At 47.6% G+C, this 144,179-nt stretch overlaps 1 protein-coding gene across 1 annotated transcript; it reads right to left on the bottom strand.

The window, feature by feature from the left end:
* Positions 1 to 24,695: 24,695 nt before the first annotated feature.
* Positions 24,696 to 100,650, bottom strand: NHLH1 (nescient helix-loop-helix 1). The gene is made up of 2 exons (XM_069635425.1): positions 100,448 to 100,650; positions 24,696 to 34,854 (listed from the first exon to the last, which is right to left on the bottom strand). Exon 2 carries the CDS (start codon positions 34,590 to 34,592, stop codon positions 34,212 to 34,214), a length of 381 nt encoding a protein of 126 aa, XP_069491526.1. The 5' UTR covers positions 34,593 to 34,854; positions 100,448 to 100,650; the 3' UTR covers positions 24,696 to 34,211.
* Positions 100,651 to 144,179: the final 43,529 nt, after the last annotated feature.

The following is a 144,179-nucleotide window of genomic DNA, read 5'->3' on the forward strand; positions in this document are numbered from 1 at the left end:
TTCCCCACTTAGCAAGCTCCACCCACCTGGTGCCTTCCTGGTTGCTGCTCTTTTTCCCCACATAAGGAGTCCTCCAGCCTCTCTTCCTTGGCAGATGGAGAGCAGGTGCAAGAGGATCTAGGTCACCTGGCCTAAGCCCTGCCCACCTGGTGCCTTCCTGGTTGCCGTTTTTTTTCCCCCTAAGCAAGCCGTGCTCAACTGGTGCCTTCCTGGTTGCCGCTTTTTTTTCCCCCACTTAAGGAGCCCTCCAGCCTCTCTTCCTTTGCAGGTGGGCAGCAGGTGCAAGTGGATCTAGGTCACCTGGCCTAAGCCCCGCCCACCTGGCGCCTTCATGGTTGCTGCTCTTTTTCCCCACTTAGCAAGCCCTGGCCAGCTTGTGCCTTGCTGGTTGCAGCTCTTTTTGCCCACTTAAGGAGCCCTCAAACCTCTATTCCTTGCCGATGGGGAGCTGCTAGTGCAAGTGGATTTAGGTCACCTGGCCTAAGCCCCACCCACCTGGTGCCTTACTGGTTGCCGCTCTTTTTCCCCACTTAAGGAGCTCTCCAGCCTCTCTTCCTTGCAGTTAGGGAGCAGGTGCAAGTGGATCTAGGTCACCTGGCGTAAGCCCCACCCACCTGGTGCCTGTTCTGTTTCCCCACTTAAGGAACCCTCCAGGCTATTTTCCTTGCAGATGGGGAGAAGGTGCAAGTGGATCCAGGTGACCTGGCCTAAGCTCTGCCCACCTAGTGCTTTCCAGGTTGCCGTTCTTTTTCCCCACTTAGCAAGCCCTGCCCATCTGGTGCCTTCCTAGTTGCCACTCTTTTTCCCCACTTAAGGAGCCCTCCAACCTCTCTTCCTTTGCAGATGGGCAGCAGGTGCAAGTGGATCTAGTTTTCCTGGCCTAAGCCCCCCCCCACTTGGTGCCTTCCTGGTTGCTGCTCTTTTTCCCCTCTTAACAAATCCCGCCCACCTTGTGCCTTCCTGGTTGCCTCTCTTTTTCCCACTCAAGGAGCCCTCCAGCCTCTCTTCCTTTGCAGATGGGCAGCAGGTGCAAGTGGATCTAGGTCACCTGGCTTAAGTCCCGCCCACCTGGTGCCTTCCTGGTTGCTGCTCTTTTGCCCCTCGTAGCAAACCCTGCCCACCTGGTGCCTTCATGATTGATGCTCTTTTTTCCCACTTAAGGAGCCCTCCAGCCTCTCTTCCTTGCAGATGGGGAGCAGGTGCAAGTGGATCTAGGTCACCTGGCCTAAGCCCCACCCACCTGGTGCCTTCCTGGTTGCTGCTCTTTTTCCCCACTTAGCAAGCTCCACCCACCTGGTGCCTTCCTGGTTGCTGCTCTTTTTCCCCACTTAAGGAGCCCTCCAGCCTCTCTTTCTTGCAGATGGGGAGCCGGTGCAAGTGGATCTAGGTCACCTGGCCTAAGCCCCGCCCGCCTGGTGCCTTCCAGGTTGCCGCCCTTTGTGCCTACTTAGCAAGCCCGCCCACCTGGTACCTTCCTGGTTGCCTCTCTTTTTCCCCACTTAAGGAGCACTCCAGCCTCGCTTCCTTGCAGTTGGGGATCAGGTGCAAGTGGATCTAGGTCACCTGGCCTAAGCCACGCCCACCTGGTGCCTTCCTGGTTGATGCTCTTTTGCCCCACTTAGCAAGCCCTGCCCACTTGGTTCTTTCCTAGTTGCCGCTCTTTTTCCGCACTTAAGGAGCCCTCCAGCCTCTCTTCCTTTGCAAATGGGCAGCAGGTGCAAGTGGATCTAGGTCACCTGGCTTAAGTCCCGCCCACCTGGTGCCTTCCTGGCTGCCGCTCTTATTTCCCACTTAAGGAGCCCTCCAGCCTCTCTTCCTTGCAGATGGGGGAGCAGGTGCAAGTGGATCTAGGTCACCTGGCCTAAGCCACGCCCAACTGGCACCTTTCTGGTTGCTGCTCTTTTGCCCCTCTTAGCAAGCCCTGCCCACCTGGTGCCTTCATGATTGTTGCTCTTTTTTCCCACTTAAGGAGCCCTCCAGCCCCTCTTCCTTGCAGATGGGGAGCAGGTGCAAGTGGATCTAGGTCACCTGGTCTAAGCCCCACCCACCTGGTGCCTTCCTGGTTGCTGCTCTTTTTCCCCACTTAGCAAGCTCCACCCACCTGGTGCCTTCCTGGTTGCTGCTCTTTTTCCCCACATAAGGAGCCCTCCAGCCTCTCTTCCTTGGCAGATGGAGAGCAGGTGCAAGTGGATCTAGGTCACCTGGCCTAAGCCCTGCCCACTTGGTGCTTTCCTGGTTGCCGTTCTTTTTCCCCACTTAAGGAACCCTCCAAGCTGTTTTTCTTGCAGATAGGGAGCAGGTGCAAGTGGATCTAGGTCACCTGGTCTAAGCCCCACCCACCTGGTGCCTTCCTGGTTGCTGCTCTTTTTTCCCACTTAGCAAGCCCTGCCCACCTGGTGCCTTCCTAGTTGCCACTCTTTTTCCCCACTTAAGGAGCCCTCCAGCCTCTCTTTCTTTGCAGATGGGCAGCAGGTGCAAGTGGATCTAGGTCACCTGGCCTAAGCCCCACCCACCTGGTCCCTTCCTGGTTGCCGGTCTTTTACCCCACTTAGCAAGCCCTGGCCACCTGGTGCCGTCCTGCTTGCCGCTCTTTTTCTGCACTTAAGGAGCCCTCCAGCCTCTCTTCCTTGCAGATGGGGAGCAGGTGCAAGTGGATCTAGGTCACCTGGCCTGAGCCCCGCCCACCTGGAGCCTTCCTGGCTACTGCTCTTTTTCCCCACTTAAGGAGCCCCCTAGCCTCTCTTCCTTGCAGATGGGGAGCAGGTGCAAGTGGATCTAGGTCACCTGGCCTAAGCCCCGCCCACCCGGTGCCTTCATGGTTGCTGCTCTTTTTCCCCACTTAGCAAGCCCTGGCCAGCTGCTGCCTTGCTGGTTGCAGCTCTTTTTGCCCACTTAAGGAGCCCTCAAACCTCTATTCCTTGCCGATGGGGAGCTGCTGGTGCAAGTGGATTTAGGTCACATGGCCTAAGCCCCACCCACCTGGTGCCTTACTGGTTGCCGCTCTTTTTCCCCACTTAAGGAGCTCTCCAGCCTCTCTTCCTTGCAGTTAGGGAGCAGGTGCAAGTGGATCTAGGTCACCTGGCGTAAGCCCCACCCACCTGGTGCCTGTTCTGTTTCCCCACTTAAGGAACCCTCCAGGCTCTTTTCCTTGCAGATGGGGAGAAGGTGCAAGTGGATCTAGGTGACCTGGCCTAAGCCCTGCCCACCTAGTGCCTTCCAGGTTGCCATTCTTTTTCCCCACTTAGCAAGCCCTGCCCATCTGGTGCCTTCCTAGTTGCCGCTCTTTTTCCCCACTTAAGGAGCCCTCCAACCTCTCTTCCCTTGCAGATGGGCAGCAGGTGCAAGTGGATCTAGGTCACCTGGCCTAAGCCCCGCCCACCTGGTGCCTTCATGGTTGCTGCTCTTTTTCCCCACTTAGCAAGCCCTGGCCAGCTGGTGCCTTGCTGGTTGCAGCTCTTTTTGCCCACTTAAGGAGCCCTCAAACCTCTATTCCGTGCCGATGGTGAGCTGCTGGTGCAAGTGGATCCAGGTGACCTGGCCTAAGCTCTGCCCACCTAGTGCTTTCCAGGTTGCCGTTCTTTTTCCCCACTTAGCAAGCCCTGCCCATCTGGTGCCTTCCTAGTTGCCACTCTTTTTCCCCACTTAAGGAGCCCTCCAACCTCTCTTCCTTTGCAGATGGGCAGCAGGTGCAAGTGGATCTAGTTTTCCTGGCCTAAGCCCCCCCCACTTGGTGCCTTCCTGGTTGCCGTTCTTTTTCCCCACTTAGCAAGCCCTGCCCACCTTGTGCCTTCCTGGTTGCCTCTCTTTTTCCCCACTTAAGGAGCCCTCCAGCCTCTCTTCCTTTGCAGATGGGCAGCAGGTGCAAGTGGATCTAGGTCACCTGGCTTAAGTCCCGCCCACCTGGTGCCTTCCTGGTTGCTGCTCTTTTGCCCCTCGTAGCAAACCCCGCCCACCTGGTGCCTTCATGATTGATGCTCTTTTTTCCCACTTAAGGAGCCCTCCAGCCTCTCTTCCTTGCAGATGGGGAGCAGGTGCAAGTGGATCTAGGTCACCTGGTCTAAGCCCCACCCACCTGGTGCCTTCCTGGTTGCTGCTCTTTTTCCCCACTTAGCAAGCTCCACCCACCTGGTGCCTTCCTGGTTGCTGCTCTTTTTCCCCACTTAAGGAGCCCTCCAGCCTCTCTTTCTTGCAGATGGGGAGCCGGTGCAAGTGGATCTAGGTCACCTGGCCTAAGCCCCGCCCGCCTGGTGCCTTCCAGGTTGCCGCCCTTTGTGCCCACTTAGCAAGCCCCGCCCACCTGGTACCTTCCTGGTTGCCTCTCTTTTTCCCCACTTAAGGAGCACTCCAGCCTCGCTTCCTTGCAGTTGGGGATCAGGTGCAAGTGGATCTAGGTCACCTGGCCTAAGCCACGCCCACCTGGTGCCTTCCTGGTTGATGCTCTTTTGCCCCACTTAGCAAGCCCTGCCCACTTGGTTCTTTCCTAGTTGCCGCTCTTTTTCCGCACTTAAGGAGCCCTCCAGCCTCTCTTCCTTTGCAAATGGGCAGCAGGTGCAAGTGGATCTAGGTCACCTGGCTTAAGTCCCGCCCACCTGGTGCCTTCCTGGCTGCCGCTCTTATTTCCCACTTAAGGAGCCCTCCAGCCTCTCTTCCTTGCAGATGGGGGAGCAGGTGCAAGTGGATCTAGGTCACCTGGCCTAAGCCACGCCCAACTGGCACCTTCCTGGTTGCTGCTCTTTTGCCCCTCTTAGCAAGCCCTGCCCACCTGGTGCCTTCATGATTGTTGCTCTTTTTTCCCACTTAAGGAGCCCTCCAGCCCCTCTTCCTTGCAGATGGGGAGCAGGTGCAAGTGGATCTAGGTCACCTGGTCTAAGCCCCACCCACCTGGTGCCTTCCTGGTTGCTGCTCTTTTTCCCCACTTAGCAAGCTCCACCCACCTGGGGCCTTCCTGGTTGCTGCTCTTTTTCCCCACATAAGGAGCCCTCAGCCTCTCTTCCTTGGCAGATGGAGAGCAGGTGCAAGTGGATCTAGGTCACCTGGCCTAAGCCCTGCCCACTTGGTGCTTTCCTGGTTGCCGTTCTTTTTCCACACTTAAGGAACCCTCCAAGCTGTTTTTCTTGCAGATAGGGAGCAGGTGCAAGTGGATCTAGGTCAACTGGCCTAAGCCCCGCCCACCTGGTGCCTTCCTGGTTGCTGCTCTTTTTTCCCACTTAGCAAGCCCTGCCCACCTGGTGCCTTCCTAGTTGCCACTCTTTTTCCCCACTTAAGGAGCCCTCCAGCCTCTCTTTCTTTGCAGATGGGCAGCAGGTGCAAGTGGATCTAGGTCACCTGGCCTAAGCCCCACCCACCTGGTCCCTTCCTGGTTGCCGGTCTTTTACCCCACTTAGCAAGCCATGGCCACCTGGTGCCTTCCTGCTTGCCGCTCTTTTTCCGCACTTAAGGAGCCCTCCAGCCTCTCTTCCTTGCAGATGGGGAGCAGGTGCAAGTGGATCTAGGTCACCTGGCCTGAGCTCCGCCCACCTGGAGCCTTCCTGGCTACTGCTCTTTTTCCCCACTTAAGGAGCCCCCTAGCCTCTCTTCCTTGCAGATGGGGAGCAGGTGCAAGTGGATCTAGGTCACCTGGCCTAAGCCCCGCCCACCCGGTGCCTTCATGGTTGCTGCTCTTTTTCCCCACTTAGCAAGCCCTGGCCAGCTGGTGCCTTGCTGGTTGCAGCTCTTTTTGCCCACTTAAGGAGCCCTCAAACCTCTATTCCTTGCCGATGGGGAGCTGCTGGTGCAAGTGGATTTAGGTCACCTGGCCTAAGCCCCACCCACCTGGTGCCTTACTGGTTGCCGCTCTTTTTCCCCACTTAAGGAGCTCTCCAGCCTCTCTTCCTTGCAGTTAGGGAGTAGGTGCAAGTGGATCTAGGTCACCTGGCGTAAGCCCCACCCACCTGGTGCCTGTTCTGTTTCCCCACTTAAGGAACCCTCCAGGCTCTTTTCCTTGCAGATGGGGAGAAGGTGCAAGTGGATCTAGGTGACCTGGCCTAAGCCCTGCCCACCTAGTGCCTTCCAGGTTGCCGTTCTTTTTCCCCACTTAGCAAGCCCTGCCCATCTGGTGCCTTCCTAGTTGCCGCTCTTTTTCCCCACTTAAGGAGCCCTCCAACCTCTCTTCCCTTGCAGATGGGCAGCAGGTGCAAGTGGATCTAGGTCACCTGGCCTAAGCCCCGCCCACCTGGTGCCTTCATGGTTGCTGCTCTTTTTCCCCACTTAGCAAGCCCTGGCCAGCTGGTGCCTTGCTGGTTGCAGCTCTTTTTGCCCACTTAAGGAGCCCTCAAACCTCTATTCCGTGCCGATGGTGAGCTGCTGGTGCAAGTGGATTTAGGTCACCTGGCCTACGCTCCACCCACCTGGTGCCTTACTGGTTGCCGCTCTTTTTCCCCACTTAACAAGCTCTTCAGCCTCTCTTCCTTGCAGTTAGGGAGCAGGTGCAAGTGGATCTAGGTCACCTGGCGTAAGCCCCACCCACCTGGTGCCTGTTCTGTTTCCCCACTTAAGGAACCCTCCAGGCTCTTTTCCTTGCAGATGGGGAGAAGGTGCAAGTGGATCTAGGTGACCTGGCCTAAGACCTGCCCACCTAGTGCCTTCCAGGTTGCCGTTCTTTTTCCCCACTTAGCAAGCCCTGCCCATCTGGTGCCTTCCTGGTTGCTGCTCTTTTTCCATACTTAAGGGGGCCCTCCGGCCTCTCTTCCTTGCAGATGGGGAGCAGGTGCAAGTGGATCTAGGTCACCTGGCCTGAGCCCCGCCCACCTGGAGCCTTCCTGGCTACTGCTCTTTTTTCCCACTTAAGGAGCCCCCTAGCCTCTCTTCCTTGCAGATGGGGAGCAGGTGCAAGTGGATCTAGGTCACCTGGCCTAAGCCCCGCCCACCTGATGCCTTCATGGTTGCTGCTCTTTTTCCCCACTTCGCAAGCCCCACCCACCTGGTGCCTTGCTGGTTGCAGCTCTTTTTGCCCACTTAAGGAGCCCTCAAACCTCTATTCCTTGCCGATGGGGAGCTGCTGGTGCAAGTGGATTTAGGTCACCTGGCGTAAGCCCCGCCCACCTGGTGCCTTCATGGTTGCTGCTCTTTTTCCCCACTTAGCAAGCCCCACCCACCTAGTGCCTTACTGGTTGGCACTCTTTTTCCCCACTTAAGGAGCTCTCCAGCCTCTCTTCCTTGCAGTTAGGGAGCAGGTGCAAGTGGATCTAGGTCACCTGGCGTAAGCCCCACCCATCTGGTGCCTGTTCTGTTTCCCCACTTAAGGAGCCCTCCAACCTCTCTTCCTTTGCAGATGGGCAGCAGGTGCAAGTGGATCTAGTTCTCCTGGCCTAAGCCCCCCCCCCCACTTGGTGCCTTCCTGGTTGCTGCTCTTTTTCCCCTCTTAACAAATCCCGCCCACCTTGTGCCTTCCTGGTTGCCGCTCTTTTTCCCCACTTAAGGAGCCCTCCAGCCTCTCTTACTTGCAGATGGGGAGCTGGTGCAAGTGGATCTAGGTCACCTGGCCTAAGCCCCGCCCGCCTGGTGCCTTCCAGGTTGCCGCCCTTTGTGCCCACTTAGCAAGCCCTGCCCACCTGGTACCTTCCTGGTTGCCTCTCTTTTTCCACACTTAAGGAGCCCTCCAGCCTCTCTTCCTTGCAGTTGGGGATCAGGTGCAAGTGGATCTAGGTCACCTGGCCTAAGCCAGGCCCACCTGGTGCCTTCCTGGTTGATGCTCTTTTGCCCCACTTAGCAATCCCTGCCCACTTGGTTCTTTCCTAGTTGCCGCTCTTTTTCCGCACTTAAGGAGCCCTCCAGCGCCTCTTCCTTTGCAGATGGGCAGCAGGTGCAAGTGGATCTAGCTCACCTGGCTTAAGTCCCGCCCACCTGGACCTTCCTGGTTGCCGCTCTTATTTCCCGCTTAAGGAGCCCTCCAGCCTCTCTTCCTTGCAGTTGGGGAGCAGGTGCAAGTGGATCTAGGTCACCTGGCCTAAGCCAGGCCCACCTGGTGCCTTCCTGGTTGATGTTCTTTTGCCCCACTTAGCAAGCCCTGCCCACTTTGTTCTTTCCTAGTTGCCGCTCTTTTTCCGCACTTAAGGAGCCCTCCAGCGCCTCTTCCTTTGCAGATGGGCAGCAGGTGCAAGTGGATCTAGCTCACCTGGCTTAAGTCCCGCCCACCTGGTGCCTTCCTGGTTGCCGCTCTTATTTCCCGCTTAAGGAGCCCTCCAGCCTCTCTTCCTTGCAGATGGGGAGCAGCTGCTAGTGGATCTAGGTCACCTGGCCTAAGCCACGCCCAACTGGCACCTTCCTGTTTGCTGCTCTTTTGCTCCTCTTTGCAAGCCCCGCCCACCTGGTGCCTTCATGATTGATGCTCTTTTTCCCCAAAAAAGGAGCCCTCCAGCCTCTCTTCCTTGGCAGATGGAGAGCAGGTGCAAGAGGATCTAGGTTACCTGGCCTAAGCCCTGCCCACCTGGTGCCTTCCTGGTTGCCGTTCTTTTTCCCCACTTAAGGAACCCTCCAAGCTCTTTTTCTTGCAGATGGGGAGAAGGTGCAAGTGGATCTAGGTCAACTGGCCTAAGCCCCGCCCACCTGGTGCCTTCCTGGTTGCTGCTCTTTTTCCCCACTTAGCAAGCCCTGCCCACCTGGTGCCTTCCTAGTTGCCACTCTTTTTCCCCACTTAAGGAGCCCTCCAGCCTCTCTTCCTTTGCAGATGGGCAGCAGGTGCAAGTGGATCTAGGTCACCTGGCCTAAGCCCCACCCACCTGGTCCCTTCCTGGTTGCCGGTCTTTTACCCCACTTAGCAAGCCCTGGCCACCTGGTGCCTTCCTGCTTGCCGCTCTTTTTCCGCACTTAAGGAGCCCTCCAGCCTCTCTTCCTTTGCAGATGGGCAGCAGGTGCAAGTGGGTCTAGGTCACCTGCCCTAAGCTCCACCCAGCTGGTCCCTTCCTGTTTGCCGCTCTTCCCTCCAGCCTCTCTTCCTTTGCAGATGGGGAGCAGGTGCAAGTGGATCTAGGTCACCTGGCCTAAGCCCCGCCCACCTGATGCCTTACTGGTTGCCGCTCTATTTCCCCTCTTAGTAAACACCCGCCAACCTGGTACCTTCCTGGTTGCTACTCTTTTTCTGTACTTAAGAAGAACTGCAGCCTCTATCCCTTGCAGATGGGGAGCAGGTGCGAATGGATTTAGGTAAACTGGCCTAAGCCCCGCCCAACTGGTTTCTTCCTGGTTGCCGCTCTTTTTCCCCCCTTAGCAAGCCCCACCCACCTGGTGCTTTCCTGGTTGACGCTCTTTTTCCCATCTTAAGGAGCTCTCCAGCCTCCCTTCCTTGCAGTTGGGGAGCAGGTGCAAGTGGATCTAGGTCACCTGGTCTAAGCCCCGCCCACCTGGTGCCTTCATGATTGATGCTCTTTTTTCCCACTTAAGGAGCCCTCCAGCCTCTCTTCCTTGCAGATGGGGAGCAGGTGCAAGTGGATCTAGGACACCTGGTCTAAGCCCCACCCACCTGGTGCCTTCCTGGTTGCTGCTCTTTTTCCCCACTTAGCAAGCTCCACCCACCTGGTGCCTTCCTGGTTGCTGCTCTTTTTCCCCACTTAAGGAGCCCTCCAGCCTCTCTTTCTTGCAGATGGGGAGCCGGTGCAAGTGGATCTAGGTCACCTGGCCTAAGCCCCGCCCGCCTGGTGCCTTCCAGGTTGCCGCCCTTTGTGCCCAATTAGCAAGCCCCGCCCACCTGGTAACTTCCTGGTTGCCTCTCTTTTTCCCCACTTAAGGAGCACTCCAGCCTCGCTTCCTTGCAGTTGGGGATCAGGTGCAAGTGGATCTAGGTCACCTGGCCTAAGCCACGCCCACCTGGTGCCTTCCTGGTTGATGCTCTTTTGCCCCACTTAGCAAGCCCTGCCCACTTGGTTCTTTTCTAGTTGCCGCTCTTTTTCCGCACTTAAGGAGCCCTCCAGCCTCTCTTCCTTTGCAGATGGGCAGCAGGTGCAAGTGGATCTAGGTCACCTGGCTTAAGTCCCGCCCATCTGGTGCCTTCCCGGCTGCCGCTCTTATTTCCCACTTAAGGAGCCCTCCAGCCTCTCTTCCTTGCAGATGGGGAGCAGGTGCAAGTGGATCTAGGTCACCTGGCCTAAGCCACGCCCAACTGGCACCTTCCTGGTTGCTGCTCTTTTGCCCCTCTTAGCAAGCCCCGCCCACCTGGTGCCTTCATGATTGATGCTCTTTTTTCCCACTTAAGGAGCCCTCCAGCCCCTCTTCCTTGCAGATGGGGAGCAGGTGCAAGTGGATCTAGGTCACCTGGTCTAAGCCCCACCCACCTGGTGCCTTCCTGGTTGCTGCTCTTTTTCCCCACTTAGCAAGCTCCACCCACCTGGTGCCTTCCTGGTTGCTGCTCTTTTTCCCCACTTAAGGAGCCCTCCAGCCTCTCTTTCTTTGCAGATGGGCAGCAGGTGCAAGTGGATGTAGGTCACCTGGCCTAAGCCCCACCCACCTGGTCCCTTCCTGGTTGCCGGTCTTTTACCCCACTTAGCAAGCCCTGGCCACCTGGTGCCTTCCTGCTTGCCGCTCTTTTTCCGCACTTAAGGAGCCCTCCAGCCTCTCTTCCTTTGCAGATGGGCAGCAGGTGCAAGTGGATCTAGGTCACCTCCCCTAAGCCCCACCCAGCTGGTCCCTTCCTGTTTGCCGCTCTTCCCTCCAGCCTCTCTTCCTTTGCAGATGGGGAGCAGGTGCAAGTGGATCTAGGTCACCTGGCCGAAGCCCCGCCCACCTGATGCCTTCCTGGTTGCCTCTCTTTTTCCCCTCTTAGTAATCCCCGTCCACCTGGTGCCTTCCTGGTTGCAGCTCTTTTTCCATACTTATGAAGAACTCCAGCCTCTCTCCCTTGTAGATGGGGAGCAGGTGCAAATGGATTTAGGTAAACTGGCCTAAGCCCCGCCCAACTGGTGCCTTCCTGGTTGCTGCTGTTTTTCCCCACTAAGCAAGTCCTGCCCACCTGGTGCCTTCCTGGTTGCTGCTCTTTTTCCATACTTAAGGGGGCCCTCCAGCCTCTCTTCCTTGCAGATGGGGAGCAGGTGCAAGTGGATCTAGGTCACCTGGCCTGAGCCCCGCCCACCTGGAGCCTTCCTGGCTACTGCTCTTTTTCCCCACTTAAGGAGCCCCCTAGCCTCTCTTCCTTGCAGATGGGGAGCAGGTGCAAGTGGATCTAGGTCACCTGGCCTAAGCCCCGCCCACCCGGTGCCTTCATGGTTGCTGCTCTTTTTCCCCACTTAGCAAGCCCTGGCCAGCTGCTGCCTTGCTGGTTGCAGCTCTTTTTGCCCACTGAAGGAGCCCTCAAACCTCTATTCCTTGCCGATGGGGAGCTGCTGGTGCAAGTGGATTTAGGTCACCTGGCCTAAGCCCCACCCACCTGGTGCCTTACTGGTTGACGCTCTTTTTCCGCACTTAAGGAGCTCTCCAGCCTCTCTCCCTTGCAGTTAGGCAGCAGGTGCAAGTGGATCTAGGTCACCTGGCGTAAGCCCCACCCACCTGGTGCCTGTTCTGTTTCCCCACTTAAGGAACCCTCCAGGCTCTTTTCCTTGCAGATGGGGAGAAGGTGCAAGTGGATCTAGGTGACCTGGCCTAAGCCCTGCCCACCTAGTGCCTTCCAGGTTGCCGTTCTTTTTCCCCACTTAGCAAGCCCTGCCCATCTGGTGCCTTCCTAGTTGCCGCTCTTTTTCCCCACTTAAGGAGCCCTCCAACCTCTTCCTTTGCAGATGGGCAGCAAGTGCAAGTGGATCTAGGTCACCTGGCCTAAGCCCCGCCCACCTGGTGCCTTCATGGTTGCTGCTCTTTTTCCCCAATTAGTAAGCCCTGGCCAGCTGGTGCCTTGCTGGTTGCAGCTCTTTTTGCCCACTTAAGGAGCCCTCAAACCTCTATTCCGTGCCAATGGTGAGCTGCTGGTGCAAGTGGATTTAGGTCACCTGGCCTACGCTCCACCCACCTGGTGCCTTACTGGTTGCCGCTCTTTTTCCCCACTTAACAAGCTCTTCAGCCTCTCTTCCTTGCAGTTAGGGAGCAGGTGCAAGTGGATCTAGGTCACCTGGCGTAAGCCCCACCCACCTGGTGCCTGTTCTGTTTCCCCATTTAAGGAACCCTCCAGGCTCTTTTCCTTGCAGATGGGGAGAAGGTGCAAGTGGATCCAGGTGACCTGGCCTAAGCCCTGCCCACCTAGTGCCTTCCAGGTTGCCGTTCTTTTTCCCCACTTAGCAAGCTCTGCTCATCTGGTGCCTTCCTGGCTGCTGCTCTTTTTCCATACTTAAGGGGGCCCTCCAGCCTCTCTTCCTTGCAGTTAGGGAGCAGGTGCAAGTGGATCTAGGTCACCTGGCGTAAGCCCCACCCACCTGGTGCCTGTTCTGTTTCCCCACTTAAGGAACCCTCCAGTCTCTTTTCCTTGCAGATGGGGAGAAGGTGCAAGTGGATCTAGGTGACCTGGCCTAAGCCCTGCCCACCTAGTGCCTTCCAGGTTGCCGTTCTTTTTCCCCACTTAGCAAGCCCTGCCCATCTGGTGCCTTCCTGGTTGCTGCTCTTTTTCCATACTTAAGGGGGCCCTCCAGCCTCTCTTCCTTGCAGATGGGGAGCAGGTGCAAGTGGATCTAGGTCACCTGGCCTGAACCCCGCCCACCTGGAGCCTTCCTGGCTACTGCTCTTTTTCCCCACTTAAGGAGCCCCCTAGCCTCTCTCCCTTGCAGATGGGGAGCAGGTGCAAGTGGATCTAGGTCACCTGGCCTAAGCCCCGCCCACCTGATGCCTTCATGGTTGCTGCTCTTTTTCCCCACTTAGCAAGCCCCACCCACCTGGTGCCTTGCTGGTTGCAGCTCTTTTTGCCCACTTAAGGAGCCCCCAAACCTCTATTCCTTGCCGATGGGGAGCTGCTGGTGCAAGTGGATTTAGGTCACCTGGCGTAAGCCCCGCCCACCTGGTGCCTTCATGGTTGCTGCTCTTTTTCCCCACTTAGCAAGCCCCTCCCACCTAGTGCCTTACTGGTTGCCGCTCTTTTTCCCCACTTAAGGAGCTCTCCAGCCTCTCTTCCTTGCAGTTAGGGAGCAGGTGCAAGTGGATCTAGGTCACCTGGCGTAAGCCCCATCCACCTGGTGCCTGTTCTGTTTCCCCACTTAAGGAGCCCTCCAACCTCTCTTCCTTTGCAGATGGGCAGCAGGTGCAAGTGGATCTAGTTCTCCTGGCCTAAGCCCCCCCCCCACTTGGTGCCTTCCTGGTTGCTGCTCTTTTTCCCCTCTTAACAAATCCCGCCCACCTTGTGCCTTCCTGGTTGCCGCTCTTTTTCCCCACTTAAGGAGCCCTCCAGCCTCTCTTTCTTGCAGATGGGGAGCTGGTGCAAGTGGATCTAGGTCACCTGGCCTAAGCCCCGCCCGCCTGGTGCCTTCCAGGTTGCCGCCCTTTGTGCCCACTTAGCAAGCCCTGCCCACCTGGTACCTTCCTGGTTGCCTCTCTTTTTCCCCACTTAAGGAGCACTCCAGCCTCTCTTCCTTGCAGTTGGGGATCAGGTGCAAGTGGATCTAGGTCACCTGGCCTAAGCCACGCCCACCTGGTGCCTTCCTGGTTGATGCTCTTTTGCCCCACTTAGCAAGCCCTGCCCACTTGGTTCTTTCCTAGTTGCCGCTCTTTTTCCGCACTTAAGGAGCCCTCCAGCGCCTCTTCCTTTGCAGATGGGCGGCAGGTGCAAGTGGATCTAGCTCACCTGGCTTAAGTCCCGCCCACCTGGTGCCTTCCTGGTTGCCGCTCTTATTTCCCGCTTAAGGAGCCCTCCAGCCTCTCTTCCTTGCAGATGGGGAGCAGCTGCTAGTGGATCTAGGTCACCTGGCCTAAGCCACGCCCAACTGGCACCTTCCTGGTTGCTGCTCTTTTGCTCCTCTTAGCAAGCCCCGCCCACCTGGTGCCTTCATGATTGATGCTCTTTTTCCCACTTAAGGAGCCCTCCAGCCTGTCTTCCTTACAGATGGGGAGCAGGTGCAAGTGGACCTAGGTCACCTGGTCTAAGCCCCACCCACCTGGTGCCTTGCTGGTTGCTGCTCTTTTTCCCCACTTAGCAGACTCCACCCACCTGGTGCCTTCCTGGTTGCTGCTCGTTTTCCCCAAATAAGGAGCCCTCCAGCCTCTCTTCCTTGGCAGATGGAGAGCAGGTGCAAGAGGATCTAGGTTACCTGGCCTAAGCCCTGCCTACCTGGTGCCTTCCTGGTTGCCGTTCTTTTTCCCCACTTAAGGAACCCTCCAAGCTCTTTTTCTTGCAGATGGGGAGAAGGTGCAAGTGGATCTAGGTCAACTGGCCTAAGCCCCGCCCACCTGGTGCCTTCCTGGTTGCTGCTCTTTTTCCCCACTTAGCAAGCCCTGCCCACCTGGTGCCTTCCTAGTTGCCACTCTTTTTCCCCACTTAAGGAGCCCTCCAGCCTCTCTTCCTTTGCAGATGGGCAGCAGGTGCAAGTGGATCTAGGTCACCTGACCTAAGCCCCACCCACCTGGTCCCTTCCTGGTTGCCGGTCTTTTACCCCACTTAGCAAGCCCTGGCCACCTGGTGCCTTCCTGCTTGCCGCTCTTTTTCCGCACTTAAGGAGCCCTCCAGCCTCTCTTCCTTTGCAGATGGGCAGCAGGTGCAAGTGGGTCTAGGTCACCTGCCCTAAGCTCCACCCAGCTGGTCCCTATCTGTTTGCCGCTCTTCCCTCCAGCCTCTCTTCCTTTGCAGATGGGGAGCAGGTGCAAGTGTATCTAGTTCACCTGGCCTAAGCCCCGCCCACCTGGTGTCTTCCTGTTTGCTGCTCTTTTTCCCCTCTTAGCAAGCCCCACCCACCTGGTGCCTTCATGGTTGCTGCTCTTTTCCATACTTAAGGAACCCTCCAGCATCTCCTCCCTGCAGATGGGGAGCAGGTGCAAGTGGATCTAGGTCACCTGGCCTAAGCCCCGCCCAACTGGTGCCTTCCTGGTTGCTGCTCTTTTTCCCCACTAAGCAAGTCCTGCCCACCTGGTGCCTTCCTGGTTGCTGCTCTTTTTCCATACTTAAGGGGGCCCTCCAGCCTCTCTTCCTTGCAGATGGGGAGCAGGTGCAAGTGGATCTAGGTCACCTGGCCTGAGCCCCGCCCACCTGGAGCCTTCCTGGCTACTGCTCTTTTTCCCCACTTAAGGAGCCCCCTAGCCTCTCTTCCTTGCAGATGGGGAGCAGGTGCAAGTGGATCTAGGTCGCCTGGCCTAAGCCCCACCCACCTGATGCCTTCCTGGTTCATGCTCTTTTTCCCCTCTTAGCAAGCCCCGCCCACCTGGTGCCTTCCTGGTTGCTGTTCTGTTTCCCCTCTTAAGGAACCCTCCAGGCTCTTTTCCTTGCAGATTGGGAGCAGGTGCAAGTGGATCTTGGTCACCTGGCCTAAACCCAACCCACCTGATCCCTTCCTGGTTGCCGGTGTTTTACCCCACTTTGCAAGCCCTGGTCACCTGGTGCCTTCCTGGTTGCTGCTCTTTTTCACCACTTAAGGAGCCCTCTAGCCTCTCTTCCTTTGCAGATGGGCAGCAGGTGCAAGTGGATATAGGTCACCTGCCCTAAACCCCACCCACCTAGTCCCTTCCTGGTTGCCCGTCTCTTACCCCACTTAGCAAGCCCTGGCCACCTGGTGCCTTCCTGGTTGGTGCTCTTTTTCCCCACTTAAGGAGCCCTCCAGCCTCCCTTCCTTGCAGATGGGGAGCAGGTGCAAGTGGATGTAGGTCACCTGGCCTAAGCCCCACCCACCTGGTTTCTTCCTGGTTGCCGCTCTTTTTCCCCCCTTAGCAAGCCCCACCCACCTGGTGCCTTCCTGGTTGACGCTCTTTTTCCCATCTTAAGGAGCTCTCCAGCCTCCCTTCCTTGCAGTTGGGGAGAAGGTGCAAGTGGATCTAGGTCATCTGGTTTAAGCCCCGCCCACCTGCTGCCTTCCTGGCTGCTGCCCTTTTTTCCCTCTTAGCAAGCCCGCCCACCTGGTGCCTTCCTGGTTGCCATTCTGTTTCCCCACTTAAGGAACCCTCCAGGCTCTTTTCCTTGCAGATGGGGAGCAGGTGCAAGTGGATCTAGGTCACCTGGCATAAGCCCTGCCCACCTAGTGCCTTCCTGGTTGCTGCTCTTTTTCCCCCCTAAGCAAGCCGTGCCTACCTGGTGACTTCCTGGTTGCTGCTCTTTTTCCCCGCTTATCAAGCCCCGACCACCTGGCTCCTTCCTGCTTGTTGCTCTGTTTACCCTCTTAACAAAACCAGCCCACCTGGTGCCTTCCTGATTGCTGCTCTTTTTCTCCACTTAAGGACCGCTCCAGCCTCCCTTCCTTGCAGATGGGGAACAGGTGCAAGTGTCTCTAGTTCACCTGGCCTAAGCCCCGCCCACCTGGTGTCTTCCTGTTTGCTGCTCTTTTTCAATACTTAAGGAACCCTCCAGCATCTCCTCCCTGCAGATGGGGAGCAGGTGCAAGTGGATCTAGGTCACCTGGCCTAAGCCCCGCCCACCTGGTTTCTTCCTGGTTGCCGCTCTTTTCCCCACTTAGCAAACCCCACTCACCCTGTGCCTTCCTGATTGCTGCTCTTTTTCCCAACTTAAGGACCCCTCCAGCCTCCCTTCCTTGCAGATGGGAAGCAGGTGCAAGCGGATCTAGGTCACCTGGCCTAAGCCCCGCCCACCTGGTGCCTTCCTGTTTGCTGCTCTTTTTCCCCTCTTAGCAAGCCCCACCCACCTGGTGCCTTCCTGGTTGCTGCTCTTTTTCCATACCTAAGGAGCTCTCCAGCATCTCCTCCTTGCAGATGGGGAGCAGGTGCAAGTGGATCTAGGTCATCTGGCCCAAGCCCCGCCCACCTGATTTCTTCCTGGTTGCAGCTCTTTTTCCCCACTTAGCAAACCCCACCCACCCGGTGCCTTCCTGGTTGCCGCTCTTTTTCCCCAATTAAGGAGCTCTCCTGCCTCTCTTCCTTTGCAGATGGGGAGTAGGTGCAAGTGGATCTAGGTCACCTGGCCTAAGCCCCACCCACCTGGTGCCTTCCTGGTTGCCGCTCTTTTTCCCCCTCTTAGCAAGCCTCACCCACCTGGTACCTTCCTGGTTGCTGCTCTTTTTCCATCCTTAAAGGGACCCTCCAGCCCCTCTTCCTTGCAGATGGGGAGCAGGTGCAAGTGGATCTAGGTGACCTGGCCTAAGCCCGCCCACCTGGTGCCTTCCTGGCTGCTGCTCTTTTTCCTCACTTAAAGATCCCCCCAGCCTCTCTTCCTTTGCGGATGGGGAGCAGGTGCAAGTGGATCTAGGTCACCTGGCCTGAGCCCCACACCCTTAGTGTTTTCCCGGTTGCCGTTCTTTACCCCTCTTACCAAGTCCCACCCACTTGGTGCCTTACTGGTTGCTGCTCTTTTTCCCCACTTAGAAAGCCCTGCCCACCTGGTGCCTTCCTGTTTGCCGCTCTTCCCTCCAGCCTCTCTTCCTTTGCAGATGGGGAGCAGGTGCAAATGGATTTAGGTAAACTGGCCTAAGCCCCGGCCACCTGGTGCCTTGCTGGTTGCCGCTCTTTTTCCCCACTTAGCAAGCCCTGCCCACCCGGTGCCTTCCTGTTTGCCGCTCTTCCCTCCAGCCTCTCTTCCTTTGCAGATGGGGAACAGGTGCACGTGGATCTAGGTCACCTGGCCTAAGCCCCGCCCACCTGATGCCTTCCTGGTTGCCGCTCTTTTTCCCCTCTTAGCAAGCCCCACCCACCTGGTGTCTTCCTGGTTGCAGCTCTTTTTCCATACTTAAGGAGAACTCCAGCCTCTCTTCCTTGCAGATGGGGAGCAGGTGCAAATGGATTTAGGTAAACTGGCCTAAGCCCCGCCCAACTGGTGACTTCCTGGTTGCCACTCTTTTTCCCCACTAAGCAAGCCCTGCCTACCTCGTGCATTAACAAAGAGAATAAGAAAGAAAGAAGAAAAGAGAAATGAAGAAAGATGGATTGAACGAAAAAAGTAAAGAAGGAATGGTGGAATGAATAAAGGAATGACAAAGAAATATGGAATGAAATGCTGAAAAGAAACAAAGAAATGGAATGAAGGAAATAAATGAAGAAATAAGAAAAGATGGAAAAGAGAAAAGACTGAACAAAGGTAATGTGATAAAAAAGAAAGGAAGAGGAAAAAATAGTCAAAACAAGAAAAACATAAGAGCGGGAAAGAGAACATGATGGGGAAAGAGACAGAGGAAGAAAGGATGGAAAAGTAAAGAGGTGGAAAGGAAAGACAGAAAATAAAAATAATAAAGGGAGTATTAAGAAATAGAGATAAAAGATGAAAGAGAAGACAAAGGAAGAAGGATAGAAAGAAAGAAGGCCAGTGGAAAGATGGGAAAACGTATCATTGCAAAATAGTTGTATCCATTTCAGTACTGTACCATTAATTTCAGAGTTAAAAACATTTTCCTATCGCCAAGTTCATTATTGATGTGTTGTAACAGTATCCATTGGCTCTGAGTGCCGTAGACAAACTTTTGCAGTGATCAGTTGAGTCTATTTTTGCTACTTTGTAAAATGGTGCCATGACTGTAGGCAAGAAAGACGCAAAGATGACAGCCCTAAGCAGCTAACTGTAGGACTTGTTTTTGGGACTATTGTTATGTTATGTTAGCTGTATTTATTGAGCGCACGTTCGCTTGAAGGCATCATGGCACTAGAGAGATGAGGAGTATTTCCGAATTACAGTTACTAGAAAAGCAAGGTCTTCAATTTCCGATGAAAGGCAAGATGATCGATAGTCTCCTGCAGGGAAAGGGCAGTTTGTTCCAAGTTTTGGCAGCCGCAACAGAGAAAGCACGTCTTGCTTTATGAGCTAACGTAAAGCGGGCTACTGCCACCCGAAGAGTGGCTTGTGATCGAAGAGAACAGGTGGGCATGTAGCGGAGGAAAATGGTTTGCAGGAATTCTGCTCCTACGCCATAGAAGGCTAGGTGCACTATCCACATAGACTTGAACATAATCCGGTGAGCAAAGGGGAGCCAATGCAGTTGCTTCAGCAAAGAAGTCATATGGGCTCCAAAAGGGGGGCGGATGATAGATCTTGCAGCAGCATTCTGAAGCAACTGCAGGCGTCCGGTCAAATAACCGGTTTGAGCCAAATAGAGTGAATTGCAATAGTCCAATACCAAGGAGGACCAAGGCAGCAACCACCGGACCTCGATTGGTTGTGGGAATGAAAGGAAGGACCTTCCGGAGAACACAAAGTTTAAAGTGACCACTTTTACAGACCGCATTGACCTGTTCATCCATGGTCAGGCTGGCAGAAATCCGCACCCCAAGGTTCCTGACTGACAAAACAGGCGTGGGGAGGGGGCCCAAGCAAGTGGGCCAAATGTCAGCCATCCAAAACAGTTGAGGAGTTGGAGTACTCACAACCAGGACCTCAGTTTTACTACTGTTCAATTTTAACCAATTCAATGTCATCCACTTTCCCAGTTCCTCAAGACATTTTCTTAGCAGGCTAGCTGTTTCAGATTTTATCAGGTCCAAATGGACCAAAATATGGGTATCGTCAGCATAGGAATAAAAACAAAACCCCTGTGACTTAATGAGGAGCAGGAGATACCTTATATAAATGTTGAATAAGATAGGAGACAGTGCTGATCCCTGAGGGACTCCACAGAAAAGGGGGACAGGGACTGAATGAAAAGGGGGGAGAGAAACTGATTGAGAGCTGTCTGCCAGAAAGGCTATGAACCAATCAGGGACTTGGCCAGAAATGCCGGCCTCAGAGAGCCGGGAGATAAGGAGAGAATGGTCGACAGTGTCGAAAGCAGCCGACAGATCCAACATCAGGACTGCTCTGACAACGCCATGGTCCACAAGGCACATCAGGTCGTCCATCAGTGAATTTAAGTCACACCCAGTGCCTCTACCAGGCCGAAACCCAGATTGAAAGGTCGAGAAACTGGGAGGATTCCAGAAACGTAGACAGGAGGGGGGATACCAAAGCTTTCAAGATTTTCATCAAGAATGACAAAAGTGAAATGGGGGGGTAATTTGCCAACACTTCAGGATCCAAGGAAGGCTTCTTAAGTAGGGGAATAACTAGGGCATGCTTGAGTGAACAGTGGATGACTCCCGTAGCGAATGAAGTATTAACTGCTGAGGTAATGTAATTAATGAGGTCAGCAGACACCTCCTCTAAGAGAGCCCAGGGTATGGCATCAGCAGGAGATGCACATTTCAGTTTCTGAATGGCTGACAGAACATCGAAAATTGGAGAAAAGGGGAAATGCGGACCAAGACCCTCTAACTGGAGGGGATTTAACAGGGGCTATGTCAGCAATGGCCGTCCCAGCCTTGATTTTTATATTGTCCTGAATAGTAGCAATGTTTGTCAAAAAGAAAGTAGAAAGGGAGTCACATAGCTCCTGAGACGGAAGGATTGCATCTTGTCCTAACTTTGGCATAGAAATCGATTGAACTAGATCAAATAGGGCTTTAGGTTTATTAACATCCCTTTCCACCGTATGACCAAAATAGACTCTTTTTGATTTCACCACTTCCATGTGATAGGCAGCGAGAGTGCTCCGAAAAAGGGGTTTGAGATTAGAAGAGTAGCAGAGGTGCCACTTTCTTTCTGCCTGCCTGCAGCGAAGTTTGCTTTCCCTAAGTTCACGTGTGAACCATGGTTCGGGAGGGCGACTTCGTTGTTTGCACAACTTGTAAGGGGCCAATGCGTTCACAGTAATTCTAAAGGCGGCTTCCAATGAGGTCAGGGAGCAGCTTGCTACAGTGCTGCAGTGTGTTTGTAAAGAGCTAATCAGCTCATGCTTGGACATACCCATCCAGCTGCGTTTACAAATTGTAGGCTTCGCAACAGCAGGAGAAGGAACTTTAAGAGGAATGGAAAAGGGCACCATAAGGTGATCTGACCATATTATAGGAATAGGGGTGGCAATGTCAACGTAGGAAGGAGGAGTAAAAATAAGATCTAATATGTTACCACATTTATGAGTAGGAGCATTAACCCCATGACTATTGTACTTTATTTCTAAATCTGCTAGTGTTTTCCAATTCCCAACTGGTAATTACTTCAATGTTTTAAGTTAAAAATAAAATCCCCGTTACTAATGTCATTTTCAGGCTGATCAATCTTGAAAAGGTAAGTGGGTTTACTGCCAGCAGATATTCCAAGGAAAGGCAGTGCCGGTTTGCAGGCTTTATGGCTTATCATTGGCAGCTTGTTTCAAGCCGAAGATGCCAATGATTCTCTTTCCGATGACAACAAAAATGATCCTTAAAATACAGACACGTATTGGAAAGATTGTGTGCTGTATTTCCCAGGTACCCAAACTCACTATATTTTAATATCATAACACAGAATCATAGTCAATGGTAATCATTTCAGCAAATTCTAAAGGATATAAAGGACAGTGTGAACAGACATGGATGGCATGCAATTCACTCCACGTGTCTGTTATTGATGTTCGCATTTAGCCATTTCACCTGTACTTGCTATGAACTTTAAGAGGAGCAAAGACTGAGTCGTTCCCACCTAGATTCAAATCGGGCACCTGCACACAAATAATTGAAGCAGGTGCTTTAACCTATTCTGAACTCTTTCTGCAGAGCTTAACGTGTTGACGTGACTGAGGTATCCAAGTCTCGATTCCCTTCCTGGACCCCACTTTTCTCTCCCTTGAGCAAGGCATCTAAGTTATTTCAAAGCACAATTGGGAATTGTTTTGCTACATTAATATGTTCCAGTAGTCCTCTTCTGGTTAATGTTATGCCAGTGCAATGTTCGCGATTGGTGGAAGGCTTGCCTGTGTCCTGCATAAGGTGATGGATATTGGATGAGCGTTCACTGACAGTCATATTGATGAAGCTCATTGGCACAGTATAATGTAACCCTTTTCCTTGATCAGTATATTCTGTATTCTCAATCAAACTTAAAAAAACAGGACAATAAATAATCGATTATCATAGCTCTGGCTGTCCTTTATTTCTACTCAGATACCTTGATTGCCCACCTAAACAACGAACAATGGTGTTTCCAAAATCCCCCATATTTCAGAATAGGCCAAAGCCACATTTGTCTTTGAGAAAACTCACACTCCTCAACAAAGCCAGGATGGTGCCACTGTTGAAGAAATGTCGGTCCCTTTCAAATGAGATGTCTAATTACAGACCCGTATCTATCTTCCCCTCCCCTGCAAACATTTTGGAAACAGTCATAGTTGATCAGTGGAGAACATAGAAAAGCATGATATTTTACAACCTGTACAAAACAACTACAGTGAACGTGTATGAACTGAGTGAGTCTTAACATCTTAACATCCATTGTGCATGCCTTCAGATGGAAGCTTGATGGTGTCAGTGTCAGAGTGCTGGTACTTTAAGATCCGTCTTTAGACTTCGATACCATGAAACTACCACATGGCCCAATACCAAAGTACGGGAGTGCAAGAATTAACCAAGGAGCGCAGTTCCTTCTCCACTTAAGGCATCCATTTTCCCTCATGCTTCTCTTCCATTAGAATGAAATATGTGAACAATAGGGTTTGATCCTTTTGCCCATTATTTTCAGCTTCAAATGATGAAACTAAACCATTGATTCAGTGTCAGAGTCTGCAACCACTCAACCAGTGTATATCTAATATGCAATCTTAATCCGCAAACATCTGTGTCATGACAAAATAGACCCACTGTCGTGCATGAATGGACGGCAGGGTGGCGAGGAGCAAATGCAAAATGAATGCCATTATTGTGATCATGGTGCCTATATGACAAATGTCTGAAGACATCAGGTGCACTAAATGATACCACCACCACAACGGTGCCTATTACCAGAGTGAGCAACAAAGCAGATTTGTATGGATCCCAATCAAAGTATCATAATTAGGGAACAGCTGTTTTTATCATTTAACAATGCTTCACCATATCTTTCCCTTTCTGGCGTATGCTTGTAAATGTAACCATTATCGGCTCTTGTCACATCATGGATGGATCAGCAGTAATAGTGTTGCCGCCGCATTGCTGCTCCACCCATATCCCGAGTTTGGACCGAAAGTTGTAAATGTATCTCCAGCTTTGAGCTGGAGGTAAATCCTGCCACTTTCCACACATTTTTGGTGCAGTTATTCCCCATTGGGACCCAATGGAAATGGGGATTTAACCCCCCAAACTCAGGATCCAGCACAATAGCGCCGGACCAAGCTGTGGTAACACTGTTAGTGTTGAGTGGTATCACAGTTCATTTACTGCTAGGATACCGCCCAATTTATGATGGTATTCTGCAGCTTAAACTCAGAGGTACCCTCTCTTTCCTCACTTTTCCCCAGAACCTCAATGTCCATAGAGCTCTGGTACTCTCTAGGCTGGACTATTGCAACAGTCTCCTCCTTAATCTACCCCCTTCCTCTCTCTGCCATCTCCAGCTCATCCAGAATAGGGCTGCAAGACTTATCATTGGCTTCAAGCCCAGGGACTGTATCAGCATCCATAATGCTGTCTGGGGCCTGGGACCACGCTATCTACAACTTGCTCTCATCAAATACTCTCCCTCCACATCTCTGCGATCCTCCGGCTCCAACTCTCTGTTTGTCAAGCGCTTCTCTAAGCAGCGAGTGAGTGGCTGATCTCTTTCCTTGGTTGGCTCCCTCCTCTGAAACAGCCTGCCCCTTCCTCTCAGTCTTGAGCTGAATCTCCTCAAATTCCGCAAGCTCCTCAAGACTTTCCTCTTCTCATCCTCCTTCGCACTCTCCCTCTCGTGCTAAACCCCACAGTCGCTGAGATTGGTGGCCTGGGAACTTATGTCCTTATGGGTCCTGGCCTTCTGTCCAATCGTCTGCAGCCTCCGCCCTCCCCCTGCACTTGCCTTTGGGCATCCACTTGCCTGTGTTGTCTCACAGGCCTGCACTTATTGTACTTGCATGCTCTCTGCCCCCCCCCCCTCTATGGGACCTCTAGCACTTAGAACCCCCCTCCACTGTCCCTTGTCTCTCTCTGCACTTGCATGTTCCGAATGTTCACAAGGCCTAGTAGGACCGCCTCTTTCTTTGGCTCATCATTGTTATTTGATCCCATTGTCCTGTGTTCCCTTGTACCCTCCTGTTTGCCCAGTGGGTGCTTTGAAACACAATTTCTTGATGTATATGCGCATTATAAATGCACAATAAAATAACAAATAAATGAACAGACCAGATCACAAGCGGAACATTTGGAAGGGCATCTCACCATTCTTGGCATCCCTGCATTAAAATGTGCATGCTGCGAAGTGCCCGTCATAGATTGTCTTCTATTCTGTATTACAAAATCTAGCTGTTCTCCCTACAAAGACCGCCGAGTACCACTACTGCCAAATGGAATGTCACTTTAAAATTCAAGCTTAAACAAATGGAGGTTACAAATTCACGTTTCAAATAATGAAACCTTGAAATAAGCTCCCTGCACATTTGTTGACACCAAAAGATGAGTTATCTTTCAGAAGGAACTTGAAGACGTATCTGTTTGCTCTGTTATGGCACCGAGTGGCCTCCTCGGCAGAGGTGCACATTAGAAATGACAAAGCACCGTCTCCGGGCAAATTAGAGCTGTGCAAAGCAAGTGACGCATGACAACTGCATTTACGATCTTTCAGAGCCCATTGTACTGGTCGTGTCCTTACCGTAGGTTGAGATACTTTTTACTAGGCCAACAAAGAGGAAATCTGTCAGGTATGACACATGTACCTTCACTGCCAATGCGTCAGTACATTTTCTTTATTGGTCCGATATAAGTTATCACAACACGCAACATATGGAATAGTTTTTTGATACATTCAACCTCGTTTGATTTGTTGACACTCATCTCAAGGCCTCCTCTGTTCTTCAATCAATAGATGTTTAGTCCGGGCCTGGGAGTGCATTGATTGTCAGATTCACGCCCAGGTGGCGCCATCAGTTGGTGGGTCTCAGGAGATCTGCCAGAGTTGCCAGTGCTCAAAGTTCCATGCCACTCATCACAGTTTCTTTAGCCCATAGGAAGACGCAATTCTCTGGAATACATGCAGTTTCCAAGGTGACCACCTTAGTACAAACATGACAATACCAATGCTATGAGATCTCATTAGTACCGGTGTGCTAAAGCTGCACCAGCTCCCATGCCACATAGGAGGAACATACACAACTAGCCATGATTCCCGCGCCTGTATAGTGAGCTCGAAACTACAGGCAAGAATGCTTAGAGCTAAACAGTGCAGCAGTTGGTCTTTCACGGAAGCAGGAAAGAGGGTGCAAAAACGGCCCCATTCTCCTAATGGAAGACGCATATTTCCAGTGCATTGAGAAACGGACCACCCTTCTGCATTAATAACCATTTGGGTGGCTCCTGCACTTTGTGTTTCTGTCTTCCGTCATTATTTCCTCGGGCAATGGGGGGGGGGAGGTCCCTTAACAAAGCCTACGGGCAGTATGTGGAGCTATACCAATACCATCTACCATAACTAGACAAAGGCGAAGATCATAGGTAAACCATAGCTCAATGCAACTTAAGCCAGCATCAAGGAGCATTTTGACTTTGTGAACTTTTCCTACACCGAGCGTTGATCCTTATAGTGTTTAAGTAATTGTTGTTAATGCACTTACGCCAGTGGACATCTGGATTTGCCGCTGCCACTTTCCAGTCCTGTACAGCTGTCTCTTCATCAGCTGCAGATATGTACATAAATACCTTTAAACCGTAATATTAACACACGTCCATTTCAAAATGGTTCATTTAAAAGAAAGTCCATGCAAAGGCCCATCTGAAGCAATATTTAATTTTTTTTCTTTATAGTTAATAGTTTTGGGTAGTCCAAACATTAAAATACATGAATACAATATTTACAGTTTGCTAAGTTGCATGGCATGGTTTCAGTAGTTTTACTTCCCGTTTTAAAAAAAAAAACAAAGTGCCAAAGTAAATTATAACATGTATAAATAATAAATACAATAAATAAATATTATTATGACAAATAAAGACTTCAGATCTTGAGAACTGCGAGATATGAGAGGGGCTTGTTCCTTCTCATGCCTCCCCTGATGGCGAAAGCACCCAAGGCAGCAAGGTATGGATCCATCAAAATGTGTTAATATTTTGTTAAATAAATGATGTGATGCAAAACTTTATGGATACAACTTGAAATAATGAGGTGTTGGATGCCTAGGGTCTACAAAGGTTGGACATTCATGAAGTGTGTGTGTGGGGGCGGGGTTGACCAGTGCCTCCACAGGTCTCAGGGTAAATATCAATGCCATGGGTTAGCCTGACTGCCGCCGCTCAATCATAAACATGATACATTAGTGCAACATTATTCATCGCAAAGATAATGGGTTTGGAATACATCTCATTCAAGCAGGATTGAAAAATATAGCTCTGGCCAACGCCTGAGAGGACTCTCCTGCGCAGGGGGGTGTATCTGATGTCATACTATTCGAGATTTGCACTTATGATTGGGAACCTAATTCCAAACATGATGTTGAGATGGGAGCCACTGAGCGCTCAAACCCAGGAGCGTGTGGCTTCTAAGAAGACGCTGGTTGCACGTGTCCACTCGTCCATGCATTCAGATTGGTTCACTGGCATGTGAGAGCCAGTTGTGTTTTCACTTCCCTCACTAGACGCTTTGCGGCTTTTTGACATACATAGGCTTTTCATTACAACACTACATTAGCGGAGTGGAGAACAAGGGCGGTTGAGTGAGTTTGGAAGCTTGTTTCCTCTAGTTACTGATGTCTGGTAGCCATTGTCACCTTTTCAGTAAGTCTGCAGTCTGCAATAACAGAACAGTGGGTCATTCCTATTCCCGAAGGTTAGTGTGGCGAATTTCACCACTCGCCCTCTGTGTACAGCCAAGAGATCACTAAAATACTATGGTGGTCAATTTCAAACCTGCAGTGCGGTAAAATGGATGCATAAATGTATAAAGGATGCATTCATTTTGCCCCTCAGTATTTTGTAAACGACTCGTCCTTCCTGCTCCACTGCAAAGAGCCTCTTTGTTTTACATTTGCATGTGATGTTTATAGAGGCGTAGAGGCGCAGAGGCGCAGCCAAGATTGTCTAACAAGTGGGGCCTGAAGCGAATGTAGTTGGGCCCACTGCAGTGCCATTAACATCTGTAAATGCCCACACAGCACTGCTTAGTTGGCATTTACAGATTTTGGGTGGGCCTTGCCCGCTCAGGCCCTACCCTGTCTCAGCAGACGTAAAACAAATGGATCGATGAAGAGCACCACCAATCGGCAAACTCCCTTCCAGATGGAGCCTCTACATGTCTCTAGGATGTGAGCAGCAGCCCCCGCATGTGTGGGCTTCTATTTTGTGATATGCTGTCCTATACAGTTAGAGGTGTTCAAGTAAAAGCGTCCAGATTTTCTGAAGACAGCTTTCATGGAGCAACCTGAACAATGTGTATGTATCATGTTATTTGTGGACTCAATATCGCAGGTTGCTTAGCCTTCATGGTTTCCCCATCCTTCAGATACATCTTGAACACAATTTGGCTGATAAGACCATTAATAAAAACACTACCTGCCCCTAAGGTTCTTAAGATGTATCAGGTTTTACTGCAAAAACAAAGGGCCTTGCAGAGGCTTCAAGGAAAATATGTTTGATAGTCGGGTACCATTGTATCCAGTCAGGGTGAACCCCTGTGTCCTCGATGAAAACATGCTTATGACTGTTTTGCTAAACTCTGTGCTGCACATGGGGCACCTGTGCACCGTTAATTATAGCAGATTGCAAACGTTGGGTGTCCATGCCCTCATTTAGTTGTTTGTTGACTGACTAGATCAAGTGCAATGCTCACTGTCCTCCATGCGAAGTTTACATCTGCCTCACCTCTTTGATCAAGTGCAATGCTCACTGTCCTCCATGCGAAGTTTACATCTGCCTCACCTCTTTGATCAAGTGCAATGCTCACTGTCCTCCATGCGAAGTTTACATCTGCCTCACCTCTTTGATCAAGTGCAATGCTCACTGTCCTCCATGCGAAGTTTACATCTGCCTCACCTCTTTGATCAAGTACAGTTCTCGCTCTCCTCCATGCAATGTCTGCCTGACCTCTTTGAATTCATGATATGAACATCTGATCTGGATGCTAGTTTAACTTTTTGTCCATTATGTATGTTCCACTGTGTTTAAATGCGTATTAGATGTGTCCTAATTCTTCTTTGAGTCTTTGAGAATGTTATCAAAGTTAATGCCATTGAATTGGACCTTAAGCTCAAGAAAATCAATGTAATGAGTCGGGGTGGCTTGTCAAGGTCTGCCACTGAGTCCCCCTATGTTGCATTTCACATGTGCCTTCGGCTGTGCTTTATAGGGGACGTTGCTCCCAGGTTACCTTATGGTACTGTCACTTTGGGGAATAATAATCACACAAAGGTGGCCCAAAAGGGTTCCCCATAGTATTCGACGAACACCCTGCTGAGTTGAAAACTTGATGAGCCAAAACTAAACTTTTTGTCCAGGAACATCGCAGATTTAAGAGTAAAAGGGAAGATTTGGATTGGCAGCAGTTTTTTGACGATTTGGAAATTATTTGCTTGCAGGAGAGATAGCTTTTATTCCCAGAGGAAATCTATGGATATAGCTCCTATAATATATCTACGAGGGAATCAGTTAGGGGCCGGCCAAGTGGGGGTCTAATTCCAGGTCTCCAATATTTTGGTTCAATCTCATTCCCTTGATTTTTTAACTGTGAAATAAGATATTGATGAACGAACTGTTCTTAGGAATCCACAGATGTCTAATTAGTGCATCAGGAAGAGTTAGAGATGTTAGTGAATTTGCAAACTGTCAAAGACCATCATATTGTTTTATTGGGTGATTTTAATATGCAACTGGAAACAGCCAATAAGTACTACTTTTTTATGTAAAAACTATGATGGGCTATAGAAGGTTCCAGAGTTGCATAGTGTGCTGTGTGCCCCCGCACTGCTTTCTCTGATAAATTAATGCAGGAATTTATGACTAAGGGATACAGGGGTTTCAATGGCAGGTTTTGTTGCAACATTGCCCCGAGAACCGCCTTTAGCTCTGTGAAGTCTAGCTCCTAGATTGATAACATTCTTCTAAAAGTAGATAGCTGGAAACTGATAGCCGTTTTCCAACTTATCCAGCGTACTGAAAGTGACCTTGATCCCTTATGCTTGTCGCTATTGCCCCCACAAGTCCCTAATGGCAGACAGTTATGTTCTTATGATATCTTTGAGGGAAGCCGGGAACGGGTGAGGGTTCCATGGCAAACATTGGTTTATAATAATCAAATTGGTAGATTGTATGAGGCGCTAATACCTCTCCTTGAAGCTTTTGATGGCACGACTCATTTATCATCTAAAGACTTCTGGGAACAGGTTGTAAGTGCGTCAATGTCACTACTGACCAAGGCATGTCTTTATGGTGGGAAGAGTATCCTACAACAAAGTGGGTGGTTTGACCGGGAGTGCCGTACAAAGAAGTCTGAACTCCTGAAATCAAAGGAGCAAAGGGAATTAAGACAATTCAGGTATCAAAATAAAACATCATTAATTTATTAATGCAAAGAAAGCTATGTTAATTATGCCATATGTAACTCTTATATTTTTTGTATATTGATTGTATGTGGTTTTGTAATGTACATGTTGGCTTTTATGGTAAATTCTTTTTACCGAAATAAAGTGAAGGATGATCATGATGATGATGAAAATGTTAAGGTTTTGTGGAAGCTAGTTTCCTCCCAAACTGAATTGCCGTCTTTACCCGTTGCCCCGATGATTTCAGAGGAAACTTGGAATACCTATTTCAGTACAATTTATCAAGGTCGGGGAATAGAACCATTGAATGTTGAGAGCCAAGTAGGGGAGTGTCTGTTGTCAGAGTATTCACTGGATATATCTTTGAAGGAGGCAATAATTTCTCAAAAAAGGGGCAAAGCCCCGGGATTGGATGCAATACTGGCAAAGCTCTTTTGTACGGAAGTGGGAGTATGGGCGCTGTTCTCGGGCGAGTATTTATGAATGTTAAGAACTCCCAGATGGTGCCAAGGACATGGCGAGGAGCCATAATAGTCCCAATTTTTCCAAAAGGGTACAAGGGCGACCATCAAAATTACAGGCCCATATCCTTAACTGATGCAGTTTCAAAGATATTTGGAAAAATACTATTAAGGAAATTGGAGGAGTGCATGTCTCGAAACAAAGTGCTCTCCGATTTGCAGGCAGGCTTTAGAGCAGGCATTGGCACATTGGATCAGGACTTTAGGCAAACCCTGCTCTGTGATAACTTAGAAATCAAAAGCTATATTTAGTGTTTATTGATCTGCCCACAGCTTTTGACTCAATACCTAGAGAGCAGTTACCTGCTTAACTGGGGGTCCCACTAAATCTCTTAGCTGCAATTTGCAGCTTCTGTGCCGGCATCGATGCCCAGGTGTGTTTGGCAAAGGGTGGAGGCTTGACAAGGCCCTTTATGGTTGAAAGGGACATAAGGCAGGGCTGTGTCATAGCACCTACCCAGTTTAACCTTTATATTAACAGAATTGCGGTAGAACTGATTGGGTGCTATATGGTTGCCCCCTTTTTGGGAGGTTAAAAAATGTGACTCTTTCTATATGCCGATGACAAAGTATTAATTAGCAAAACAAGGATGGGCATTCAAAAGGTACTGAACCTGTTTGAAACCCTATCATTGAGGATAGGACTTGAAATGAACTAAGTTTTTGGTATGGTCAAAATGCTCTTGAACATTAACCTCTCAAATCCGTTTGGGAAGTAAGAAGGTTGAGAGGGGGTGGGCTTTTATTACCTGGGAGTTCACCTGGATGATTAAAGAGGCCGATGGGATAAGCACATTGAAAGTCCTTACTCAATTTTACAAGACAAGGGGTAGCTGTGCAGTGCCTTTTGAAACACTGTGGCAGACAGACAGCTCTCACAAGTGTGGAGCTATTGTGGACCTGTGCTAATACGTGTGCTATGTATGGAGAGAAGATCTGGGGATACTCAGATCTTTGGAAGTTCGAGCAAAAGGAAAGGGTCATTGTGAAGAAGATGTTTTTCCCTTTAAAGGGCCACACCCTTGATCTCCTTGAAACTTGAGTTAGGGGTTGATGGTGGCGTTTGCGATGCTAAATTGAAACCCCCTACTGTATTTATACAAGATAATGAATACAGATTCCCTTAGCAACTATAAATTAGTACTTTTGGATGTCCTAACGTACAATGGTACAAGAATGGTTCCATGGGTCAGGTATGTAATTGCTCTGAATACAATATTGGGACTAGCTTCGATTTCCACTCTTGTACATCGAGAAACCCCCACTTTGAAAGAGCATATTAAAAAGGAATATAAGAACTGGTACTATAAATGAAAGTTCTTAGAGATAGGCTCCACCGGTTTAGAGAGAATTGAGCTTTAGGATGGCCATTTAATGTTTGACTTATGTATTGGTTCATGTTTAATGTCTATTCACATTGTATGTCCTAATTTGTGATTATATTATGAATTTTTGTTTATACCTTATTAATATAAAAGTAGTTATTATAGATATTTGTTAGAACCAAGTATGAATGATGGTCTAATAATAATATTTAAGTACTCTGAGAACTTATTTGAACTTATTTGATACAATAGTTTGATATTAAGGTGACCGAAGCAGCACTTGTTCTTGATAGAATGGGCCAGATAACTAAGTCATCAGAAATAGGATGTTCCAGTACTGGTTGATCTGTGAACTGGGAAAGGCAGTGTTGAAGAAAACAGATGAACTTCATGGGGTTACACACATTAAGGATGGTCGTTATGTCTTGTAATAACTTGAGCGAAAGGTTGGAAGTCCATCACCAACACTGTGATACCCAACCTTAAATGCGGCTGTGGGAACATATAGGGCCTCATTACTAGTCCGGTGGTAACCTGCCGGTTTTTCCGGCTCAGTTACCGCCAGACTCGTTTTACCATTCCGCCTCCGTGATTCCCAGAATTACCGGGGCATTACGACCCCGGTGTCCCGGGAATTCCGGAGGCAGAATTCGGTAAATCTCCATTCCCATTGAGTCCCATAGCACTCAATGGGAATGGGGAAGTGGAAACACCGGCACCATCTCGTGATGGTGCTGGTGTTTCCACGTCCGCCTGCAGGAGGGCGGTGTTAAACCTGCCAGGTCAGACCTGGCGGGAACGCCACGTCCCGCCTGCAGGACTCGAGATCGGGCGGTCCGTAATTAACAGTGGCGGCGGGGTTACCGCCACTGTTATTTCCGGACCGCCCGACCAGTAATGAGGCCCTTAGTCGTTCTTACGTGCATAACATAAACTCCCAAAAATATCCCGATCACTCTGCAATTTCCTGATGTGGAGGTAAACCAGGTCATAGGTAAATCAAGAGATTTGAAATTAATTAATGAATCTTTTATGACGCGTTTATAAAACATTTTGGGATCTTTATAAGTCCTGTAATTTTGGTAGAGAAGTCTGTGGCCTATTACAGATGTTGCTAGATTAGAGAGACTCCTGCAAAAAAGGCAGTGCTGGGGAAGAACAATCATGCATGACTGATATGGGGTTGTATGTACAACAGCTCTACTGGCCTTTGAAAGACACCTGAGCAATCTGTAAATGTTTCCTGATTTACCGGTGGGAGAGACTATTCCTGTCGAAGACACTAACTACATTATCCACAATGCCATACAAAGAAAACAAACAATGTGTTAAATCCACGTCAAGACATTCCACTTCAAAATGCTTTTCCTCTTATCACAGTGTCACAAACAAATTGATTTTTTGCATGTTTACATTTTGCACTTGTATTTACTGTACATGAATCGTGGCTGAATGAGGCTTCCGAAATGAAAGTCAAGATGTTATTTATTTTGGAGTGGGTTTAAGGAGATCTTCTACCTTTACATTCCCATCGGACGCGGTGTTGGAATCAGGTTGTCAGGTTAATTTCCCCTTTTTTTGGCAAGGTCAATTTACTAAAGCACTTTATATTTGTCTTGGGCTGAGGGAGATTATCAGTTGGCTCCAGTATTCTCTTTGTATTGTTAACCACAGACAATTTGTACATCTCTTTTGAAATCATATTAATGGGATATAATATTGTATGACTGAAATGCATAATTGTACTACGTGACTTTTGCATTTTTTCCTAGTTATATTTTTTTTTAAAAAAAGAAAACATATTCTATGTTCCTTTTTTGAAATATTAAATCTTTACTTAAATAGTTAACTTTGTTTGGAAGAGTTTTTTACTCCACGTAGAGTGCGGGGAGTTCAGCCTCCATTTTGTGGAGTGTTGTCTCTTTTTATGTAGATTCTCAGTATTCTACAGCCCTATGGTGCAATACATAATTGATTTTGTAGGGCTTATGAAGCCCACACTTACATGAAACATCTTCAAATGTCAATTTAGGCATTGACTTTAGAAACACTGCTTTTCCATAATATACCTCTGGCCTACATGTTTTGGCCATTGTGGGGACGTTTTTTTGACCATGGACTTAAATATCAACAGAATGGCAGGTTAGGACAATTAACATTTTGAGGGGGCCTGGTACTTTTACAAGATTGGTGCGCTCACAAAGAACATTGATCACACTTTGTCAAATGATCACACTTGTGCAAATTAGTTTCACTTTTGTCTTGTGGGTTTCTTCTAATCTATTCATTGTCACGTGAAATTAAGATTTTAGGAACACATTTCTAGATGCTCACAATGACATTGAGAATTTTACCAAACACACGCTCCTGATGACTTTTTTGCAACCTGTTGATTTCACATCAAGAGATAAAAGAATAAGGCTGCACAGGAAGCAAGTCCTTTGTTTAACACATTGACAATTCTTTGGCAGTTGGTCCCAGTGCATTATTTAGTCTTGGTGCTTGTCTCACAGTGCGTGTTCCTCCCGTCACCTTTGTGCTTCATTTTCCACAATGGCATGGTGCCAAATTTGATATGGTGTCGATATTTTAAATAGCTAACAAAGCTTAAGTTAACAATGAACAGTTCAATAGAGGCCTTTATGGAGGACAACAAGTGCAACTCCAAACTAAGATGGATCAGTTCCGTTGCTGGCCGAACTTTGAAAAGAAAGAAGAGTACATAAGTCATTAAAAATGTTGGGAGGAATGCAAGGGGAAAGTGGGTCTTAGTTTCACCCACGTTCGGGTGTGACTAAAGTATCGGGTAAGAGTCAGTCAATGTCTTGATGTTGCAGGCATTGAGTTCCCTTTCAGTCCTGCCTGTTTTTTTGAGTTCATACATCAAGAACGTGATTCAGGTAAGAGATGTAGCAGATGGCCAGCCGCAGAATCTCAATCTTGGATAACTTCTTGTCAGGAGGAAGGGTGGGTAGGAGCTTGCGCAGCTCAGCAAATGCCATGTTAAAGGCCTCTACACGAATCCTCTCCCGTGTGGCGTGGGCTGTCCTATACTTGGCCGTGGCACGCCTGCGCCGCCGCCTCTCCTCTCGAGTTAGGTGCTGCAGCTCCCGCTTCACCAAGTCACCAGAATCACAAAGCCGGGAGTCTCCACACATACTGATGCCACCTACACCACCACAGTCACTAAAGACTGACTCCGTCTCTGAATGTGTAGGTGGAAGATCAATCTCAGTGTGCTCTGAATTTAACATCATTTTCTTTTATTTATGTTCTTATGAAATGATAATACTTAACCTACGAGCTGTTTAAGAAAGTACACGTTTAAAAGACTCCATATAAGAAAACACTTGGTTTGATAGAAAAACGAATCCTCACAATAAAATTCTGAATATGAAAGATTCAAAATAATAAAATAAATAAATATGTTTAAGAATTCTTTTTTTCACAGTGCTTCGTTTATGTAAACATATGTTTTTTTTCAAGTCTGTATTGCGTCTGTCTCAGTGGATTCTTTTTCTGAAAAGCAAGAATAGAAAACACAATTATTACAGTCCTGTTCCAATGAATGAGAACAAATGATTGCACGAAATGGGAAACAACAAGAGCAAAACAGGTATAGCTAAAAAAAAAAAACGAGACGAAGCTTGAAAGTAATGAAAAATGAAGAGAATTGGCCATTGAATGGCAGAGTGAAGTGGTGAGACAGTGTCGGAGAGATCGACAGAGAGAGTGTGAGAGTGACAGAGAGAAGAAGAGATACGTATATATGAAAAAGATTTATGAAACAAAAATAGAGGAAGGAAGGAAGGACAGAAGTTGACAATGAAACACTAATTCAAGAAAATAATGAATGTATTAGAAATTCAAATGGACAGGATTAAACTGAAACAAGGTTACCAATTACTGGGTAGATAACATAGAAAGAGAAATGGGAGATACTCTACCTAAGGTGTAGATTCCATGAAATAAACCTTTTAATAACCTACTTGCTATTCAGGCACACATATATTACAGAAATGTATAACTACCATTTTCTTTCTAATTCGTTTTCTTAATTCTTATGGAGAAATTACCAACCTATGTTTACAAGTGGGATGTAGGATTGTAGTGGGGAGCAACAGTGGCCCTAGATTTTCTTTTCTAAGAGGCCCAATATTACATTGTGTGAGAAAACGTAACAAGCAAGAACAGCTCCTTTTATGGAGGGTTTGGGGTGTTTTTCCCACCTCCAGGGAAAATTGGAATAATTAGCCCAAATGGTGAATGGCACACCACATTTGCCCATATACAGGGCGCAACAACCTAACATATAAAATATGTTAAGAGTGAGGAACAATATATTGGCCCTCATTACAAGTCAGGCAGTGGACCATGGTGCTATTAGCACCATGGTCCATGCCGGATTCCGCCATGGTGGATGGCGGAATTACCGCCCCATTCTAAAGTGAGTGGGGCAGTAATTCCCCATTCAACATTTGCCCTTCCCCATTCCCATTTTTGCATCATAGGGCTCAATGGGAATGGGGAAGGCGCAAATTACGGCACCGTAAATTACGGTGCCGTAATTAGCACCAAGGTCGCTTAGCGCCTTGGACGTTAACGCCTGCAAAAGGCAGGCGTTAAAGTGTGAATCAGGCGTTAAGGGTTAACGGCGCCGACTGCGCCGTTAAACCCTTACTGCCTGACTTGTAATGAGGGCCATTGGATGCTTTATAACAATCCTTACTACCGAGGGCTGCAAGCTATGAGGAGAAATTGACTAAAGGAGGCAAGGAGAGACAGTACAAATAGCGGGAAATCATGCAGCATCAATGTTAGCTTGATGATACTGCATTTAGGAAATGCCCAGCAGGTGCTTCAAAGTCCTGAAAGGTGGAGAGGAGAGCAGAGGGGAGATGGAGTGGGAGCCTAAAAGAATGCACCATTATAAGTGACAGAAGGCGCATTCTAAGTTTCGGCTAGTCCTGGTTGTAACCTTCAAAGAGACCTCAGGGAGACTTGGTAAATTCTGCCCAAATGTGTTTGTGAGTAACCTTTCCATAATTGTGTAATAGTCAATCCTTGTAAGAAAGTGAATGATGACTGACAGTTATGCAGTCTGTGTTTCTGAACAAGCAGCAACTGTTTGACCTGCTAGACTTGTACATGTGGAGCAGCACATTTTCTTTAAAGAGATACTTCCCTTTGGGTCTGGGTCAGAGGTATTGCTGCTGAAACCTTCAGCCAAGGCAGGAGGAGAGGGACAGGTTTCAGGTCCTGCACCTATGGGTAGGCTAAGCAGGGACCCCACTTTTAGTCTTGCTAACTTGGGTGTTCTTACCCCATACCTGTGTGCTGCAAACTGCCCCCACGTGTGTTTTGGCTATTTAGAGCAGGTGCAAAGATGTGTCATGAATCCATAGGGCCCCCAACTAGTTTCTAACAGGGAATACAGGCACCTCAAACCGAGGCTCTATCAGTCTAGACCAAGCCTTGGATTTAAGTAGGCCAATGTCGAACCAAAGTACACTACTGGCCATTGATTCCATTTCTACAAATGCCCATGCCACTTCAGTGAGTCCTACAGCACTATGCAATAACATAAACCTCTCATTTCTGCACATCTCTCTGTGGCAAAGGCAACGGCCTCGAGAAATCTCACTGGACTTTAAGGTATGATTGTATGTTTATGTGCATTTGCCTCTGCTATTTCCACACACCATGGAACATGGATGCAGCACTTTGGAAAGCTACACGGAAGCCCACCAATACAGGGATTTAACACTGTCATGCTCGCATGCTTCATTCTGAGGAGCTGGGGTTGAGCTAATGTGCTGTACTAAATCATACTGTATTGCACTGTTCCTTCAAGTAGGAATCTACAGTATCCCACACCAAATAAATCACTACTTTCTGTATGTTGCAAATCGGTTTGTAGTTTGTATTTATTTAAACAACATAGATGTCGATTTCGAATAGAAATTACTTACAATAACACATTTACAGATGGCGGAGGCATTCCCAAGCAGGGTGCCTGTACAAAGAGGAGAACACAGGGGGACAGTTTATGAAGGTGTACAAAAGGTGGGGCATATAACACGGGCAAAGCAAAACAAGCAGACAAATAAAATATGTTTAACAAAACAGGTGACTTACAAAGGTAACATTAACCAAAGGCAGCAATGCCTAAAACTAAAGATGAGTACTAATTAAATATACAGAATTACATTAGTAAGCGTCACTGGAGTGACAGTGGTGGGGTCAGGTAGGGAGGATGAATGGGGAGGGGTCGGGGGGAGATCAATCTTTAGCATGTAAGTGTAGTTTAAACTGAGCTTTTAGGATATCCACGGTTGGGCTGGCAGAAAGCGCAGAGGTGAGACTAGGCACATGGAGAGTGTGGGCTAGCGAGGTGGAGTGCAGAGGAGAATCTGAGGGACCGAGATGGACAGTAAACAGAAATAGAACCAGACAGAGACGGAGAAGCAAGACCATTCATAGCTTTGTAGAAGAAACTGGAAAAGAGAACAGCTGTACATGGAGAGCCAACCAGCTGTTGTCGGTAGGTAGTAGTGGGGGAGGATCTGGCTACGTTGTAGAGAATGCAGGTAGCAAATTTCAGGACTTTGTCTGAAGAGAGGAAACCTTAGATAGGAAGGCCGAGGATTAGGCTTAGTTTTGCTGAACACAAGAGTGGAGGTTAGGGTTTTCGTAGTGTGTTTTCGTAGTGTGGTTAGTAAGAAAAGGACACATTTTCCGAATGTTGACCAGCAGAGGGAGTGGCAGTGATGAATTGTTGCAGTCGTAGTTCACTATCAAAACTGTCAAAAGTGCTTGTTGTAACCTTGTGACAACTTCCGTGGCGAGCTCTTAAAGCTGAAAAGTTAAGTTAATGTGTTGCGATCCGGGCTGCATCTGTGAGGTGCTCTTTCATTGAGGCTGCCCAATGTTATGTCAAAATTACACTATATAATAGTCACCTCTGTTGCTGTGCCTCAGATAGTTTGTAGTTTTTGTTGGCAATCAGTGTAAAAGATGACCACTTAGTCTGTACTTTTTTACTTTAATGTTTCTTTATTTTTTGTCTTCATGTTTTGTAAATTATCATGTTGATTCACATTATATTGGGGTTACCTTTCCCCCTCAGTTTATAATTTTTTAACACAACGTTCTTGATGGGGTTTTTTTCCCCCTCAATGTGTGATTTTTTGAAACCTATAACACAACATCCTCTGTAATTTTTTGAAACTTTTAACACAACATCCTCGACGCGTGTTTCCCCATAACAGTAAAATGGTTCATCAGGAGGATTGGTTTAACATTCATCTAAATGTGTAAAACTAAAATAGCTGTATGAATTTGCATCACTGATTGCCAATAGCTTACATGTAATAACATGATTGTTGTACATAAATGGAAAAGAGGATTTCAGAAACATTTAAATAAACATTGAAACAATGCAATAGGAAGTCTGCCCCAAATTATTGATATTACTAGTTGTTTGATTACTCACAAATTGTGTAATTGTCCTGCCACTTTGGATTGGATTTGTGATTTGTCCTTTGAGTCATATAACTTGACTTGTGCAAAACGGTTCCTCTGTGTGGTCGATGTTTTTGTTGTAAAGATGACTTGATTTGCCTGTTAATATTTAAACGGTAATATGAGGGGTTTCTGGCTTGAAAGGTAAGCTATTCAAATGATTGTGTAGAATTCCTCTCTGTAGTTGCAGCTTACCTTAATGTGTTTGGACTCTGCTCCTTTCTGGAATCCTGAGCTTCGGCATGTTAACCACGGTCGAAGATTACCAATCACTATCAAAGAGGACCCCAAGATTGCGAGCCTTGTGTAAGAGAGCAAGAAGTTCAGGTGGGAAGGAGATAGGAGAGGGTAGGGTAGGGATGGCATTGGAAGTCAGGAGAAAGAAGACTTCCTTTCTGTCATACTCAAAAAGAAATGGGGACCTTGGATGTCATATTTAATTATATGTTTGACTTAATGTTTATGTAATGACTCTAGTTTAATCTACTCATTCCAGTGGGCAGCTTTTATTCTATCTAGAATTTTCCTTATTCTCACGCAAGAGAGTTTCAAATAGCAGGATGAGCTACCTAAGCAATGTATTCATCAATTCCTTAGAGAATTTGTCTTGCATGAATGCTTGCAAAACATAATCTAGTATCTTGGTCAAATTTCCATGTTCAAAGACTCGCCAGAAGTTTCTCCGTTTTCGTTTGAACCTTTGGCCGACATTAGATGTTCTGGCTCGTAGAAAGCAAATTACGCAGGAAGAGAATGTGTGTCGATTTTGTAAAAATGTTGGCCAAAGAGAAACGCTGGAACATTGTTTAGTTCATTGTCCAAGTTTAGTCACTATTCGGAAAAAATGCTTCGGAAATTATTTTGAAGATCAAAATGTACATATCCAAAAAAACATGTGGCATTGCATCTTTTCATCTATATTATGAGGAACTAAAATAGCAACTGTACAATTTTTGGATGCAATTTTTTCTGTTTAGTCTATTTTCCATTTTAACCTAGTTGAATCATTTTTATATTTACTTGTAGTAAATGTATAATGTGTATCTTTTTGCTGATCATGTATGAAACTTCATCAATTGTATTATCCAGACATTTTGATATTTGTTAACATTTGAAAGGTTGATTTTATTAACCATACAAATTAAAAATAAAAAAAATAATCTAGTATCATACAAATAACTCAAATTACAATTATGTTCCATACTATCATTGCAATTCCCATTTCCTCTGGCTTCTTCGGATAATATAAATCCACTAGCTTGTCTTTTTCGTACACCTCTCTGCACATATAGGGAGTTCCTACTAGTGTCCCTGGCTGAATTATTCACCTGAAACCCAAATTACCTGAATGTTCACTTTATTTATGATCGGCCGAACTTGCCGAATTTGGGTAACGAGTTTGGCCCGGCAGAATCACCTGGCTATGTATAAAAGGGCCTGCTGGAGTTCCTCAGCAGTCCCTGCGAATCTTTCAGAGTGGGAGATGGGTGGTGTGAACTGCTATCTGCTGCTTTTTGAGAGCTGGGGCATTTTACATTCTTTTCTTGGTAGTGCTTTTTGGGCTTGTAAACAAAACGTCATTTCACATTGTGCATTTAACTATTTACAGGGAGAGACAGTAAGAGGAAATTTAAAAGGAAAGGCATCTTTAGGGGTTTGTTGCTGTTTGAGAGGTGGAACATTTTACTTTCATTTTAAGGTACTGCTTTCTGGACATCTAAACGAAACATCATTGAGTGTTTCGGATTAAGTACATTCACAGAGTGAGAGAGAGAGGTTTTGGGAGAGAATTTAGGTAGGATGATTTTAGGCAGTGTGCCACAGAATATAGTTTCATTTCTTATTTTATTGTAAACACCATTTAAAATCAATCTGCACTTCTCAGAGCAGTGAGATGGAGAAGGGAATTGCCCTGGGCCAGCATAAACAAACGGGCACACTGGGACCCACATAACACAAGCAGTTTTATTATTTATGGGGAACAACAATAAATGTGGCGGTACTGGAAAATGATTGCAGAGGGTGATCACAGTTGGAGAGCAGTAGGAGGTACCTGATTGAACACATATGAGCATGTCAGCTACTTTTAAACACTTGAATTGCAGTCAGGTACAAGAGCATACAACACTACATCCTTTTGAAAAAGGATCTACCAGGGCTGCCAGTGTCTGTGGTGTTTGGGGCAAAAAGCAACACCAATTAAGAGGTCCTTAGAGTCAATGACCAAATATGGAAGGGGGAGGGGTGGTGAAGGCACCGTAAACATTTTGGAGGATTCCCTGCACAAGCAGTAGCTGCTATAATTGTCGGGGAGCACACATCATGTTTACTAGAATCAGTCAGTAACCAAAGGTTGCAAATCAACTACTGCTACAAAAGCACTGCAAGCATGCAAACTTTGGTCGTTGTTGTGGCAACTGGAGCCTTTAATGTAATTTCTGGCTGTTTCTACTACCTCGCTGCAGCCAGTCCAAAGCCCAATTTCCCTATGATCAGAGTCTGGCAAAAGTGGGGAAGTAACTCATGCTCCCTTGTTGCAATAATAGCACGGTATACATCGAAGTTCTGCAGGTGTCTGACGAGGTACCCGTTTAAGAGACTGCTAATGAATCTGTGGCGGAAAGGGGAGATATTGGCTTTGTAGCTCACAGCTTTAGGTCAGTGGCAGCCCAGCTCTGCCCAATTGCTTATCTGAGAGGAGCAACATGTGTATGCTAGCACATACACACTGCATCTCTTACTCCTTCCATTCCTTTTCCCTCTGGTTTCACTGATGGCCATTTTAGTGATGATGATGATGGCCAGTATGTTGACCACGCCCCCACTTCTCATAAAACAACACTGGGAGAGGTTAATGATACTAAATCCAACCCCAGCAGTGGTCCTGAGGGAGTGTTGGTGCTCCTTGCGCCAGCTGACTCACTAGACGCTGCCCGGTTGTATACGAATTGTTTGCTTTACAACTGTTTGAATGGCAATTGACCTTTTCACAATTGACCAAATTGTGAAGGTCAATTGTACCATATATGTGGGGGGAAACCCCCCACAACCCCCCACCCAACGCCAAACCCCCCAAAACTCCTATATATATATATATATATATATATATATATATATATATATATTCGGTCAATTGTGACCCTTTAAATTCGGTCAATTGTTCATTCGAACAATTGTAAACGAACAATTTGGGTAATACCGCTGCCCAACCCTCTCCTCCCTACCACATGGTACAGCTGTACCGCTCCTCTGTGCCCATCTGTATCCCCCTGCTGTTGTATACTAGTTTATCTGCATTGTCGTATACCTCTGTAAAGCGCTTGGTTGCTTCTCGAAGCTAGTTCTGCACTCAATAATTATAATAATAAGCACAGCCTGAAAGGGCAACCCTTCTAACCATAACCTCCACGTGGGTTCAGAGTGTAGAAGCACATGTTCAGGGCACACCTTCTTTGAGACACCCCCGAGATCCCAAGGTGGCCAGCCAGTCAATAACACTACATACCAGACCCTCACAGCAATCGGTAAACCTCTTCGACTTGTGCATTTTATGGAACACCATTTTCCCTCTCCTTCTGCAACAGCCAATGATATCTTCTACAACTCCACAGCATTTTTCTACATTGTGGAATTTCTTTGAACAGGGTTCAATCCTTCTGCCTCCTGTACTCTTCGCAGAAACGGTGTGTCCTGGGCAGGGATCAATTTGGGTATTTCATTATTGCTGAGCCATATGAAGTGACATCCTGTCACAGGTGTTGCCTGTTTTGCTTGATTCTTCTACCTACCCTGCCCCCCATTCCAGCCTACTTCTGCAGGAGTCTGTCCTAATACATTTTGGTTTCACCATCACTTTCTTGTGGCCAATGCTCGATATTTTTTTTGTGGACTTCATTGATTCACAGTGCGTCACCCTTTCTCAACCCTCATGCTGGACTTCCTTTGCATCTTGTACTCATGGTAGCCCTGAATCATGCTGTTCCCATCTTCATCTTGTATCTTAGCTTGCAACGTTATGTGTTACTACTGACTTCTGTAATTGTATTTGCTCTCCCCTCTTGCTTCTCCACTCTTTTTGACTGCTTACTCTCTGTTCTCTCCTCCTCTCCCTTTTCCTATCTCCTCCCCTCATCCCCTTACTTTTATGCACTTACTCTATCAGAAGTGTCCATGGACCTAGTATGATCGCAACCTTGTCTGTCTCTCGCCACCTCACCTTATTTGTCCCCCCCAACCCCCTCTAGCACTATGTGAAATGTCATCAGGCCTAGTACGATAGTCGCTTGCTTTGTTCCTCCCCTCCCTTTCTGCACCCCTCTCCCTAACCTTTTGTTTTCTCCGGCTATACCAGTAATGTTGTCGGGCCTAGTATGGTAGTCGCCTGTCTGTTTCCATTTCCTTCCCACCCTCCCCCTCCCTTCCTTATCTATGTCTTAGCTCTTGCACTATCTGAAATGTCGTCAGCCTGAGTGCAATAGTTAATTTGACATCCTTACTGTTCATGGCCTGTAAGAATGTCATTGTATTTTCCCTTGTTCCCTCCCTTGCCTTGAAGCGCTTTGAAACACATTGTGTATAGGCGCTATATAAATAAACTATCATATCATGCACAAGAGTGCAACCAATATATTACACACTATACTGCCAGGAGCCACTGATCACTCACCAGCATGCTGCCACTGCCCAGTGGAGTGAACCCAGAACTGGAAGGTGCTTCAGCAAAAGGCAGTGTCCGTCAGTGCCATCCACAATCCCCAGAAACAAACTAATGGTAGGAGAACAATGTCTATGGACAAGTCTAGCCTCAGCAAGTCATTTGAGCACAGTCAGCAATAGCAGCTAACCATCCACACGTACAGCTTCTGAATGCTAAATTGGCTGTAATGCTGGCAGTAGACCTTCTGCCACATGCCTTTGTTGAAAAAAGAAAGGTTTTAGAGAGCTGATGGCAAGTGTTGATACCTGCTGGCTAGTTCTCAGCCACACTTACTTTGTTTGTTTGATGCATTAGTTCTTGAAGTGAGAAAGGCCTTGGACAGGTCAGAGGGTGGAAAAGTCCACTTCACTATGGATATGTGAACATGTGGGCAAAGCACTGATGATATGGCTGTAACAGCACTTTGAGTCATGTTCCCGTCCAGTGGAGAGCAAGGGAAGGAATCAGAGCAGCTGCATACTTCCACCAAGAAGCCACTTTGTGTATGCAAAGATTGTATGGTAGAGGCGGACATCTGGCATAATGGTGGTGGTAGAGTGGCTCCAATGTCATTGCTGCATTAAGGCTGGGGAACACAATGCAAGTGCCATGATTTGAACCTATTGGTGATGTTTTTCCAGCAAATGATCCCCGGTTCATGATAGGCTTGTTTTGGCATATATGTGCTCTGATTCAGCCAGTCATACAGTTCAAGAAATGCTTTGAGTGTGTGGCAAGTGCAGCACAAACTACCATACGTCTGCTAAAAAGGACTGTTCTGGCCCACTGAAATTCAACTTTACCAATGCTCGACTGGATGTGTGAGCAAAGCAAAGCTGTGCGCGATAATAATCCCCGTCCAGCATGGAATAGGGCCCTTCTTCACTAAGTGGAAGGCACGGGAGTGAGATAAACACGGGCAAACATAAGAACACATCGGTTGCCAGACATTTGGTCGAAAAAAATTGGTCGACCAGACAAATGGTCCAACCAATTTGGTCGAAAACCAAATGGTCGAAATTTTTATTTTTTTTATTTTAACCCTTTTTTTTTTTTTTTGGGGGGGTCCCCCCCAACCCCCTTTTTTTCTCTAAAAACCCCTTTTTTAACTAAACGAAAACCCGAAAAATAAATATATAAATAAAAAAAAAAAATTAGACCATTTGGTTTTCAACCAAATTGCGTCGACCAAATTGCAGTCGACCAGTTTTTTTTCGACGAGTTGACTGGACACCAACACATCTAGGAAAAAGGGCCGTGTAATAAGGAGCTGGTCTAATTACCGCCAGGTGACAACTAGAACAGACAAAAGTAATGGAAAGGATTCGGGGACACCCCTCGAGGAGATGCGCTCCCCTCTCGTGATGCAGGAGGAACCTAAACAAGAAGTGCAAGTGATAGAATCAGCTGCGGACGCTCAGGGAATGGCGAAGAAAGCGCATGAGGAAGCTGCCGCTGTCTGGAAACATAACCCGCTTTCTGTGTAGCCTCTTGGGGTGGGGGCTGGGGTGACAGGTGGTGGATGGGCGGGGCGGAATGGCAGACCGCCGGAGGCCCCTCGAGCCCGAGGGGCGGGGAGTTGAGAGGATGCGGCAAGAAAAGTGCCGTATGTCATGGATTTTGGCACCTCGGACATACTTAGGCTGGCGCAGCTGCTTTGTTTGACGTGCACACGCGGGGCTCGCGCTTGTTTGGCCCCCATCGGGAGCCATGTGTTTGGGCGCGGACCGTTCTCTTCCAGGAAGCTGTATTCTTCTTCCCGTATAACTTCTGTCGTGCCGTGTATAACTAACGTGCGCATCAAAATCTATTGGAGGCAGTGGCAGTTACACGCACAAGTGTTATTGTTACGCCATTCCATAATACCTATTTTATCAACCTTGGGATGCTAAACGGGTGTTAGGAAATGTCGCACCTGCAACCATATAACTTTAGACTACACATTGACAGAATTTATATTTAATTTGTATAACTGGTTCAAGGAATCAAACTATGTTTTCCGTGTTTAAAATTAAACGCGATTAGGGAAACACAGGTGCAACATACATCAGACTATGGTCATTATTTTAGCCATGTAAGTGGATACAGACCTGCCAAGAGACCCGGCATCAAATAATTGTTGACTAAACAAATACAATTGTAAGAGAGGCAGCACGACAGACAGAACGTTTGAGATGAGGCTATATAAAGAGAAAAGTAATGGGAGACTTAGGGTCTTATATATGTATCAGCACAGCAGCTTCTAGCCAACTTGGTGCCCAGGGCGAAACACTGAAAGCGCCCCGCAGTGGCACACGTCACTCCCAACTTACACCTCTGTGTCACGCGACAAAACCCCTCCTCAATATCAATAAATCATTGCTTTACAAATGAAGCTGGTTTCATTACATTGTAATTTTAGTACTTTACCCAAGAAATCTAATGTGATAACATAGCTGTTGCTGGCCAAGTTAATGGCTCTTCTGTCACCTGCTCTTAGGAAAGGACTTGCGTGAATGCAGTTTCAAACTGTCCATACTGGCACACTGCGGTGTGTGCAGCCTGCCGGGGTCTGAGGTCTGACCACTGGCCCTGTGTTGCTGGAGTTCTGTTGGTAACACCTCACTTGTATTTCCCAAGGGGCAATACTAGACTAACCATATACATTATTTTTTGATAGAAGGTTATCATTTCAAAATGGACAGTCTAGTACACTCCTATCATACTCTTTCAAAATACCTCCATGAGAGTGGGAAAGGTGACAAATAGCACCAATGTTCCTGTCTGCTTTGCATTAAATTGCAGAGCATTTAAGGAATATAACAGTGATCATACATCTCTATTTTTGATAAACAAGTCTGTAATATGTTGTATGTGAGAATCTCTAAATACATAACAGGCACATGGCTTGGTGCTCACATCACTGTTCACAGCACAACCCTACCATTCAAATGGTTGAAACCATGAACCATACATACTCATTTGGACAGCTTAAGATTTTAGATGTGAGTATACAATGGCTGCAACATCAGCCACTCAAATGGGGCACAAGGGCTATTTTGCTGAGGTAGGGGCTGAGTCTTAGTGTGAGCATGCCCAGTACCCCATACAGCAACATCTTTAGGGAATTAGATCTAGTAGACAGAAAACAATTCCCTGTAAGAGACACTCATTAAATAATGCACAGAAAGAATATATAAAAAGGATTGTACCTCTTACAAACCTTAGCGTGACCAGTAATAAGCTGATGCAGCGATTTTGAAAGAAACAGCTTCTAATGCATGGTAAAGGATCCACAGTTCCTCAGCCACTGCCAGTACGCAGGCCTCAGGGGTTATTTCAGCTAAACAAAGCAGGCCTATGCTTTATATAACAGAGCTGGCATTAGCATCTCTTATTATTGCTGGCCTGCAGCTAGTGAAAATGATGGTGTGGCAGTGTAGAAGGGGTGTTTGGTCTACTTATTTGATTGCTTTATGTGTTTAAGTGTGGGCGCAGTATGGCATGCTCGTCAGAGCCCCATAAACAAAACGTGGACATGGGACACATCAGACAAAAACCGGCATATGTGCTGTTACATAGAGGAGCACCACATAGACGCCATTATCCAACAGGGTGGTGAATTGAGCAGCGCACAAATCATTGCTGCACACATCACTGCATTGATATGCCATGGGCTACTGTCTGCTTGGTGACAAACAATGAACCCTGCTTTCCTATGCAAGGTGCCAAGTCACACTGAGGAGCCATCTGGTGTGCGCTAGGCAATGATTGGCTTGTTAAGAAAATGAAAAGGCATTTGATGCTGAGCGGATGCATTTAGTCCATGTCCCTAAGCAGCCACTAGACTACTTAAGCAAGAAAATGTCAGTTAACCTTCCCAGGCATCCGTCATATGTAACTATAAGATAATGTTAATGTTAAAGGATATTTGTACCACGCACTATCACCACCGGGGTGGTCCCTTGGCGCTCTGGCGGCTCTGAAAAAGGGAAGTGGGGGGTGAGTTAGTCGGAATAAGCTGGAATGGTGCAAGAGAGCAGTCATGTGCTGTTGGCAGCCTCAGCCCGGTGGGTCCGTTGGCTGGGCTTGGGGTGTTTTACGGTCGGTGTGTGCTGTTGTGCAAGTCTATAGGCCTCATTGCGAGTTGGAGGTAGCCATGCCCTTAATAAGTGCATGGCTGCCTCCAAACTCGGGGCGGGTCCGGGTCCGGGTTCCCTGAATGGGGAAATACCGGGCCATTCCGACTTTGGAGGGCCCAGTATTTCCCCATTCAGGGAACCCGAACCCGGACCATCCCCATTCCCATTGAGCCCCAGTAGGGCTCAAAGGGAATGGGGAGCATGCTAGCAACGTGCTCGTTAATGACGGGCCCATTGTTAGCATGCTGGTCCCCTCGCGGAACCCGCTAAGGGACGTCTGGTAAAACCAGACGTCCTGAGCGGGTCCCGCAAGGGGACCTCGTAATAGGGTGGTATGGGGTTAACAGCTCAGGCGCCTTTACCGGCGCCATTAACCCCTTACCACCCACCTCGTAATGTGGCCCAATGTGTGGTTTGTTTTGTTGGTGCATTGTAGAGACCTTTGTGTGGATTGTTGCGTTTTAGGCTTGTGGTTGTGTTTGGTTAGAGTTTGAGAGGTGTATGCAGAGGGGTGAAATTGTTAGTGGATTGGTTAATTGGCATTGCTGTCCTTGCAATTATGTCTAGGTGTGATGCTTGCTATCATTCACTATTCCAGCTGAGTGTGGCACTTGCTAGTCTTCAATATCCTATCTAGATGTGAGGCAGGCTAGTGATCACGAGTCCATCTCAGTGTGGCACTTGTTAAGATTCACAGTTTCATTTAAGTGTGACGCATGCTAAGATTCACATTTCAATCTAGCGATGACGCAGGCTAAAGTTCAGAATTCCATCTAAGTGTGGCACATGCTAACATTCTTGATATGATATAATATGATATTTTATTTATGTGGCGGTCGTACACAGGTGTTTCAGAGCGTGACCAAGCAAAGGGAGGGGAAGCAGGGGAGAGCAGAAACAACGATCTTACTAGGCCCAGTGATATTGAGAACGTGCAAGTGCATGGGGAAGGGAAAAAGGGGGAAAGTGCATGGAAGGGGAGGAAATTGGAAAATGCTGAACATAGGAGAGAGCAAAATAAATAGTATTAAGTCAAATAGGAATACATAAATAAAGGTGATACACAGTCGTAGTGTAGCCGGAAAGTGGCAAAGTGCTAGGTAAGTCAGATAGAGTGTATCTGATAAGTGCAGAAAAAGTGTCGGTGGGGGACTGTATGGGTACAGCTCTAGGCCCCACTGCAAGGGGTGGCCCGAGGCAGTGCAGGAGGGAGGGAGGGTGAGCAGATACCTGGGCCCGAGGGACAGAGGGTGGCCAGGTGCACAGTGCTCAGAGAGAAAACAAGTCAGCAGGGGAGAAGAGGAGCAAAGGCACAAGCGAAGAGGAAGGTCTTGAGGTGCTTCGGAACGTAGATGGTTCTCCTCAAGTTTCAAGGTGGCCGGGAGGCTGTTCAACAGGGAGTCCCCAACCGAAGATAGAGATCTACCCCCAGCTTGTTTCTTTGAGAAACGACTGACCCTGAGGGAGTTAGAAGTAGAGGGGCGAAGGGCTCGAGAGGGGTGGTATTTATGGTTGTAATGCCCTGGTAATTCCAGGAATCACGGAGGCGGAATGGTAATATGAGTACAGCGGTAACCAGGCGGTTTTACCGCCGGACTCTTAATGAGGCCCACAGTTTGAAACTTTTTTCTGACAATCTTCTGAGGCATGCGCCATATCTAACTAAAAAGTAATATACACAAAAATCGTCTTGGTGTTTCAAATAAAAAGACCTGACAATAAAAACATAGTTTAAAACCTTTTCTGAGTGGCACGTTAATTTCATTGTAAGAATGCGTAGATTTGGTCAGCTAACTAATGCTTTGTGCTACAGAATAAAAATGCCCCATGTTCAGTGCTTAACATTGAAATGTTAAGCACACATCAGTCTAAAAAACAATGGCGTGTTGAACGAGCCATCACTTATAAATTGCCCTCACATATGCCATATTGCTCTGGAGACACACATGCTGCGCCTGCAGACCTTTTTCTGAGTGGCAAGCTCAGAGGCAGCTGGGTGGGACCCATGCTGCGCGCCCCTCCCCGCCCCCGCCCCCCTCCATCTAATTAGCTCAGCTCACTGGCCAGCCTCCCACTCCAGGAAGCGGGGCTGTATTTCAGTGGGGATAACATTCTTGCCTTGGAGGACAGAGGCTTCTCCCTCCCTTGAAAATGAAGGTGGGAGCACATCACCCTCTGGAAACAGCAGCCCCAGGGCCATGCATGACACTGCGGGGATCATTTCTCACGTATTCTTCGTCTCTGCCTGGGTAGTGATTTATTTTACACCACAGAAGACAAAGCCGACCTTTAGAAGTGGGATGGCCATTTACATCTGAAAGGGAAATTGCCACATGCTGTGTGAAATGCTTGTCTGCTAAGGAGGAGGGCTTATACGTGTATAAAAGCGATCAAATCTGAAAGACACGTGGTTTTTGGCTTGCTCGTCTTGCTAACAGTATTCCCAAGCGCTATACAAAAAAACAAAGTAAAACTATTTTTTTTTTTTAAGTGGAAGACACCCATTGATCTGAAACTTACTGTATGGGTTTATTTTGCACAAATAAAACTGGTTTTCACAGCATGGACAGCCATGAGATGCAAGCATGTAGCAAGCATGAATAGCAGCTTATGTTCGCGTACCTACATGTTAAAATCTTGAGATGGCAGGTGAGATGCTCAGCCACTCTTACATGGAGCACAAACGTTGCTGTTTTAAACCATATTTGATACTTTATTATTAGATATGGATTAAGTCAATTGAAACCATGTAAGAGTGGCGATTTTCTACAAACACAGATTTCCTACATTCTTTTATAGTGATCATTTTGCCAAGGAAAGAAAATGCTCATTTAGCTAGTGATTTGCCCAGGATACCTTCGATTGGTGAAGTGGGGAAGCTAGGCTGTTAGCCTACGTTTTGTGATTCACCACGTGCATATTTTTAGGCTTCAGATAACGTACTCTCCCATAGCATCTTCACATGTAAAGAATTGCCAGCACTGTGCACATGAATGCCAACGTCGAGATTGTCTGTGTTGCAGGGTCATGCATAATCTTAAAAAGCCTTTGACTGAGCCACAAGTGAAATCCCTGCAAATAGCCCCAAGTACGGCTGGAGGCGCAGACATGCCTCGGCGCGCTTCTTCTTCTTGCTGATAGATTTTTATCCATCAGCAGTGATTTTGGATACCGAGGCTTGAGCCTCATTACTCCATCTTCTCGGGTTGAGTGTGTAGTCGTGGGTTTGTATTCTTCTTGGTCTGTGTGGTCTTGTCACAGTAGGGCTGAGATGCCTTGGCTTCAAATGAGTCCTTTTAAAACCAGAAATAACCCCATCCTGTCAGCCCCGATAACCCCAGTAAGGGAAATAAGGACTAACACATTGTATGCCCTTTATATCTATGTGGAGACAAAGCTTTCACGCTGTCCTATATGCTCAAGCTGGGGTCAGTTACGAAGATGAACGTGGTTCGAGGCGCAGTTTGGAACATAGTGGTTTGGCTTCTGCAGCAGCAAGCTTTGTGTTTGAGCTGGGGGAATCAACATGCTCAGATCATGCGGTGCTGCAGTGAACTGGTTCGAAGCGGAGCAGCATCGGTTCAAAGAGGTTTGAAGAAGTGCCAAAGGCAGCACCACGGGTCCTCTTGGCTTCAAGGCGGTGAAAACAGTCGATAAGAGTTTGATAGAGGTTCAACGCAGCAGAATGCAGGAGAGCAGCTGCTTTGCTTCTTGTAGCACTGTGAGTCCTAATCCAGGAGCCCAGTGGCCAGGTAAGTCCTTGTTCTCATTCCACCAACCTAGGGGAGACTGGCTGATACTTGCAGGAGTCCTTCATCATCAGTGAGGTCCAGGGTACCATTGATGAGAGTCAGATCCTGATCCAGCAGCAGTTCACTCCCAATGTTCCCTGGGGATGGGAAGCAGCAGTGCTCGCCTCTGTCTTGGAAAACTCCTTCTTCACCTCTCTGGTGGGGGACTTTGGGAAGGGCTTCACTCCCATAAGTGGTCCAGATTAATTCTTCCAAAAGTCCAGTAATGAATAAAAAAAAGTGGTAAGACCCCGCCTTATTAAGGCAAAAAGTCACAAGAGATTGGATAAAAGGAAGCCTGCTTTAAGGGATCCAATCCTTGTGCAGATATCAAGTGGCTCCTGGTTTTCAGCATCATACCAAAGTGTTTTGCTGTGCAGGAAGTGTAGGAGACAGGAAAGAAAGAGGAGTCCACAGAAAATCAAGATGGAGGAATCCTTCCCACTTGGGCTATGGTCTGTCTGACTGCCTACACCCACCCCATTCTCTAGTCCTGCACTTCAAATACCCTTTGATGTGCAATCTCCTATTGTGAGGTAGGCCATTGTTATGGAATTGCCTCTTTGAAGCCAAGTTACTGAGCCACTGGGCCTGGCAGCAAGGAGTTACCCAACCTCCCAGAGTGTCAGGCATCTTGCCCTTTGTCCCATTCAGTGGAATGTAGCTAGGCAGGTACCTGAGATCCACATTGTCTCTGATAGCTGGTCTGAGATCACAGGGTTGACACTGGTATGCTACAGACCAGGCGTGACTTTTAATCATTAAGTGAAGCATCAGCCTCCATACCAAAACCTAGCTATGGCTTCTTATATTTCCAGATTATACGGCCACCCAGCTGATCGGTTATCATAATTACTATGATTCTGAAACAAGGGGCAGGCTTAATGCAACCTCGCACTGCAGTGCCTTTGCTGTCACATCAGCTGTCAGACAGGGCACCTGTGACCTCTGAACCTGCTCTGAGCCACAGTAGAGCAGGAGCTGCAGATCAGGATACTATTGCAGCAGTACGCACTATGCTTTTGGCATATAGTTGTATGAAAGGGGGGTTGGTTAGCAGACCATCATTTCTAAGATGGAACTACCCACATCATTTGATATGTAACACAATTTAGAAAAGGCCAGGGCTTCTACACCCTTGCCAGATGGCAATTCCCCAACGGGGAGGGGGCTTTCCTTGGCAATGGGGCTTGACTAGGTAAGGATTCTAAGAGCAAAATGTCATTTACCCTCCCCTTGGGGGCAGCAACCATGGGGTCTCCATCTTATTCCCAGTTTGAGAGTTGGGTCAAAGGAAGCAGACTGTTCTTGCACATAAGAGATTCTCACCTACACTGGAGGTTTCCTCTGTGCCACACATTGCCTCTCCTCACACCATCCTCAACTGTGCCTGACAGGGGACTGCAGAAAATGGCAATAAGGTTTAAGCCCACAAGCAGCTCTATTTGTCAGTCACTCCAGCCCATCCCACCCCCATCAGAGACATATCAATGTTGCTAATTTCATCAGACTCAACAAAAAATGACCAACTTTTTTGGTTAATCTAAGATTGAAACGTGTAGCTTGTGGTTTACACAGAGATCTCTGCAGCAGGTGCATCAACAGACTGAGGGGTTTTACACATTATATTCAAATTCTCTATTATGTGGATTTACCCTATTGATGGAAAGGTGAAATAAAATATGGGTTGCTACATGTGAAATGGAATTCTGGGTGGGAAAGTGAAGACAAATTAAAACGTGATGAGGCTAAGGATTTTAATTAATCATAGATACTATCATTTCTTTGGGCAGCCTTCCATACAATTACTTATAATCTCATCTGTGCCACTATATAAGGAGACTAATCACATAAAATCAGTCTTGGTTCAATCACCAAAAGGAGAGGTCCAGTCTATAATGGAAGGCCACGTCACCTCTGAACAGGAACACAACCAACATAGACATATTTCTGCCTTAAGGTGTAGCAATTAGCACATGTGATTTTACCGAATGAAAAAATAACGAAATCTTTTTTTAACTAAACATTTTTTACAAACAAAATGCCAAATTTGTTTTCTTTTTTATTTGGGAAGGTCCCCCCCGAAGCCCTCTGTTTCCCTTTGTTTATAATTTCACCCCAATCCCCTCCCCACCCGTTTTAAATCCATCCCATATATAGATTTAAATAATTCTATATTTTTTTCATTAAAAATGTTTAGTTAAAATTGGTGTTTGTTATTTTCCATTCGGTAAAATCACTGTGTACCGTAGCAATTTGGGTCAGACTGCTAACATCGGCGGCTGGCCCATGACCGATTTCTACATGATTATATATAAAGGATGTCCAGAGCAATGGCAGTGGCTAGATTTATAAAAACGTTCCATTCATCGAGTCTTCACTTTTGCTTTTTTTGTCTCCCTAAGCGAGAGAATATATATATATATATATATATATATAAAAAGAGAAGGAAAAAAGAAAGCGGAATATCGCTTCCTGGACGGCACTCTTCCTTAGTCATTAAAAATCATCCAGACACGTCAGAAAAAAAGGATCTCCATCAAACGTCCTTTATTTGTAAATCATAGTGGACAAGTTGCACAGGAGAGAACAAAAACAACTACGCGTTTCACCCGAAGGGGCTTCGTCTGGTTGTAAACATAAAAGACAGGCTTCCCATTTAAACACTCGTGCATGCAAGAAAGAAGACCTTCTTTACTTTCCATTATGTTTCCTTCTTAGACCCAATGTATGTTTCTCTGGGTGACATCTTGGAATGGTAAAAAGCATATACATGTATGTTCTGCATCCAATACGTTACTTCTAAAAATGTTATAAAAATGTTACAAAAAAGCCCATCAAATAATCATGGGCCACCCTTGCAACATCTTCAGAACATCTGTATTGTTATTTTGTCACATTTGTATTATCCCCATATCTATAAAGTGCATTGTGCAGTATCATAATGTGTGTTTTCACATATTTTAAAACGTTTATATTCCCACAGGTCATATATTCCCAAATTCTTCAAAATATGACCAAACATTCTTTTGAGAGTAATCCATTTCCATTTAAGTTACCACAGCAAAAATCTAGAATGTCATTACCAAAAGTGCAAAGTGCATTATAGCTGGAACTTAAGGAGGTCTGGCTCAAGTCTGAGAGGAGCAGGGAGGTCATTCCAGAGGGAGTCATCTTGGATCTCTACTTGGAAAAACATCTGATCTGCAGAGAGTTGGAGACCGCGCCCTGATGCCCGCGGGCTGTCGGCGCGTTACAAACACATAGACATAGACATAGACATAAAGGACTGAAGGGCTCTAGGAGGGAGGTAATACTAGGTGGAGCTGGTTGCTTTCGCAGCGGCCCAGTCCTTGCAGCACCTGGCGGCGCCGCCCGTTATCACAGTGGCCCAGACCACGCACACACTATCAAACACCAGTCATGGCCCTGATTTCCCACAAGCCCCACAAGCTGAAACACAGCCCTTAATATCACTTTTCACACTATGAAATGTCACAGGATTGATTAGTCACTGCACCTGGCATGTAAAGGAAAAAAAAGGCAAATCACACTCAAAGTAGTTTAATAGAATCACCACCATCGCACTGGGCAGCCCTGCTAAGCCTTATCATGGCCAAATGCACACCTGCATTCTAATTCCTACTCTGTGATCACTCTGGTCTTCGGTCCTCCAAGGGTTTTCCCACTACCAGCGCTTTCAGACTATAATAATGGTAAAAGGCGCTATATAAATGACAAGTACAATAAAATGCCACCTCTGCACAGAAACACAACCCATCCCAGACCAGTTTCAGCCCCATTGAAATGTACTTCGGCTCCCTAGGCAAAGCATCTTAGGGACTCACATCTGAGTAATAACATGGTTTGATCCCAGCAATGTTAAAAAATAACAGGGTTAAATCCAAAATGTAAGTGGTATCAGGGTTGGATCCCACATTTTGTGGCAGTTGGGATTTAACCCTGGTATATTTTTTGAACATTTTGTGGGATCCAACCCTGTTACCACTTACATTTGGGATTTAACCCTGTTATTTTTTAACATTGCTGTGATCAAACCATGTTATTACTAGTTTAAGGATTAAAAAGACTGGGAACTAGAGTGCGCGCCTGACCTTTTCTTTTTTACTTAATGTTGCAGGAAGCCCGGGTCCTGGAGGCAGCAGCACCGGGGATTGTCATGCCCTCACTTTGAAGAGCCATAATCATGGTTTTCCCCGTCCCCCAATTTTGGGTAAGATGTGCGTGTTTGGAGGGGAGTTAGTTCCTGGTCTTGTGAACAAAACATTGTGCCATCACTACAAAGACCTGAATTCCTTGAGACTGTAATTATAAAAGCAATTGGCAACAGCTGAAAAGAAACACAGCTTCCCTGAAGAGAGTTGGAGACTCGAAAGTACTTGGAGGAGCAGAACTACTGTGCATTTGAACTGGCAGTTCGAATTTAACCCTGTTATATTTTATGAACATTTTGTGGCAGTTGGGATTTAACCCTGGTATCTTTTTTGAACATTTTGTGGGATCCAACCCTGTTACCACTTACATTTGGGATTTAACCCTGTTATTCTTTAACATTGCTGGGATCAAACCCTGTTATTACTAGTTTAAGGATTAAAAAGACTGAGAACTAGAGTGCGCGCCTGACCTTTTCTTTTTTTTGTCCATGAAGATTATGCCACTGGAGGGGAAAGAAGTGAAAGAAGTAAATATGTTTTTTAATCAAAGCTTAAATGTTTCACCAGCATACAAAGAAGGCGGTTGTGCCTGGTCCCCAAATATACTAGCCATCAGTGGTGGTTGGTGAGTTGTTTTATTGGAGAGTGTACATATTTGCCACAAGTATGCGATTGTAACTGAGGGGGCCCGAACTAACAAAAATATGTTTATCGGGGGCCTGGTGGGCTCAGGAGGATTTTTTCCTCCTCCCATGAGATTTGTTTTTTAATAATGGGTAACAATAGTGCATTACAAAGCACACTTTTATGTGAAAATTTGGGTAAAAGGCCAGTCAGTTTGCAATCAGTTTTGTAGGGTGTAGGGTAACTCATGAAAAAAGTACAATAGATGCAATTAACCAAAAGTGCACAAGCGCATATGCCAATGCATTGTCATGCTGGTCCATTCAATATATGCCAGTATAAAAAACATTTTCATTCTGGCTGTGCCCATAGATATGCATGCTGGCTCCACCTACACATGCTAGTATTCCCATATAAGAACATACTCATGTTTGCTTTGAGATGTTTTTTATAGTATCATTACTGGCACTAGGCACAAAGCCGGCAGTAGGCTTAGGTAGATGTTGAACAGGAGGGGTGAAAGGAAAGCTCCTTGTGGCATCCCTTTTGTGATGAGGCAAAGGGCAGAGGAGAAAGGTGTGAGGAGAATGATTTGCGAGCGATTGGAAATAAAGGAGGTGATCCAATTAAGGGTGGAATCGTTGATGGCTAGGGTGAGGAGCCTGTTCCTGAGTATTGTGTGGTCGATGGTATCAAAGGCCGTGAATAGATCCAGTCGGACGAATCAGCAGTGCTTTTTAGGTTGTCCCAGTGAGGGTTCCATTACACAGAGCGTCTGAAACCCAGATTGGGCTGGGTCGAGGAGTCTATTGGCTTCTGTTAAGAGGCCAAGTTGTTTGTATTCTGCATGGTCAATTAGATTAGCAATGAAGCAGGTGTTGGAGAGTGTGCGGTAGCTTGATGGGGAGAGCAGGTGTAGACTGGGTTTTTTTGAGTAGCGGTTTGACACAAGAGGTTTTGGAAGCCTCTGGGAAGGTGCCGGATGAGAGGGATTTATAGTGCCTGCACAGTTGGAGGTAAGGATCTTTTTTTAGAAGCGGGTGGGCAAGGATCTTCAAGTGAGCTCAAGGGTTGGATAAGTGCTAGTAAGTTGCAGAAATCAGCCTGGGTAAGAGGTGTGAATGAAGAGAAAGTTGGTAGGGAGGGTGAGGAAAACATTTTGTTTGAGAGAGGGCAGGATGCAGATGAGTGGATCCGAGCTATTTTTGTGGTGATGGCGCATTGTCTTTCAAGCGCAACGGTGTGAACGTTGTTGGAAAATTCATCTCAGAGAGCTTGTGAATTTCCAGGGGCTGGGGGTTAGGCAACAAGGGGAATTTAATTCCCCTGGGATTTTGTGGAGTGCCATGTATGGTTTGTTGGAGTTGGAGATTCTGTTTCCATAATGTTTTTGGGGGCTTTGCTGATTTCATACAGATATGCCCTGTTTAGCTTTGTGAGGGCTGTTTTGTTTTGTTTCGCTCTAGGTGATGCTTGAGGATTTGGTCATAGCTTCGGAGAGCCATTGGTCGAAGAGGTGTTAAGCAGGGAAAAGCTGGGTCTGGGTTCATGATGATTTTATTCCAGAGAGGGAGGGTGGCCGGGGTGGTTGAAGAGATGTTTTCTGTAAGTGGTGGTGTGGGGGAGTGGTGTTGGAGTGAGAAGAGTATAGTATGATCAGTCCAGACGAGGAAACGAGGCAGGAGTGGGGGAGAGTAGTCCTGATGTGCAGAATAGTGCATCGAGGGTGTGTCTTGCAATGTGGGTCGGTGGGAAATCATTTGTGTTAGGCCGAGAGCTTCCAGATTGTCAGTGAGGGAGCGGGTCATGGAGTTGGTCGGAAACATCAAACCAGATGTTGAAGTCTCCTTGCAAAGTGAGAATGTGGTGCTGTATCAATGTGGTTGAGAGGTCATAGGAAAGGGAAACTATGGGCGACGGAATGGCTGAGTTTGAACTCAGTGAGAATAGATTTGCATTTAGTGTTGCTTGATAGATTCTAAGTGGCTATTACTCAAAGGTGTTTGTGGAGGATGGCTAGACTGAACCCCCCCCCCGCCAACCCGCTCTGCTGTGCCTGTTATGTATGAGCAAGCAGTAGCCGGGCAGAAGGCCTCGTGTGCAATGGGGTTGAAGTCATCATTAAACCAGGTTTCACTGATGAATAGCATGCCTGGGTTGTCAGTGACTAAGAGGTCAAATATATTGTGTTTATTCTTGGCGACCGATAAGGTATTGATGCATATGCAAGATAGTTTGAGGGACTTCTAGTGTATGGTGGGCTTTCGGGTTGGAAGAGGGTTGGGCGGGTGTGGGGAGCAGGGATGTGGAAGTGTAAGGTGGGAAGTTCAGAATGAACTCAGGAGGTTTAGAGGGATGTTGGTCTGGGATGGGTGTTTTGGAGGAGAGGTGAAAAGGGATAGTACAGGGTTGGGGATGGGCAGGGAAGGTTGGGAAGAATAGGGAGGGAGATTGCCCTAGGAAGGTGATGCAGAGAGCAATGTGTTGGTGATGGTGTGCAATGAGTACAGATTGTGAAAACATTGGGGCTTGAGGGGCACAGGAGTGTGCGAAAGAGTAGCAGGGTTTGTTGACAGGCCTGTGTTACCCAATACGTTCATGCTGCGCTGAGTGAGGGGATGTGTGAGTTAGGTGTCCGAGGGGGTTGGGTAGAGGGCAGAGAGACAGAAACAGAGGGACGGTTCACTGGGGATAGGGGGTTTATAGTGCAAGATGTATGCTGGAGTGCAAAGATGAAGTTTGGGAGGGTCACTCACCAGAGAGCTGCATGAGCTGCCTTATTCCTGTGGGTCTGTGGGGAGTGGTGGCATGGATTGTTGAGGTATGCCCTTCAGTGTGAGTTGTGTGAGGTGGGGGCTTGTTAGTACTGAAGATGTTCTGCAGAGTGGCGGCCAAGTGAGCTGCCCGAGTTGCCTTTTTATTGGTGGAATGGTGGCTGCAGGGGGCAGGGGCTGCTGAGAAATGTAAACTGGGGGAGAAGGGGCGAAGGAGTGTGGTAGGATGTGGTACATCCAGGGTGGGGTGAAGAGTGAAAACTAGAATCACCTTGAGTCAACATTGGCACAGTAATGGAAATTGTGAGGCGGACAACTTCTTGTAGCTTCCTCAGGATTAGACATTTTATTGGGCACAAACCAATGCAAAGAAAACCTAACTAAGCCTACTCCACCAGGGAATTCCCAATCTATTCTAGGTTCCAAACTGGCCCTCACACTAAACAAGCTCACCAGACAGTGACTAGGGATAATTACATTTGATGTACTTTCAGTAAGACACTAGAAAGCATGACCTTTTGTGTCACAACATTTTTTTGGTTGTTCTTGATTGACTTTGGGTGAAGTTGGGGATTCATGCCTGTTTGCTTAGAATGACAATACTCCTTGAAAACACCTTCATGAAAGTCCCCTAAGCTTAGATGCTAAGGGGGTCCAGTCTAGAACATTCAACATCAGGTGAGGATTTACAAGGGTGTGTACTGACCCCATTGTTATTCAATTGATATATGGCAGATCTTGATCAGTATTTAGCATGTGTCAGCTCCTTAACGGCAACATTAGGCAAAAATCATGTTACTTGGAGGGCCTATGCTGGTGATTTGGTTTTGCTGGACATAACTAAGTTTGGGTTGTAGTGATTTATGAATACTGTGGTTGGCTATTGAACTCATTAACACTGGCAAAACCAAAATGGCAGGTTCACACCAAAAAGTTAAGAAAAAATACATGTAACAGTAGCAACACTACACCATGGAGGTGGTAAGTGAATTTAGTTATCTAGTGTTAGGGAGATTTTACTTTTGCAAATCTTTCTCTCTCTGTCCTAAGCCTCCCAGCACTACTGCTGCACTCTCTGGGTTATTTGTCTGACTCCAGATGTCAGACAGATCTTTTTGTCTCACCCACCTTCTGCATGTACTTTGGGTTTGGGTTCCTTGGACCCTTCTTACCGCTACCCAGTGAAGGGAAGATCTCTCCCCTTGCCTTTGTGTGCCTTATGCTTTCTCGTGGCAGCACCATCGGTGGTATGCTGCCAGGGACTCTAAGGGTCCCTAGTGCAATGTCGTTTTGGGTTCCCTGGAGTGCCCCCAAGCTCCCCAGTACAGCAGAAGCCACCTCCTTTTTGTGACTGGTACTTTTTACCCTTTGAAAACAAGCCATCCTCAATGGAGTACAGTGGGGATACTTGGTATCCCCTTAACATTGTTGAAAGTGACAACATTGTAACTTTCCGGGCATCTCCTGGTCTGACCATTCTCTCCTCTCTTCTCATTTGGGTCCTCTCTGCCCTTGACCAAGCCTCCACCAGCACTGTCAGCCTCCTTTACGGTCATCCATCCGATGAAACGGGTGTCAGCTCCTGCATTTGCCTCCACCTTCATCCCTTCTCCTTCCCTGCCTCTTGACTCTCCCACTGACTCTGTCCTTGCCATTCTTCATCTTGCTATCACTAACAGTCTTGACATTCTTGCCCCTTGTCATGAGGATTCACCTGAAATCTGTCTCCAAGCGTAACAGCTGGGTCAACTCCCATCTAGCCGCTCTGAAACACAAGTACAGAGTTGCTGAACGGAAGTGGCAGACCTCACGCTCATCCCCTGACAATCAGGCCTGTCGCCTGCTCGAAAGGCAATACTGTCTCTCTATCTGCTCCAAGAAGAGGACTCACATCCAAGCCTGTATCTCTGGAGCCTCTATTGGCTGAACTCTTCAAAATCCACAAGTAACTAGCCAATCGATCTGCAGTCTCCACCTTGCCTCTTCAATCTCAGGTCCTCTGTACTGCACTGGCCACCCATTTCTCCTCTAAAACTCTGACCTCTCTCTCTCCCTCTCCTACCCCCTTTCCTCCCTCTGCCCCCCTGCCTCCCTTGGCCTCTCTTCCACCCATCCACCCTCTTCTCCTTCTCACCTATCACAATGGATGAGATCTCCAGAGAAGTCCACTATATTCATCCAAACAGGTGTCTCCTTGTTCCTCCAGAACCATTAAGGACATCTTCTCCCTCATTCCGGCTCTTGCTGCCTTCTGCAACCACTCCCTAGCATCTGGCTCTTTCTCTTCTTCTCTCAAGCACTCCCTTGTGCACACCCTCCTAAAAAGCCTTCTGCTGATCCCTTGTGTTCAGCCAACTACCACCCTATCTCTACTACACCCTTCCTCAGGAAACTCCTGGAGAAGTCGGTCATCCCCCAACTGACCCAACACACTAAGCTCGCTGGTTGTTTACATGACCATCAATCTGGATTCCGAGCATCTAGAGGCACAGAAACTGCTCTCCTGAACACCTGTCAAGAATATCTTGCAAATCCTGACTCTAACTCTCCTGCTGTTCTCATTCTCCTTGATCTCTCGTCCACCTTTGACACTGTCAACCATTCTATCCTCTTAAAGTGGCTCCATGATACAGATACACTTGGTATCACACACTGGGCACTGGATTGGTTGAGCTCCTTCCTTACTGACCGCCTTTCCCCGGTGCTCCTGGGCTCCTTCTCCTCCTCCACCACTCTCTCTACTTGTGATGCTCCCCAGGGTTCTGTCCTCTTGCCTTGGCTTTTAGACATCTACCTAGCACATCTTGCTCACCTGAGCTCTGCCTTCTCTCCTCATTTCCGGCGTTACGCAGATGACACACAGCTCTTCCTAAAGCACCTCTCTTCTTCCTCCTCCTCCTCCTCTTCCTCTTCTATCATCCCTGATTGCCTGTCTGCTGTTCAGTCTTGGTGCACCTCCAATGATCTCTGTCTTAATGCCAGTAAGAGAGAGACCCTGCTTATCGGGACAACTGCTCCCAATTTCCCTCCTGTGCTGGTCGTTTACTTACCTGTTCTGAGGAGTGTTAATTGTACTACACAACAGTGCCCCTATTTATCGACCTCAGAAGGATGAAAGGCCGAGTTGGCCCCTGCAACCTTCAGATCTCACACACACACACACACGCACACGCACGCACACACACACACACACACAACACACACACACACACACACACACCAGCAGCGAGTACTCAACCCATTGAGATATCTTACTGGCTATAGCTATCTTACCGGCTACAGTTAAATGAGCAATTACATGTCTGAATGTTCTTGAAGTCAGAAAGCAAATTACACTCTGTAGTGGACACCATTAAACTGGTAACTGAAATTTAACAGCAGGCCATTTCATCTCAAGTCTGGTGCAAAGTTGGCCACATGTCAAGCCTGTATGAATCTACTTTTCTGGCTTCAGAGGTTGGCAAAATACATACCATTGGAAGGGTTTATACCTGTGTATTGAAAAATTTAGAATAGCGCAGGGAAAGCAGTGCTCTCACACGGCATCCCATACTCTGAGCAATGTTACCTCATACATGCAAACAAACATCCTGAACAGCATGCCAGGGAGATAGGAAAGATAGACGATTACAAAAAAGCATTAATTGTGGCACATTGGAATCAAGGGCCACTTTATGTGTCATGGTCAAACATTTCTACACTGTACACAAGCTTTTAGGCCAAGGATTTTGTCAAGTGACCAAGGACACTGAGATGGAATGTATCGTGATGATCGTAACAGAGACAACGGCAAAAAAAAACATGCTATAGCAGCAACTTACAAAAAGCAAAATACATACTCTGAAATGGATGTTTATTCTACTCTAAATGCTTTTTGGACGTTTTTGTGAATTTGAGGTGTTTAAGAACAGACTAAATCAGTGACTCAACCCCTGAAGTGTGCCTGAAATAAACCTTTAATGAGTCGAGCAATTATTGTATAGAATTTCAGAGAGACAAATTATTTGTTATTCCTATTTTTTCTTATTTACCGTCACTGCTCAAAGTGTTCCCCTTGTGGAATCCCCTGTTATTTTTTTAAACGGCCTGACCGAGAAAGCCAGCCACTTGAGAAACAAAGAAGCACATGGCACTGGCCACAGCCCAGGACCTTCCATTAAAAAAAGTTTTTTTTCAGGGGTAGGAAGAGAGAACTCAGGGGTCAACCGTGCGACCCCCCAAATGACGTCCCTGGCCCCCTTCCTCCTTAGTTCAGCTTTGCCGCTTGGTCATGCTATGCTTTGCCCACCTTGCTAACCCTAGATTGGGGTTGCCAAGTCCGATCTCAGATAGAAACTTTGAAAAACCCTCCTAAAATCTAGGTTTGCTTATAAACGATAGATTGACTCAGAAGAAATCACAAAATAATGTAACAAATGGAGCTTTCAAATGGCTGGGGTACTTGGCTTTAATTATTAATTCAATGGTTATTCTAAGGTACATAAGCAAAACATGCTCCTTAGTATCATTTGGGGAGTTGATGATTGGTGGGGTGAAAATGGGATTTGGCTTGATAAGTTAGAAGGGTATTTGTTGAGGCTACCAAAGAGTACCCCGATTCAATACCTTTGAGCAGAATTGGGTACCTTTTCTTTCTCCGTATTAGCCAACACCAAAGTAATGGCTCAGTATATTAAAATGAGGAATTGTAAGGATTCTTCTTTAATGGGGAAACAGAATAATGTCCGGTAATAATGTTTCAATGGGAGTTACAACAACTGCTGTAAAGTTTTCCTTTCACAAATACAATTCATACAAGATACCGATCTTCCAAATAAAGGGAAGATAACCCATCTGAAAAACAAGATTAGGGATTGGACAAGGCACTTAGGGGCCGATTCATGGAACAAACATGCGTCGAAAATCTTGGCGCAAGCAGGCACAAGCATGAAAAAACAGGCGCACGCGCATGCATGCGATTCATGTAAGTCCCTGCGCGTGTTTTCCTTGGGATGTGCGCCAAACCCGAGCATGGCGCACATGGGCGCACACGTCATTGCAATAGCTCAAACGCTGTGCGCGACGCGCACAGGGAAAGCGCACAACGTCCGCGCACACACCAAAAAGGGGGCGGGACACGGGGCGTAACACGCGGAATGGGGAACAACGCGTGAAAAAGAAGGCGTAACTGGGGAAGTACTGCTGGGAAGTACACGGAACGCCCACACGCACGCGAACCACACGTATTCATGGAATCGAATAGGGCAAACCCTCGCACGGGCAAAGACACGCACAGGCCTAAACACGTCCGCCACACGAAGGCAGGCGGTAGCGTCCCTGCGCATTACAAAAGTGTGCGCAAACAAAAAGCACGTATATACAGCTATGATGAATGTCCCACACTGTGGCCCCCTAGGATAAATGACGTGCACGCAACACACAAAAAGAAGAAAAAGAGACAAGCGCCCCCCAGTAGCCCACGTGCATGCAAAAATGACACACGTAGTACGGTGTGGCAGCCAGGAGCCCAAAAAAAACGTATGCAATCACAGGCAGGCCAGTATGGCTGTAAAAAAAGGGGTACGCGACAAACACGGACACCCGCTTTGTGAAAAATAGCGTGTGCGTGTATTTTGGGGGTGCGCTGGAAGTTTTACACGCGAAAGGGCCCTGTGCGAGTGGGGTACGTGTATTACTGGGGTGCGCTGGAAGTTTTACACGCGAAAGGGCCCTGTGCGAGTGGGGTACGTGTATTACTGGGGTGCACGGGAAGTTTCACATGCGGTTGGCCCTGTGCAAGTGGGGTACGTGTATTACTGGGGTGCACGGGAAGTTTCACACGCGAAAGGTCCCTGTGCGAGTTGGGTACGTGTATTACTGCGGTGCGCGGGAAGTTTTACACGCGATTGGCCCTGTGCGAGTGGGGTACGTGTATTACTGGGGTTTGCGGGAATATTACATGCGAAAGGGCCCTGTGCGAGTGGGTACGTGTATTACTGGGGTGCGCGGGAAGTTTCACACGTGATTAGCCCTGTGTGAGTGGGGTATGTGTATTACTGGGGTTCGCGGGAAGTTTTACACGCAAAAGGGCCCTGTGCGAGTGGGGTACTTGTATTACTGGGGTGCGCGGGAAGTTTTACACATGATTGGCCCTGTGCAAGTGGGGTACGTATATTACTGGGGTTCCCGGGTAGTTTCACACGCGATTGGCCCTGGGCAAGCGGGATACCACTCACCGCCTGCCTTGTGTGTAGAAGAACGCGTAGCCAACACCCACCAGCTGTGAAGTAATAGCGTGTGAACGCCAACGGCTGGAAAACACATGCTTGCACCCCACAAAAAGCACGTACAGAGCAATGGAAAGCCACGAGGGATCTTCAACCCGTGCCAGGGCAACGCCCGTGCGCGATACGTCGCTTACGCGCTAAGGGCCTTTGGTCCAATGAAATCGCGTACGTGTGCTGACGCGCTTACGCGCTAAGGGCCTTTCCTCGGATTTCACACTGACGTGCACTTTTTTCACGTGCCAATTCACTCCGTATCAAGCTAGCCACACGTACACACACAGAAGACCACGCTCCTGCCCTGAAGGCCATTTTCCTGCCCCCCAGAGCCCCGAGCACGCTCCCACCTGCCATCTGCTGCTGCCTGACTGCCTGCTGCCCACGTGCCCTGCTATTTGGTGCCTGCACGTCAGCCAGGGTGCCAGTTGCTGTGTCCACCCCTGCTGGAACAGAAGACTCCCGACTGGGATACCATCGCTCCACAGCCCAGCCCCAGGACCCAGTTGCCCACCCATGCCTACCTCGGGGGTCGCCATGTCGGGGCAAACACCATTTGAGACCACTGGCGACCCCCAGCCAGAGAGGCAGAGGGCCACCAGCTTCAGTGTGAAGGAAGTTGGTGTCCTGGTGGAGCATGTGCTGGGGCATTATGATACCCTCTTCGGAACATCACGCGCCAAACAAGGAAGGACGGGAGAGGATCTGGGACGACGTAGTGGTTGGCATCAACGCAGAGGGGGTGGAAACCCGCGACATCAAGCACGTCAAGAAGCGTTGGGAGGACTTCAGGTCCAGGACCCTCCACAAGGCCCGGCGCCTCGCGGAGGGAGGCCTGGTCAGCATGAGTGACATCCAGATGAGGGTCCTGGAACACGTATGCCCAGCGCTCCACGCCCAGATCCTTCAGAGGAAGACCCGTCTGGAGTTGAGCGGTAAGTGGCCAAGCATTGGTGTGCGAGACAGGGCATGTTGCAGTGTGCTGGTAGTCTGATACTTGCCTGTATGTGTGACATGGGCCACGTATGGATGTGTGTGTGCAGGGACATCATGGTCATGCATGTGAGACCAGTAATGTGCGAACCACATGGTTGGTGCATGAGTTCCAATGCTACATGGGGAGCTGTATGGCAAATGCACACATGAAAGCATGCCAGTGTCTGTTCTTGCACATGGTGGGGGTGTGAGGGATGGGTGCTGCTGTCATGTACATGTATGGTGCACATGTGTGTGTGTCTGAGAAGTGTGTCTGTGACTTCGATACGCCATGGATTCATGACACATGTCCGTGATGATGTGTAGATTCACTCATGCAGTGCGGTCACCGTTGTATGCACTGTGTCTATCCACTGTGTCTGTGGTGTACAAGGCATGATGCATGACCCTCCGGTGATGTGTGTGCATGGGATCAGTGTGAGCCAGGATGCATGTGAGTTTGAAGGCAACATTTTGATTAATAGAGGCCCTTGTACATGGATGCTGATGTTGATTGCAGGCACCATGCCTGTTTATGCATGTGTGTTGCGTGCATTCACCCATGTGTTGTGGAGGGACAGGATGGAAGTGACGTTAGACACTGCCACTCATGTGTTATTGCTTCCTGTCTAGGGGAATATTGTACTGTACCCTGATGCTTGTGTTCTATGTCTCCCTCTACGCAGCGTCAAGTGAAGAAGAGGGCGGAGACGGCGCTATGGAGCCAAGCAGCGGGGATTCCTCCACTGGGCGGCGATGCAAGGCCCAGCCACCCTCCCAGGACTTGCCATCATCCGGGAGCGAGGGGGCTGGTGCCGCGTCTGCCACTACGGCTGTGGCGGAAGGGCCGGGTGAGCCCGCACAGGGGCTTGCAATGGCGGAAGATGGTACGGAGACATCCAGGTTGGTGGTCTCCACAGAGGAGGAGGAGCCCGCTACTGAGCCCCACATGGGGCCTGGTGGGGTTAGTACCACTGGTGCAAGTGATGCAGTCCAGGGCCAGGAGGCAACACAGGTCACCGCGGAGTGGCCTGTGCATGTCCATGTCCTTGACCCTGTGACTGCACCACCATGCACCAGCAGGGAGGCCTCGTCCCAGGCCCGTCTGCAGGTAGGGGAGAGTGCCATGTCATCTGCCTCTCCACTACCTGTGGACGAGGGGTCCCATGAACATATGGGCTCCGTCCTGATTGGTGTCGCGTTGCGCACGTGTGACATTCGTGATGACGTGCGTTCTTCCTGGACAGAGAACGCACGCCATCACGAAGAGCAGCTTCGCGACGTGGCACTGTTGGGAGGGGCCCTGGTTGGTGGGTTCCTACATATGACGCACACTCTGGCAGACCTCTCCTCCTCTGTGGAGACTATGCACCAGTCATTCTCCCTACCGTCTTCCGGCCCACATTCCACCAGGGCCCCCTGTGGACCTGGCCTGACCAACACAGGCAGCACAGGCAACACAGGTCACCGCGGAGTGGCCTGTGCATGTCCATGTCCTTGACCCTGTGACTGCACCACCATGCACCAGCAGGGAGGCCTCGTCTCAGGCCCGTCTGCAGGTAGGGGAGAGTGCCATGTCATCTGCCTCTCCACTACCTGTGGACGAGGGGTCCCATGAACATATGGGCTCCGTCCTGATTGGTGTCGCGTTGCGCACGTGTGACATTCGTGATGACGTGCGTTCTTCCTGGGCAGAGAACGCACGCCATCACGAAGAGCAGCGTCGCGACGTGGCACTGTTGGGAGGGGCCCTGGTTGGTGGGTTCCTACATATGACGCACACTCTGGCAGACCTCTCCTCCTCTGTGGAGACTATGCACCAGTCATTCTCCCTGCCGTCTTCCGGCCCACATTCCACCAGGGCCCCCTGTGGACCTGGCCTGACCAACACAGGCAGCTTGGTGGAGATCCCATCCCTGCCACAGTCGGGAGTCGGCGGCCCAGCAGGGGTGGACACCACAACTGGAGACCAGCTGATGGAGGATGTGCAGGCATCATCGGACAGGGCACATGGACAGCAGCAGCAGAAGCAGCAGCAGGAGCAGGCTCTAGGTGGGAGCAATGATGGCTCGGGGCCATCGACATCAGAGGGGCAGGCATCGGCCAGAGGGCAGGGGCAGGAGGACCCTGGAATGGATGTGTCTTCCGTGTGGCTGCGGTTGGGCCAGCATATAGGTGCGGAGCGGCGGCGGGCGGAAGAGGCGCGGCTCACCATGGTCAGGGCGGAGTTCTCCATGCGTCGGGCATTGAGGCGGGCAGAGTGCCTCGAGGCGACTCGCAGGGAGTTGGAACAGGCCATGAGTGCCTCCCTGCGAGACCTCGAGGCCAGGGCAGAGGCCCGCCCGGGACACCACAGAGTGAGCCGCAGGACTTGCCCACCGCCATTGTATATAGTTAGATAGTCTTAGGTTTCCTTTCCTTTTTTTTTATTTTGATTGCGCTTGGACAATGCACCATGTTTTGTTTATAGTTTTTTATTAGGTAGTATTTTTGGTAGGTTTCATTTCATCAGTTGGGCTCATGGACCCTGGATTGTTCATTTGTACATAGTTCACCATGGACTATTCTAATTTTTTTTATTTTCACCATGGAGCAATGGATTTCACTTTCTTTTTTCCCTTGGATTTGCTTTGTTGGACTGTGACTTTGGACACCATTTCTTTTGGATTTCTTTGGATTATGATTTGTTTTTTTTTTGTTCTTTTACGGACATGCAGCATTTCTTTAATTATTCCCATTGTTGTGTGTTTTCTTTTAATTACATTCATGTTGTGTTTAATACATTTTTTTCTTCATACTTCGATGTGTGGTATTATCTCATTGGTTTCATGCATGTCATGATATGGGTTTTCACATTCACTTGCACTCATTGTGTGTGTGTGACGGACATGTGTTAATTTACATACTTGTCTTTGGGGTTGTATCATGTAATTGGCTTTTCTATGTGGGTGGATGCAATACTTGGTTGGGTCTTTGGGCTGGGCAGGCTGGCCATAAGGGCCATGATTGAGGATCGTCATGACGTGGGGGCAGGGTGACATGAGTGGGACATGAGTGGGGGCCTGCTGGCAGGTGCCCTACACTGCTGGGGGGTGGGGGTGCAGGGGGACATGAGTGGGACATGAGTGGGGGCCTGCGGGAAGGTGTCCTGCACTGCTGGGGGGTGAGGGTGCAGGGGGACATGAGTGGGGGCCTGCTGGCAGGTGCCCTGCACTGCTGGGGGGTGGGGGTGCAGGGGGACTTGAGTGGGACATGAGTGGGGGCCTGCTGGCAGGTGCCCTGCACTGCTGGGGGGTGGGGGTGCAGGGGGACATGAATGGGACATGAGAAGGGGCCTGCTGGCAGGTGCCCTGCACGTTTGGGAGGTTTGGGTGCTGGGGGACATGAGTTGGTGATCAGTAGTGCAAGCTGACATGTGGCTTGGCTGGGGGGCATGCCCATGGTAGATGGGCTGCCTGCGGGACATGACCAGGGGTGTAGGGTAGTCCCCTGTGGTGTGGGCTGCCTGCAGGGGCCGTGGAGGGTGTAGAGGGAACACCTGGGAGGACCCACACTGCCAATTCATGTGTAGGACTCCCCGTGCAACCCCAAAATACACGTACCCTGCTCAAATCGCGTGTGAGACTTCCCGCGAACCCCAGTAATACACGTACCCCACTCGCACAGGGCCAATCGCATGTGAAACTTCCCGCGAACCTCAGTAATACACGTACCCCACTCGCACAGGGCCAATCGCATGTGAAACTTCCCGCGAACCACAGTAATACACATACCCCACTCGCACAGGGCCAATTGCGTGTGAAACTTCCCGCGCACCCCCCGAAATACACATACCCTGCTCAAATCGCATGTGAGACTTCACGAGAACCCCAGTAATACACGTACCACACTCTCACAGGGCCTATCGCGTGTGAAACTTCCCGTGAACCCCAGTAATACACGTACCCCACTCGCACAGGGCCATTCGCGTGTGAAACTTCCCGCGAACCCCAGTAATACACGTACCCCACTCGCACAGGGCTAATCACGTGTGAAAGGTCCCGCGAACCCCAGTAATACACGTACCCCACTCGCACAGGGCCAATCATGTGTGAAACTTCCTGCGAACCCCAGTAATACACGTACCCCACTCGCACAGGGCCAATCGCGTGTGAAACTTCCCACAAACCCCAGTAATACATGTACCCCACTCGCACAGGGCTAATCGCGTGTGAAACTTCCCACAAACCCCAGTAATACACGTACCCCACTCACACAGGGCCAATCGCGTGTGAAACCTCCCACGAACCCCAGTAATACACGTACCCCACTCGCACAGGGCCAATCACGTGTGAAACTTCCTGCGCACCCCCTAAAAAACACGTACCCTACTCAAATCGCGTGTGAGACTTCACACGAACCGCAGTTATACACGTACCCCGCTCGCACAGGGCCAATCGCATGTGAAACTTCCTGCGAACCCCAGTAATACACGTACCCCACTCGCACAGGGCCAATCGCGTGTGAAACTTCCCGGGCACCCCCCGAAATACACGTACCCTGCTCAAATCACATGTGAGACTTCACGCGAACCCCAGTTATACACGTACCCCGCTCGCACAGGGCCTATCGCATGTGAAACTTCCCGCGAACCCCAGTAATACACGTACCCCACTCGCACAGGGCCAATCTTGTGTGAAACTTCCCGCGAACCCCAGTAATACACGTACCACACTCGCACAGGGCTAATCGCGTGTGAAACTTCCCGCGAACCCCAGTAATACACGTACCCCACTCGCACATGGCCAATCGCGTGTGAAACTTCCCGCGAATCCCAGTAATACACGTACCCCACTTGCACAGGGCCAATCGCGTGTGAAACTTCCCGCGCACCCCCTGAAATACACATACCCTGCTCAAATCGCGTGTGATACTTCACGAGAACCCCAGTAATACACGTACCCCACTCGCACAGGGCCTATCGCGTGTGAAACTTCCCGCGAACCCCAGTAATACACGTACCCCACTCGCACCCCCCAAAATACACGTACCCTGCTCAAATTGCGTGTGAGACTTCACGTGAACCCCAGGTATACACGTACTCCACTCGCACAGGGCCAATCGCGTGTGAAACTTCCCGCGAACCCCAGTAATACACGTACCCCACTCGCACAGGGCTAATCGCGTGTGAAACTTCCCGCGAACCCCAGTAATATACGTACCCTACACGCACAGGGCCAATCGCGTGTGAAACTTCCAGCGAATCCCAGTAATATACGTACCCCACTCGCACAGGGCCAATCGCGTGTGAAACTTCCCGCGCACCCCCTGAAATACACATACCCTGCTCAAATCGCGTGTGAGATTTCACAAGAACCCCAGCAATACACGTACCCCACTTGCACAGGTCCTATCGCGTGTGAAACTTCCCGCAAACCCCAGTAATACACGTACCCCACTCGCACAGTGCTAATCGCGTGTGAAACTTCCCGCGAACCCCAGTAATACACGTATCCCACTCGCACAGGGCCAATCACGTGTGAAACTTCCTGCGCACCCCCCAAAATACACGTACCCCACTCACACAGGGCTAATCGCGTGTGAAACTTCCCGTGAACCCCAGTAATACACGTACCCCACTCGCACAGGGCCAATCACGTGTGAAACTTCCAGCGAACCCCAGTAATACACGTACCCCACTCGCACAGGGCCAATCGCGTGTGAAACTTCCCGCGAACCCCAGTAATACACGTACCCCACTCGCACAGGGCTAATCACGTGTGAAACGTCCCGCGAACCCCAGTAATACACGTACCACACTCGCACAGGGCCAATCACGTGTGAAACTTCCTGCGCAACCCCTAAAATACACGTACCCTGCTCAAATCGCGTGTGGACTTCACGCGAACCGCAGTTATACACGTACCCCGCTCGCACAGGGCCAATCGCGTGTGAAACTTCCCGGGCACCCCCCGAAATACACGTACCCTGCTCAAATCACATGTGAGACTTCACGCGAACCCCAGTTATACACATACCCCGCTCGCACAGGGCCTATCGCATGTGAAACTTCCCGCGAACCCCAGTAATACATGTACCCCACTCGCACAGGGCCAATCTTGTGTGAAACGTCCCGCGAACCCCGGTAATACACGTACCCCACTCGCACAGGGCTAATCGCGTGTGAAACTTCCCGCGAACCCCAGTAATACACGTACCCCACTCGCACAGGGCCAATCGCGTGTGAAACTTCCAGCGAATCCCAGTAATATACGTACCCCACTCGCACAGGGCCAATCGCGTGTGAAACTTCCCGCGCACCCCCTGAAATACACATACCCTGCTCAAATCGCGTGTGAGATTTCACAAGAACCCCAGCAATACACGTACCCCACTTGCACAGGTCCTATCGCGTGTGAAACTTCCCGCAAACCCCAGTAATACACGTACCCCACTCGCACAGTGCTAATCGCGTGTGAAACTTCCCGCGAACCCCAGTAATACACGTATCCCACTCGCACAGGGCCAATCACGTGTGAAACTTCCTGCGCACCCCCCAAAATACACGTACCCCACTCACACAGGGCTAATCGCGTGTGAAACTTCCCGTGAACCCCAATAATACACGTACCCCACTCGCACAGGGCCAATCACGTGTGAAACTTCCCGCGAACCCCAGTAATACACGTACCCCACTCGCACAGGGCCAATCGCGTGTGAAACTTCCCGCGAACCCCAGTAATACACGTACCCCACTCGCACAGGGCTAATCACGTGTGAAACGTCCCGCGAACCCCAGTAATACACGTACCACACTCGCACAGGGCCAATCACGTGTGAAACTTCCTGCGCAACCCCTAAAATACACGTACCCTGCTCAAATCGCGTGTGAGACTTCACGCGAACCGCAGTTATACACGTACCCCGCTCGCACAGGGCCAATTGCATGTGAAACTTCCTGCGAACCCCAGTAATACACGTACCCCACTCGCACAGGGCCAATCGCGTGTGAAACTTCCCGGGCACCCCCCGAAATACACGTACCCTGCTCAAATCACATGTGAGACTTCACGCGAACCCCAGTTATACACGTACCCCGCTCGCACAGGGCCTATCGCATGTGAAACTTCCCGCGAACCCCAGTAATACATGTACCCCACTCGCACAGGGCCAATCTTGTGTGAAACGTCCTGCGAACCCCGGTAATACACGTACCCCACTCGCACAGGGCTAATCGCGTGTGAAACTTCCCACGAACCCCAGTAATACACGTACCCCACTCGCACATGGCCAATCGCGTGTGAAACTTCCCGCGAATCCCAGTAATACACGTACCCCACTTGCACAGGGCCAATCGCGTGTGAAACTTTCCGCGCACCCCCTGAAATACACATACCCTGCTCAAATCGCGTGTGATACTTCACGAGAACCCCAGTAATACACGTACCCCACTCGCACAGGGCCTATCGCGTGTGAAACTTCCCGCAAACCCCAGTAATACACGTACCCCACTCGCACAGGGCCTATCGCGTGTTAAACTTCCCGCGAACCCCAGTAATACACGTACCCCACTCGCACAGGGCTAATTGCGTGTGAAACTTCCCACGAACCCAAGTAATACACGTACCCCACTCGCACAGGGCCAATCGCGTGTGAAACTTCCTGCAAACCCCAGTAATACACGTACCCCAGTCGCACAGGGCCAATCACGTGTGAAACTTCCTGCGCACCCCCCAAAATACACGTACCCTGCTCAAATTGCGTGTGAGACTTCACGTGAACCCCAGTTATACACGTACCCCACTCGCACAGGGCCAATCGCGTGTGAAACTTCCCGTGAACCCCAGTAATACACGTACCCCACTCGCACAGGGCCAATCACGTGTGAAACTTCCTGCGCACCCCCCAAAATACACGTACCCTGCTCAAATTGCGTGTGAGACTTCACGTGAACCCCAGTTATACACGTACCCCACTCGCACAGGGCCAATCGCGTGTGAAACTTCCCGTGAACCCCAGTAATACACGTACCCCACTCGCACAGGGCTAATCGCGTGTGAAACTTCCAGCGAATCCCAGTAATACACGTACCCCACTCGCACAGGGCCAATCGCGTGTGAAACTTCCCGCGCACCCCCTGAAATACACATACCCTGCTCAAATAGCGTGTGAGATTTCACAAGAACCCCAGTAATACACGTACCCCACTCGCACATGGCCAATCGCGTGTGAAACTTCCCGCGAATCCCAGTAATACACGTACCCCACTTGCACAGGGCCAATCGCGTGTGAAACTTTCCGCGCACCCCCTGAAATACACATACCCTGCTCAAATCGCGTGTGATACTTCACGAGAACCCCAGTAATACACGTACCCCACTCGCACAGGGCCTATCGCGTGTGAAACTTCCCGCGAACCCCAGTAATACACGTACCCCACTCGCACAGGGCCTATCGCGTGTTAAACTTCCCGCGAACCCCAGTAATACACGTACCCCACTCGCACAGGGCTAATTGCGTGTGAAACTTCCCACGAACCCAAGTAATACACGTACCCCACTCGCACAGGGCCAATCGCGTGTGAAACTTCCCGCAAACCCCAGTAATACACGTACCCCAGTCGCACAGGGCCAATCACGTGTGAAACTTCCTGCGCACCCCCCAAAATACACGTACCCTGCTCAAATTGCGTGTGAGACTTCACGTGAACCCCAGTTATACACGTACCCCACTCGCACAGGGCCAATCGCGTGTGAAACTTCCCGTGAACCCCAGTAATACACGTACCCCACTCGCACAGGGCTAATCGCGTGTGAAACTTCCCGCGAACCCCAGTAATATACGTACCCTACTCGCACAGGGCCAATCGCGTGTGAAACTTCCAGCGAATCCCAGTAATACACGTACCCCACTCGCACAGGGCCAATCGCGTGTGAAACTTCCCGCGCACCCCCTGAAATACACATACCCTGCTCAAATCGCGTGTGAGATTTCACAAGAACCCCAGCAATACACGTACCCCACTCGCACAGGTCCTATTGCGTGTGAAACTTCCCGCAAACCCCAGTAATACACATACCCCACTCGCGCAGTGCTAATCGCGTGTGAAACTTCCCGCGAACCCCAGTAATACACGTATCCCACTCGCACAGGGCCAATCACGTGTGAAACTTCCTGCGCACCCCCCAAAATACACGTACCTCACTCGCACAGGGCTAATCGCGTGTGAAACTTCCCGTGAACCCCAGTAATACACGTACCCCACTCGCACAGGGCCAATCACGTGTGAAACTTCCCGCGAACCCCAGTAATACACGTACCCCATTCGCACAGGGCCAATCGCGTGTGAGACTTCACGGGCACCCCCCGAAATACACGTACCCTGCTCAAATCACATGTGAGACTTCACGCGAACCCCAGTTATACACGTACCCCGCTCGCACAAGGCCTATCGCATGTGAAAGTTCCCGCGAACCCCAGTAATACACGTACCCCACTCGCACAGGGCAATTCTTGTGTGAAACTTCCCGCGAACCCCAGTAATACACATACCCCACTCGCACAGGGCTAATCGCGTGTGAAACTTCCCGCAAATCCCAGTAATACACGTACCCCACTTGCACAGGGCCAATCGCGTGTGAAACTTCCCGCACACCCGCTGAAATACACATACCCTGCTCAAATCGCGTGTGATACTTCACGAGAACTCCAGTAATACACATACCCCACTCGCACAGGGCCTATCTGTGATGCTGGAAATGCATCTAAGGGACAGGGCCTCTGAATCCTTGTCCTTTTTCTGTTTTTACCGTGTGTTCTGTTATGTTTTCTGCCCCGGAGTCCATGTGGGACTCCTGGCAGTGCAGCTCTCTCTTTTGGTTTGGTGAACAGACCCATGGGATACCCTTATGGCACCCATGGGTAGGGGTGCAACCCTGTGCCCCTAGTGTGTGTTTTTGGGCACCTGTGGGTGGCCCCAGAGCAGGGTATGGGCTGGTGGCAGCTCCGCGCTGAATATGACAGGTGCTCCGGGTGTCCTCCATTTTGGGATACCCAGGCCCTGCCATTGGGATCTGTTGATTCCTGATAGGAAACAAGATGGCCCCTGTGGCCTCTTGCTTTCTATAGCCTGTTATCTTGTTTTCCCAAAGTCCTGGGAAGCCCTGTCTCTGTCCCTTCCCCCTGACTGGCTGTTGGGTGGAAGTTCCATGTATGGTATTGTTGTGAAGGCCCAGCTAGACTGACTGGAGCCTTCCCAGTGACTGTATGTTGTGGGTACCTCCTGTGGGTGGGACCTGGGTGAATGGAGTGTGTGACCAATATACACTTCTTGTTGTGGTTGTCTGGTTTCTGGCATGAGAGACAAAGACCGAGACAACCCTGCCCGAAACTGGCCTGAATGCAGTGTGTAGTGTTGAATGGCTGGGTACTTGTCCCAATCCACATTTCTTGTTATGAGTGTCTGGAAGGGAGGAGTGTGGCCTCAATGCACTGTGTACCTGATTGGCTGACTGACTGCATGAATGCCCTGTAGTATGATTGGCTGCTGAGTGTGTGCCAGCAGCGTGGATGAGAGAGAGGATAGTATATCTGGGGACCTCTCACCACTGGAAAAGTGTTCAGAAGGGACCTTTGGTTGAGAAGCGACCATTGTGCTCCTACAGCAGCCAGGGAGCTGAGTCTCCACTCTACGAGTAACTGGAACTGCTGATCCTCGACGTCCAGCTGGAAGAAGAAGACTTGCTGTGGCATTTGCTTCGACCGATCTGAAGGCTGACGAGATCGTCGAGGGCTGACCCGAGAGAGGACCTGGTAAGGCGCCCTCTTCCCGTGCTCCGAGGGACCATCGAGCACCGCTCCATCTTCGCCGAAGCGCCCTGGAAGACAGACCCTCGAAAGGCTGTCGACCCGAGACGGGACCGCTGAGGAGATCGAAGTGAAGCACCCGGACATCGACGCCGTCGAAGTCCATTGCCGTCGACCAGGGTTCGCAGGTTTGTGTAACCGCTGGAGGCCCGTCGAAGTTGTGTTGCCCAGCCGTGGGAACCACTTGACGCCGTGCCGCCGACGACCGGAGCCGTCCGCTCCTTTGCCTAAGAACATTCAATCGAAGGACTCTCTCGACCGCATCGTCGACCGCTTATCCTGCCGGAGAAAGTCGAGGCCGACCAACGCGCCGAGGAGAAACCTGCCGGTGGGTTTCCCACCACCCGACGACCTCAAAGACTCGGACGACTCGACGCCCTTGCCGGGCTCCCGTCTCTACAATCTTTGCGGTCCAGAACTATTGTCATCGAGGTGCCCCGCACACCTCCGCCTTGCAGGACGCCGACGCCCCGACGCCGACGAGCACCGCTCGGACGAAGCTGCCGCCTACTTCGACATCGTTCTACCTCGTTTGTCGACGGACGTTCGACGCCCCGTGCCTCCCGCCTGAAAGGGAAGGCATTCAAGAAGGGCCGTCGATTCCCCGTCGCCGAACAGCGAGTCCCTCGACGTTTGTCGACGCCTTCGAGGAGCTCGACCCCACCAGGTACATTGGGGGGGTAAAAACATTATAGGAGAGAATAAGACTTGCAGAGCAATATATGGACTGGGCTTGTGCTATATCTTTCTTTACAGGTTGCCCAGGTGGGGGGATCTCCACACAGAACTGTGCCCAGTGGTAGGGGCCAGTATCTTGCCTATTGCTCAACCATCTTATTTTCTCTCCTCTCTCTATTGCTGGTTTCACTCTATTGGTCTGTGTGGCATTGTACAGTATTGTTCATGCACTTCAATGAGATCTAGGGTGGTACCACTTTAGGATTGTAATTATTTGTCATTGTAGATTTTGCCGGAGTACAAAGTGAGTTATCATGATGAATGTACATAACCTTAACTATTGATTATATAAAGACTGTGTTCTAAACCAATACAGAGTGTGGATATTCCTTGGTGGGGGCTTGGGGATACACTGTACTTAAGAACCAGCCTGCATCACCTCCTGAGAAGCTAGGCCTTGATTGCTCGACCATTGCTACCGAATAGAGAATCTTGGCTGGGGTCTCCTGTGCCTCTCCTCCACCATATAGGGAGCGGAAGTACAGACACCCCCCACCGGTCGTAGAGGCCCGTCTCTCACACTGGTGGCAAGCGGTGGGATGCTTATGGTTTTAAGAATCAGTGTATAACCGTGCCACTTACAAAGGATATTTGCCCTTTATTGAATTAAGGTTTAGTTGTGTACAAGGTAACTGCATTACAAACAATGGAGTCTATTGCGAATGGCAAATTAACTCGGATGAGCTTGGAGGCTCTCCAGAGTGCTTGTGAAGCTAGGGAGTTAGACTTTGTGGATAAGTCTAGGGCTGAGCTGATAGCTTCCCTGGTGGACTACCAGACTGATAGTGAAACTCTTGATGAAGGGGGGAATGCAACCAATGAGGACTCTGCCCCTGGGGTTTCAGCTGAATCTGTTTCTGGGAATGCCGCCATTCCTGCTGCCTCTGTTCCAAACTCCAGCAATTCCTTAGAACTTGAGTTATTAAGGATGAAATTGGCCTTTGAATACCGCAAGTTGGAAATAGATGCTGAGCTTAAGAAAGAGGAATTGGCTCAACAAGTGGAGCTCAAGAATAGGGATCTTGAACTCAAAAATAAGGACCTTGAACTCAAGAGCCAGGACACTGAATGTCAGAGGATCCAGCTAGAGAAAGCTAGAGTGGAGACTTCAGCTAGATCCAGTGAGAGTGTCAGGTCCCCAGCCACCAAGTTTATGAAAGATTTGGTTGGTGTATTTGTGGAGGGTTCGGATATCCTCCAATGGATTGAAGCGTTTGAAATGGCTTGTGAGATTCATGAGATTGGGCGAAGTGTTTATTAAGCAGAGTGCCTCAAACCGGGTATGACTGTATTCTGAAGCTGAGTGTGGAAGAAATGGGTCAGTACGAGTGTATGAAGTCTGCTTTGATTGCCAAGTTCGGCAAGACACCTACCCAATACCTTAGAAGGTTCAGGGATTTTAAGAAAAAGGAGAATATGTCTTGGGTTGACTGGGTGAGTGCTGCGCACATGAACATGATGGGGTGGATCGATGGATACAAGGTTAAGACTTTTGTTGAATTGTCCCACCTCTTGTTTTTTTAGCATTTCTCTGAAGCCTGTTCACCAGAGCTGCGTCAGTATGTGGCTGACCAGAACATTTTGGACCCCTTTAAGCTGGCTAGGTTGGCTGACAAGTGGGTCTCCCACCGGGTGTCCCCTAAGGACTCCAGTGGGAAGGACAAGGATAAGGAGAAGGGGGCCTCTCAGAAAGCTGAGGAGTCCCCCAAGCAGTCACAGTCGGGTAAACCAAAACCTTCCTCTCCTAAGACCCAAAAATCTAGTGGGGATAAGTCATCTGGGGGTGGGAATAAGAGTAGTGGTCCACCTGCTGCAAAGCAGGCTCCCAGTGGTTCCAGTACCGTACCCCGCACTTCTGGGGCTTGTTGGGGCTGTGGGGCTCTGGATCACAAAAGGGGTGACCCCAAGTGTAAAGGTAAGGCACTTGGAGTACAGGCTGTCAGCCTGACCTACCCTTACCCCATGTCTGAGGTGGAGGCCACTGTCCTCCCCTCCTCTGCCGGTATCACATTTGGTGCTCCGGTGGAGATTTCCTTAGTGTCCCTTGGGGCCTTGGACCAGTACGCGGAAGTACTGGCGACTATCCCACAGAACACCCGTAGATTTTTGAGAAGTGTCCTCTTGAATGGCCAGCCTTCTACTGGTTTGAGAGACACTGGGGCAAGCATGACAGTGGTGGACAGGACCCTGCTCAGGCCAGAGGACTATGAAGGTGCTCCTCTGCAAACCACCAGGTTAGCTGGTGTGCCTCCCAAATTATCACCTGTAGCCTTAGTCACACTCATGATTGGCGACAAGACAGCGAAGCTTCCTGTCCTGGTTCAGGACAATGTCCCGGCTAACATTTTGTTAGGGAATGATCTAGTAGAGTTGGGATTGATCTCGGATGGTCTTCCCATGACTGCTGCTGCCGTCACTAGATCACATGTGACACCGGGTCTGGCTGTGGGTCAGATACCCGAGCCAAAGGCGAGGTCTAAGGCAAGAAGAAGGAAGACCAAGAAGGCCACCTCTGTGGAGGGAGCACCTTCTTTTCCTGCTGTTCCAACAGCACCCATTGGGATCCATGCTCCGGACGGCCTGGGTCCAGTGGAAAACCCAAACTCAACTCCTTTGGGAGAAGAGGCAGAAGACTCTCCTGTGGGAGAGGTTCTTAACCCGGAGGATCATCCCGACCTTCAATGCTTGTTAGCTGAAGGGGGACCCTCCCGGGCGGACTTCTGTAAGGGACAGAGAGAGTGCCACTCTCTCGAGGGACTGAGGAAACAGGCCCTGGCCCAGGCACAAGGAGAGGTTCCTAGGAATTTCCGGATTTATTGGGAGGGTGAGCTCCTTGTTAGTGAGCCCACTAAGCCTGAACCTGGTGCCCGCAAGAGGTTGGTAGTACCCCAGGTTTACAGGCCCTTCCTACTGCAGTTGGCGCATGAGGTGCCCTTGGCTGGTCATCTTGGGACCAAGAAGACTAAGCAGAGGCTCTCTGCCCATTTCTACTGGCCACGGATGGGAGTAGAGGTGGAGTCCCACTGCAGGACCTGCCCAACTTGTCAGTTGTCTGGCAAGACTGGAGGCAGTGTCATTGCCCCACTACAGCTGTTGCCAGTGGTTGGCACACCATCTGAGAGGGTGGGCATCGACATCGTCGGTCCCCTTGACCCTCCCTCATGTCTCTTGCTAGCTTCCGGGCAAGAAGAGGATGAGAGTGAGCCCCTTCCTGATTTGCTGCATAGCAACCCTCAGGATGGCTCAGTGGAGGGAGTACATCTCTCTCCAGATTTGACAACAGAGCAACAGAGGGCCTGTAGGGCTTTGCTCCAACAGTATGCCTCTCTGTTTTCACTGAAGCCAGGCCTTACACCGTGGTGTAAGCATGAAATTGACACTGCCGACAGTGTGCCTGTGAAAAGCAGGTGCTACCGTATGTCAGATACCGTCAAGAACCACATCCAGGCTGAGGTCGCCAAGATGTTGGAGCTGGGTGTTATTGAACCCTCAACCAGTCCCTGGTCCAGTCCAGTGGTCCTTGTCCCCAAGGCAGGTTCACAGGCGGGTACCAAGGATTGGAGGTTCTGTGTGGACTACCGAGGAGTCAATGCCGTCACCAAGACTGACGCGCACCCATTGCCCAGGGCTGATGAGCTCGTGGACACCATCGGTGCTGCCAAGTTTGTGAGCACCTTTGACCTTACTTCAGGCTATTGGCAAATAGCTCTGACGGACCATGCCAAGGAAATGACGGCCTTCTCAACACCTGAGGGACTCTACCAGTTTAGGGTCATGCCTTTTGGGTTGAAGAATGCCCCTGCCACCTTCCAGAGATTGGTCAACCATGCGCTCAGTGGGCTGGAAGCCTTTTGTGTGGCTTACTTAGACGACATTGCCGTCTACAGTTCCACCTGGGAAGAGCATTTGACACATCTGGATAGGGTGTTGCAGGCCTTGAAAAGGGCTAACCTCACTATCAAGGCTACCAAGTGCCAGATAGCTCAGGGGAAAGTTACCTATCTTGGTCATGAGGTAGGAGGGGGTCAAATCCAACCTCTCGCCAGTAAAGTACAGGATGTACAGAACTGGGAGACTCCCACTACTCAAACCCAGGTGAGGGCCTTTTTGGGTCTCACTGGGTACTATCGCAATTTCATGGCAGACTATGGGACCATAGCTGCACCCCTGACAGCTCTAACGTCACCCAAGCAGCCTAGGAAGGTTAATTGGACCGAAGACTGTCAGAGGGCCTTTGATGGCTTGAAAGAAAGTCTGTGTAGGGCACCTGTGTTGAGTGCGCCTGACTACAGCCGACCCTTTATCGTCAAGACGGATGTCTGCGACACCGGAATTGGAGCTGTCTTGTCCCAGTTAGATGACAAAGGGAGAGAACACCCTATCATATTCATCAGTAGACAACTCAAGGGTAGAGAACTTAGGTGGGCTACTGTTGAAAAGGAGTGTTTTAGTATAGTTTGGAGCCTTAGGCGTTTTAGGCCCTACCTTACGGGGTCTACCTTCAAGGTCCAAACAGATCATAAGCCCCTGAAGTGGCTTATGCAGATGAAGGGTGAGAACCCGAAATTGCTCAGGTGGTCCATTAGCCTGCAAGGGCTAGACTTCACCATAGAGCACAGACCAGGGAAGAGTCACGATAATGCAGATGGCCTTTCCAGAAGGTATGTTGACCGTCTTGATGAGGGTGTCTATCCCGTGGGAGGTTAGACACCCTCCACCTCAGTCTGGGGGGGCGACTGTGATGCTGGAAATGCATCTGAGGGACAGGGCCTCTGAATCCTTGTCCTTTTTCTGTTTTTACCGTGTGTTCTGTTATGTTTTCTGCCCCGGAGTCCATGTGGGACTCCTGGCAGTGCAGCTCTCTCTTTTGGTTTGGTGAACAGACCCATGGGATACCCTTATGGCACCCATGGGTAGGGGTGCAACCCTGTGCCCCTAGTGTGTGTTTTTGGGCACCTGTGGGTGGCCCCAGAGCAGGGTATGGGCTGGTGGCAGCTCCGCGCTGAATATGACAGGTGCTCCGGGTGTCCTCCATTTTGGGATACCCAGGCCCTGCCATTGGGATCTGTTGATTCCTGATAGGAAACAAGATGGCCCCTGTGGCCTCTTGCTTTCTATAGCCTGTTATCTTGTTTTCCCAAAGTCCTGGGAAGCCCTGTCTCTGTCCCTTCCCCCTGACTGGCTGTTGGGTGGAAGTTCCATGTATGGTATTGTTGTGAAGGCCCAGCTAGACTGACTGGAGCCTTCCCAGTGACTGTATGTTGTGGGTACCTCCTGTGGGTGGGACCTGGGTGAATGGAGTGTGTGACCAATATACACTTCTTGTTGTGGTTGTCTGGTTTCTGGCATGAGAGACAAAGACCGAGACAACCCTGCCCGAAACTGGCCTGAATGCAGTGTGTAGTGTTGAATGGCTGGGTACTTGTCCCAATCCACATTTCTTGTTATGAGTGTCTGGAAGGGAGGAGTGTGGCCTGAATGCACTGTGTACCTGATTGGCTGACTGACTGCATGAATGCCCTGTAGTATGATTGGCTGCTGAGTGTGTGCCAGCAGCGTGGATGAGAGAGAGGATAGTATATCTGGGGACCTCTCACCACTGGAAAAGTGTTCAGAAGGGACCTTTGGTTGAGAAGCGACCATTGTGCTCCTACAGCAGCCAGGGAGCTGAGTCTCCACTCTACGAGTAACTGGAACTGCTGATCCTCGACGTCCAGCTGGAAGAAGAAGACTTGCTGTGGCATTTGCTTCGACCGATCTGAAGGCTGACGAGATCGTCGAGGGCTGACCTGAGAGAGGACCTGGTAAGGCGCCCTCTTCCCATGCTCCGAGGGACCATCGAGCACCGCTCCATCTTCGCCGAAGCGCTCTGGAAGACAGACCCTCGAAAGGCTGTCGACCTGAGACGGGACCGCTGAGGAGATCGAAGTGAAGCACCCGGACATCGACGCCGTCGAAGTCCATTGCCGTCGACCAGGGTTCGCAGGTTTGTGTAACCACTGGAGGCCCGTCGAAGTTGTGTTGCCCAGCCGTGGGAACCACTTGACGCCGTGCCGCCGACGACCGGAGCCGTCCGCTCCTTTGCCTAAGAACATTCAATCGAAGGACTCTCTCGACCGCATCGTCGACCGCTTATCCTGCCGGAGAAAGTCGAGGCCGACCAACGCGCCGAGGAGAAACCTGCCGGTGGGTTTCCCGCCACCCGACGACCTCAAAGACTCGGACGACTCGACGCCCTTGCCGGGCTCCCGTCTCTACAATCTTTGCGGTCCAGAACTATTGTCATCGAGGTGCCCCGCACACCTCCGCCTTGCAGGACGCCGACGCCCCGACGCCGACGAGCACCGCTCGGACGAAGCTGCCGCCTCTTCGACATCGTTCTACCTCGTTTGTCGACGGACGTTCGACGCCCCGTGCCTCCCGCCTGAAAGGGAAGGCATTCAAGAAGGGCCGTCGATTCCCCGTCGCCGAACAGCGAGTCCCTCGACGTTTGTCGACGCCTTCGAGGAGCTCGACCCCACCAGGTACATTGGGGGGGGGTAAAAACATTATAGGAGAGAATAAGACTTGCAGAGCAATATATGGACTGGGCTTGTGCTATATCTTTCTTTACAGGTTGCCCAGGTGGGGGGATCTCCACACAGAACTGTGCCCAGTGGTAGGGGCCAGTATCTTGCCTATTGCTCAACCATCTTATTTTCTCTCCTCTCTCTATTGCTGGTTTCACTCTATTGGTCTGTGTGGCATTGTACAGTATTGTTCATGCACTTCAATGAGATCTAGGGTGGTACCACTTTAGGATTGTAAATATTTGTCATTGTAGATTTTGCCGGAGTACAAAGTGAGTTATCATGATGAATGTACATAACCTTGACTATTGATTATATAAAGACTGTGTTCTAAACCAATACAGAGTGTGGATATTCCTTTGTGGGGGCTTGGGGATACACTGTACTTAAGAACCAGCCTGCATCACCTCCTGAGAAGCTAGGCCTTGATTGCTCGACCATTGCTACCGAATAGAGAATCTTGGCTGGGGTCTCCTGTGCCTCTCCTCCACCATATAGGGAGCGGAAGTACAGACACCCCCCACCGGTCGTAGAGGCCCGTCTCTCACACTATCGCGTGTGAAACTTCCCGCGAACCCCAGTAATACACGTACCCCACTCGCACAGGGCCTATCGCGTGTTAAACTTCCCGCGAACCCCAGTAATACACGTACCCCACTCGCACAGGGCTAATTGCGTGTGAAACTTCCCACGAACCCCAGTAATACACGTACCCCACTCGCACAGGGCCAATCGCGTGTGAAACTTCCTGCAAACCCCAGTAATACACGTACCCCAGTCGCACAGGGCCAATCACGTGTGAAACTTCCTGCGCACCCCCCAAAATACACATACCCTGCTCAAATTGCGTGTGAGACTTTACGTGAACCCCAGTTATACACGTACCCCACTCGCACAGGGCCAATCGCGTGTGAAACTTCCCGCGAACCCCAGTAATACACGTACACCACTCGCACAGGGCTAATCGCGTGTGAAACTTCCCCTGAAATACACATACCCTGCTCAAATCGCGTGTGAGATTTCACAAGAACCCCAGCAATACATGTACCCCACTCGCACAGGTCCTATCGCGTGTGAAACTTCCCGCAAACCCCAGTAATACACGTACCCCACTCGCACAGGGCTAATCGCGTGTGAAACTTCCCGCGAACCCCAGTAATACACGTATCCCACTCGCACAGGGCCAATCACGTGGGAAACTTCCTGCGCACCCCCCAAAATACACGTACCCCACTTGCACAGGGCTAATCGCGTGTGAAACTTCCCGTGAACCCCAGTAATACACTACCCCACTCGCACAGGGCCAATCACGTGTGAAACTTCCCGCGAACCCCAGTAATACACATACCCCACTCGCACAGGGCCAATCACGTGTGAGACTTCACGAGAACCCCAGTAACACACGTCCCCCACTCCCACAGGGCCTATTGCGTGTGAAACTTACCGCGAACCCCAGTAATACACGTACCCCACTCGCACCTGGCTAATCGCGTGTGAAACTTCCCGCGAACCCCAGTAATACACGTACCCCACTCGCACAGGGCCAATCGCGTGTGAAACTTCCCGCGAACCACAGTAATACACGTACCCCACCCGCACAGGGCCAATCACGTGTGAAACTTCCTGCGCACCCCCCAAAATACACGTACCCTGCTCAAATCGCATGTGAGACTTCACGCGAACCCCAGTTATACACGTACCCCGCTCGCACAGGGCCAATCGCATGTGAAACTTCCCACGAACCCCAGTAATACACGTACCCCACTCGCACAGGGCCAATCGCGTGTGAAACTTTCCGCAAACCCCAGTAATACACGTACCCCACTCGCACAGGGCCAATCGTGTGTGAAACTTCCCGCGCACCCCCGAAATACACGTACCCTGCTCAAATCGCGTGTGAGACTTCACACAAACCCCAGTTATACACGTACCCCGCTCGCACAGGGCCAATCGCGTGTGAAACTTCCCGCGAACCCCAGTAATACACGTACCCCACTCACACAGGGCCAATTGCATGTGAAACTTCCCGCGCACCCCCCGAAATACACTTACCCTGCTCAAATCGCGTGTGAGACTTCACGCAAACCCCAGTAATACACGTGCCCCACTCGCACAGGACCAATCGCGTGTGAAACTTCCCGCGAACCCCAGTAATACACGTACCCCACTCGCACAGGGCCAATCGCGTGTGAAACTTCCCGCGCACCCCCTGAAATACACATACCCTGCTCAAATCGCGTGTGATACTTCACGAGAACCCCAGTAATACACGTACCCCACTCGCACAGGGCCTATCGCGTGTGAAACTTCCCGCAAACCCCAGTAATACATGTACCCCACTCGCACAGGGCCTATCGCGTGTTAAACTTCCCGCGAACCCCAGTAAAACTCGTACCCCACTCGCACAGGGCTAATTGCGTGTGAAACTTCCCACGAACCCCAGTAATACACGTACCCCGCTTGCACAGGGCCAATCGCGTGTGAAACTTCCTGCAAACCCCAGTAATACACGTACCCCAGTCGCACAGGGCCAATCACGTGTGAAACTTCCTGCGCACCCCCCAAAATACACGTACCCTGTTCAAATTGCGTGTGAGACTTTACGTGAACCCCAGTTATACATGTACCCACTCGCACAGGGCCAATCGTGTGTGAAACTTCCCGCGAACCCCAGTAATACACGTACACCACTCGCACAGGGCTAATCGCGTGTGAAACTTCCCGCGAACCCCAGTAATACACGTACCCCACTCGCACAGGGCCAATCACGTGTGAAACTTCCCGCGCACCCCCTGAAATACACATACCCTGCTCAAATCGCGTGTGAGATTTCACAAGAACCCCAGCAATACACGTACCCCACTCGCACAGGTCCTATCGCGTGTGAAACTTCCCGCAAACCCCAGTAATACACGTACCCCACTCCCACAGGGCTAATCGCGTGTGAAACTTCCCGCGAACCCCAGTAATACACGTATCCCACTCGCACAGGGCCAATCACGTGTGAAACTTCCTGCGCACCCCCCAAAATACACGTACCCCACTCGCACAGGGCTAATCGCGTGTGAAACTTCCCGTGAACCCCACTAATACACGTACCCCACTCGCACAGGGCCAATCGTGTGTGAAACTTCCCGCGAACCCCAGTAATACACATACCCCACTCGCACAGGGCCAATCGCGTGTGAAACTTTCCGCAAACCCCAGTAATACACGTACCCCACTCGCACAGGGCCAATCGCGTGTGAAACTTCCCGCGAACCACAGTAATACACGTACCCCACACGCACAGGGCCAATCACGTGTGAAACTTCCTGCGCACCCCCCAAAATACACGTGCCCTGCTCAAATCGCGTGTGAGATTTCACGCGAACCCCAGTTATACACGTACCCCGCTCGCACAGGGCCAATCGCATGTGAAACTTCCCACGAACCCCAGTAATACTCGTACCCCACTCGCATAGGGCCAATCGCGTGTGAAACTTCCTGGGCACCCCCCGAAATACACGTACCCTGCTCAAATCACATGTGAGACTTCACGCGAACCCCAGTTATACACGTACCCCACTCGCACAGGGCCAATCGCGTGTGAAACTACCCACGAACCCCAGTAATACACATACCCCACTCGCACAGGGCCAATCGCGTGTGAAACTTTCCGCAAACCCCAGTAATACACGTACCCCACTCGCACAGGGCCAATCGCGTGTGAAACTTCCCGCGCACCCCCGAAATACACGTACCCTGCTCAAATCGCGTGTGAGACTTCACACAAACCCCAGTTATACACGTACCCCGCTCGCACAGGGCCAATCGCGTGTGAAACTTCCCGCGAACCCCAGTAATACACGCACCCCACTCGCACAGGGCCAATTGCATGTGAAACTTCCTGCGCACCCCCCGAGATACACTTACCCTGCTCAAATTGCGTGTGAGACTTCACGCAAACCCCAGTAATACACGTGCCCCACTCGCACAGGGCCAATCGCGTGTGAAACTTCCCGCGAACCCCAGTAATACACGTACCCCACTCACACAGGGCATATCGCGTGTGAAACTTCCAGCGAACCCCAGCAATACACGTACCCCACTCGTACAGGGCCAATCGCGCATGAAACTTCCCGCGAACCCCAGTAATACACGTACCCCACTCGCACAGGGCCAATTGCGTGTGAAACTTCCCGCGCACCCCCCGAAATACACTTACCCTGCTCAAATCGCGTGTCAGACTTCACGCGAACCCACGTGCCCCACTCGCACAGGGCCAATCGCGTGTGAAATGAGACGGAATCAACAAAATTGATAAGATCAGAGTTATCATTGATTCCTCAAAAGAAGAGAGAGCCCCGCTATCCACTCCCCCCAGGCACTGCCTTCTGGGCTGACTTCACCCTCCTCTCTCCTAAGGATTTCTGAAATGTGCGTATTTCACTTAAACTTACCACTTACATCGACAACTTCTAACTTGCCTCCACCATTAAACAACTCACTGGCACAGCACTCAACGCCCTACTGGGTATTGTGAATGCCTTCCTCAGCGAAGGTGAATTGCCAGACATATTGAAGATAGCTTTCAAACAGCCCCTTCTAAAAAAAAACTTTCTTGAACCAAAGGTCCTAGCAAACTATAGACCCACAATGAGATTCACATTCATCAGGAATCTCATTGAGAAAGTAGTTGTGCGCCAACTATTTACCGAAATTGATGAAATGGCCTCCTACATGACCAGTCTGGCTTCTGCCCCGAATTTAGCATTGAGACAGCAACCATCCAATTGCTGGACAACGCAAATCATTGAAACAGGGGACTTGTGCCTCCTTGTCCTCTTACAACTCCCGGCTGCCTTTTACACAGTCAACCACCTAACACTCCTTTCCTTTCTTGCCTACCCGATGGGCTTCTCTGGAACCATCCTAATAAGGGTCATACAGATGGGCTCATTTAGAGCCAACTGACTCCCAGTCACATGTTCGGTCCACCAAGTTTCCATCCTCTTCCCAATCATCGTCAATCTATACATGGAACCCTTGGGACCTCCTCGGAATGACCTCAACATTGCCATCCAGCCGTACGCTGATGACACTCAGAACAACCTTCAGGTCAGTGACCACCAGGAGATTGCTTACCTCCGTGAATGTCTGGCTACCATCTGAGCATGGATGTAAAATGTCTATCTTAAACTGAACCCCACCACGACCGAATTTGTCCTTATTGGGCCCCCACCAAACAAAAACACATGCAATAAGAGCCGGGTGACATGTAGGATTCACCTCTCAGTTGTCAAACTCAGCCACTTCCTTGGCTTCCAAAGGCACATAGCCAAAATGGAGCAAGCCGCTTGGCTACAGCTCTCCACACTCCATCAAATCCTTCACCTCACCACTACCGAACTTTGGTCCAAGCCCTTGTGACCACACACATTGACAGGGGAAACTCCCTCCTTACTTGGCTTGCAGCCACACGCCTAACCCCCCCCCCCCCCCACCATGCCATAGCCCACCTAATTGCAGGTTCTCACAAATTCAACTGTGTCTCTTCAAGACTGCACACTCTTCACTGGTTGCACTGGCCAGCGGAATCATATTAAAACTGCATGTATCACCTACAAAACATTCTTGAACTGAACAACAGCATATTTAGCGGCTAAACTCCACACATCTCAGGGATATCGCACCTCATGTAGCAAAATTATGAAAAGGTTACTGTCTAAACTAGCCCATAAAGAGAAGACTTGCCAGCAGTCCTTCTGGTATGCCCTAACCGCAATTCTAGCAAGGGTTTGGAATGCCCCACAAACCTCCAGTTTCACAAAACACAAAAAAGGCAGTTCTTTTTGAAATACCTACTTGACAAATATAATTCCCTCTCTCCCTACTCCAACAGTACTTTGCAATTGTATACAATGTCAAGTCCACTACTGTTCGCCTCCTGAGCTAGATGTGCGCTGTGCGCAATAAAAGCAAACGCTTGTCAGAACTCTCTACTGATAACCAGCAACTCCCTCTGTGTTCAGCAAAGTGATACTGACTGGCAGGCAATTACAAAGCCCACAACTGCACTGTCTGGGATGGAGGCAATTGTAACTTCTGCTGGTAGATAATTAACCCTATTTACTTAAACAAATGCATCACCATCGTGACATGACGATAACCCACCTTATTTATCAGATGGACTCCCTTGGTGCTGAGCATTTCTGCCCCCTGTCTGAGCAACTTGCTAAAACACCAAGGAGCCCAAATGAAATACTGAAAACTGCTCATATTTCCCTTCCCACAGAAACAGGGAAAAACATCTGTGTTGTTGAAAATTGGGACTGTGAGATAGACCTTCTTCAGGTCCAACCTTGCAAGCCATTCTCATGGTTTTACACGTCTTTCAAAGTAGCAATCATCTCCCTCTTGAAGTGATGATACAATGTAAAAAAACTAAAATTCCCTGAAATTGATGACAGGATAAAACCCTTTCTCATTCACTAGAAATATATTCCTGACAAAGCCCCTTGGGTGTTCCATGGCCCACTCCACTGCCAGTTTGTCCAGGAACTCTTGTACCTCTGCAGAAATCAAATGGTGATGTACCTCGGCAAAAAATACCACCCTCCTGGGGAGCGCCTGAAGTGAAAGGGTAAAACAATTCCACCTTGAACCCATGTGTGGTTTTAAGAACCCAGGGGTCATGAGGAACAAGGTAACAATTTCGTGTAATGAACCTTGAGCGTCCCCCTACCGGGGAAAGTAGGAGACCTACCCTGATTGAAGGAAGTGCTACCTTGGCCACCTCTGAATCCTGAGGACCACCCCGTAGGATCACTAGAGAAAGATAGGGAAAGATGGACTGTCTAGGGTCTTTGTGATTGGCAGATCCTTAACTAGACTCTGCAAGAAGGGACCTGAAGGACGGGACTCCCAGCCAGCCACACAGCCCCAGTTACCACTAGCCCTGGCAGGACAAAAATCTTTTTCAAGGAAGTTGGGGCTTCTCCAGGAGGGGTGGGGGGTGCATGTTCACATACTTTCCAAGGCATCTATGTGATTTGTTCGGAAAAAGAATCCCAAAAGACCGAATTTCTTTTTCTTTCTCCCCCTTTAACCCCATATATATGGGGAAACCCCCCGCAGCACCCCTTACCCCGCTACATTTTTTATGAATTTTGCCCTCTACCCAAATATATATGCAGTCAAATCAGGCATCCCATATTCAGTCGTTTGAGATTCGTTCTTTTTGCCCTCAAATATTTCTGCCGATACCTTTCCCAAGTTCCTTGACAAAAGGAAAAGCCCAGTGTCTTCCACGCCTTTTTCCTCCAAACTTTCCAATTTAGAGCTGATCTTAAGAAGGATACCCTTTCTCCTTTTTGTATAAGAGAAGCATTGGCATCTCCCAAAAAAACACAGTGTCCATCGGCCCAATTGCTATACTCCCCAGGATCCAGGGAAACTTGTCTAGGATTTAAACCAAAGGACAGAATATTGAGGAGTCTATTTTGGCAAGACTACCTTATTCTCCTGTTTGGGCACATGCCTCTCTTATTTAGAGAAAAACGTGGCTATCGTGAGGTCAACCAACGGAGTAGATGCAGTCCCCCAGGAAGGAAAGGTCTGTGTCACTTTGCCCTCATTTGGCTTCAGGGAGCCAAAGACATTTACTGTGAACAGAGTTCTCCACATGATCCCATGCAGTCTGCAAGAACTGAGGGGTGTGATCAAATCAGGGGAGCACATAGGCTTATCCAGAGAACCATGTAATCCTAAAGGGTCCGCCCCTAGGTCATCGAAATCCAAGTCCCCTGGCATCCCCTGGCATCCCATTTCCAACTTGGTCTGTTTCAAAACAGGGAGTGGAATCAGCATTGGCTCCCTTGGGGCGGATCTAGAGCCACTAGAATACTGGCTCTCTTGGCCAGTTTCTGTCCTTCCTGCAGACCTGAGGAGGGGCTTGTGAGAGCCTGTAGCGTCTGCTCAAATGATTGTCCTAGTGCTCCCGCAGCCCTGGGGACCCTGGGCTCAGGAAAATCACCATAGGAAGCTGCCTGTCCCAGGCATCTTCTTGTTATCTGGGCTCTACCACAAGAGGATCTGCACCCCATCTCGCTATCCCTAGCCCCAGAAGACTGGCTATCAGAGTGGGTATCACTGGGTTTCCGTGAGGCTAGAAACTAGGAAATGGAAGCCTGAATAGATTGGGACAGAGCAGGCAATCTAGAGTCAAGGGCTCTAGCCCATGGCCTGGGAAAGAGAAGCATTCACACATAGAGTAAATGGTTCCTTCCCAACGTATTTCTCCAAAACAGGTTCCTCCTCTTCTTCTGAGACAAACCCAGAGAAGGCATCCCAATACATCTTCTCTCTCTTGACATTGCCACAAAACCCACGTATAATGCTAGATAAAATTATGCAGCAGAAACCCTGCCGCAAGACCCCTGGAAGCTCACACAAACTAAGAGGCTAGGCTAAAAAGCATGCGTACTGAACACGCAAGCATCCTTCCTGTAATGGAACCCTGTACGTTGGGTCTATTGGGCTGGCTTCCCAGCAAGGAGCTTCTCTGGATACCTCTCATGCGGCAAAAAAGAAGATAGCAGAGCCGAGAGCGGGGGCCCCTGAGAGTGCGACCTCGAAAGCAGAAAGCCCACTGGCCTCGACTACATCCACTTCGATACAACCACTTTATAAGGTAATGGAAACACATCTATCTATCTGAATTGGACCTGTAAGGAAAGAGGAGTACCTCATGGTGGCAAACATTTTATACAATCACATGTTGAGCGACCAAAGAGATGACATCAAGTGCTGGGCTCTCAGCATACGTAGTTTTATCTTTCTGTTATTTCTTCCTGCTGTTTGGAGTAATTAAAGAAGTGAGATGCATAATGGGAAGCCTCCATGCCATGCCGTAGAATTAATGATGGGCGCGTGTATGAGAAAGTTCTATAATGGAAAAGGTGGTCCAAAAGCAGGCCAACAGCATAGTTGCCAAGTGGACTCCAGGCTTCTAACCAACAACACTTGTTAGGTGGTTCTTTCAACATTTTTATTTTCTTTTATAATTGTGAGCCTAAAAGTCTTGGTGTGCAAAGTTTCTTTGGCAAAAGAGCCAGGAATTGGAAATGGTAACACTGTTTGTGTGGACTCTACCCGCTTTCTATCAGCCCTTTCCAAGAGCAGGCTGTCAAGAAATCTCCAAGTCTCTCTCTAGACCGGTCTGACAATGCCCAATGGTTCTTATCATGGCAAGTTCATCAGACTGTGGGGCCCTTCCGGGTCCCCACCAGCAAGAACAGATTTAAATGTGGGGTTACCGAAAATGTCATATGTCACTGCAGCTGAGAAGTGGCATATTGAGCAAATTGCCCCCCAAACACCCCTGCTTGCAATTCCTAATTCACTCTTTGATCTTGGTGCTTTCACCTGACACATTTTCCAACTAATCTATATATGCATTCCCCAAATAGCCCTCTACAAACATGTACTGCAAAAAAGCATTAAGTAACAGTAGCCAAGCACACATTGGCTTTGCACTGCGTAATACACCCTTCGAATTGAGCCACACGGTCTTGGCAGCGGACCATGTCAGAAAACAGGGCCGCCTCATGGAGCTAGAATGAAGAAACATCAAGTCTTGTGTTCCTAATGTTCATGTTAAAGGATATTTGTCCCGTGCACTATTACCACCGGAGTGGTCTCCTGGCGCTCTAGCGGATCTGAAAAGGAAAAGGGGTGGGGGGTGAAGTTAGTGGGAACGAGCAGGATAAGTGCAAGTGAGCAGTGATGTGCTGTTGGCAGCTTCAGTTCCGTTAACACTGCTCGCTGAGCTTGGGGTAGCCATTGTGTGCTGTTGTGAAAAGCTATGCATGGTTTGTTTTGTTGTTGCAGTGCAGTGGTTGGTATTTGTGTGGTTTGTTGTGCTTTAGGGTTGTGGTTGTGTTTGGTTAGAGTTTGAGAGGTGTATGCAGAGGGGTGAAATTGTTAGTGGGTTGGTTATTGGCCTCGCTATCTAGAAGTGATATGTGCTAAATTTCCATGTTCTTTCTAGATATGGCATGTGGATATCTCTGCATTTCTATCCAGAACCGGCACTGGCTAACATTCACAATCCTGTCCATATATGATGCATGCAAATATTCACAATTATATCCAGATGTGGCAATGGCCCACCTTCAAAATCCTGTCTAGATGCGAATCAAGCTAGCATTCACAAAATCTAAATGTGGCATTGGTAATATTCCCAATGTAGGCTAGATGCGGCAATGGCTAATATTCGCTATTCTAGCCAGATGTGGCACTGGCCGGCATTCATAATGCCGTCTAGATGTGACGCAGGATAATTTTCACAATTCTATCTAATTGTGACACTTGCTAACATTCACCATTCTATCTCAGTGTGGCACTTCACAATCCTATCTAGATGTGACGGAGGCTAATGTTCACAATTCTAACTAATTGTGGTACTTGCTATCATTCACAATTCTGTCTGGGTCCGGCGCAGGCTAATGTTCACATTTCTATGTAAATGTGGTACTTGCTAACACTCACAATTCTATCTAAGTGTGGCACTTGCTAACATTCACAGGTTTCTCTGGATGTGTCGCAGGTTAGTGCTCACAATTGTATCTAGTTATTAATCAGGTTAGAGTGGCAGGGCTTCTGGAGTAGAGTGATTGCTCTACCCCCCACCTAGGCCACACCTACCTTGGTGATTGCTGCTGGTCGACGGCTGGTCACTGGCCTCCCCTGCTGACACCTGCAGACACAATCTGGAGCCGCTTCTGTGGGAGCCACCCTTTGCCGCAACGGCAGCTCCCACTAATAAAAGACATGTACAAATGACCTCTTCTAAAATTAATTACATGTGAATTGCTCTCATGCATGTGAATGGTGGGTAGTCTGAACACGTGACGGGGGTAGCCACAAGAGCCTTCCTAGGGTGATTGAGTGTGTTGGGCTCACATCGGTTCCCCGTTGGGGTGCTTCTGAGTTAATGCATATTACTGTCAAAGCCATCCCGCTTGGCACATTTGGAAACGAAGTTGACCACCTGTAACTGGTAGCAGTGGTTAAGATGGCTCATCCTCCCTCATCAGGCCTCCCCTCCGTTCTAAAGTCTTAAGTTGTGTATGTGGGCAGACAGAATGGGCAGCAACTGGCCATTGCCGGGCGCCTCACTTCCTGCAGCGCTAACAAGGGATCCACTGCTGTGGGTGACGCCCCCTTCCTACCCTGTTCTTTAGGTGTGCTCTTTATGTGTATGGGTGCTTTGATCACCCATACTATAGGGTGAAAGAAAAATGCCAGAAGGCACCGTTTTTCTGGAGGTAAGGCCAGGAAATGCTGTGGGTATCAACCAGAAATGGGACCTAGAGGTGGGTATGTATTCAGCGACCCTTAAGCACGCCGAAAAAACTCACAGTCATCCCATAGAAGCAGTTTGGTATATCTCCTCCCCATGTCACTTGGAGCCCCATTGCTGATACCCCCCCCTATTTTTAGACCCGCGCTTCCTTATTTCTCTGCTCCCTAATCTTCTTCAGCACCCTATGATTGCAAGCGCCCCGTCGCTCCCCAGAGCCAGGTCCGTGCTCTATAAATACCCGAATAATAATAATAATCATAATACACAGGTTTCAGTACATGACCCGCAGATTCCATGAAGCGAAGGATCTGCTCTTCTGGAAGTTCTTTCCTTACCTGGCGCGCCACGCTTGCATGCGGGGTGCAAAGTGCTGCTGTGAAAGAAGCCAGGTTGAGGGGTCACATCTGCCATGGGGATTGCTAGCCGCCGCTATAAGCATGTCTTCCCGCAGAATGGGCGGGGTTGCGTGCCATGGTTATCCCCCCGACTCATGCTCAGAGCTGTGTGATGTTGGACTGTGGTTTATCATGCCGAACAGCCTGGGGTCGCTGGGGAGTGGGAGCAGGGTCTGCTTTAACACACAGCAGAGCAAAGTTGGTGTTTCCTGCACAGCGTCATCATTTCGGAATGTAAAAGAATGTAAGGGGTGGAGAACCCTGGGGTTTGAGAACTGCCCGCCGGTGCAAGGTTCAGGCATTAGCCACTAGCACTGTGGAGAACCGCTACCCAGGAGGACAATGCACACTCGGGACAGAGCAAGAGGCCAGAGAGCAAACCATTGCTAATCTGCAGGCGCTCCTAGTTAGGAGGGATGGCGTCTTAACATTTGCACGGTACGATATGTGGGCACACTGTGCCAGAGGGTTCAATCTAGGCCAGGGTTATTCTACTTGCCCTGAATTGTAAACAGGCCAATAGCGGCTCGTGTCCGCGAAGGCCTCCTCTCGTGTGTGTTGTGGCTGACTTGATGTTGTGTATAGACGTTCAGAGCTCCCATTTCCGAACAAGGCCCTCTGGGATGCTGCACTCTCAATGTTTCCCTCTCACTCTGTCTCTCTTTATACATTCTTGCTCGCTCGGCCTTCCTTCTTTCCCTGTCTACCTCTCAGGTATTGTGGCTTTCTTTTGCCCTCTAGTTCTCTCTTCCTCTTAATACTCGCTCTCCTCTTCTGCCTCTTTGCTCCCACCACTCGCTCTCAGGGTCGGACTGGGACAAGAAATAGGCCCGGACACCCAAGAAAAAGTGTCCCACCCCTCACCTCAAAAAAGTGGCCCACTCCTCGCCTCACGACCCTTGACCTCTGATGACATCACCGGAAGTTATGTCACTTGACCCCACCGGAAAGTGACATCCCGGGAAGCGATGAAACTCTACCTTTCACCCCTTGCCAAAACAGGAAGTGGCATCAAACAGCATTGTTCCTAAGTACACTACGAAAAATATGGTTATGATTTCACTAATGTGATATACATCTCATACAAGAATGGATCACCATATATCATTAATTTCTGTGAGTATAGACCCATATTGTCAAATTACTATGCATGCAAGCAGACGTCCAAGGTCAAATGATAATATGTTATTGTATGGCTCTTTTTTATAGAACAAATATGCACACAATATCACCCAACCTGTGTTGTTAGTCATTTATCGACCTCATAAGGATGAAAGGCTGAGTTGGCCTTGCTGGGATTCAAACCTGCAACCTGCAGATCACACACACATCGCAGCAGCGAGCGCTCAACCCACTGAGCTATCATATCAGCTATAATAAAATGAGCAATTACTCTGTAGTGGATACCATTAAACTGGTAACTGAGATTTAACAGCAGACCAGTTAAGTTCATCTGCAGGTCTGGTGCAAAGGTGGCTGCATGCTGCTGCAGCATGTGAATGATGCATGCATCATAATTTATGATGCACACATCATGCATGCAAATCAATCATCAAACATGCCTTACCTTACTTAGATGAATGATGCCCTTGCAGGTGCTTTATGTTTGGTTAAAAAAAAAAAAGAACATTTCAAACCGGGCCAGGTGTGGGCAGAAACCGGCCCCCAGGGACTACACATGATTTCAGCCCGGCCACGGGCCGAGTGGTAGATTGTCCAATCCGACCCTGCTCGCTCTTGTTACCCCTTCCCCTCTCAAATGCCTGCAATATCTCTGGCACGTGTACATGCTTAACATGAAAGGAAAGCTTGGGAGACCACCTCTGGATATTATTCTCTGGAGTAATAATGCATAAAACGATGCCCCCAAAGTCAAGCGTCTACAGAGCAGATTCATGGTCCCGTGTTTATCTTTCTGTTGTTCGGAAACGTGTTGCCCATCTTCCTTGCCTGGAAAGGCCCATGAAGAGGCCTTTGGTGCCAACGCCAGGACCATTATTCTCAGATGCCAACCCGGTGTGAAGGTGGAACAAGTAAAAGCAGCTGCGGCTCAGGTAGACCGCTCAGGCTTTCAGAAAGATATTACAATAGTGTAGGAAATAACACAATAGAGAAAAAACTGGACATTTCTAGCAATAGATTCTTTCTCCAACGTACTTCTAAAAGCGCTGCTAGGTCCTTAGCTCCAGATCCTGAAACGTACCATTCCGAGTTGGCGGTAAGGGGTTAACGGCACCGGTAAGGGTGCCGGTGCCGTTAACCCCTTACCGCCGCATTACGTGGTCCTTTAGCGGATCGCACTAAGGGCGGCTGGTTTTACCAGGCGCCCTTAGTGGGAGCCGCTAAAGGACGAGGGAGCTAACAAGGGGCACCGTTATTAACTGGCCCGTTGTTAGCTCCCTCCCCATTCCCATTGAGCCCTATGGGGGCTCGAATTGGGATGTACCGGGTCCGGGTTCCTTAGATGAGGAATGACCTGGTCCTCCAAGGTTGGAATGACCTGGTAATTGCCCATTCAGGGAACCGGGATCCGGTATGCAGTAAGGGGCTAGCCGTGGTGATAACAGCACCATGGCTACCTCCAACCTCGGAATGACTCCCATGGAAGAGGGTGCGGCCAATCTTATATATAGCCATGATAGCTATGCATAGATCTTGCATAATGCACAACGTGTTTTCGAATGTTAGCGCTAAAAAGTCTGGCATGAGATGTTAGTCACTGCAGGTGTCTTTAGATTTACGGTCTGGAACCGTGGTGGCCTATATTAGCCAGAACACCACAAAGGACAGAGGGCTTCTTCTCCGCACAATGGTTCTCATTATAAGTTGGTCGGTGTGGGTGAAATGCAGAGGTATTAACGTATAACGCTGGATTACCAAACCTCATTATACGTTTGGTGGTATCTCAGCAGTAGATCTGGGTAAATACCATGGGCGGTATTACTCCCGGATTACAAGTGGCATTAGGCGGTGTTAGTCCCCAGTAATTGGGGACCATAGGACTCAATGGGTGATTTTTAGCGGAATTCCTGCTGCAGAAATTATGTGGTGTTTATTCCACCAAAATGTGTCAGAAAGCTGGCGGATTTACTTCCAGCTCATAGCTGGACGTGAAACCTCCAACTTTCCATCAAAGTTATAGTTGGGCGGTGCGGTAATGCAGTGCTATACAGTATCAACCGCCCAACTTGTACTGTTGTACGAGTAAAGAAAAGGAGTAAACAATGGCATTCCGGTGAGATGGTTCTGTTGGTAAAGCACCAGCGGAATAAACCTGGGCAACTCGCTGCTGCCATGCAGCCAGTCTCCTTCTGAGATCATAACCTGAGTACCACTCAGACTGCGGACATGTTCTCTCCAGAGAAAGCACGCCCCCACCCCGCTGTGGCAGCGCCAGGTATATAACAGCAGAGTGGCATTATTCCAGTGGCCACTGCCTGGCAAAGAAGCCAGCATTTAAAAGCCACCTCACATAATATCACAGGTGTAGAAGGGACACATTAGTATAAGTGTGTGGACTGGTAACTGGGAAGAGACACCCGATGTCCTTTTCTCACGATTATAATTGCTCTTGTGTATGATCATAATTGTTGATTGTTGTGTTTTTATGCTAAAATGATTTGTGCAAGGTTTAATGTAAACAGAACAATAAACGAAACAAAATGAACAGTTTTAGGTTTCGCAGGAGGAATTCACGATCCAAACTCCACTGCTTTAGAAAATTCGAAGGCCAGAGAGAGAGAAAAACCAGGCAAGGAAAGGCGAGTTCAATTGTAGTGCGTGAAGTGCTCCAGGAGTGCGTGAAGTGCTCCAGCAGTGCGTGACCTGCTGTGGTTGGGACTGTTGGTACGGGACGTCCATGGGCGGGCGGGTGATAAAGTGACCGCTCGAAATTACCGCCATGGAATGAGTGTAATGCTCGCCACATCTCCATGCAAAGGGACACAGAGCTTGCACGGACGGTACACACATATTCTCTTAAATGTCTACGCGAAACGCTGGTTGTAAACAATAATGTGCTAGAGTTTGTCAGAAAAGATGGATGGATAGATATAAAGAGGCATACATGCATGTGAGATAGGCAGATGAAAGATGGAGCAGACATGGGAATGGATAGAGAAAGGGAAATAAGACGTTGCGCGCGTGCATAGTACACTTCCAAGTGTGTCATAGGACTTCTCAGCTGCCGTTTAGGAAGATGACGTCAACACACCCCTCTCTCTGAAACATACCAAAGGTGCGGTAGCCAAACTCGCACACCTGGCGGACACTCACCGGGGTAGATAGCGGTCCTCTGATTGGAGCACGGGCAGGACACCTGCGCTCATGCATGCGTCTCCCAGGAAGTATCCATGTCACAGATCTGCTGTTGCCGGGCGTCTAGTGTCATAGTCCCGCCACAAGAAGAGGGCACACTGTCGCACACTCAGCCTGCCGCAAAAGTGCTTCCTGGGCATACTTTGGCATATATACCCACGCACCTTTCGCCGCCTCCTGCCATCTTTCTCATACATGGAATTGCGGCGAGAGGCGAGAGGCGCCCATTGGCTAACAGACAGGGGAAGCCCCCCAACACCCCTGAGGGAGAGCCGAGGAGGTTTGCCTATTAGGCTGGGGGAGGGAGGGCCGGCAAGAGGTGGGGTGGCTCGGGAGATGCGGACATCTGTTCGCCATGCATATTTAATAAAGACGAAATAGAGGGACAGAGCAGAGGGGAAGAGGGTGGAAAGACAGGCCACCTTCCCGAAACGAGGGAGGGGCAGAACAGAAGGCGGACACATAATAGAAATGGGTCAAAAAGCCCACCCCAACAAAGGGTCGAAATCTGTCCGTTTTATTGACTGTGTTAGTAAATGAGATGGGGAAGTGTCGGGGTAGGGGTGCAAAGAACTCCAGCTGCACCCGGATTTCAAGTCCCTTCAAACCTAAAACAAGCATTGACAATGCCAATAGCTTTGGCGTTCACTGTTGTTATTTGCATTTTGTATTTATAGGCAAGGAGAAGAGTGGAAAATTGTTTAGGAGGATGCAATAAGGGGTGCAGGTGTGCAATAGAATGAGAAGGGGAATAGAGCAACCGAGGGGGCCGATAATGAGCAAGTGGAAATATGAGCGAGAAAGGGTGAGAGATTAAAAGAAAAAGTGAGTGTGAGAGGAAGGATAAGAGAAAAAGTAAGGTCTGAGAGCAAAGGTGAGAGTTGGAGAAGACGGACCAAGGGGATATCTTCAAGAGTGCCAGAGAGAAATCGACAACACGTGCAGGGAGACAGAATGGCGGCACACACAGGGACAGAGAGAGCGACAGCATGCGCAGTGTGCAGAATCTGGGGCGTCCTCACTTCTTCCTCCCCATCATCCTCTACTCAGGTGGCCAGGGAAGGGCATCGCTCTTGGATCCCAGCCCTGGGTGTGGATATGCGAGAGAGGAAACTTGGGGAATGACAGGGGGATGTCCTTGGGTGAAACACAGCATCCCCCAATTCCTTTCCATGATTAACCCTTGCTCCCATCTGCATTTGTGGGATAATGCTTCCCTCTGTCCAGAAAAACATCAAAGGACATTCTATATATGGGGATCTTGGAAGGAGGGCGAAGAATGGGAGGTCCACAGGTGAGTCAGGGTATCTCTTTTCTCTTATGAGAACCAATCCCCTCTCCCCCTTCCTTTAGGGGCTACTGTAAATCATCTCCCCTTATATTCCCTCATCCAATCCACTATAGTTCCGGGGCGAGGAAGAGACGAAGAGGAGCAGAAAACACTAGCAAGACATTTCACCACTCTAGTACTGAGACGAGGAAGAGGCCTGTAGAGTGTTTTAAAGCTCAGGCATGTCTCAAGTGTTCCACTTATTGCAGCCAGGCAATTCCAATTTGGGACTCACACCTGCAACCTGTCAAGTAGTTGTAGGTGTATAAAAAGTGAGGAAACCAGCAAGGAATCCTGTATGCGAGGGGGCAGCCGAGGTGGGCCCTGCAGGAGAGCTCGGAGGGCGGCAGATGACCCCAGGAAGCTGTGGAGCTGAGGTCCAGGCAGGCCACAAGAAGGCCACAGGTGAGGGGGCCTCTTTGGTCAGAGGTACACAGCAGTAGCTGTGGATGCAGAAGACGACAAGTGACCAACAGCATCAGTGGAGAGAGAGTGGTGCTGCCGGCCAGTGTCAAAGAGAGATTGAAGTATGAGCGGGGCTCGCAGTTGAAGGAACACATGTTGGCAGAGCTGAAACGGAATGCACAGCAGCCCGAAGAAGTTGCCAGGGGCCAGTGAGTGAAGAGGGAAGATCACTCAGACCGGGGGCGCTCCTAGGGGCTGTGGGGAAACCAAAATGAACTGCTGAATGAATGAAAAAGCATGCACAAGTTGAAATAAACCCAAAGCAATGGGTTGAGAAACAAATAATGACAATATAACATCCAAGTGGCAGATTAACACTTGGATGTGAATATTATTGAATACCAAACTGATTGAAAGCTTTTGGCGAAACTATGACCTGATGACAAGTGTGTGTGAAATTCATATACTGCCTATTTGAAAAGTAAGCACAAGTCCTATGAAGCACAGAAGATGTAAGTATGGGAGATTGCAAGAGAGCCTGAAAGCAAGGTGGTGAAGGAACAAAACCACCACAAAGTGAACTATATGTGAAAATACATTGTGGCAAGGTCAAAGACTGGCAAACACATTGTGGCAAAGCCAAGAGGCTGATAAGGAGAAGCTAAGTGAGTGTGAACCATCACACAGGTACAAATACAGAAGAACCTGTGAGGGCTAAAGAGCCTAGGGTTCCTGCTTGCGCGACCTGTGATGGGGTGACAACTGCGCCAAGACCAGGGAAACCCCAATTATGAAAGTCAAAGAGGTTGCTGAAGTGAAACAAGAGAAAGCAATCTGATTGAACTATTAACAAACCAGAAGGAATGCAATGTGAATTTGGACCTGTTTTTGAACACTGAAAGATTGAGAACCAGTAAAAGTTGATTGTCTTGAACTCAGGGAAGGGAACCCCAAGACTTTGTGTAATTGTATTGAACTTGGGAAAGGGAATTCCAAGACTTTTGTGGAACTATCCTGAACTTGGGGAAGGGAACTCCAAGGTTTTGTGGGACTGTTTTGAACTTGGGAAAGGGAACCCCAAGCTTTTGTGAAGCTATTTTGAACTTGGGGAAGGGGAGTTGAAAAGTAAGCCAAGAGCTGGAAGAAGCTCAGAATGCTATTTGGAACACTATTTCCTTTACTGCTGACATCCCTACACTTTGCTAACACGTTTAGTTACGTGTGGGCAAGTATAGGTTTTGGACACAGACAGACTTTTGAAGTTTAACATTCTGACTTAGACATTTCCTTAGTTTCTTTAGGTAGGGACATCCCAACTTAGTATTGGGCAAGTTAAGCCTTTAACCTGACATTTAAGTTAGTAAAACAATTCTGATTGAACTTTGAATCTGTTGTTTGGATCTTGCTTCATGATGCCTTCACAGCCGGGAGAGAGAGAGCAACTGCACGTAGAGAGAGTGACAGCGCACAGAGAGAGACAGAGCAGCAGCGTGCAGAGATAGAGAGAGAGAGAGCGACCGCGTGCAGAGAGAGAGAGAGAGCAACAGCATTTGTAGAGAGAGAGAGACAGAGCAACAGCGTACCAAGAGAGAATGTGACAGTGTGCACAGAGAGAGAGCGACAATGTGCAGAGAGAGAGAAAGAGTATGCGACAATGTGCAGACAGAGAGAGCGAGAGAGAAAGAGAGAGAGAGAGAAAGAGAGAGAAAGCGACAACATGCAGAGAGAGTACAATTGTAAAAATAGATAACGCAGCAGCAATAGAAGCCTTTGCGGCAGCAACATCTAGGAGAGTGGCCTTCATTTTGACACTGAACATAAACATGGGAAAATTAATATTCATTTTTGTTTATAATATTGTGTACACCACATAACTAAAAAAGCAACGGTGTGCATTTACATACACGTCTGTTCTTGCTCGGTCATCCTGACAGAACTGTGCCACTGATTAGAATGAAATGATATCAACTGTGCCACTAGCAAACAGAACCTCAGGTGAAGAATACACAATCCCCAGTACCATCATATGGCCTGGTTCACACCCCTACCCCCCTCCTCACCATCAACATGTCTTGAGGATTCACACAATGCACCCTCCTTTTTGTATTAAGCCATTGGGTGATTTGTGGATCAATGAACTTGTCCCCTCCCAGGACCCTTTACTTATGGCACCCCAGTCATAACCACCAAAGGGAAGCAGCACCTGATGGAAAATGTAAGATACATTGAAGAGCCTTCAAATAAATACAAATGCGCCTTCCTCTAGGCCGAAGCATCTGAGCATTTATCACTGTTCTAACATTTCATGGGAACAGAGATCCATAGAACTTCATCCTCACAGACTGGGGCTGCTGGCTTTCAAATTATCCTTTTGATAATGCCCTTTTGGTAATGAGGTCGGAAAGTTGAAGGAGCTTGTCCTTGCAGAAAGTAAACCTGAGGAGTAGATGATGCCAGCGATGTAGAAACCACACCACCCATTCCTGAGCACAGCTATCGTGTGCTGGGCAGGCTCTATTAAGGAGAAAGATAGCATGGGGGAAATCAACCTTCTGCTCCTCCAGGACGCTACGCTTTGCAAACAGGGAATCAACCCTCCGTGGAAGCACCTCATTTTTAGAATAAGCCTTAGCCAGGGAAAATGTAAGTCACCTTCATGGTCGAAAATCGGTTAGAGCATAACCTCCAGCTTTCCAAACATCTGGTACAGCCAATAGTAACGAGGTTGCACAGTGCCTTTTGGCCAGGAGGACATGAATTACTAGCAGTCTCTCCAGCCTCATCATTAGCACAAACTAACCAAATGACACTGGATACGATTACAACTGCCAACGCTGCTGTAGGCACCTCCCAAGGTCCAATCTGGTCCACCTCCCGAACATGTTAGGTAAGCGACTTTAATGAAATCAAATTAAGTGTGCCATGATTGGGTGTGTGCTGCAGATTTGCTTTGAGTGGTAACTCACTTAAGTCTTTGAAGTAAGGGAACTCGTTGGGTGGGCGCAAACGATAAATAAGTGAGAGCCCATTGGGGGAAATATGTGAATAATCAGAGGTTCATTCTCGGATCAACAAAAGTAGTACTTGACAGCCAAATGAGCTGGGGTTAAGTATCAGATGGTGTCAACACTGACAGGGAATTATCTGGTAACCACCACCAAAATAGGGATTGTGACAAGCCAGTACAAAAGTGGCATTACCGTCATCTCCTCTCCTGAACTGGCATATCAAACGAATAGGCCAGTGTTAGGGAGAAGTCTCAAGCATGTGCTAATTTCCCTTACCTTTTGAGACCCCCAGCAACTTTGCTGGATTTCTAGGATTTGAATATTTACCTGGGAAGAATTTGAGCCTTTTTCCCCCCACACTTTCATGTATTTTGATGTGTGTTTTACTTTTGTGTTCTTTGGATAAGGAGTTTTACAACAACTCCACAGGCATCATCTTTTTCTGTGTGTCACACAGCACCCTCAGTGCAGTGACACAGGGGTGTCTTTCAGACCAGCCAAGGTTTAAATACCTTCTCTGGGACTGACTACTGTCTCCTAGAGCATGTAAAGTTAAATTGACTTTACTAGTCTTTTTAAATTTACAGACCCAGGGAGGTGCCCAAAACTCCCTTTGCTTAGTCTCCTAGGAGACCTGAATGCACTCTGGCATGATTGGCTGGCTGGCTTTCCGGCAAGGACAGCCACCCTGCTGTGTGAGTGACAGCCAGGTGGAATGAATGGGGGAAAACTGTTTAAAAGCAGGTCTCTGGGACATGGAAAGCAGAGTCGACCACTGGAACGAAAGAACCGAAGACGAGCTGAAGGAAGACGACTGCTGAAACTCCTGGTCCACCGATGAAGCCATGCTGCAGGTCCAAATTGCCTGAACTTCCATCGACAGAGAAGCCCTTCAAGGTTAACTTCTTCCCTTGAGTTTGGTGGGAACAACCAACCCGTAAGACACCTGGACACCGTCCCCAACCTGGTCGAATTTTCTTCAGAGTTCTGTAGAAAACCGAATAGCCAGGGGGAAGGAAACTAGCTTGTGGACTTTAAGGCACTCACACCTTAAACCAACATTTTGCCAAGCTTGTGCCTCTTCCCTGGGCAGTGCAGAAATCTCCTGAAGTCCTCCTTCTTGTCCCCACGACTGAAGATCAGGAACTGCGAGATCTACAGGAACTGCCAGGAACAACTGTCTCCGTTACAGCTTTTCTTCACTTACAAGGTACTGTGCACGTGCGGTGCAGAACTCCGTTCGGCCACAGTGAAAGTTTGTGAACTTTCCCGACTTTGAAGGCTTGTCCTTCCCTAAACCAACATCTAACTTTTCGTCTGACCAAATTCTTCTAAGATCTGTGGCAAAGACTTAACCGTTTACTAACAGAACTCTCCTATACAAGACTCTGAACCACTGACTTTGGCCCAGGCCTATTGAATTGAATTGAATTGCTGGTTATAGTGAACTGAAACCCTTTGCCCTGCCTATGAAAGTATTTGTGCTTTACCCCTTTTTAAAGTAACTGAAGTGCCATTTTGCTCCCACTTCAGGGGAGCTGAACTTGTTCAGAAACTGATTGGTTGTTTATTGTAGTATATTAGATTGTGATATTGAGCTACTCTTACTAGTGGAATGTTTTCCAAATGACTGTGTAAATAAATGAATATTCTTTTACCAAGAAACCTTGTGTAAGTGTTTGTTTGAATCACTGTATTTGTTGGTCCTTTGTGTAACCTGTTGTACTGCTCACTTTACTCTTGAGATAAGTCTGGCTGCTCAGCCACTGCTACCACATTACTGTGTAGTACAGGCTTGTACCAAAGGTGAAATTGTACTTACACTTGTAGTCTCAATTGTGTGTATTGTTCCCAAAGGGTACTGCATATGATTTTGCCTAAAAGCCAGTCTGCTCTAATTCATGCTTCAGTTCAACACTGTGATGTTAAAAAAATATTGTTTCACCATTCACTCTTGCCACTGCCCCAGGTCGGGCATTGCTGGCAACACAAAGAGGAAATCAATATGCGTATAAATGGACACATACAATTCAAACCGAGATCACAACGTTTTTAGCCAGAAACTCAACTTTACGACACGCCAGCGCTGTCATTAAATGTTCACCACAGACCCAATGCACAAAAATGTGTTCAGCTCGCCCCTTATGGCTGTGCCATGTTTTCCGCTGACAGAAAAAAAGAGCAGACCTTGTATTGACACTTACTCCCTAAAATCAAATAGAGAACACATAACCTTTCTGAACTTTCAGCAACCAAGAACCAAATACGCCACGCGAAACTAAGTCTCCCCTTGGTCGCACAACATTTTGTGGGTCCTAACAGTGCCTTAATCACATAACTATCCTCAGTTACTCCACTAGCGTTGGGCCTCTGGCAATCAAGTTGAAGCATAGACACAGAAGAAGGACTCAGAAAAGCAAAAGATAGATTGAACCTCCCTAGGTCTCACCCATTAACCTGAGTCATCCAGATGAACAAAGCAGTCATTTTCATAAGCGAAAATGCAGCTATTTCAATGCAGAATCTATTTCTTCGACCCCGGAGGACTGCTAACTAATGTTCCACAAAAACGTTTACCTCCATGTGGCAAAAAACGGTTTAATAATTATACCTTCATGTTTAGACAAACATACCAACATGTTCCTGTATATTTGTAAATTTCAATGGGCCTCATTACAAGTAGGGCGGTAAGGGTTAACGGTCACTGGTAACGAGTCCGGTGCCGTTAAACCCTTACCACCCTACTACGAGTTCCCTTTGCGGGTCCTTCCTTAATGCCTGCTTTTAGCAGGCGTTAAGGACGGGACCCGCAAAGGGACTATAGAGCTAATAACGGTACCGTAATTTACAGTACCGTTATTAGCGCCTTCCCCATTCGCATTGAGCCCTATGGGGGCTCAAATGGGAATGGGGAAGGGCCCTGGTGAATGGGGAATTACCGGTCCTGCCAACCTTGGAATGGACCGGTAATTGCTCCATTCACCAGGGCGGATTCGGAGCGAGTTTGGAGGCAGCCATGCCGCAAATAGCGGCGTGGTTACCTCCAAACTCGGAATGAGGCCCAATGTATGCTTTGATGGGTAGTCAATTTACTGTACAAAAAAACCTCTATCTTTGCTCCTGTAGGGAGGCCTGCCTTTGTCTCTAAAAGAGATCACTCTGCGGCTCCAGCGTTGAAAGTCACACAGACACGTGACATGCAACAGTACTCTTGATTGGGAGAAAATACGTTAAACAAGCCCCTAGAGGATTACATCCGCGTAGTACAACAGGAATGAACACTGTGCATTGGCTATTGTATGCCACAGCATTTCCAGTTGTCATGCCAACCACAAAGACTGCTTCTTGGACCCCCTTTCTTATTGTAGCAATTGTTTTAGCGGTAAAAAGCAACAAGCCCAAAAAAAGGATGTTTCACTCCCGCACGCTCCAGTATGCATCGAGCATCCTGAGAGGTTTCCTTCAAAGAGTACATAAACCAGCACCTTGAGTGGACCAGGCGCATGGATGCAATACACAAAATACACTTTTACATTTTTGTTTTTATCTTTGAGTTGAGTAACTACAGATGATTTAAAACCGTTATTATTTAAACTCGTACCATATGCTAAGCAATTCTGTTCACAAGGTACAACAGAAATATTTTTCGGATAATGAAGATTTTCCAAAATAAATTGATGGAAAGTCTTGATTCTTTTAAAGATACAGTTGCAAGCATTATGCCTCTGTTTCTTTTATTTTAACCCGAGCAGCGAACACTGAACAACTTCAAATAGTTTAGCATTAACAAACTACATTTCCACTGAACCCAGGGAAAATTTAGTAGTCCATCCAAAAAACATTCATCTTTTTTTATTGTGCATTTGTAAGGCATTTGTACATCATGAAAAGTGTGTTTCAAAGCGCCCACAGGGCAACAGGGAGGGAACATGGGAATGAAAATCAAATATAACAATGAAAGATAGAGGGGGCCAACTAGGCCTTGTGAGCATTCAGAATGTGCAACTGCAGAGAGAGAGAGAAGGGATGAGGGAATGGTGGGTGAGTGCTAGCTATACCAGGAGGGAAGTGCTAGGTAGTGAGCAAGCAACTGTAAGTGCCAGTGTGAGTGGTCAGCTGGCAATAAATAATTTAGTGCAGGCCTGTGGTGGAAAAGGCCAGTGGGTGCTAAAGCAAGTGCTGGGAGCAGGAGGAGGCGGAAGGCGATTGGGTGTTGGGGGCCAGGGCCCAAGAGGACACATAAGGGCCCTGGTCACCAATCTCAGTGACTGTGTTTTAGCAGAGGAGGGAGTACGGGAAGAAGGAGGTGAAAAGAAAAGTCTTGAGGAGCTTCCAGAATTTAGGAGATCCGGCTCAAGACAAAGAGGAAGGTGGAGGCTGTTTCCTAAGAGTGAGCAAGCCAAGGAAAAAGATCAGCCACCAGCTCGTCGTTTAGCAAAGCGTCTGACACACAGAGAGTTGGTGCAGGAGAAATGTAAACATCTGGTGGGAGAGTATTTAGTGATAGAAAGATGTAGGTAGCATGGTCCCCGGCCCTAGACAGCCTTATGGATGATGCAGAGGGATTTGAATTTGATCCCTGCAGCAACTAGGAGCCAGTGGAGAGTTTTTAGGGCTTAAGAGATGTGGTCCCCAGGCTTGAGGCCAAGGATAAGTCGTGCAGCCGTATTCTGGATTAGCTGAAGAGGTCATAGAGAAGAAGAGGATAGATTAAGGAAAAGTCTGTCCAAAGCTCTAGAGACATTGAGCTTCTGGGGTAAAGTGAGGAAAGGAAGAATTTCTTTGAGGAGGTAGAGTTGAAAGGGGGCCTTCTTTGCACGGTCCTCAATGTGAGGGAGGAAGGAAAGAGCGGAATCGAAGATAACTCCAGGGTTTCTGGATTCTGATGAAGGAGAAGGGGAGAGCCCATTAAAGATGGCCAGAGTGAGGGGAAGAAAGAGGGAGCAGGAGCCCCAATATGAAGAATCTCATTCTTGCTGGTGTTGAGGCAGATCATTGGAAGTGCACCAGGACTGAATGGCAGATAGGCAGTCAGAAATGATGGTAGAAGAAAGGAGAGGGTCAGAGGGAAGTTTGAAGAAGAGTTGTGTGTCATCTGCATAACACTGGAAGTTAGGGGAGAAGGTGGATATGAGGTGTGCAAGTGGAGCAAGATAGGTGTTAGAGAGCCAGGGAGAGAGGGTGGAGCCCTGTGGGACTCCACACATGGAGATAAAGGCGGGGGAGGAGAAAGAGCCCAGAATACCCTGGGATGGACGGTCATTGAGGAAGGCGCTCAGACAGTCCAGTGTCTGCTCCGAGATACCTAGGGTATCATGGAGCCATTTTATGTGGATCGAGTGGTTGGCTTTATCAAATGCAGAGGAGCAATCAAGTGGAACGAGAACAGCTGGAGCGTTGGAATCAAGAGCTGCGAGGGAACGACCGATCAAAAAGCTTCAATGCAGGAAAACACTCCTCTTGTTTCTCAGGTCCTCTTTGTTTCGTGTTAGAGATTAATGCTCCTTCCACCAATCGATAAACAGTTGGTAAACTTGAACAGAATCAACTTCAGCTTGATGCCTCAACATGTTCTCTCTCTACACCGGCTCCTTTTCTGTCCCTAAAAGGCATATTAAGTTAGTTGTTTGCAAGAGGGGAAGATACATGATAAACTATTGCATCACACTATTCTTAAGACACCATCAAAATCCACAATTATAATTTTCAAGCTTCATCTACCATGATTAATAACTTTAAATTGCTCTACAGCATAACATTATCATTCTCATATTTAAGTATCCTATAGTTTAGCCTCAATTACGAATGAAGGATGGGATAATGCTGTCTGTGTCTCTAATAGAATCAATAATTTCCATCAAGACATTTAGGAAAATCTTCATTTTAGGGCAAGACAGGAGGCAGGCATTATGCTTGTTTAAAGCTTACTCACCACCAACACAGCTGGCTGCTCTATGAGTTTAAGTGTTAGGAAAGATTTTGTTTTTGCAACTTTCCCTCCATAGATTTTTGCATGACATCCTTTCTTTTTTGCTTGTTTTGAATCATGTCCTGACTGATGCTTTACTTCCCTTGCCTTTTCTGCTCCTCCAACGAGGAAGATGACGAGTTCCTACGACTATCAGTGCTGAGGGACTATGGGACTCATTACAAGATGCCCATTATCCCACTGGTAATTTCAGCGGCATACTGGTAAACTGCTCCTACCGTCTCCGCTGCCCAATATCTCGGTATTACCGGGATATTACATACAGTGGAGACAGCAGTAAGTTCCCATTACATGGAGTCCCATAGGACTCCATGGGATAGGATTGCCGGAATGACTTGCACCGCCAGTACCGCTACCAGTGATTCCAACATTTATTTGCCAGTAGGGGGTAGATCTACTGGCTGGTCAGGCCTGCCTTTAGACCAGAGCCCCCATCGGCAAACTCAGGTTTCCCCTGTCTGGTAAAAATGGTGGTGCCGGTATTACCGTCAGTTTCTCCAGCATTTCTACCAGCCCGTGAACCTCGTAATGAGGCCCTATGTCTCTCTCACAATTACATACATCACCTGTGACAGATTGCCATTTGGCAAGGGTGGAGAAGCCCTGGATGTTTACATTTTTATTAATTAATGAAATGGTGCGGGTAATTCCTACTCTGAAAGGATAATCTGCTGATCAGATTACCCTTTCCAAAGCTCCACGGCAAAAGCATATCCCGATCTGCAGCTCCTGCTCTACCAGTGGCATAGATCAGGTTCGGAGGCCACAGATGCTTATTTGAAAGCTGCAGTGACAGTCAAGTATCTGCAGCACTGGGGCTACATTTGAGATATGTACCCCTGTACCAAAATGCTGAAGATCATAAGTAGCCCATGCTGGTGGCAAGCTTGATTAAAAAAAATAAGCTATGCCTAAACTAAGTCATGTCATGATCATTGCAGCCACATTCATTTTGATATCACAAATGTGCCAGCTCCTGTAGGTCAGGTCATGTGTGGAATGTGATGTGTATTCTGGCCAGACAGGCTCAGTCCGCCAACTTAAAGGACAGGAACCTGAATGCCTCTTCTTTGATCTAATTGTGAGGGTAGGTAATACCTTACTCCAGAGACAGTCGCACCACAGGCACCTGTCCTGGCCCCCGGCATCAAAGGACCACAACCATCAAAGTAGTAGCCTCAAACCAAGGTGCTACTTTCTAAAGGCCTTCTGATCCTAGTGAGAAGGGAAGGGGATAGGGCTAGGGTAAACAGGAGGGCTATGTACAGTGGAGGTCCTTTGCCATCTTGTTTCTCTCTACCTCTCTCTCTCCTTCTTGCTCCCTCCCTCCACTTCCTCTAGAGAAAAGCACATTGCATATGATGTCAAAAGGGGCAAAGTCCACTTCTTTCAAGAACAGGGATTGGACAACTAAAGCAGGCAAGCTTTAGTCCAAACACGTGTAGACTTTGACCTTTGAAAGAAGGGGTTAACTACCACTTCTTTGAATCATTTTTGAACTTCAACCTTTCAAGAAGATTTTATTGGACTTATGTTGGGAGAGTTGATCTCTCCAAAGTCCTCTGCCAGTGAGGTGAGATTGAGTGTCCAAAGCAGAGGCTAGCTCTGTCCCCTAACCATCCCCAGAGACCATTGGGGATGACCTGATGCTGGGACAAGATCTGCCTTTCTGCTAGCAACAACAGTACCTAGGACCTCACTGCATTGTAGGACTTCTACAGTTGTGGAACAGCCTTGCTAGTGCTTGGGAGAACGAGAACAAGGACCAAAACGTATCTTTGAGACCCCTGATTGAGAATCACAGCAACCAGAGGACCAATACAGCCCAGAAACCGGCATTCCTACCGTTGAACCAATTAGAGCCATGATTCAAACACCTTCAACACCTTCGAACCCACAGAACCCTCCAGAGCTGCTGTTGGTACTCTGACTCTTCAAACCACCATCCTGTGTGTTCAATCCTGTTTGCCACCGCACAATGCTAGCCGAGCATGCCATTGCCTTGGCTTGAACTACATGCTCATAATTACATCTACCAACTTCAATCCCCACTCAAACTGCAAGCATCTTTGCTGCCAATTGCTATGACCAGACAAACTGACTTTGGTGGCCCATCGTGCCCTGACCATCGAACGCTGGATCAAGCCACTTGAACCGAACAGTGTATCCAGTCTCCAGCATCTTGGGGCAGCAGTCCAAGCTGACTGTCAAACTAACCCTGTTGGCCCTTATGAACAACAGCTCCTCATGTACTTGATTTAACCGATCCAGCAGAGCCATGCATCCAGTTTCCAGCATCTTTACAGTTGAATCAACTGTCGAACTGACCTTGGTGGCCCTTATGATTCGTCCTGCTCAGGCCTTGTGGTCAAAACACAGCAAGCCTTTGGTCGAACCCAACTTGACACTACTCCCCGCCTTGAGCAATGTGACTGCTGCCCCCAAACTGCTGAACTGCATCCTGAATCCAGTTTGCCATTGCACCGCACCAGCTGAGCATGTCATTGCCCCGGCTCGAACCTGAAACTCCTTGTTGCACCCACCATCTTCGAACCGCCTCTTCCAACCACCAGCATCGTTGCTGCTGATCTTCAGCAGTTTATGACCAGACTCTGGAGGTACTTTTGATCCATGATCTTCGAAACACTGCACGTGAGCCATTCGACTCAAACCACAAATCCAGTCATCAGCTGCTTCGCTACCGAACCATCTGGCCCTCACAGTTTGCACTTCTTCGAACCGCAATTACCTTCAGCTCGACCCCAGCTCCCCATCTGGAACAATGCTGCGGACCCAGTCAAACCTGATTCGAACTACTGGAACAGCACCAAAAAAACTGGTTCAATGCCGTGGAGAAGGTACTACAGACTCGCAACAGTCCCCTTAGTCCAGTTTGGGCCCTAGAGACTGGTTAGGTCCATACATCCCTTCTAATTTTCAAGAAACATATCCTTTTTCAAGAACATTGTGGTTTTCAGTTACCTTACACGCCTGATTCATTACCCAGTGCTGCAATGTGCTATCTTTGCATATTCTCTGTTCTTTCCTCAGGGTGGGTTTTGTGTAGTGTTTGTCTATTTAGTTATTTTGCAGATGGTGTACTTTATTAAAGTAGAACTATTTTTCATAGAACCTTGATTGGATTTATTTTGGACTGTTATGCTTTCCGGTTTGACCAATAAAGTTCACCCCCACCATAGGTGCTGTGTACACAGGGGTAAAGGGGACACTTGCCCCTGTTCTCTTAGAACAACGGGGGCAGGAATGTCATTTTGCCCCTGTGGAGATAATGTAAATGTTTTCATGGAAGATCTTTGAAAGTGCAACCAAGAACGAAAACAACAAAATCCGAATTGAGCGAAGGCACACACAAAAGGCAAGCAAGCTGTGACTGTCTATAGTACACCCTCATTGGGTACGGCAGCGCTTCTGGCTCCTGCTGGGCTCCGGCTTGGTTAAGTGTTAGCAGTCATCTTGCAAACTTAGCAAGTACTGCTGAACTGGGAAGGCCAACCCATCATCACCTCAGCCTTGATTAGGGGTACAGGCCAAAGCAGTTGGGCACATCATGCTCAGTGTTCTTCTTTTGCTTTTTAAAACTTGTTTACTTTAATTTATAAAAAAACTTTGTTGCTTTGACTTTTTGCATTTCACTTTATTTCCGTTCTTTCTTCCCTGAACTTTTCTTTCTGAATCCTTTTTTCCTTCCATCTCGCCTGTAAGCCCTCCTTTTTTCTTTGCCTCTTTCATCTGCATCCCATCCTTCTCCCTATGATTTAGCTTCTGTCTCGCTGTCTTAATCTGTGAGTCAGCCCCCACCCTTCACTGGGTCAAATGTCCATGGCTATTTGAAACTGGAGGCCACTGATTCAAACTCCAATAAGATAGCTTGCCCTGTTAATGCACCTGTCGTGGAACTCTGTGTGGTCCAGCTGCCTAAGAGATTGGCAGAGAGGATTGGAAGAGAGAGAAATGTGGAGAGCAGGCGGGAAGAAAGGCAAGAGAGGAAAGAAGGTAAAGACACAGAGAGAAAGAGGCAGGGAGTGGGCAAGAGATGGGCACATGGAGAGTGTAGGAGGGAGTGAGGGTGGGGGATGAGAAACAAGAAAGAATGATGGAGGGATTGGAGAGTAATGTGTGGTGAGAGGAGGGATGAGAGGGAGAGAGACTGAGAGAGTGTTAGATGGAAGGATCAAAGTGAAGTAAAATGAAGCATTTGAGGGATGGAGAAGGAGTACAGACAGAAAAAGATAGAGGAAGAATGGGTAGAGAGTAGGCAATAGGAGGATGGGGGATATTGGAAGGAGGAATGGGATGGGAGAGGTTAAGGGAATTCAAGTACAGAGGGGCGGACAGCGGGATTTTTTAAATACACAAAGTAGCCCTCCATCCCAGATATTAACATACAGACACAAACCATGAGAAACAAAAGGTATAAAAAGAGAAAAATAATCAATACCTCCGTCAGAGGCCGCAGGGATCCAGGAAGAAATGTGCCACCCTCCTACTGGTGTAGCAGAGCCACAGGCCTTCTCAAGCGCAGATGAGAAACACCATTCAATCATTAACCCTGACAGCTGGAGATTATTTTCAGTTTGCGAGGGACAGCGTCAGGGCCTTTGAACTTTTTCAGTTGGAATCAGCCCTGGGCCTTTGCTGGCCCCCAAGAAGCTACCCCTTGATGGCAGTCTTATGACACACTTGTGAAATTAAATGTTTGCTTTGCAGAGCATACTCTACAGGCTGCCTCTGCTGGCGCCTTCAGGCCCCCCCTCTCTTAGGCCTCTTGCAGTATCCAGTAACCTTCTTTTCACCTTATTTTATTTTTATTCTGGTTTCCTCTACATTAGCACCCTGCTGTCAAAGTGCGATTAAGTACACCAAGTACTGTTTACTGTCTGGGAAGCTGGGAAGCTGGGAAGCCGCCTTTTGAACTACGCTTCTGTCAACTGCCTCAGCGCTCCCCAATGAACGTGGAATCTGTTCCTTGCTCTGTGCCGTGCTGCTGATCGTCCACAAGGAGGACGTCTTTAACAGCAACACCGATTTGCCTGGAGGACTGAAATAGAAAAAGGTGACTGAATCGAGCTCGTAGAACGAGCTGTGCACGCTGTGCACACTTCATAACTTATACAGTCACTTTATATTAGATCCTTGCTCAAACACAATCCAATTTTGAATCTTTTTTTTCTTGTTTTCTCTTTCGCTGTTTCGTTTTCACCTACTGTTCATGCTAAAGGCGCCAATCACGCTGACTCCTCCTCCTGGAGTGCTCGCCTCGTTTTGGTGCTATAAAAACATAGGATCCAGCGCACCCGCGCTGCGCACCAAGTACACCAAGTACTGTTTACTGTTCACGGTGCGCGGCGTGGGGCGTGGAGCGCACAAAGGAATTATCTCAACTAGTTGCAGCACGGCAAACGGTATTCTGGTGTATTGATCTTAAGCTTTTCTATGCTGCGAAAATTTTCGAGAGCATTGTTTCATTATAGCTACATCATAAATTGCTTGAAAGGTGGATGGGTGGGAATTGTCCGCAGTAAATTGTGATTTCTAGACTTTGCCTGGTAAAGTGTCGGTGGTACTATATTATCGTACACGTTCATTCTTGTCTTAGAGTTGCAACATGGTTAAAAAGTTGAGAAATGGGAAAAGGTGCTTAAATGGGTCTCCCTCTACACTAAGTGAGGGAAATGTTTCAGATGAAGAAGATGCGCATGAAATGTTAAATCAGACAAAAAAAAAGGGTAAATGTGTCAATAAAAGTGCTAGCGAACTTGTCGATCATACAGTAGCCCCAAGGAAGATAGAATCTGTAATCATCATGAGTAATATGAAGACTGTATCAGAAAACAACAAATTAGATACCCTAGCCCAAATCCACAGGGAGGCAAAGGTGGATGTTATTTATCCTTTGAACCATATAATCAACGTACCAATCACCGATAGCTCACTGTTGGGGGCGGTGGCCGAGGGATGTAGTACATCTATAATAGACACTTCATTGGTTGCACCAGTAGTGCTTGCTGAACTCCATAGTAGAACTCGATTATCAAATGGGCCATCGACACCAGCAGCGTGCTCTCGTGGGTTTAGAGAACAAGTTCACTTTCATACCGCAATCGCAGACAATTTAAATCAGCTAGCAGAAACAAGGCTGAACGATATTGGTTGGGTAGCAAAAGGGAAAATACAAAAAAGGGAAAATACAAAATGCGAGCTCACCTACGAATGAGGCGAATGGAAACCCAACAGACATAACTTACTCACATTCTCCGGTCATTGGCCCGGACATCTTTATCCCTAAAGTGACCTCTGAAGTATCTCGCCAACCAAATTCCTCACTTCCTCTATTTCCTTTGGAAGACACATTAGTGGATCTTAATCAACAAGAACTTCAGAATTTTCCAGTTTTGGCAAGAATTCTGAACTTGTTGGACAAAGGGCATGAATTTACACATGGTGCAATCGGTGCCCTGAGTCTAGCCACTTCAGAAATCAATGCTAAACTGAGTAGAATAGAGGGATTTTTGATGGCACAAGAAAAATGCCACTCCTTCTGGGCTAATCAAGTGCTTAAGGAAAAAACAAAACAAGAGAATATGCTGGTGGAACCAAAGCCCGAGGCAAAAGCGGGGAGGGTAACTTTGTTAAAGTGCCAATCCACGCAAACGATCTCTTGGGATGATTTTGACACTACTGATACCGACATAAGGGCTAATGCTATGGAACAGAGCACGAGCCAGCTGCCCCCATATGCTGAAATAGCCAAATTACAAAATGAAAGGATATTAGTACTAGAAAAGATATTGCTGGCTGCAAATTTGGTGCCAACTGAATCTATGGGGGAGAAAATTGCTGTCCACGAAGAAATTAAACCACCCACATCAAAAATCACTCCGGATAGTCCTACACCCCTTACAGATCTGATCGATCTCAATGAATGTTGTAATATAGAGCAAAACGCTTCCCTTGAAGCCCTGGCAGATAATGGTAATGAAAAAACCACTACCTTTTTCATGTCTCGCAAAGCCAAAAAGCTTTATGCGAGAGCTATGAAAAGGAAGACTCATGCTGGTATACAAAATGCTAATACATTGACAGGACCCAATATAATAAACACCAAAAACAAAAAAAATAAAAAAAAAAATAATACTTTGCCCTTGACTGGCAACTTATACAAAAAAAATTCTGATATAATAACAAACGCTGAAACTGTTATTGATTTAACTCAATTAAACACAGAAAGTCAGGTGCTATTGGGGATAAAAAAAATAAAGAAAAGGAGGATATATCCTCAGTGCTACAGAAATCCCCAGTCAAGAAACAAGCTCAGGGAAGTGGCGTATCAGATGTACAACTTAAAGAGGTTGAGACATTATCAACTCCGCTCCTGATTCAGACGCAACTACAACGGTTTTTTGAAAAAATCGATAAGAAGATAACATCATTATCCCAATTTTCTCAAGGCTCGGGACATAATATTGATGGTATCGATTCTATTACTAATACCTTGTGTGTCAGTGAACAATGCGAAGTAAGTCATGTGGATAAAGATAATGTCCCCCTTCAGGTTCATGTGGACGCTAACTTACAGGCTACTCCCAGCGCTTCAGAGGCAGATGTAAAAGAACACCTGCTTAGTGATAGCAAAATCACAGAAAAACGTGGAGTGGGAAGAACCACAAATGATAAAGATATACCCCAAGAAATGAAGTTGGTAATGGGGTGGACGGTAGATCCGACAAAGGTCGATAAACCCAACCTGAACCGTGCGTCCTTGATGAAAGTGTTTCACCAAATTCCTGCTCTACGAAATCTAGTATCGAACGACATTGACTGGATTAGACTCCCGTATGTGCCTAATTGCAGGATGCTTTGCAAATTTCATTCTGCAATTATTGCCTCCCTCATATGGAAATATGAAAAAGATTTCTTAACATTGGGTTATGGTTTGTCTTTGTACTTCTCGATGGAAGATGCTACTTGCTTTGTTGAACACCAACCATCGTTACCTCAAAGTGAATTTAGTCCTGAGGTATGTGATCTATATGAAAAGATCAGAGTTCAACCTGAATCAGTGGCACAGATTGTGTCTAGCCTTGCGCGGCTAGAGCCGTTAATGAAAACCCTAACAGGGGGGTCGCAAGACAAAGTGAATCTGTAAGATAATGCACTAGTAATAAACTCCTGGAATTGCTGTGGATTTGGAAACTTAGTCGCATGGTTCCAAAATTGTCATCAGAGAGATTTACCCGCGATAATGATAGTCCAAGAAACCATGGCTCTACATGATATCTATTTAGAAGGCTATATGGCTTATAGCTCACATGCCGTTAGAGGCAAATTGGGACGTCCATCTGGCGGTTTGGCGATATTCATAAAACACGCACATTGCGTTGAATCTTGTCAAGTTTTTACATCCACAGATATTCTAGCTATTAAGTTGTCATCAAGTACGCAAACACTCTCAGATATTCTTCTTATTGCACTTTATTGGAATCTTTCTTTAATGTCTATTGATAACATAATTGAAAAATTGAATCATGTGATGTCTGATGCTGTAGCAGTCACTACTAACATGCAAATCATTATAGGTGGCGATTTCAATTCTAATCTTTGTGTAACGAGTATGCCCTCTGGGAGTACAATTAATCAGTATGCGATATCCTCATACGCAAGGGGGCAATTGTGGATAACCTACTTCGAATTATGGGACATGCAAGTCATGCCATTTATGGAGCAAGATCCACTATATACCTGGGCCCGTGGCACAAAGACTTCGACTATTGATTATATTGTCATTTCAGGGGCCCTAGCAAACACATCATCATTATGTAACATCATATCTACCCACCTAAGTGATCACTGCATCCTGAAGTGTAGGCTGGATTGTAACCTTACAGTATACAATTCTGTACCTGCATTGGCATTATTGGAATTAGATCGCAAAGCCATCTCTATTAGATGGAATTCAGGCTTATATAGGCGCTTAAACTATCTGGTAAATAGGGACATAGTCAAAACGAACACTCGAATGATGTCCATAAAAGAAGTAAACTCATGTGAAAAGAGGAACGAACTTATGATACATAGTCACATAGAATCATTAGCAGCCCAAAGAAAAATTGAAACACAAATAAATTCTGCGAGTACTTACAATGTAGCAATTGCTGCAAGGAAAAAACAGAAAAACTTTGATTTACGGCAACTATTCAAAAACTATAAATCCATAAAGGCCTATGTTAATGAAAAAAATGCAATTTTGATCAGTTATAAAAACGATCTTAAACAACTTAAGTTCGATAAGTATATCAAATCAAATCAGAAAATGATCCAAGATTTGATTAAGAAAAACTCAAGGGAAGTATGGAGGGCATTAAAAGATCCATTGTTGAAGGGTACATCATCGCTATGTTCAGCGGTGAGTGGAGAGGTCTGGAGTGAACTATATCGGAAGAAATATGCCATGCCCTTAAAATTTCGCAATATTCAATGTCCAGACTTCACGATGGATCTTCCCTCCTGCTGCCCTTGGAGCATAGGTGATATCGAACAGGTAATAGGGAAGTTGAAATCCTCCAAAGCTGCCGGTCCGGATGGGATCCCTCCCTGCGTTATAAAAGATGATCCGAGGCTCTGGTCAGAAATCATATTAAGGCGATTGGAATGGGTATTCCAAAATAAAACAGTTCCGGAATCATGGCTATCGGCAATTGTGATACCGTTACATAAAAAAGGAGTGCTGAATGATCCCAACAATTTTAGGCCGATAGCACTCATAGATGTCACAGCGAAGATCTTTGCTGGCCTAATTTTGAAGGATTTAAATGCATTTATTGAAAAACATATGATCTTATCTCGATGCCAAACAGGATTCCGGAAGGGAATGGGCACGCACCTCAATGCCACTATGATGACGCATTTACTGAAGCTCTCTAGGCAGAAAAATCAAGGCCCGATCTATATGGCCTTGCTGGATATATCTGGGGCATTTGACTCTGTAATAAGAGAAATACTGTGGCAAAAAATGGGAGAGCTACACATACCAGCCGAAATTATAGCTATGATAGCACTCCTCCATACTAATACCTCCTATAGGATAAAAATCGACAATACCGGTCTACTAACGCCTCCAATTGCCACACACATAGGAGTAAAACAGGGATGCAACCTTGCCGCCACGCTCTTTAATTTATATCTTACTGAGATCGATAACATATGGGCCACTTGTAACTCATTTGCGGTTAAACTGGGCGATCTACGTCTCGAATGGCTGGCCTTTGCGGATGATCTGATTTTGTTCGACATAACCCCGTTTGGTCTCCAAAATAAATTGGAATCTCTAGCCAAATTCTGTGATACCCATAATTTGATCCTAAACTCAAAGAAATCTAACATTCTGATCTTTACGAACAAGAGAAAGATCATTAGGTACCAATGGAGTACCAAAGGGTTACTCATACCCCGTGCTTTGGGTATGATATATTTAGGCTATAATTTAAATAATTCAGATTCAATTGCAAAATGGCAGGTCGAAATTGCCGTCAAATCAGCCCCACTAATCGCACAGATGAAACTAATACATTTAAAGATCTGTCAATTTTCTCTAATTCCACTGATCGAGTTCTATACACTCAAAGTAGAAGCAATAATTATCTACGGCCTAGACCTATGCTCATTGGAAATTGGGAATATCCTGAACAAAATTCAGGGTAAAATTTGGAAAGAAGTTTTGCATCTACCCCCTTCTCTTCCAAATGTAATAATTATACATGAACTTGGACTTAAGTCTCTAGCATATAGGTACTTATGGCGTAAACTTGACAGTTATGCTAAAATGTTGAACCCTGTGTCAAACTCTCTATATGAAGAACTAGGAAAAATGCTTAAGCATGGTACGCCTAAATCTGTATATGCTGCTGGTCAATATTGTCAAGAAAATCTGATAGCGATAGCAATGGACACAGAAGACTTAATTAAACAGCCTCAAATTGTGAAGAGCAAATTATTTCAGCATGACTGGGCAATGACAGCCGATAAAATCGGCAATTATCTTGCATACAAGGAATATGCGAAATTTCGCCATAAGCAGAAACCGTTAATTCCGTATATCAGGCAGGCCCCATGCCAAAAGATTCGAACAACATATATGCGCTTCAGATTCAATCTGTTCCTAACAAAAGATCGAACAAAATGCTGGCAGAACATTGAAATATCTCATGTTGATGCTTGTAGATTCTGTAAGGTCCAATCGATTGAAACTTTGAAGCATCTAGTGATCTATTGCTCCTACTTCGCAAAGGAGCGCCTAAGATACCCAGGGAACTATATGGATACATCATTAAATCATAAATCTGAACTATTGTGGTTACAATGCATGTGGGGGCACAGGCAGTCATTGATTATCGACCTATACTTTCTTTTGTCTGTGATTGAGCAGAAGTTGGTAAATATTAAAGCTACGCTTGAATGAAGATCTAATCTCCGTTATCAAATCGATCACATAAATTGTTAATTGTAATGCCATGCAGGAAGGTTCTGGGCTGATCTCATGTCTCACTTGTGTGATTTAATAGCTAAATGGTAATTATTCCAACTAAGTGCCTAGTATACTGCTATTTTTATTGTCATGTATCTTGCATTACATTCTTCTATTTTTTGCTTGTTATGTTTGAACTTGACTTTTAGATGATAGAATAAGATTTTAAATTGATGTTGTAAAGATTTTGATATCGAAAAACAACAATAATAAAAAAATAAATAAAAAAAAAAAGTGTGATTAAGTGGAATCAGTGGACATTTGGTGTTTCAGCTCCCTGCTAGCTGCATGTATATAATAATCAGCAGCTATTAACCCCCTTGCTGCATTCTTTTGACTCCATTTTAGTGTAATAACCCCGCTGGTGCTTTGGACTGTTTTTTTCCATCTGTAGGTAAGGGGGCTCCAAAATCTGATTTTGAAATGGCCCCCACCAGCCCGACACATTTTCAGCTGGCCCTGCAGATCCCTATTGCTTTGTATTCACTTTTTGTAACCCTTCTTCCATTACAATTCATGGTCTCTGGTTTGACTCTGATTTATGCAGGTATCGACCAACAGTCAGTAATGGTTCCATGTGTGATGCAAGTTTCCATTCTGAGGGGGCACACCTGTGCTTTATATCAAATCACATCACAATGGTGCCAATCGAAAACTCATTGTTTGATGTCTCATCTGTGGGGCCACGGCTTGAATGGGAATGGATTATGGCCTACCTCGCTTCCCTCTTTTGGGCAGATTTTGGGTCTTCAGCATTTCTTGTTTAAACATTATAATTCAGATATACTGCAACCATTGGGCATGGGCGCCATTATGGATGAAATTATCAGTGGCAGCTGTACCTGAAAAACACATGTGCATGGAAGGATTGGTTGTAATACTTATTATTGCAATAAACTGTGTTTTACATTCAGAATTATTTGTACCAGTCTCCTGAATGAAATGCAAAGCATTATGCCATGCTTGTTTAGACACCTTACTACAGAATCCGATGTTTCAACCAACAATTTTATAGTGTTTACAAATTATTGGAGCAAATAGTGCTAACTTTGCAACATTAGGATTAAGGATTCGGTAAGTGCAGGATAAAATAAATCTTGCCCCGTACTGGAAATCAAAAGTTGGCACCCAAGCACACCCCTATTGAGAGTGCAGCTTTCCCTTGGCCCACGTTACCACAAAAGTCAAAGGAGGTATATCTCTCAACTGTGCCAGTTCTACCTTTATGTTTGTGTTGGTTCCTGATTTGTAGCAGCAGGAAGGCTGAGTGGGTATTTTAGCTCCTACTCCCCCTTGTTCTTCTGCTGAGAATCCCATCCCCTTACACTAAAGTGTTTTAGGATACTACGTATCCTTATACCTTTTTATATAATAGTTTTGGGGTACTTTTACAATGTGCCTAAGACAAGCTGCTGGCAGCTGTGATATCTATGCTGGTTTTGTGTTATTTTACTCATGCACTTTTGCATTTACTGCAAATGGCTACTAAAGGTGGCGAACAACCCAAGATGGCTGAACCATGTGGTTTTTGCTTGTTCTTTGGCCTTCTTCCTGCCTTTTCGGGTCAGAAATTGTCTTATATGGAATTCCTTTCCCGAAGAAAGCTGTGGCTTTCGTGGGCTAAGGGTTGTCATTTGTGTGAGCCAGAGATGGGGGCTGGGACTGTATAGTCCCAAACCACATCTATGGTGACAGAAAGTATGCTGCCATGCAGATGTGGTGACCAGCAGCCACTGGCCATTGGATAGCCACTGGCATTTTGAATGGCTTGCTCCTTTTCTGAATCTTGGATAAAAGGAGGGCTCCTGCAACTGTTAATTAGATCACAGTTGGATCTAAGACTTCTACAAAGAAGAGTAGCCTGCTGATGACCCAAAGATGACCTCCGCAGCTGATCGGCATCGACTCCTGTGTTGCCACAGTAAAGCCTTGCTCCGCTGTCCTGAACTGCCCTAGTTGGTGCTTCAATCCGTAGACTGGTGGGAACAACCAGTCTTGACCCGTGCTCAAGGATCTATGCCTGCTGAGCCTTCTAAAGGGTCCCTGGACCAACCAGTGGAATGAATAGCAGTCTTATGGGCTACCTAATTGCAGCCATCATCATTCTGAGCAGAGCCTTGGAACTTTGCGGATCTTCAGCTTGTGCCACAAGTCGCCTGCTCCTGCATTTTCAGCCATCTCATTCCAAGGGAAGCTGTGCTGGGCCTGCTCCTCTATTTGTAGCCTGAAGATCGCTTGTCACGGCCTGACCTTTGTGACTCCCTTTATAACCCCCATAGTCTTCATCTTTCCTGGTTTGGGTCTTCTAGTGGAAGCTGTCTGGAAACAGATTCCTGTGCAAAACTAAATCCTGATGCAGAAAGTGACCTCTGTACCCGTGACCCCTGGGCCTTCTTCAACCGGACCAAGCACAGAAGATTGTGTCCCCAGTGGATTTTGGAACACCAGCATTGGCCTCTGGAAAATTTGGAGTTAGAGGGGTAAGTTAACATGCCTGTTTATGTGCCCCCCTATCTCCAATGCTCTAACATGGGCATAAAGTCCTGGCCCTAACTCTCTCGTACCTGACCTCTGGTGGTGGAATCTGGGTTAAGAAGCCTTCCCAGACCTATCCTAGGTGGTTGGATTGAGTTGAGTACTCACATTAACTTTATTTGAACTTTTATCTAACTTTTGAAAACTCTTTAATAATCATACACGGGCTCATCCTATGGCCTCTGCAGGTGACCCTATTCCATCTGTTCTTTTTCCTAAAATCTACCCTTCTCTTGTTTCTTATCTAACTTCTCTTTTTAACACCTGTCTCCTGACCTCTTTGTTTCCTCCCTCCTTCAAAAATGCTTCTATTCTTCCTATTTTAAAAAGAACGTTCCTCTGATCCTTCTTTCTCCTCTAACCTTTGTCCAATTTCTCTTTTACAATATCTCTCTAAATACTCTAACGTCTTGTTTACTCTCAAGTTTCTACTTTTGTTTCTAATGATTCTATTCTTCCTCGCTTTCAGTCTGTATTCCGGCCTTTTCATTCTACAGAAACCATTCTTATTTCCGTTTCTAATTCTCTTCTCTCTGCATGCTATTCTGGACAATTGTTAAGTATGGGGTAAGGATTCAGAGTTCATGCCAGTAGAAAAGGGGGGAGAAAACAAAAACCAGAGACTGTTATTGTAAATACAGAGAAACTTGGATTTAAAATGAATACTAGAATTCTTGCTATATGTTTTCTCTGTTTTTCTGTTATTTGGTTCAGGCGTTGCAGGCAATATGAATGTGAATATTGTGAACCTATCTACTACTGTAGGATTTGGTAAAGTGTTATTTAGGACACATAGAAGTATTGATTCCGACCTTATGAGTGATTATGATCATTTAAATTCAAATCCAATAGTGGATGCACATGGCTTAGCAGTAGATAATGTCTAGTACAAACATATGAGTATGAGGAGGGTGGGTAGAGAGAAAGATCTGTAGGAGCATGTTACATTTGCTCTCTTATGCTTCTGGTGTCACTAGACTGTTTATAGAATAATGAAAACTCTGCCAATGCAATATGAAAATGATGCTGTCTCGTGGCGTGCCACGTAGCGCCTGAAGATGGGAAGCGAAGAGCTTCATATGCGCATGTGATGAAGGAGATTTGCTGATAGAGAAGCCACTGTGACGGGACACGATAGTCTTGAACTTACATGCAGAGACATACATACACAGGGTCTGAAGGGAGATGTGTTTGGGATAGTTGTGGAACAAGGGGTACATAGTGAATACACATATCTGCACACCGCAAATCCCCTCATACCTAGGGGTTGTGCAGGCCCCAGAAACCTGGATTGGCGAGATAAACTTTGTGAAACCAGGAAGCTGCTTCATCGAGGTTGAAGGCTGTGGGAAGGCAGCTAACCGCATTAGTTGCAGCTGCAGTAACATTAAAATGGCCAGCTATGGCCTGGCAAGGGTTTTATGACCTGGTACTATTGTGGAGAGGAGATGTAATCTTTTTAAGTACATGGGAACCTGTTATTCAGTGTCCAGGGAAGTACACCCACCTTGTGGGGTCTGTTTGGGACTGGGTAATAAACCCAGTACAAGGGGTGCTTATGTGTAGAGCAGACAAAGTGGTTTATGGGTTTTGATCAGGTTCTCAGGAATTACAAGGATGTGGCCAGAGGCCATGCATGCTGAAATGGTAGTCGTTAAAAATTAGAGTGAAATGAGGACGCCGGCAAGTCGGGCCGATCAGGTGCTTATCATCAGTTCAAAGGGAACTTGTTTGTTTCTCTCGCATTGTTGAAGCATCCTTGGAAAAGCCATGTGCATCACGACCTGGGTTAGAGTCCCTGACCAGTTGGAACTTGTTGTAAATTAGGATTGTTGTGCGAAGATATAATTATGCGATGATGTCGCAACCTACTACGGAAAGATCCTGAAAAGGTGTTTGCTGTAAATATGAGATAATGCAAATGTATGCTGAAAGGGGATGGTGGTTAAATAAATGTATCCAATGAGAGCGTGGGAACTGAAGGGGATTAATGTCTTTGTATAGTGTTGACCAATCATGTTTGAGGGGATGACTTTGTAACAGAATATGTGGGCGTGTGCTAACTGTTGTATTAGAAAGTTGCAACTGTTTCCACAATGTTCAAATGGCGTCCAAGTCGTGTCCAAAATATAATTGCTAATGCATTTCAGAACACAGTCCATCATCAGGGCTGGACACTGACTGCTTTTAAGCCTAAGGACATCTGGGAGCATGAAGCCATCAATATGCCCATGTCTAGCTGCTGCCAACCCAAACTCATAAAATTATGCAACAGGTAGACATGGGTAATTCCGACTTCATATATTGATGACTTCATCAAACCTTAGGGTTTAAAGCAGTCAGTGTCGGACTGTGCTCCGAAATGCATTGACAATTATATTGGCCTCACTTTGGATGTACAATGCCTTGTATGAAAAAAAGAAAAAGTGACATTGGAACTTTTTTACAAAAGATTGATGAATTATAATTTGAACACGACTTGAACGCCATTTGAATGTTGTGGAAGCAGTTGCAACTTTCTAATAGGGCTTAGGGAGAGTGTATCATTAGCTAAGAGACAACCCTTAGCTTTCTAATGTATTCTACATATCCTTGTGCCAAGGCTTTATTGATACGCTCCGATTAATCTTGTTTGTGATTTTGGTTAAACATTTTGTTTGAAATTATAATTACTTTTCAGTGAAACAAATTAGTGGTGCCCACCCCCCTTGCCACTGTGCTAACTGTTGCCATAATGTATATAAAATGAAATCTTTGTGTGGTTCGGGGAGTCTCAAATTAGTTTTACTCTATAGTGACATCAAGCCCCTCCAGGCTGTTTGTACAATAAACTTGCTTTACGAACAAGAGGTGGGCCCATTTTGGGTACAGAGATCGGAGGTCCACCCACACACTATGCCCAAAAATCCATCCAAGTGCAATACATTGCCCATTCCCAAAATCCATCCAAGTGCAATACATTGCCTACCCCCAAATAACCGATCTAAGAGCATTACATTGCCTATCCCCAAAATCCATCTCGAAGCAACACATCGCCCACCTCCTATAATTCTGCTAATTGCAATACATTACGTATCCCCCACATACATGTAAGTGCACTACTACCCCTAATAATCCATCTAAATGCATCCTAAATCGATTGCCTATCCCCAAAATCCATCTAGGTGCAACATATTGCTACCTCCAATATTCATTCTAAGTGCAATACATCGGCAATGCCCCACATATATTTAAGTACAATACATTGCCTATCCCCTAATAATCCATCTAATTGCAATACATTACCCACCCAATAATCCTTCTAAGTGTGATACATCACCAATCTCCCACATACATTTAAGTGCAATACATTGCCTATCCCAATAATCCATCTAAGTGGAATATATTGCCTATCCCCAAATACATCTAAGTGCGAAACTTTTCCCACTCTCAGAAACTATTGAAGAGAAACACTTACAGTACTATGTTAGGTTCAGTATTTGTGGTATATAGAAGTGGCAGGGTTTTCTGGGCTGTGCTCCCCACCCCAACCACCTTACCTGGTTGTAGCTGCAGAGTTGTTCATCGCCACATTTCCATGGGTGTACAGGGGCAAACAGGGAAAGAGAGCTGCATTTTGCTGTAGCCCTTAGCTAGCTGCCCGGACAAGGCTGCTATGGGAGGCAGTCCAATAAGGATACTTCCAGTCATATGTGCTACACCTGCTGTCTGAGGGTGCTGCAGCAAATGGAGTGAGCAGCTCCCGAATATATTCTTAAAAGAGCTTTAGAAATCTATTCCGGTCACATGTGCTAATCACATAGACCAATCAGGGCCAAGTAGGATGTGTGGTCCTCACCAACACAAAGTAAAACAAAATATGAAACCACAAGAAAAGCACAGGCACACACAATCCTTTACGAGTCACCTGGGAAGGAGACCTGCTATCTCCAGAAATATTCTGAAAATAGCTTCAGAAATCTATTCTGGTCACTTGTGCTAATCACATTGGCAATCAGGGCCAAGTAGGAAGTGAGCACCACAAAGAAAAAGAAAATGCGAAACCACAAGAAAAGCAGGGGCACACACAACATACATGCCAACCCTCCCGATTTAGGCAGGACACACTCGATTTTTCTGTGAAAAATAATGCTATTTTTCACGTTCTCCCACTTAAACTAATTCTAGACCCAATGCATTCCCATGGGAAAATTAACATCTCGCGATTTCTCTGACGCCATCTCCCTCTGAGGTACACTGAAATGTTGCCATGTATGCACACAATCCTTTACGAGTCACCTGGGAGGGAGACCTGCTGTATGCGGGTGCTGCAGCAAATGATCAAAAGATTAGGATATTGGTCACGCCATATTTTATGCAAAGGGCTCCCAGAAGGATTTCCCCCAAGCAATAGTTCACCTTTATTGATTCTTTTCAAGTTACTTGCTCACAGCATAATAATAAGCATACATAGTAAACATATTTTGTAATTTCTGCTATGAAAAGCCAATGCAATGTGTTGTTATGTTACATACATATGGATGGCTATTTTGTATGTTTTGTTGTAAAATAATGCAATAAGCACTTTTGGGACCGTTTGTAGGAAGGAGTGCTGATAGTGCACATTACCGTTACATGCAAGAACATGGTATGGATCAGGCAGCGTTTGTCAGAGTTTTCTTTCCACATGGGTGGAGTCTCAAACAGAAGTGGGCGCGTCATCGCCTGACACAAATCTCAGGGCTTTTGATTTTCAAATGGTGGCAGGTCCGCTAGCAGGGCAATGTTTAAGGTTACTGCTTGATAGAGCTAGCTCAAAGAGATCCCAGGAGGATGTGTTTTGGCCAGGGAAGGGGACGCAGTGGGCGGGAATAGTCATAGGGATTAGCATGGGTAGAGGAGGAATAGACCCGAAACTAGACAGAGCTGCACTACAGACAACATTGTCTTGCTACAGTGCCGTTCTGTAGAGGTCTGAGACACAAACCACACCCCAGATTGAGGAACTCTAAGCCCTGTCTGCAATTTATGACAGGCATTGTTCGCACACACTGTCAGGGAGACTTGTGGTATGGGTAATATGCTATTGTTTTACAAGCTGTTCCTTTGAATGCTAAAATGGTCCAAAGAAGGAAATATATGGCTCGAAATTTGCGGACATTTGAAATGAGCACCACACCCAGTGGCATCACATGATCAGAAGGATTGCGTGCTTGAATTATCACAGACACATTTGTAAAATCGGTGGTCATTCTTATCTTCCTAAAATGCACTTTAATTGTAAAGCAGTCAGCATCAAACAATCAGGCTATCCCACATTATTCTACACCCAGATCTCTCCATCAGCTCCACCCATATCACTCTGACAGACCCCCACACACCCTCACACACAAAGGGGGTACGCAATACATTTTATTTTTTCCAGCACTGGCCTTGGGCAAACAATGGGCGGGTAAATATCAAAACAACATCTACAACTTGCGTGTTCCAACTCATATCCCATTCTAGCTGTACTTTGATGCAATCGTTTTTGGCTTACAGGTCGTGCTCATGTGCCACCTAATAGCTAAAACTGAACAACAAAGGGTTTACTTACAATAGAGTACACAGTTCTTTCGTTGGAACAGCTAGCAATTGGATAGAGAAACTGTGAACTGTGTGGTTTATGGCATTTAGCAGTCTATGGGACCATCTCACGAATACTTACAAAGAATATTCCACTGTTAACCCTGCTTGTCAACTATTTGCTGAAAACAAAGCCCCTACTGTGTATTTAGCACCTGCACCCTTTTCAGCTTCCCATGAACTTGACACCTTCACCTGCTGCCCCTGCCCCACTGGCATGTTGTGTGAAATCATCACAACGGCATAGTAGTACGCTCGATCTTTGGCATTGAGGGAGACTCGAGACATTGACTGTCTCCTATCCATGCATTGTAGTCAATGCAGTCCACAGTGGCTATCAGGAGAAACCCTACTCTCAACGTGATGGTAAGCGATTAAAGTCGATAGGTTACTGCCCAATACCGCAGGTATGCTTACAGCCAACCATCTGTTGCCACTCTAGGGAAGAAGTATCTCCCAAAAACAAGACCACTACACAAGCGAAGAGATTCAGGGGAAGTGGAGGTAGGTAGTTTGCTGGAACAAGACCAAAATGACTCTACTTATCGAGCTACATAACAACCAACCAACCAACCATAAGAAGCGTACACACATAAGAAGGATCACTGGAAGCACAACATATAGACGTAATAACCACAGAAGTACAACTGAAATAAATAACATCAACACACCGGCCGTCACGAAAAATTGTCATGACACAAAGAATGATCTATGTGAGCCGACAGATGAACCAGAAGAAAATATCAACCCGAAACGCAACCCTTTTGACCTACCCAATGTAGAAACAGAAACAACAAAACTTAAGGCACAACCTGATGGAAAAATAAATCAATATCAACACACATTTCCAAAGCCACCGCCAAGGGCAAACAAACTCCAGATATCAAAAAGATACACTGCAACCTAGTCAACCTCAGATCAATGTAAATGAACACAACAGAAATATAAGAATTTGCTAAGCGGTGGAGGGAGAGACATCCAATTAATCACCAAAACATGGCTTTCTCAAAACTTCAAGGTAACAGCACACACTTCCCTATGCAACAACTTTAAATTGAAACAAGCCAACCGAGCAGGAAAAAGAGGAGGTGGTCTCTCCATTGCATACTAGGACCAGCAAAAGATGACGATAGCACCACCACTAAACATCCCAAACTACAAATCATTCCTCCTGCACTTGACCTTAGATCACCAAACCAACCTATCATTCCTACTTATCTACAAGCCACCGACATACAAGCCTACTTTCATGGACACAGTTGTGGACGCCATCACCAACATTACCATTAAACATGATCATACTGGGAAAGTTCAACATCTGATTCGAAGAAGAAAACATTGATTCACCCAAAACTCTAACAAATCAGCTAGCAATGATGCATCTACAACAATTGGGGAAGGACCCTAGCCATGAGAAAACTCGCAAAAGAGAGAAAGTCTAGCTTGGTAGGAGAGTAGACCAAGCTACCCGAGAACAGCACGGCGAGTCGAGGACCCGCACCCATATTTGAACAGGAAGCCTAAAAACCAGAGATTTAGACTGGATGGCACCCTGAGAGAAAGGCAGATAATAAAAGGGTTGAGACCCTCTAATTATCTGCCTTTGTCTCAGGGTGCCATCCAGTCTTGATCTCTGGTCATGAAAAAAGTATAGAAGAAATCCTAGCTTGGCAGGAGAGTGAACCAAGCTATCAAGGAACTGTACTGCGAATTTGGGACCTGCACCCATATTTTAAACAGAGAATAAAAGAGAAAGAAATATAGAAGAAATATAGGTTTGGTATGAGAGTGAGCTGAAGGGGGATAGCTCAGGGGCAACGCATTGGTTTTGGAAGCAAGACAACGTAGGGCAACACAGGTTTGAATCCCTATTCCACGCTTAGAAACCAATCTCTGGTATTAAGCACATTATAAAAGAACAATTATAATTATAACCCAGTGGTCAAGGAACTATATTGCGAGTCTGGGACTCACACCCATATTTAAAAAAAACAGAATAAGAGGGTCAGGACCCTGAAAGAAAGAGAAGGAACTACTGAAGAAATCCATGCTTGGCAGAAGAGTAAATCAAGCTGGTTGCAAACAGCATGGCGAGCCTGGGAGCCGCACACATATTTTAAACAGAGAATAAAAGGGTCTGAAGGAGAAAGAAATATAGAAAAAAAAGGTTTGGATAGGAGTGAGGTGAGGGGAGATAGCTAAGGAGCAACGCGTTTATCTTGGAAGCGAGATAACGCAGCGCAACACAGGTTTGAATCCCGATCCCACGCTTAGGAACCAATCTCTGGTATTAAGTACATTATAAAAGAATAATGATAATTATAATTCTAGCCCAGCAGTCAAGGAACTATACAGCAAGTCTGGGACTCCCACCCATATTTAAAAAACAGAATAAGAGGGCCGGGACCCAGAAAGAAAGAGAAGGAACTACTAAAGAAGTCCATGCTTGGCAGGAGAGAAAATCAAGCTGGTTGCAAACAACACAGCAAGTCTGGGACCCGCACCCATATTAGAGTCCAAGAATAAAGTGTTTGTTTTACTTTATTTATACTACAGAGTCTGGGACCCAACAGGAAGAGATTCTTAAAAAGCGTCCTATTGCACTGGGTAGCATTTGACAGGAAAGTGAACCAGACCTACCCAGGGAATACACAAGAAACCAAGATTCAATAGGAAGTCGACTATTTATGAAAGAGTGGAAAAACCAAGGAAAGGAAGGCAAGTTCCCTGGCGGAATAAACATTGTTTTTAAGGTGCCTGGCTCTTAGCATCGGAAGTGAAACCAGCAATAATCCAGGGGAAATGAGTAATTCCCTGGATATTGGAACAGTGCTTCTTTATAAAGAATCATGTCACCTGCGTGTCAGAGCCTTCCTTCTGCACCCTTACATGACACCCGTGCATTCCATTGTCCTCGAGAAAGTGCCACCTTCCCAAGAATTTCGATTTAATTTACTCAACATAGGAGAAATCAGACACATTTGGGAAGGGCTTCGGAAAGAATTACTGTGTAATCCTGCTGTAGAGTTATGGGAAGTACTCAAAGTTGTAGTCAGATATTCACTGACTGTGCAGGTGCCAATGACTGCTGTGTTCTTCATTTTAAAAGTCTCTACATAACGAAGAGTCACTGACCTGTGATTCTGGTCGCGATTACATGCTGGTAACCTGAATACTCTTTAGTTGCACGATTCTTTAAAAAGAAATGTACCCGCAAATATATAGGAAAATCATGTTTTGATTTGTATGCATAGTTGTCTCCCTTTTGAGTTTATTTTAACCGTGAAATAACTAATGTGAGTCAACTAAGACGTTTTGTAGATGAATTTTAATCGAATTGTGTAATGAAGTGTGATTTATTGGAAATGTATTTTGAAAGGTTTTTATAAAACCATAGCACAGTAATGATAATTAAAAAAAAGTCATTAACTCTTATGTGTGAATGGCTGTACATATACCAATCTATTCTCAAAGCTTAAAAGTTAATAACCATTCAAATTCTTGATAGTATTGCACACATTCTAAATCAATTGCACTTCACCCCTAATATTGAATTTAAATACATTTGATTTCACTTAGCTACTCCATTTAATTAAGGTCTACTTCACATCATTTTTTAAACCACCCAGGTTGATTGTACGTTGCCCATAGTATCCATTGCACATATCAGTTTTGGAGTTATATTTCTTATTGTGTACAATTTCTTCACCCTTTCCGCAAGTCACTATTTCATATTAAAGAGAAAATTAGACCTCTATTTTATTTATTTATGTATTTTCATTTGTAAAGTGCACTAAACCCGGAGGTATCAAGGTGCTGGTTCCAGGTTAGTGCACAAAGGTTACATTCATATCAGGTACTTAGGCTGAAACAAACTGGAACAGGTGGAGAATAATAAAGTCTTAAGGTGTTTTCTAGTCCAGTATGATCGTTCGGATCTGAGGTTTTGAGAAAGAGTGTTCCAGTTCTTAGCAGCTGTTAACGGGTAGCTGTACCCACCCAATCTGTTTCTTTTTATTTCATTACATTTTTTATTTGCATTTCCTATACACTATGTACTATAAAACATTGAACTCCCCCCCCCCCACTCCCTTCCCCAATTCCCAACCCCGTCCCTCCCAGGTCAATGGTCTTCCTTTCTGCTTTCTCCTATAGATCACGTTTGCCGCTGCTTTCCCTTCTTATCTCAGAGTATTCTCTACCTGTCTTTGCTCTCTACTCACGTTGTTCCCTCGTCCTCTCTCCTGGCTGGTGGTTTTTACCCTCCTTCTTCCCTTCTCTTTTATAGTTCTTCCCACTCTCTAGCGGTAGATGCTTCTCATACAAGACCAAAAAGGTTCATATTTTGGTCTTCTCCTGGAATCCTTCATTAGAAATTGCATCACCAAATCCCAGTCCAAGAGGAATTTCTGGTCCCCTTAGTGAATCTGTCACTTTTTCCATGGCTGCCAGGCTCCAAATCTTTCCCACCCAATCGTGTACCATGAGGGTCTCTTTTGCTTTCCATTTGCGGGCCACTATCAAGGCCCCGGCCATCACCAGGATTACATATCTTTTCCACTGGGCTTTCGTGGGCAACTTCTCTAGCTCCCTGTCCAAGCCTATTATAAACAGCCTCTTATTTGTCAACCTTTCTAACCCGAGTATAGCCTTCAACGCTTCATGAATCACCCCCAAAATGATTAGATTGTTTGGCATTGCCACCATACGTCACCCCAAGTTCCTTCCTCCCTGCATCCCCTCCAACATGCTTTGGGTGTTATCCGATAGAGTTTGGAGAGTTTACCTGGAGTGAAGTGCCATTGGTGCATCATTTTTGTCCAAATTTCCTGAATTTGTAGTGAGTTTGTCAATTTGGGTATATTTGCCCACAGGCTTTGCCATTGATCGGTGTTGATCTCTTGTTTGACTTCCCTTTCCCAGTTGCGCATGAACTATCTTTTGCCCGAATCCTCCACTTCTTTGATCAGTCTATATAGCGCCCCCACTAGGTGTCTGTCCCCCGTATTAGTGGAAACGTATTTCTCGAACAGGGTTAATTCTTGTGTCGCTACTTCCTTTACTTTAGGATGTTGGGCCAAGTGTCTCAGCTTCCCCCCTTCTTTCCCCTTCCTCTACCCCAAAGTCACATTACATTGGGGAAAGAATTTTATCTCCTCACCTTTGTACAGATCCCTTAGCATCCGACATCCCCCTTCTTGCCATTTGTCGAATTATGTCCTGGCCCACCCTGGCATAAATTGCGGTACCTTCTCCAGATCCATACCCACTACCGCTCTATCCATTTCCCACCACTTTTTCCCTCTGTCCTCCTTTGCCAAACCCCCCAACACTCTAATCGGAGCTGCGCGATAATATGCTATTGGATTGGGTTCTCCCATCCCCCTCAGCCCCAAGATTCAATAGGAATTCGACTATTTATGAAAGAGTGGAAAAACCAAGGAAAGGAAGGCAAGTTCCCTGGTGGAATAAACATTGTTTTTAAGGAGCCTGGCTCTTATCGGAAGTGGAACCAGCAATAATCCAGGGAAAGGAGTAATTCCCTGGATATTGGAACAGTGCTTCTTTGGAAGATAACATTTCCTTTTAATACAACCAATGACATTTGGAACTTTCCTTTGATGAAGGAGTCTCATCATCACTTTTGAGAAGAGAACATCCTTGCACTTTACATTTATGTTATCAGTGTTAGGGTTGGAATAAGGGTTTTTGTATACAACTGTAACAAATGTTTTATTTGACATCTTGACAGTTTCACGAGTTTTCTCAGAGGCAGGAAAATCCATTTTAGCACTAGGGACAGAGAGGCATTTTTCCAACCCTCAATTTACTTTAATGAATGTTTATGAACAATCATGTCACCTGCGTGTCAGAGCCTTCCTTGCAGCATCAGTTTATGTGAAATTCTTGGTTTCATCTGCTCCCAAATATAGGCCTGCGTCAGTTTGCGTAGCTTTCGAAAGAAGGACGTCGGGACCTTAGCAGGGATTGCCATAAACGCATACAGTAGTTTCGACAGGACAACCATTTTCAAGGCATTATTCTTACCCATCCATGATATGGTTAATGGGTTCAGCATGCTACAGCATGTTCTTGATGACCTCCATCAGAGGGGGATAGTTAGCCCCGAACAGTTGGTCAATGGTTTTTGTAATGTAAATTCCCAGATATCTTAGTTTATTCGGGGCCCACGAGTACGCTGATCCGGCTTTTATCTCCCCTTCCTTTTCTGGTGATATTTATAGACTTAGAACCTCCGATTTGCTCCTGTTTATTTTCAGCCTGGCTACCTTCCCAAACTTTGCTAGAGCTTTGTCTACTGGTTTTAGGGGTTCCTGCAGATTTGTTAGCGTTTGCAGCATGTCATCTGCGAACGCTGCCACTTTATGTACCCTCCCGCCAAATGGGACCCCTTCTATATTTTTGGTGGTTCTGATCGTGCTCAGGAGAGGTTCTAGGTGGATGGCATATAATAGAGGGGACAAGGGGCATCCCTGTTTCGTTCCTCTATATACCGCTACCGGGTCGTAGAACTCCCCTTTTTATAACTAAGCGTAGAGAATGGTTTTGATAATTGGCTGCTATTGTGGACATAAAAGCCTCCTCCCCCCCACTGTATTAATTTTTAGAATAGTTCTTTCTTTTTCCTCTTTCCTTAGCATAGACATAAAAGCCTCTGTGAAACCCATTTTGCGCATGGTAAGGAAGAGAAACCACCACTCCACCAAATCGAAGGCTTTTTCTGCGTCCAACGTGACCACTTGGGCCGCGGTACGTGAATTGTTAACCTTCTCTATGATATGGGCAATTCTCCTGCTATTGTCATGCATTTGGCTACCCCGTATACATCTCGATTGATCTGCGTCTGCGTCTGGGAGTAAAGATTCTAACTGGTTTGCAAGGATCTATAAATTTTGGCATCTAGGTTAATGAGTGCAATCGGTCTGTATGTGCTGCATGCTGTATGATCCTTCCCTGGTTTAGGCAATAGTACCACTTTTGCTTCTTCCATCGATGGTGTTATCCCTCCCCTTCCCTCAACTTGTTGAACAGGGAGGTCAGGCGTGAAGCCAAGATCTCCTTGTACGTCTTATAAAACTCTGAGGTGAAGCCATCAGGACCCAGAGCTTTATTGGAGGGAAGTGCAGCGATTACCTTTCTCCCTTTCTTGGGTCGTTATTTCCGGCAACTTACAGTTCTCCAGGTACTCCGCCTGTCTCTCCTCATCTGGATTTTCAGTTTGATATACTTCCCCATAAAATTTCTCAAATTCCCTCTTAATCAATTTAAGGTCTGTTCTCTCCTCCCCCCCACTGTATTAATTTTTAGAATAGTTCTTTCTTTTTCCTCTTTCCTTAGCATTCTTGCCAGAAGTCTGTTTGCTTTATTTGCCTTAATATAGTACCTCTGCTTGAGGTGTATCAGGGACCTCTCTGCTCTGCTAGTTTGTAGTGTTTCCAGTTGGCCTCTGACTGCCCTATACTCCCTTCTAGTCTCCCCTATGAGGTTTGCTGCCATTTCCAGCATGATTGCCTTCAGCTTATCCTTTAGGTCCTCTTCTAGCTTCCTGGTTTCTCTGTCCCTCCGTGCCTTTATCGCTATTATGTTCCCTCTTTTAATAACCTTAAAGGCATGCCAGATTGTGTGTGAGTCTACCACTTGGGTTTCATTTGTTTTGAAATATTGGTCTATCCCCTCCCTCAGGATATTATACTTGAAAATGTGTGCTGGGTACTTCCATCTCCAAAGCCTCGCTAATTGTTTTGGTTGTGTGAGTGCCATCGTGATGGGGACATGATCCAATATGGCAATGGCTCCCACCTCCACCTCCATCACTCTTCCTAGCAAGGAATATGGCACCCACATATAAACTATCCTTGACGCTGTTCTATGGATGTTGGAGTAGAAAGTGTAACCCCTGGATTCCCTCTTCTTTTCCCTCCAAGTGTCTACCAGTGACAGGTTTTCCTTCGATGGTTTGTTTTGGGTATGGGAAATTCGAGCACTCCTGTCCCTTATTGGATCCCACGCTAAATTGAAATCTCCTGTGAATATTATGTTTCCCTTGGTGAACCCTTCTAGTTTTTTTCACCATTGCTTGTATGAAGCGGTCTTGTCCCGTATTTGGAGCATAGAGTGATGCTAGTGTTATTATCCCCCCCCTCGCTGGAGAGTTATTGCTATGAACCTGCCATTAGTGTCTTTGCTTGTTCCCATAATTCCCAGGTCTTGATTATTATTCATTGCTATGAAAGTGCCCCCTTTCCTCCCCGCATTATTTGATTGTTATATTCAGTTATAGCCCCATTTTCTAATTCTGTGCTTATCTTCCTCCTGTATTTTGTTTCCTGCAGGGCAATTAAGTCTGAGTTCTCCCTGGCCAGAAAATGTTCCAGTTTTTTCCTCTTAATTGGCGAGTTGAGCCCTTTCAAATTTAGGGATATGATTTTTAGAGACCTATCCTTAGCCATTGTTTACAGGTATTCTGCATGTTCCCTTTCCATGGGTAGCTTTTCTGATCCCCTCCTGACCTGGTTCCCGCCCTCCCCTCACTGGGGTGGCTCAACCAGCATTTAGCCCCCCTCGAATCTCATCCTCGGGTGTTGAGAACCTTTCCTCCCCAGTGCCACCTTTAGCAGGTCTTCCCTGACTCATGTGATGGTCCAAGTATCCCCCCCTTCGCCTCTCTCTCCCCACCGCTTATGTTACTTTTACCCCTCCCCAGGCGCTCTTACTTTGCTCTCTGAGCTGTGGGAGTTTTACGAGTTGGAACTCCTCTCCTGGGGCTCCGATTTGTGTGCTGGGTCTTTTTCCGGGGGTCTCTAGCCTAGTGGGCTCCTCCTTTTCCATGCCTTTCTCTTTGATTCCTGCGTTGACCATTCCCATGCCTTCCTTTTGGGGGGGGTCCTTTCCTGTGCTCTGCGATTCATTCTGTGTCGGTTCTGCCTCTATGCCGAGTCCGCCCCTTCTTATGGTGGTGATTCATCTTTGCCTTTTATCCACTTCGAGCAGGAGGCCGACGGGGAAAGTACATTTGTATATTATGCCTTGCTTCAGTAACTCTTGTACTATCTGCCTTCTCTTAGTGAGCGTAATTTGGGAGAGGTATTGATATATAGCTGGATCGTAGCTCTGTTGAAATTGAGGTCGTCAGATCACCTGGCTGCCACTAAAATGTTCTCTTTTTCATATATTTGTGCATAGCTACTAGGACATCCTTTGCCCTTGCTCCCCGCTCATTCCTCTTTGGCCCCACTCTGCGTATGCTGTCCACAAGGATTTCCTCGGGGTCCAAAATGTCACTCAGGGTTGCAAATATTTGTTTCACTGTTTGTTGCTGCTCTGCATCCCCCACTGTTTCGGGAATTGCCTTGACCCTGATGTTTGCCCTCCTTTACCTATTTTCAAGGTCTTCAGTCTGGAATTCCAGGTTATGCGTGGCCCTGGCAAGGTGTTCCATCATGTCTTCTACTTTATGAGTGTCATCCGCTAGCTCCTGCAGGGCTGCTTCATTAGTGTCGACTCATGCTTCCAATGTATTTAGTTCATTCTTTACCTCCTTTAGTGCTCCTGTCAGTTCCTTCTACATTTTGTCTAATTGTGCTTGCATCATGTTTGCCATCCTGTCTCCGAAGTTCTGAAAGCATTGTTCCATACATTTTTTTGTGACCCCTCTTTCATCTTGGTCCTCTTACTGGGGGATTTCCTCCTCGCTCCTGTCTGCTCCCATGTCACTATCTTGCTGGGATCCCCCCTCTTTCCTCCACATTTTCTGTAGCGTACCTTCAGGGTTCTTTTTGTTTCCTTTCATGGGGGTCTTGAAGCCCTTCCCTCTGTTTTTTGACATTTTAACTGGTCTCCGGAGTATCCGGTTGCATAATTGCGCTTCCCTGTGTGGTGTCCGTTTCTTGCCACCCCACTGGTATAGCTGCGCAGACTACTTATTTTCCTGCTATATTGTTGGGGGCACATCATTTTGTGGTTCACCCTTGCTCCCTCTGTTGGGGGAGGTGGATCTCAAAGCCTCCCCTTCTTCTGTATCTCAGATTGGGGCCCCCGGCCTGCCTCCTCTTGCATCCTTCTACGGATGACCCCTGCCCAAGGGGGGTGCTCCCTTTTGGCCCCCTGCCTCTATGGAGCCAGGCTGAGGTTCATGCAGCTCCTGTTGTTTGTATGTTCAGTTCTTGTTATTCCGTCTTCCAGCTCCTGTTGTTTCTATGCACAGTCCAACGAGCTGGCCTTCTTCCTTACGTGGTCAGTGTCCTTTCCCCCTCCATTACGGCTCCGGTCTGCTCTATCTGCACTGAGGAATTAACTTTTGCCTTGCCGCTGACCGTTGCACCTCTGCTTCAATCTCTTGGCCTTCCTTTGTTTTCCACTTTTCTGGATGTGGAATGTATACTTTGCGAGGGAGCTGTGTATTGGTGTACATTACTTGCTTACTGTATATTTTGCAGACACCGCCCTTTTAATGCAATGTCCGCCTCTGGTTCGTGATCACCGGCCTCGCCACTGCTCCGGGTTGACTGGAGCTTCCTTGCTTCTTTGCTCTGCCTTATAGGTTCTTGCAGCTTTGCTGTTGCCTGCCGCTCCACTGGCGGGACACGCTCCCCTCTCGCTGATCTGCAGCGGTGCCCTGCTTTTCCTTCTCCTGCCCGCCAGCTGGGTCCACTCCTCCTCTGGACCTCCTGCTGCACTCGGTCCGGCGCTGGCTCCTCCTCTACATCGTGGCTCCCGGGCTCCTCTGGCCAAGAGCATCTCCCTTCTCCTCTGCCCGGGGCCTGCAGACTTGGCTGTCCACTCCACTTCCCCAACTGCTCTGCCGCCCCTCCACTGTGCTTTGGTTTCTCTTTTTGAGGGTCCCGGCGGGATTATCTTCCGGACCGTCACAACTCCAACACGTCCCTCCAGCATGCTCTCCCTGCGTCGGTCGCTGCACAGCAGCCCGCCCGGCCTCTCTACAGCAACCTGCCACGTCCTCTCCATCTCCAGAGCTCAGTCACCTTCTCCAAGGTCGGTCTCGTCCATGGTTCCTTTATTTTGCCAAAGTTTCCTGAGGGAGGGGATTTTAGCTTGGTATTTCCTTTCCTAGGGTGGTGGGGATGTGGAAGTTCTTTCAGAAAGGCACTGTTTAGTTGTTTATCGAAAGCGACTTGGGAGAGGTCTGTGCCCAGAAGATGGGGACCCATGGGTGAAGCCATCACCCAACGTGAACTGTGGAAGATAACTTTTTGTTTGTGTTTGTTTGTTGGATACATAAGGCCTCGAAGGTAAGAGACTTTTTAATGCAAGGAGACTTTACCATCAAAGAACCTGATAGCTGGAACGGTACTGTCGGCTTGTGCTGAGAAACCTTGAGCGTGTGCTGTGCTCCAAGGTTTCACCTTGTCCCGTCCTGAAAATGTGGGCAAGGGAGAGCCCTGGCAATCACATCCTGACTTATTATTTGGAACACTTCTTTTCTTTATTGAAACCCTATCCCACACTATTTCTATAATTAAAGGAATTGGCAATAAGTTTTCTTAGTATAGGCCCTTTTTATTTTGACACAACACCACTAGGACTACCTTATTTTTCATTTGATGGTCGACGCTTGCACCCATCTTAGATTTAGATTTAGGTTAGGCATTTTCCACCCTGCATTCATTGTTCAATAAACACCCTTAAACTGTGATCACTTGTGTCTGTCTTTACTGTTGCCACCATGAGTTCCTTACATATGGTGTCAGAAATGAGATGTGACTCAATTGAAACTAATTGGGGAACCCTACAATTTCAAAAACTCATTCAGAGAGCCTCTAGCCCTTCCATTGCCACCAAGGAGTCAATAGGATTTGATATCTGTGGCAGTAGGGATGCTAATATTCCCCCTAGGAAGAGAGGAATGATTCCTACAGACTTGGTTTTGATGCCCCCTCCGGGATGTTGCATTCGATTGGCCCCGAAATCTGGCCTAGCATGGAAGTTCGGGATAGACATCTTAGCCGGTGTTATTGATTCCGACTTTAGGGGAGATGTGAAGGTTCTCTTACAAAACAATGGCGAGGTCCCTTTTGAGGTACGTCAGGGAGATCAAATTGCCCAGGGAATTTTGGAAAGAGCTCTATTCCCTCAGAAACTGAACCAGATAAGATAGAAAAGGCAATTTAGGCTTTGGGAAAGCTGATGAATCCATTAACATTGATGAAAGGAACGGAGAGGAACCCACCATCTATCCAGATCTAGCCTTCGCCCAGCAAATGATCCAGTCCTCGCTGTAGCGTTTTTAGAGGCAATACCGGAAGAAGAAGGCTTAGAGAAGGGGAGTCCCTTTTTCTTTCTAAAACAAGGATTGCTTTACAGAAAAGAATCCTCCCCAAAGGGTATAGTAAAAACACAGTTGGTAATACCCAAAGGTCATCGAAAGGTTGTACGGGAAATCGTGCATTCCCACATTACCGGGGGGCATTTAGGACAATCTAAGACCCAGATGCATATTCTAGGAAAATGTTACTGGCCCGGTATCCATGCCGATGTAAACACTTTCATACACACATGCGAAAAATATCAAAAGACCAGTACGCACATCCCATCACCTGCCCCCCTGAATCCGTTGCTGTTTATAGAAATCCCCCTTTCGAGAATTGGCATGGACTTAATTGGACCTCTTGAAACCTCTAGATTAGGAAATAAATATGTCCTTGTGATCGTGGGTTATGCAACCCGATATCCGAGGCATTCCCAATGCAAAATAATGCCAACCAGCAGATCCTTAAGCATATTCTACTGTATTTCTCCAGGGTCGGTTTTCCCAAGGAAATACTAACGGACAAGGGCTCGAATTTTATGAGTAAAGCTCTTTTGGCGGCCGCCAAAGAGCTAGTCCACATTACCACCTTACGAACTTCTGTGCACCATCCCCAAATCGATGGCTTGGTAGAAAGATCAATAAAACCTTAAAACAATTTTTTTTTAAACTTGTAGCCAAGGACGGGAAAGACTGGGACCGAATGATCCCATGGGCATTATTCGCAGTGAGAATAACCTCCATGCTTCCAAAGGTTTCTCTCCCTTTTAATTGCTCTATGGAAGAGAACCAAGAGATGTCCTGGACATGCTCTGGGAAACCTGGGAAGAATGAGAGGAGGCCTCTATTCCCAATCTCGCAAACCGCCACCCGAATCTGAGAACATATGAAGTTGGTCCGAGACTTAGTTTGGACACATATGGGAAAAAAATCAAAGCTAATAAAAGGCAATTTATGACAAGAAAGTGAATCTCTTAAAAGAGTGGAAGGA

This window comes from Ambystoma mexicanum, chromosome 1q (assembly GCF_040938575.1).
Source record: "Ambystoma mexicanum isolate Mex_15411 chromosome 1q, UKY_AmexF1_1, whole genome shotgun sequence".
In the NCBI taxonomy this organism is placed as follows: Eukaryota; Metazoa; Chordata; class Amphibia; order Caudata; family Ambystomatidae; genus Ambystoma; species Ambystoma mexicanum.

What these genes read in the sequence shown, in the direction of transcription:
- NHLH1 (XM_069635425.1), bottom strand. Translation starts at nt 34,592, where the DNA reads ATGATGTTAAATTCAGAGCACACTGAGATTGATCTTCCACCTACACAT.